Below are 144,179 nucleotides of genomic sequence, written 5' to 3'. Positions count from 1 at the left end.
AGAGCATGGTTGGGCAATGTGCATTTAAGGAGGTATATATAGTAGTTGCTAGCATGTTTAGTATGTTTCTAGCATGCTTAGTACACAATAGTTATGTGGTTAGTACTGCATTACTGTTTTAATCATGTCAGTTTCTGTTGCCAGTAGGTGGGGCTATGTCTACATCTGAATATCGCTATGTAGATGTGTTCAGTGCAGGACTTTTATCAAACATGTGAAGTTTGGGGCAGATTGGACATTGTATGCTTGAGTTACAACAACTTCCTTTAGCATTTCTTGCATATTTTATGATGTTTATAGCATATTACATATTAATTTTGGGGTAGATTGGACATTGCATGCCTGAGTTACAGCAAATTCATATTTAATTGCAGTAATAGCATGCTTTAACACTTAGCTAAGTATTTGATAGCATGTTTCTAGTATGTTGCTAACATGTTTAGCAGTTGGTGGCACTTTTTTATATGTTATTAGGAGTCCAGAACAATGTTAAACATCACTTCCTGTTGCCAGCAGGCGGCGCTATGACTATATCTGAATATGAGCATGGACTTGTGTTCAGGAGATAATTCTTATCAAACGTGTGAAGTTTGGGGTAGATTGGACATTGTATGCTTAAGTTACAACAACTTTCTTTAGCATTTCTAGCATGATTTAGAACTTAGCTATGTGTTGCTAGCATGTTTCTTGCATGTTACATATTAAGTTTGGGGCAGATTCGACATTGCATGCCTGTGTTACAGCAAATTCCTATTTAATTGCAGCAATAGCATGCTTTAGCACTTAGCTAAGTGTTTGCTAGCATGTTTTAGCATGTTCTAGTATGTTGTTAGCATGTTTAACACTTGCTGGCACTTTTTAATGTTTTTATATGTCCACAACAGTGTTTAACATGTCACTTCCTGTTGACAGCAGGTGGCGCTATGACTGTAACTGAATATGAGCATGGTCATGTGTTCAGGACAGAACGTTTATCAAAAGTGTGAAGTTTGGCGCAGATTGGACATTGCCTTCTTGAGTAACAACAACATCCTGTTTCATTGAATTAGCATGCTTTAGCACTTAGCTAAGTATTGCTAGCATGTTTTAACATGTTTCTAGCATGTTTAGAAGTCAATGGCATTTTTAACATGTTGCTAGAACGGCATCAACGTGTTAAACATGACACTTCCTGTTACCAGTAGGTGGCGCTATTACTATAACTGAATATTCTCATGTAGATGTGTTCAGGCCATGCCTCTTATCAAACGTGTGAAGTTTGGGGCAGACTGGACATTCCGTGCCTGTGTTACAGCAAATTCCTATTTAATTGCAGTATTAGCATGCTTTAGCACTAAGCTAAGTATTTGCTAGCATGTTTTAACATGTTTCTAGTATGTTGTTAGCATGTTTAGCACATGCTGGAACTTTTTTATATGTTATCAGGAGTTCACAACAGTGTTAAACATGTCACTTCCTGTTGCCAGCAGGTGGCGCTATGACTGTAACTGAATATGAGCATGGTCATGTGTCCAGGACAGAACGCTTATCAAAAGTGTGAAGTTTGGCGCAGATTGGACATTGCCTTCTTGAGTAACAACAACATCCTGTTTCATTGAATTAGCATGCTTTAGCACTTAGCTAAGTATTGCTAGCATGTTTTAACATGTTTCTAGCATGTTTAGAAGTCAATGGCATTTTTAACATGTTGCTAGAATGGCATCAACGTGTTAAACATGACACTTCCTGTTACCAGTAGGTGGCGCTATTACTATAACTGAATATTCTCATGTAGATGTGTTCAGGACAGAACGATTATCAAAAGTGTGAAGTTTGGGGCAGATTGGACATTCCATGCCTGAGTTACAGCAAATTCCTATTTAATTGCAAAAATAGCATGCTTTAGCACTTAGCTAAGAGTTTGCTAGCATGTTTTAGCATGCTTCTAGTATGTTGTTAGCATGTTTAGCACTTGCTGGCACTTTTTTATATGTTATTAGGAGTCCATAACAGTGTTAAACATGTCACTTCCTGTTGCCAGCAGGTGGCGCTATGACTATAACTGAATATGAGCATGGTCATGTGTTCAGGACAGAACGCTTATCAAACGTGTGAAGTTCGGGGCAGATTGGACATTCCATGCCTGAGTTACAGCAACTTCCTGTTTCATGGCGAAACATCGAAATTTGTCAGGCCGCCGAGGACCCGCCCTTCGACGAAAACTCAAGATCTTCGCAATTTAACGTCGCAAAGGCCTTAAGATTACACTCACCAAATTTGAAGATGATCAGATTAAAACTGTAGGAGGAGTTCGTTAAAGTACGAGGCCTGAAAATGGCAAAAACTGCACAAAAATCTGAGAGGAAGTTCAAAATGGCTGACTTCCTGTTGTGTTTAGGGCTATGCTCCAAGAGACTTTTTTGTAGGTATTAGGTCATTACATGTATGTACCGAATTTCGTGCACGTACGTGGAACGTTGCGGGAGGCGCACTCCGTTGAACTTTTATAGGTGGCGCTATCGAGCCATTTTGCCCCGTCCAATTCTGAAACCTATATCAGATGTAAATTTTCGCCAGTTCTGACGCGTGTGCAAAGTTTTGTGAGTTTTCGAGCATGTTTAGGCCCTCAAAAATGCAATTAAATGCGGAGAAGAATAATAATAATAAACAGAGCAATTCCAAGAGGGTCCTCACACCATCGGTGCTCGGGCCCTAATAAATCTGAACCAATATCATCTACATGGAATAGGTATAGACTGTAGAGAAGATAGTCCATCAAACAGTCATATTCTCATTTGATGGTTGAGGGCGGCGTGTTGAATATTAATATCCCAGTCTCACATATTCCCAGCTGTTGGATGAGTTTATCCTTCACAGGTGTCAGAACATCTTAAACATCTCTCACCTTTCCCGGAGGCTTCAGCATCAGCTCCAGCAGAGCTCGGTGTCGGTGTCTCCTCATCGCCCTCGAACAGCTGGTTCACTTCCCCCTGCATGTCACCGGCAGTCACGGTGAACCTCTGGCTCATGCTGCCCGTCGCCGGTGGCCTGAAGCGGGCTGGATGAAGGAGGAGCTCGCCGGTGCTGCAGATGTGCAGTGATCAGCCCAGTCTCTGTTAGGAGTATGAGGACTACTGTTAACGCAGGAGCATAAACGTGTGTAACCTGTCCGGTTGAGACGAGCGTTTTATTGTTCTTTGATAAAAGACACTGAATGAGTCGCGAGCGGATCATCAACCGGTGTCTGGACTAACCGAGCATCCGGGTCCTAAAGCCCGCGACCGATCATCAATCACAAACATCGATTGAGCCACACACACAGCGTGAACACAATATGAGCTGCGTTTAACAGCGTTAAAAACACTTACACTAAAGCATTATCTACACTAACAATCATACAATATTTTAGATGCACGGACCCCCCCATCCTCTAACTTTTAAGAGACAGCCCTACTGTAGGCTATGTATAAAGAAGACCCAATTAATATTAATTTAACCCTTTCATGCATGAATTATGATATCCTCAGTCAGGATTTTTTTCCTATGTGTTTTTATTGCTCTTAGGGCATGAAAAACAAAAAAAGATTTTTTATTTTTACAAATTTTTCAAAGAGATCTTCAGATGTCCACTTGAGTGGACAGCATGCGGTTATGGTTTAAACTGAAGATATACTGTATTAAATATAAGACAATAATCAAACAGATAAAGTATGTGAATTTAACAAACTAATCAATACAATTATATTAAATCATGTGAAAACTATAAAATATATACAAAATTTTTTAATGCAAAATATTGCAAAGGCTTCATACAACTTCAAACAAGTTGCACTTCGCGTATCTTTGATATCAGAACATTAGGACGTGATTCCATCAGAATTTTCTACAGCCTGTCAAGGTACAACTGTGGAAACCACTCAGATGCTCCCTCCAGTGCACCAGAGTATGGAGATTTACCCTTATTAGCTGATAATTCTGATTATGTTCAAGATGGACATGCACATTTCTATCATAGTCCTCCTCTGAGAAAACCTAGCAATACGTTTTTTCAATCTCATCTGAAATGAGCAGTGTTGGGGGAAACGCATTACAAGTAACATGCATAACGCATTCAGATTACTTTTTTGATGTTACAAGTAAAGTAATGTGTTATAAGTAACATGCATTACGTAATCAGATTACTTTTTGATGTTATGAGTAAGGAAACGCATTACAAGTAACATGCATTACGTAATCAGATTACTTTTTGATATTATGAGTAAAGAAACGCATTACAATAACATGCATTACGAAATCAGATTACTTTTTGATCTAACAAGTAAAGTAATGCATTACAAGTGTCATACATTATGTAATCACATGACTTTTTTCGATGTCAATGAAAATTACATTCTAATAATACAAATGCATGTATTTACAGTAAAAAAAAAGTCACTGCAGATTAAGTTTTTAAGTTTTAAGTTTCAAAAACAATATTCACATTATAATTTTGAATTGTAGCTGAAATATAGCAGTTGATGCATGACGTCCACTACAGTGGACATGTGATTAATCAGAGTTTTCTCTCAATCTAAAATCAAAACTTGGAAAATTTTACTGTGATATGACTCATTAGATATTGCTTGATGCTGCAATATTTTTTTTACCTACAAGAGTCACGTAGGATAGAAGGAATGGGTGGATATTCCGGAGCAACTTGGCATGTCTGACTGACCCTTGGCCATCTTGGTTTGGAGGGGGAAAAAATCGAAACACAAAGGCTTGCCACTTGGTTGCAGTTTATAGGATGATGCACCAGGGTCAAATGAAGAGGCTGATGTGCAACTTTGCCATAAAAACCCGTGCAAATTCAAGAAAATGCTTTTTTAATAGCTGTCCACTGTAGTGACCACTATGCGTGAAAGGGTTAAATTAAAGCTAATTTCATTTATTTATTTTAATCAATTAATCAAGTTAATCAATTTGTTTATTTCATATTTATATTCATGTAAATCATTTATTTGAATCAATTTAGATGTATATTTATTTTATTTATTTATCTTAATAAATGCATTGCAATAAAATGCATCAATGTATTATTTATTTATGTATTTAAATCAAATTATATTCACTTAAATACATTTTATTTTAATCAGTGTTATTTATTTATTTTAATCTTATTTTTATTTATTTATTTGAATAAATGTAGTGTAATAAAATGCATTCATTTATTATTTTTATTTATTTTTATTTTTATTTATTTTATTTATTTAGTTTAGTTTAGTTCATTTCTTTTTTACATTTTTTACTCTGCTTTTCCACAGACCATCTTGCACTCCCTTGTGGCCCCTGGGGGTCCCGGACCCCAATTTGAAAACCCCATAAGGAATCATCAAATTTGCATTTGGAATCACCAAGAACCATAAGTTCACGATTTATATTTATAAGTTAATTTCTACCGAGACACCAAATTGAAAATGTATTGTATTCCTGCAATGTGGTTTTGCTGGGGTCAAACTGAATGGCAACCATTCACATCAGTAAAGTGAATGCTTTATGACACCACAGAAGATTAAAAGCCTATAGACCTTATTCAGAGCAGCGCCATCTTTGACTTTTAATGGAAATGAAAGCGAGGCTGTGAGGGACAGACATGTATCTCTTAAGTGGGCTGTACTGTTATTTAATGTGTTTTTGGATTGTTCTGCTCATGAAACACTGGGAAAATATCTTTCCAAGAAATTTCAGTTGACAAAAAACTCCCGACAATATAAGTCGTGGAAAATTGTAAGTAATCTTTATACATCTTTTTACAGCGGATGCCATTGGAAACACAGCAAGTCTGTCCCTCACAGCCTCACTTTCATACCTGTCATGGCGCTGCTCTGAATAAGGTCTATTGAGGTCAAATGAACATATTTAAACAATGAAGGGGAAAATATGCTACTTTCAAAATGACTATTATTAGCAGTGATACAGCACATCAAACACAAGCAGTGCAGTGCGGTCACACAGTAACGCTAGATGGCGATGGCAGCAGAACAGCGCGACTGACCCTCAGAGGAACACATGAGTGAGTGATGGAATCTCGGCACTCTTTTATACATTTCTTTCCCCATGTTCATGACATTTATATGCATGTAAATGAAACCATACACTTTTTTTTTAAAAAACTATAAAAAAATTCCGCTCTGAATCGAGAATGTCTGATCCTGTAAACTTGTGAACTTTGAACTGATAAAACTGCTGATAATTTTGAGTTTGCCACGCGCGCTTCATGTGATCCTCGACAGTGCAGGTTCTGTCAGACAGGAGCCGAAACACTGATTGGAAATAAAAGGATAATCACATTAAACAGTAAGTAGCCAACAGTTCTGTCTGTCTGTCTATTCTGCACCTGCACTATAAACAAACGGTTTTTAATTGTATTTATGCTTTGCAGTGTCACCAAAACGTGAAAACTTTTATCATTAGCTCACCAGCATGTTGTTCTCACGCTGCTCTATATGGAATATATATATATATATATATATATATATATATATATATATATATATATATATATATATATATATATATATATATATAATGTATATGTATATATGTATGTATGTGTGTGTGTGTGTGTGTGTGTGTGTGTGTGTGACTGGATCACAAAACCAGTCACATGTCACACGGGTATATTTGTGGCAATAGCCAACAGTAGGCATATTAGTAGGCCTACTGTATAGGTCAAAATTATCGATTTTTCTTTTAAGCCAAAAATCATTAGGATATTAAGTAAAGATTATGTCCCATGAAGATATTTTGTACATTTCCTACCGTAAATATACTATATAAAAAATATTTTTGTGAGTGAGTGCAAAAAACGAACATAAATGGACAACTTTAACGGCGATTTTCTCAATGTTTAGATTTTATTTCACCCTCAGATTCCAGATTTTCAAAATAGTTATATCTTTTTAAAAGATATATATATAAGACCCTCACCCTTGTGACTGGTTTTGTGGTCCAGGGTCACATATAACATATCTCCATCTTATAAACGTCTAACTAATGGATTGTGATTTGTTAAAAGTTTCGCGCGATGCTTGTATGTAGTTTGAATTAATCAGATAAGGTCAGATAATTATTTTAAATCCACATTAAGCCATAAATATTTGTAAAGATTCGAAATAACCAAAAAGCATAAGTTATCATTTCGAATTGTGTTGTTGAATCCCAGGATTACTGTGAGAAACGCAAGCCTGTTCACGATTCGCGATATAACGGGCCTCGTTCATGATTATACATGGTAACCAATGAGGTTTGCGCTCATATTTTCGTGTCCTTATATGGTGTTGCTCCGCCTGTTTTCATGCGTGTTCACGCGTAAATCATGATTTGAGTGGACGGAAGCCGATGAGCTCTAGTTGCTGTATTCTGTGGTCAAATAGTTTTGAGTAAAACTTTATAATTCAAGGGACATTCCTACTAAAAATGAAACCTTTATTCACCTTCATGCCGTCCCGAAAGTATACTTTCTTTCTTCAGATGAACACAAAAAAAGATTTTTAGAAAAATAATTAATCTTTGCAAATCCATGTAATGCAAGTGTACTCCAAAGTTGACGCTTCTAAAACCACAACACGATTGCTGGTGTTTATGTCAAGCATGAACTCATGAACCCGCACATGCAGTTGGCCAGAAGCAACATTTGTATTTTATAAAAAAAGTAAAAAAAAGTAATTGAGGGTATGTTTACACAACAACGGTGTACTAAAAACACAAAAGTTGGTTTTCACATACACGACCGTCGTGTTCAGTTTGTGTGGTTTTTGAAACATAATAATAGATAATTTAGGAGCCGTTTACATGACACTTTCAACAGTGTCAAAAACGGAAAACTTCTTATGCGTTTTGGCTGTTCGTTTACTCCACCAGCGTTTGGCGGCTTTGGCTGTTTGCTGGCGATTGCTGCCATTTACGTCAAAGTGCAAGTGTTTGGAAACAATACCATTATTGTCTTCATGAAAACAACAAAAGTGTGCATTACGTATTAATTTTATAGGTGCATAGTGTTTCTTTTCAAAGTGACATCGCCATCTACTGGCCTGGCAGCAGAATACAGCGTTTTAGTCGTTTTCACAAAGAAAAAAATCGTTTCCGTATTTTTAGTACATCGTTGTCATGTAAATATGCCATGTGTGTCATGTATGTGTGTGTATATATATATACAGTACAGGCCAAAAGTTTGGACACATTACTATTTTTTATGTTTTTGAAAGAAGTTTCTTCTGCTCATCAAGCCTGCATTTATTTGATCAAAAATACAGATTTTTAAAAAAAATATATTGTGATATATTATTACAATTTAAAATAATTGGTTTTCGATTTATTATACTTTAAATTATCATTTATTTCTGTGATCAAAGCTGAATTTTCAGGATCATTACTCCAGTCTATCACATGATCCTTTAGAAATCATTCTAATATTCTGATTTATTATCTAAAACCACAGAATCTAAAAAAATTATCAAAGTTGGAAATAGTTCTGCTGCTTAATATTTTTTCATAACCTGTGATACTTTTTTAGGATACTTTGATGAATAAAAGGTCAAAACATTTTTTTTTTAAAGAATAAAAAAAAAAAAAGCAAATGTTTTAAATATATACATATTTTGTAACAACAATATACACTACTGGTCAGTAATTTCTGGGTCAGTCATTTTTTTTCTTTCTTTTTTTTTGAAATAAATCAATACTTTTATTCAGCAAGGATGTGTTAAATTGATAAAAAGTGATAGTAAAGAAGATTTATATTATTAGAAAATATTTATATTTTGAATAAATGCACTTCTTTTGAACCTTTTATTCATCAAATATATTAGGCAGCAGAACTGTGTCCAACACTCATAATAAATCAGAATATTAGAATGATTTCTAAAGGATCATGTGATAGACTGGAGTAATGATCCTGAAAATTCAGCTTTCATCACAGAAATAAATGATCATTTAAAGTATAATAAATTGAAAACCAATTATTTTAAATTGTAATAATATATCACAATATAACTTTTTTTTTCTGTATTTTTGATCAAATAAATGCAGGCTTGATGAGCAGAAGAAACTTCTTTCAAAAACATAAAAAATAGTAATGTTTCCAAACTTTTGGCCTGTACTGTATATATATATATATATATATATATACACTGTATATATTTGTATAGTTGCCAATGCCATATATAGCATGCACTGTTAGTAGACCCATCTAAATAATATATATATATATATATATATATATATATATATATATATATATATATATATATATATATATATATATATGAAGAGTTCAGATGCAAAAGCCTCTAAGTGCCATCTGAAATTTTCTTCTAGAATGATCATTTTTATCAAGCTCGTATATTTAAGTTCTGTAATTTCACTTAAATGACAATTATTGCCATTTAAGTGAAATTACTGAACTTAAATATACGAGCTTGATAAAAATGATCATTCTAGAAGAAAATTTCAGATGGCACTTAGAGGCTTTTGCATCTGAACTCTTCATATATACAGTAAAATGCTTATATATATATATATATATATATTATAACTGTATTTTTGTATAATATATATATCATTTTATATACTATAAATTATTTTATATACTAAATAAATTATAGTGGATTTTCAAATTCTTTTCTGTATTTTGATGATTTCTACTTCTCTCTTTCCACTTCTGTTGGGATTGCTCCACCAGTGCACAGTGTGATCCGGCGCTATCAGCCCTCCGACCGGGAGGCTGTGGAAAGAGTTTTCCGAGCTGGAATAGAGGAGCACATCATTCCTGCGTTCATGTACGCCATGACCCGACCGCTGCACATCACTGTGAGCCTGTTCTTCTACATCGGCTCTTATGTGTGGGGTGGACAGTCAGAGCTTCTGGCCCTGGTGTCTGGAGGAGCCTGGATAGGTCTCGTGCTCTTCTGCTGCCACGAGTTCTACGCCGGCTACGTGCGGGCCAGACTGAACACGGACATGCAAGATATTCCGGGTTACTACCTCAGTAATCCAGACAACTGCTTCTGGGTTGCCGAAGCTGAGAGGAGCGGCCGGCCTCAGATTTTGGGGATGGTGGCCGTTGAAGGAAAAAATGACCCGGGAAGTGATGGGAAAAAGTATGGCGAGGTTTACCGAATGATTGTTTCGTCCACCTGTCGCCGCACTGGTCTCGGTCGACAGCTGGCTCAAACTGCAGAAGACTTCTGTAGGGAACGTGGCTTCTCAAAGATCGAACTCTCCACCTCTTCTACGCAGACAGCAGCCGTGGCGCTGTACTTTAAGCTGGGCTTTAAACTCATCCTGGTTCATACGCGGTCTGAGTTCCCGAAGTGGATGATCTGGATGACTAGAGCCACAATTCTGACCATGGAGAAGAACATCTGATCATTAACTAAGGCTGAAAGTGCCCTGATCTTTAATAATCAGATTTTTTTGCACTTTTTACACAAGTTTTATAGCACTGTTTTACATCACACAAATGTAATTAAATTTGATATTAAAGATTTTTCACTTTTCTGATTCTGGATTCTGAATTTGATTATTTCATGCTTGCAATACAGTGAATATCTGTGCATTTTTACAAATTTCATTATTTCAAATTATTTCTGTGCATTATGTGTAAATTTCATTGCACAGCCCAGATGAAGCGCCGTTTAGGGTGAAGCTGATTCGTTCTCCTTACATAAATTGAATTGACACCATAAATGCACATCTTGTGCAGATGTAAGTGTGACTTACTTTGGAAATAAATGGACATACAAACACAGTTCTTCATTGTAAAATGTCTCCCTCAAAGTCAAAACATCACAGAGCTCATTCAGAATGATTTATAGGGTTAATAACAATTAAGGTAAAGTGTGCTTTAGCAAAAGTAATGCTACAATAAACATTTGATATTGATAAAATTGATTTTTTAAAATGCTCTACTGTTGTACTACTTCTAAACAGACACTAGATGGAGACATCAACTTTAAAAATGTTCATTTTGCTCTATTCACTCTCAGAATAAAAGGTACAAAAGCTGTCAGTGTGGCGGTACCTTTTCAAAAGGTACACTTTTGTGCCTAAAGGGAGCATATTGGTACCTTAAAGGTATATACTAAAGTGTACATAATAGTTCATAAAAGGAACAAAAGTACCTTTTGAAAAGGTACTGCTCCTGTGACAGCTTTTGTACCCTTTTTTTCTGAGTGTTGGATAAAAGTTCTCAGGTGGATCAGATACAGGTGAAACTCGAAAAATTTGAATATCGTGCAAAAGTTATATTTTTGATGATTATGGCTTATAGCTTATGAAAACCCCAAATTCAAAATCTCAGAAAATTAGAATATTACATAAAATAAAAAAAAATTAAAAGATTTTAAATACAGAAATGTCTGAAAAGTATAATCATGCATATACACTCACCTAAAGGATTATTAGGAACACCACACTAATACTGTGTTTGACCCCCTTTCGCCTTCAGAACTGTCTTAATTCTACGTGGCATTGATTCAACAAGGTGCTGAAAGCATTCTTTAGAAATGTTGGCCCATATTGATAGGATAGCATCTTGCAGTTGATGGAGATTTGTGGGATGCACATCCAGGGCACGAAGCTCCCGTTCCACCACATCCCAAAGATGCTCTATTGGGTTGAGATCTGGTGACTGTGGGGGCCATTTTAGTACAGTGAACTCATTGTCATGTTCAAGAAACCAATTTGAAATGATTCGAGCTTTGTGACATGGTGCATTATCCTGCTGGAAGTAGCCATCAGAGGATGGGTACATGTTGGTCATAAAGGGATGGACATGGTCAGAAACAATGCTCAGGTAGGCCGTGGCATTTAAACGATGCCCAATTGGCACTAAGGGGCCTAAAGTGTGCCAAGAAAACATCCCCCACACCATTACACCACCACCACCAGCCTGCACAGTGGTAACAAGGCATGATGGATCCATGTTCTCATTCTGTTTACGCCAAATTCTGACTCTACCATCTGAATGTCTCAACAGAAATCAAGACTCATCAGACCAGGCAACATTTTTCCAGTCTTCAACTGTCCAATTTTGGTGAGCTCGTGCAAATTGTAGCCTCTTTTTCCTATTTGTAGTGGAGATGAGTGGTACCCGGTGGGGTCTTCTGCTGTTGTAGCCCATCCGCCTCAAGGTTGTGTGTGTTGTGGCTTCACAAATGCTTTGCTGCATACCTCGGTTGTAACGAGTGGTTATTTCAGTCAAAGTTGCTCTTCTATCAGCTTGAATCAGTCGGCCCATTCTCCTCTGACCTCTAGCATCAACAAGGCATTTTCGCCCACAGGACTGCCGCATACTGGATGTTTTTCCCTTTTCACACCATTCTTTGTAAACCCTAGAAATGGTTGTGCGTGAAAATCCCAGTAACTGAGCAGATTGTGAAATACTCAGACCGGCCCGTCTGACACCAACAACCATGCCACGCTCAAAATTGCTTAAATCACCTTTCTTTCCCATTCTGACATTCAGTTTGGAGTTCAGGACATTGTCTTGACCAGGACCACACCCCTAAATGCATTGAAGCAACTGCCATGTGATTGGTTGATTAGATAATTGCATTAATGAGAAATTGAACAGGTGTTCCTAATAATCCTTTAGGTGAGTGTATAGTTATATATACTAAATATATTAGTTTCACCCTTTTAATTTGAATTACTGAAATACACGAACTTTTGCACGATATACATTTTTTTCGAGTTTCGCCTGTATTTTCTGTCCAAACTGTATGTGAGATAATTTGGCAGATTTTTACTTTTACTGGTTTTACTTGTCATTTTGTGAAATATATTCTCACTCCAGCTCTCAGTTTTAATACAATATAGAATATAACAGGTATTTTGTTGCATCAAATGGTAACTTTCATATTTTACAGTCTCCCAGTGACCATGGTTTAGAAAATATCCCAGAAAGTATTACAGGTATTCCTCAGGAAACAAAGCTTACATATGAATTCAAGTATAAGCAAGAAATCTTTTGACATTGGAAGTAGAGAGACTGATCTGGATTTACTGCTATAGATGTAGTATAACTGTAGTAACCGCGTTTATACCTCGGAGTAAAGCTGTCTTGAAGTGAATGACCTTTTAAAGATTAGAAAACGTCCACATTACTGGTGTACAGTAAAGCTTCGTGAATGATAAGGAGAAAGCTGATATGGATATATAGGTTGGTGTGTGTGTGTGTGTGTGTCCGTGTGTAGGGTTTCTACAGGTTAAACCAGTTTCATTCATATATGTGTGAACAATTATGTTGTCCTGCTTATATTCATGATATCGTCCGTAAGTTTGGGGTCTGTATGATTTTTAAAATATTTTTGGAAGAAGTCAGTTCTGCTCACCAAGGCTACATTTATCTGATAAAATAAAAACAGTAATATTGTGAAATATTATTACAATTTCAAATAATTGTTTTCTATATGAATATATAGTCAAATGTAATTTATGCAACATCAAACATCATTATTAAACATCATTACTCCAGTCTTCAGTGTCACATGATCCTTCAGAAATCATTCCAATATGATGATTTGATGCTCAAGAAACATTTCTGATTATTATCAGTGTTGAAAACAGTTGTGCTGATTCATATTTCTGTGACTTTATGAGGAATATTTGATGAATAGAAGGTTCAAAAGAACAGCATTTATTTGAAATGGAATCTATGTAACATTTTAAATGTCTTCACTGTCACTTTTGATTAATGTGTTTTTGCATCCCTATTTTATTACTGCTATTCCGTATGTTTTCGTATATATAAGTGAACAACCTGACAGAATTCAGTGTCTTCTTTCTATTTGTTTCTGTAGAAACTTCTAGTTCTGCATGGACCGTTGCCCATTTCTTAACTCGGGATAAAGGGCTTCCAGCAGGTGAACGACCCCGTGAGTAATTAGGTTTGCAATGAGAGCACCATTATGTTTTTTCATGTTGTTTATAGTTTGATAAAAGCCTTTATCCAAAACTTCAAACATGTCATGTGAAATTTGGATCTTAGTCCCAATGTTGAACTTGTTGTTTTAGTCTGGCATTGATGAAGCAGGAATTACGTCAGCCGCTCTACTATGAGATAAACACATGCTATAATTCAGGAAAACTATAAGACAACAAGATCATGACAATTTACTCACAGGAACGCCATTACAAGTACAGTAGGTTAAGCAAGAATAAAGATCAACATTCATTTTGGATGATTTATGCACGGCTCTACTTGAGCGGCGGTGTTCTAATACTACTATCAACACGGGCGGCAATCAGACATTTGACTTTATTGCATTGCTCTATTGGCGTAGTGATTGTTGTTGCCCTGAGCCCACACAACACGAGGTGAACGACACTGGCCCCGGGCCAAAGCAAAGGGACGTTGAGAAACTGGGGTTAAAGTTACAGTAGTTGCATGTTATATCACTTGGCAGTGTTTGTGTGTGCCTTTCTGTCAAAACATCAAGTTCATAGCTTGTGAAATGCCAGAACATGATGACATTGTTGAATCTGTGTCAGTCCAGTGTCAGCTGACGGCTCAGAGCGGCCAATTAACCCAAACACCCCCATCCACCCCATAAGCCCCCTGAGAACAGGTCCACTTCATACTGGAGAACGGCCAACAGAGCAACACTCTTTAACAACACTTACGGGGAAAACAACAAAAACAGTAGTGGTAATAAAAAATATTAACAATAATAATAATAATAGCTTTTTCGAATATTAATAATTTGATTAAAAAAAATATATATTACATAATTTTTTTATAGTTTACCTTACATTCAAAGAAATGCTTGACATATCAGAAAAAAAAAAAAATCATATTAATATTAAAATATTATATTATATTTATTTTCTATTGTTATTCTATAGAATATATTATATGTATAATAATTTGTTTACACTAAAAATGCTTGAAATGTCAAAATAATATAAAGAAAAACAAAAGTTTTCATGTGTGTGTGTGTGTGTATACATATATATATATATATATAGACATACACTATTTTCTATAGTTATTTTTATCACTTTCCTATAATGTCATATTTTATTTTCACATACAGTAAATATATAATTTTATTTTCTGATACCTCAAGTCAATCCAAATTTATTTATATAGTGTTTTTAACACAATCTTGTTTCAAAGCAGAAAATCATGATGTTAATGTTTACAATATCTTTATGCTTTATAGTCACATTTAGCTATATATAGTTCACATTTAGTGACGATACAAGCAATCACGCAGTTGAGATTTGCAATATAGTATTCATCACTTCATGTGTTTACTGTCTGTATGCGGATAAGTTTGGGAATACTTATATATCCAACTTTTTATAAAGATCTGTGCCATAATAAAAAATAAAAATAAAATAAAAACAGGTAGTCCAGCATTTTAGTGTGAAAAGTGAAATATAAATATAAACATTATTTAAAATTAAAGTATTATTTAATATATATATATATTTTTTTATTTTTTTTACTGTTTATTGTTTATACATACTGTATATGCTCAGATTACAGGACTGATGTATCCTACACAGCCTATGCTATCCCACAATACTGTGAGTCTTTAGTTGGTAAAAAAGAATAAAAGGTCTTTTTGGAAATTAATATGTTTCCCCTCTTTATTAAATCAACTTCAGCCTCCAATTCTATAGAGAATTAATCATTAAAGACCTCATATAAAGCTTTTTTAGATCTGATCAGTGATGGTATCAGATTGTAAAACCATGGTACACCACGAATGATTACTATATTCAGATATGGTGCCTCAAATTATGATGCATGTCTAGAAAAAACATAGTAATACCGTGATACTGTTTTGCAAGTGAGTGCAAAGTATTTTTAATGTGTCACACACAATGAATTCAATTCATATCAGACCAAAGCATGACATTCACACTTTTGTATTATAAACACAAGTGGTTTGCGGTGAACAATATCCAGCACATTTCTAGATTGAAATTTTGAACGATTTGCTTTACAACAGTCGCATTGTTCTCTCACCACACATACAGGCATACATTAAACATATTTTATTGAGTATATAAATAGAATGTTACATTTATGTTTTATATGACATATATGTACATTTCCACACAGTTCTTGTATTTAAAAAAAAAAAAGAGAATAAAAATAATTTTACATAATACTGTACATGGAACGATTTCAGTACAAAACAATATTGCATAGAAAAATTTACCACCTCTACATAATAATTTTAACATTTTAGTAAAATATATATTTACTGTAGTAATATAGTAGGAAGCAGCAATTATGAGAACCTTAAATATTTAATTTAGCCTGTCATTTTCATAAAGTAAATAAATAGAATAATCATATTTACTACTGTATGTATACTAATAGTTTGAGGTATATTTGAAGTGTGAGACTGATACATTCTGTATAGGTTAGCAGCAATATAAAGGTCTCGTAATGTGTCTGATCCATTGATATGGAGTCATGTGTTCAGGTTAGCACTGGTACAAGGTTTCTGCAAAGATAAAAAAAAAAAAACAGGTTTTAAAATACAAGAAGATTCTCACGGTGCACACATGAGCATCAATCATTTATTGCATTTATGGTCTATGAGCATGAGCATTTATGGTCTTGAATGAAACGTTTGAGCTCATTTCAGTACCTCATCGGGGGACAAAAGCCACTGGAAGCTCTCGACTGGGAACCAGTGTTCCTGAATGCAGCGAGTCCACAGGCTCATGGTCTGTGGCCACAATCTCATAGTCACGTAGTATCTGTAATAAACAGCATATTATGAAACATTAGAACTGGGTGAAGAAAATACATTCATCGTATAAGTAAGCGTTTAATGTCCAGCTGCCGTACCCAGCAAAGACTCAGCTGGATCTGCAGCTCAGCGAGACGTCGGCCGATGCACATCCTCTTCCCGATCCCGAAGGGAACGTGGGCGAACGGGTTGATGGAGCCTTTATCTTCCAGCCAGCGTTCTGGTCTGAACTGCTTCCCGTTGTCAAAATACTCCTCGTTTGAACCGATAGCCTGACTGTTGATCATCAGGACGGTCTGAGAACGTAAAGAAATAGGGTTAAATAAATATAATGCTCCATGAACTGCTAAATATGAATGTGCATTGCATAAAATGTCTTTAAAACGTCACATTTAACGTGGATATTATGATGAAGTAATGAATGGGACACAAACTAGTTACAGTCTTTTGCAAAACCCAGTTAGCGGTCTATGTAGGCAGTATTTTAAGTCAGGTGCACTATAACATATTTTCATCAAACTCTATTAGAATCAATTGTGAGTCAATTCTTTCATTAGCTTCAATGCTGCTAATGTAGAGTGCTAATGTTATATGTATGTAATATAAGCTGCTAATATTTCCAAATCAGCTGCTTATTAACTCTTATTTCAGTTATGAGGTTGTATTAGAAGCGGTGGACATCAAGATCGCTCACTAGGTTTCGGATCAGAGTTCATATAGGGGGAAGTAGTGAGCAGGACTGCTAATAATGAATACTCACTCCTTTAGGCAGAGTATAATCGCCCAGCACGGTGTCTTTGTCCAAGGTACGGCTGGTGAACGGCACAGAGGGTGAAACTCTGCAGGAAAACAACAACAACAATGAACCTCTTGCTGTTGAGAATTCCAGAGAATTTCCATCTTTTGCATGCATGAGACTGTAAGCTCAATGGCATGAGGCACTGTATGGCGCTAATGCAAGTCAAGGCTATAGATAATCCCACATTCACAGCACATGCTTCAGCATTATCCTTCTTTAATGTCCAGGACATGTCTTCCTGTAACGCATGACTGTCGAGTGAGGGTATAAACATGACTTCCATGTGCTTTCGGATTCCAGTCGGGACTATTATGATGTCACCTGACTGGACCTGGCAAAGACCTCATATGAACCTTAACAGCTGATTCCACACATTCATCAGAACAGTGCTGGGATGGATGGCTATACATTTAAAAAAAAATAAAGGTTTTGAAATGGGGTTTTTACAGCAATGCCATAGAAGAACTATTTTTGGTTCCCCAAAGAACCTTTCAGTTAACCGTTTTTAAAAGTTAAAGAACATTTTAATAACTTTTGTGCAATGGAATGTTACCGTGAATGTTTAAGGCTCTTCATTGGAACATCAATGCCAATAAATAACCTTTTTTTTTTTTTTTTTTTTTTTTTTTTTAAGGTGTAAGAAATATTTGGGTTCCCAAAAGAACCTTTCAGTGAACAGTTCTTAAATGAAGCATTTCAAAATAATCTAAAGAACCTTTTTCCACTAAACAACTTTTTGTGCAATGGAAATATTTAAAAATAAAGGTTCCAAAAGGGAGATTTTGCAGGGATGCATTTGAAGAACCATTTTGGGTTCCTCGAAACACCTTTCAGTTTGTCTTAGTGTGAAGAACATTTTAAACATCTAAAGAAACATTTTCCAGTATAAAAACCATTTGTATTGAAAGGTTCCATGGATTTTATAGGATAAAGAACCGTTATTTTAAACAGCGAAAGATCCACTTCGAGTTCCCAAAATAACTTTTCAGTGAGCAGCTCTAATAATATTTCCTTCGTGTGAAGAACAATTCAATAATCTGCAGAACTCTTTTTCTTTAAAGGAGCATTTGTGGAATAGAAAGGATCTATGAATGATAAAGGTTCTTGATGGAACCATTGATGCCAAAAAAAAGAAACAGAATTTTTAAGGGTTTTGGTTTCCCCAAAGAATTTTCCAGAACCTTTTGTGCAACGAAAAGATTCCAAATAAAGGTCCTTTACTGACATTGATGGTTCCGTCAAGAACTTATGGATCCTTTCTATTCCACAAAAGGTTCTTTGTAGTGGAAAAGGGTTCTGTAAAGGGTTCTGTCATTGTTTGGGAGACTTTTAAATCTAATTTGGAATTTAATCTACTTTGGAATCTATTTTTAAGAGTGCATGAATTTTAAAGGTTCTTCATGGAATCATCGATGCCAGTAAAGAACCATTATTTTTAAGAATGTAAAAAGGCAATGTAATTAAGCACATTCTGGAGTATATTTTGGGGTGAAACGTGACCCATCGACGGCGCTCGTGCTCACCTCATGGACTCCTTCAGGCAGGCTTTGAGGTAGGGCATGTTCTTGATGTGTTCGGCACGAGGCGTCTTCCCAGCAGGCACCACATCTTGGATCTCCTTCAGAAGTTTTGCTTGGGCGCAGGGGTTTCGGGAGAGGTTGAAAATAACCCAACACATGCTATTAGCCGTCTACAGGAGGAAAACAAGAAGGATTTGCTTGGTCAGTCAGGACACACTGTACAGTATTCCTCCAGCAGAACAATTAACACTCGCCCTGCCTCATTCTTCTGACTTATGTGCTTGAGTGAACTAAGCCTGGATAAGAGCAGAACAAAGACGAGTTAAATCAACTGTTTTTTTAGCTCGCTGGCGTGTGACTGGAAAACAAGCTCGCTGAAAAGCAGGCTTGTTTGTCTGGGGTTGTGAAAGCTGGTGTGTGTGTTGTGAACGCACCGTCTCCACTCCTCCGACCTGAAGTTCTGTTGTGGCGGCGTACAGCTCCTTCTTGGTGAGGTGGTTCTGGTGGAAGATATCGCAGAGGAAATCGTCCGCTTTGCCCTTTGAGTGCCTCGTCAGCTTCTTGTCAATGTAAAGTTTAGCTGTTGAGATGATAGATTTGCTTGAGTGATTGGGGACATTTCTGATGGATGCTTTTTAATAAAAGTGTGTGCATTCTTAAAATGGTATTTCAAAGTGAATAAAACATGCTATTTGCTCAATAATATTTACAGTGAATGCATGATGTTATTTAATGGCGTCCTTTATTGAAAGTTATGTTCAACAAAGCTGCATTCATTTGAAGGAAAATACAGTAAAAATAGAAATATTGTGAAATATTATTACTGTTTTAATATATTTCGAAATGTCATTTATTCCTGTGATCAAAGCATCATTACTCCAGTCTTCAGTGTCACATGATCCTTCAGAAATCATTCTAATATGATAATTTGCTGAAAAAAATTTCAGCTTTAAATTTTTCAAATTGGCTGTACAACTTAAATTATATTAATCTTGTATAACTTATAAAAAGTTGAAATTGCTTAAATTATTTTGATGAGTTAAAGAGTTTGAATAAACTTATAAAAGTAATTTAAAATTGTTCAGTTCTGTTTTTCTGTATTATGCAAAGCACTTCGAATCATCACTGTGAAATGTTTCATCTAAATAAACGAATTATTTAATTTGTATTATGTATTTGTAATCCTTTTATATATTTGTTTAATATTCGATATTGGGCAATTCCACGCAAAACTGTCACATCCATAACGCCAACACAATGCCATGGTATTTAGTTGGCGTTATGGATGTGACAGTTTTGCGTGGAATTGCCCTATTCAGAGGAATATGTATATTTCCTGGTATACTTTCTACCAAATGCAGAAATATAAATAACTAATTGTTAATTAAACACTGTTATGTTATTGTCTAAACGGTCAGCCTACACGTGTCCGACATCTTGTCCGTGTCCAGCACATGCTACTGTTGTTTAGCTGCAGGAAAGATGAAGTATTGGTGATAGTGTGACAGGAGTCTGTCAGTGAGAGCCGCTAATGGAGCAACAGCAACACAACAAACTGAGAGTAACTCAGTGTCGCGTCGACATTCCTACCGCCTCTCTCTCCCTCCCTGCTGGAATACAAATATTTGGCTGGATTCTCTTGCACTTAGGTCACCGCGTTTACTACCGTGGTTCACTCGTGGTCTCTCTCTCTCTCTCTCTCTCTCTCTCTCTCTCTCTCCTGCTGTGCACACTCTTCTTCTTTCAGGGGGTCGAGGCAGAAAGCCGTAAGTTCATGTGTCATCACCTGACTGTAAATGTGCTTTGAACACTTTATGGGTCACACGTCATTTGATCAAGGAACTCTTTAGTACCTGTGCTAAAAATACGGTCCCAAGCCGCTGTGTGGTCTTTCCATGTTTTGGTATTCAGAATCCTGTGAAGCTCCACGGGCGTCACCATCATTGTTCCAAAGGTGCTCATCATCTGAAAGTGAGAAAACACCATCTGTAACTAGCTTACTTGCATCTTTGCATTTCGAATGCCTCAAAACACAGCTAAGGAGATGTGGATAAAGCTTAACTTTCATCAGTTTCATCAATAGTCTAAACAGTGTTCAAAATATTGATTGGGTCAAAGATATGGGCAATTTACCGTTTTTATTGACGTGATGAAATTCATGGCCTCCTCGCTGACATTGTCTTGCAAGAGCCCGAAACGTTTGTCATAAAGCACATAGCAAATGGCTATAAGACCAAAAGAGAGAGAAACATTAAATGCATTTCATTATAGCAATGCACTATAGTATATATTGAAAGTGTTGCATGAAAACTCACTTTCAAAGGACCACTTGTTCAGTTCAAAATACAAATCATTGATCTTTCCATTGACACTGGCTCTTCCGATCCTCTTTATCAAATCAGCTGAGACCTTAAAGACAACAAGCAGTCATATACGTGCATAGACGTGGATGATACAGTACGTGAACTGATGTTTATCAAGCACAACTCACTTCATTGATTTTCCCATCCAGTTTCATGACTTCGGTTGGTTTCATGAGTTTCTGCTGGAAAGCGCTGCGCACCCGCTGCCAGTCCTTCCCTTCCCTGCAAATACACCAGTTTAAAATACCACAACTGTCAGGAAATAACTAATAAAATCTTGTAAGAGAAGCAGGATATTTACAGTATGAGCAGCCCATAAGCCTCATCCCGCATGTCTCTGTAGGCTTTCCATGGTTTGATCTCCAGTCTCTGAGGATAACTGCCCTCCTTCCTGTAAAGAGCCTCCAGTAAACCCGGAGCCCCGATGTGAACCGACTCAAAAGAGCCCAGCTTCATCCGGAAGATCTTCCCAAACTTCTTATGGTAATCGATCTGAGGTAAAAAAATAAATAAATAAAAAAAACTTAAAACTGTGTGTGTGTGTGTGTGTGTGTGTAGAGATATAAAGTGCTCTAAATAAGCATAAATAAAGTAAAAAGTTTCACTAAACGTCACAAAAATATCACTAATTAAGTTTAATTAAGTTAAAGTTCATTTATAGTGTACATATAAATAAGAAAAATATAAATGACAAACCCACAAAATTTAAATAAAATCATATTCAAATCATTATTATTATTAATGCAAGAAAAGCCTTTTTAATAGTATATTTCATAAACATTTTGATTCAAATTATTTTAAATAGGCATAAACAGATTTTTTTTATATATATTTTAAAAAGTGTTTTATTTTAAATTTGACACAAAAAAGTTATTTTAAAATCATTAAAATATATAAGGACATAAATGAAAATAATGCATAATAGGCTAATGCAGAGGTTCATACCAGCGCCTCGTGTTGTCTCTTTAAGCCTCCTTTGCGGAGCACCTCGATGAGGCTGCCGAACAGCGGCCAGTTTGTTGGTCCAGGAATGGAGTCGAGACTGTGCGCGCACGGCGCGCTCCCGCCAGCATCCTTCGAGTCCAGCACGCACACGGAGGATGTGGGCTTACAGTGCTGAAGTCCCACAGACGACTTCTTCTTCAGTAGCTCCAGAATCTGAGGACCTTTCTGGATATGCACTCTCATCTTAAAGCGTGCGTAAAACGACGTGCGTAAAAGTGTCAGTAGAGTTTCTCTTAGATGCCACTATAGCCTATATATATACTCGCGGCTGTGTTTATCTCGGTCGGACGCGGCGACCAATCAGGAATCGTGTGTGGAAGTCGAGCCCACCATTCATTTATGGATCTACGTTGGTGAGTAGCGCATGACCCCGCACAGACCGAGGAAGTGCCCTCAAACGCGCTTTATAAATAAACATAACGGAGGTGAGGCGGTTCGCTTTGAGCTGGCCTCAACTCCTCTCTCTGAGTCAACACTCGAGACCGCAAATATTTACTCAGCAGCTCCTGTGCGCTCCTGGCCAAAGGCGATCGGCAATCGCGCTTGTTTGTACAGTATTTGCGATGGTGCCATGGAACATTTCGACGTGGAATTTCATTGATGACATTTCACATTTCATCATCATTATGTATAGGCTACGTGCAGCACTTGATTGATAATACCGCAAAAAAAAAAAAAAAAAAAAAAAAAAAAAAAATTGACAAGAAAAGGTTCTAAAAGCGCTTTTTGCATTGAGACGAGTTCATTTATTGAGGTTTTACAGTATTGAAATCAGAATAGTTGATAAATAACATGGATGTGCCCATGAATATCAAGATTTTAGATCAAGAAGTTGCATGTGTGAAGACAGCATTCATAATAATCCTAGAAGAACAAAAAAGTATCTCCTGTTGAATTACAGAGTTTTAACCAGGACAAATATAGCACGTTTTATGCAGCTGTAGAGATTCAAAGTTCTCTAAAATTAACTAAACTTCACTAAAATAACTGGTTTATTAAGTACATTTATAGCATATATATATATATAGATATATATACATAAGAAAAATCTAAATTAGGCTAAAAGAGCACACAAATTGAAATAAAAATCAAGCATTTATATTATTAATGCAAGGCAAGTCATACTATTTTTTTATTTGTATATTGTATTTTATACACTGATTCAAATTACTTTAATAAACAGATATATAAAATTAACTTTAAAATAATTACTAAATAATACAAGTTAATGTAAAGTTAAGTTTGTTTAACACTCAAAATAATGAATTGGTTTGACTTGGACAAACTTAAATTAAACAAATTAGTTCAGTCAAATGAACTCTTATGAGTATTTAGCACTTTCTTTTTCTTTCAAGTTCACAGAACTGATATATTTTAAGTAAACTGAACTGTTTCTTTCAATTTAGACGAACTTAAGTTTAACTGAAACGGCTGGGATGTCTATTTCCCAGCATGCTTTGCCGATGGCACTCGAAAGGGAAAGTATTTTTTGCAAGATTAATGTTAAGTGGGAGATTTAGTAGTGATTAATGTTTTGTTATGCTAATTTAGAAGAATTTCTGTTAATGTTGGTTTTAGGATAGTTATCATCATGGTGACAAGTGGTGCATGCAGCTTGACTCAAGAGCAAATAAAAGCTTTATAATGCTGCTCTCATACAGCAAGTGCTACTTAACAAAGTAATATGTTAGCAAACTAGCTTGTTAAAGCTAGCCAAGTGAATACTAATATAAGTGTTCACATTGAGATTACATTAAATATTTAAGTTAAATGCATGAATTAGTGTACTCAAACATTTCAAGTTAAAATGTATAAGTAAAACATACAAATCTGCCAGTTTTGCTTACTTAAACTTTGAATTTCCTAACTTAAAAAAATTTAGGCAACTGATTGCCTTACATTTTTTGAGTTTTTCCAACCTATTTGGGTTTACAGTGCATTGTGGATTTGTGTAAGGGTGTTGCAGCCGGGCCATGTTGTTAACTCATCTACAGCTTTCCTGTAGCTCAGTGGTAAGAGCATTGCGTTAACAACGCAAGGTTGTGGGTTCGATCCCAGGGGATTGCACATACCTATGTATAAATGTATAGGATAACGCAATGTAAGTCGCTTTGGATAAAAGCGTCTGCCAAATGCATAAATGTAAATGTAATGTGTGTATCGTATGACCCGTGAGCATGAGGTTTGGGTATAAAATTAGCCGGGGGAAGCGTGTTGCCCAGTATACCCTGTGTGCATGATGCAAAAACATCATCTTACATCTGAACTCAAGCCCATTGGTAATCCCACGCTCATGATAGTTTAGTATAGTTTTACAAAAGTACAGATATGCGGTACAGCAAACATGTTGACTCATAGCACATAGATCTTGTTTAAATAACCTTGAACCCTCCGCAGTGCTTGCTGTGCCGCCGTAGCGTTTAACAAGATCAAGTCCACAAAACACACAGAGAACAGATTCATCTCGATTGTGTTTGGAAGAGCCATGTCTGTTGACCAATGATCTCAAAATGGGCAAATATTGGCGGATTTATCATATAATTTCTATTGCCTATCATATATGTAATAGTATATTGAATTAAATAATTATAACAAATATTTTTTTTTAAATAAATGTCACTACTGTGGTTTGAGCAGAGGTCAAGTTTTCTTAGGAATAGAGTTTCAATTGATTATCATTTCATTGAAAAACATTTTTTTTACTGTCCCCATTGTCACTTTTCGTTCTGTTAGCCCCTTTAAATTACAAAGCCAGTTCCCTGATGATGACATCATCCCCCAGGAAGTGACATCATTTAGGAGGGAAATCAGCAGCACACATTTTAGTGAGTATTATCTCTAGAACATTCCATCCTGTTTGAGAAAGTCAGTATGAAGACATCTGAAGTATCATTTGTTTGCAGAAATTAATCAAAGCACTTTAACACTTGTGTACTTCAGAATTTGTTGGTTAACGGTAGAGATGTTTGGACTATATAAACAGTGAAGCGAGTAGTCGGAGTTTATAGTGATGTTGGTTCTGTTAGGCCATGCTTTTGTTAACCTAAAAACATAACAACAAGACAACATGTTTTGTTAAGTAACATACTCAATAAAACTTTAACTCTTGTTAACTTTATTGGGCTAAAGTGAATAAATGAATGCAATATGACCCGATTCTCGGGTTGTTCCGGAACACATGGGTGGTCGTTTAGTTTTTTTGGCAAAAACAAGGTATTAGAGCTATTGAAAGAACCACAGCCATGCAAGGACTTAAACCCCTAAACTTGTTTTGGGTTATTTGGCAGCACTAGGCTGTGAAATATTGTGGTTTATACAAGACTCTTTCTTTGGTAAATTTTGGTTAAGCTCTTTCATACTTTTGGATTTTTTATTGCTCAACACTGGTTTGATTTTCTTCAGGAAGAGTAGATCAAAAGAAATGGGAAAACAAGATAAAACTGCTCATGCATATCCATAAAAACATGCAGAACTCACCGTCGCCGTCACGATGTTGGCGTTGTGTGTTGCTGCCGGTGCATTGCTAGACAGTTTCTAAGGTGTTCTGGGTAATTAATATGTGGTTTCTGTGGTGTTGTTAATTGATGATTTCCACATGCTTATTTAGTGGCCTTTGTGAGATTCATCTCATCTCAGGTCAGGGATTTTTTTCTTCTTCTGTTTGCTTGGAAAAGTAAAAGTACACCTCTTGTACCTCTTGTACTCCAAATAGTACAAAATGAGTTAAAACTTAACTTACACAGCTAATTAAGATTCAATTATATGATATGCAACATGTTTTTAACATATTCTGTGAACCCATGTGTGTGCCTCATAAACTCGTTGACCCTACACACGTAAGACAGGCAGAAAACACATGAAGGGAACCAAAACTGATGACTCAAGCTCGTATGACCCCGACTGCGGGGTCATTGAGTTCAGTGGCAAGCCTGCACACATGCACATAAACACTCTGAATCTTGACAAATGAACCAATGTCTCTTTTATCTTTGACTGCATTATAATGATTTCCTAATTCAAAATATAATCAAAGATCGCATATGCGAACACCATCGAGGAGTTTTGGAGTCAAACTCAAAGTTTAATCAAACTCTTCTCAAATGAAGAACATTTGAGATTGAAATTATGCAATCACTTAAACCTCTATGATTAACTCCAGCTAATTATTTGTTGACTGCCACAGAGAGGATCTTATCTGATTGTTGAAACATGACTGCGCTCCTGGAATAAGCTCCCACATTCTCAAACCAGATTTCTCAGCCACATCTGTTTCTCATGCCGGTTGACGACCTTAGCCATCCTGTGCAGAATAAAGCATTCCACTATGGCATCAAGGTGTTGAAAGAGTTGTGTGTGTGCTTTAGAGTAAAAAATGTCCGTACTAGCGTCATTCATTCCTATTATCACATCAGCGCATACATGAGGAACTAATCTGGTCCAATAGCACCATTTCGCCGTCAATTTACAGTGCGTTTACGCCTCTTGGACAGTGATTTATAGATGTCATTTGAGAACGGCACAAAGAACTCACTGACCCTCTCTGAGGTTTTTATTGCGTAAACGACTCGGTGGGCGGGGAAAGGGTTAAGTGTTTCCCTATACATTTAGCAGCCACCTTTGGTCTACTCAGGACCTCAAAGAGTGTTTGATTTAGGGCCATCGTTGCAATGCACAATTATCATAAAGCCTTTATGAAATGAACTGGGGTGTTGGTGCAGTGGTTCCCAGTTTGGTGGGTTGGGAGTCGGGACCCAAGATTGGGTCTTGTTGACAGCAGTGGAAACAGCAATGCAAATTGTAAATAATAAAGTGCAACTGAGCGTAGATAAGATTGACAGCTTCCATATCTTTTGTTGTTGACGTCAGATGCCATTGATAGGTCGCAGAGAGCATGACACTAATTTAGACACTTTCAGCATGTTAATAATTGTGCATATTGTTTGGTCTGTGCAGTTCATGGCAATGCATTTCAGTGTGTGATTTGAGGGATGTTTTTCTTTACTTGTGTTGGAGTCACCAATTGATATCCAATGTAAAGTGTGTCGTAAATCAAAACCAGTTGAGAACCATCCACATCCAGTTTGCCGGCAACAACAGATTATTTTCAGACTCTGGTCAACTTTAAATTTTGGGCTATTTTGCTTCCATAACTTGTCTTCTTTCAGACTGGTGGAAAGAAAACACATTCAAGTGTTTATTTTAGTACACTTGGGCCTGGTTTCACAGACAGGGCTTAGGTTAAGCCAGGATTAGGCCTTAGTTTAATTAGAACATTTAAGTAGCTTTTATAAACGCGCCTTAAATAAAAACATTACTGGTGTGCATATTGAGACAAAACAATGGCACTGACATATTTTAAGATATGTCAGTGCAAGTTGCTTTCAGTTAAAACGGCTCAAACATGCATTTTAGTCTGGGACTAGCTTAAGCCTTGTCTGTGAAACCGGGGGATGATCTATTTGTGTATGTAGATTTCAATTATAATACATATCTATAAAGGCAGGTTTCTCAAAATTTTTTTTTTTTTTTCTGCCACTGAGTCAGAAATATCATCTTCAGTATTTTTACACTTTTATTCCTATCTATATTCTGAAGGTTTTTGCTCATATATCATTTGCATGGTTTACTGTATATAATATTTTATTCCTTAAACAAGGTGAAATAATATTTTTAAGGTTGTTGACAGTATTTATGTAGTGATAAAATCCCCTTCGTAAGAACCTTATCTCTAATATATCAACAAAAATGAAATCCAATGTTTTTAATCTAATGCTCAGATTTACAGGTGAAACTCGAAAAATTTTAATATCGTGCACAATTTATAATTTGGATGATTATGGCTTACAGCTTATGAAAACCCCAAATTCAAAATCTCAGAAAATTTGAATATTACATGAAATCAATCAAATAAAAAAAAAGATTTTAAAATACAGAAATGTCGGCCCTCTGAGAAGTATAATCATGCATATGTATATAGTTATATATACTAAATATATTAGTTTCACCTTTTAATTTGAATTACTGAAATACACAAACTTTTGCACGATTTTCAAATTTTTTCGAGTTTCACATGTAGGCAAATGACGGCGTATTTAATTCGATAATTAATCATGAACATAATATTTCAGAAAACTTGTAATACCAAACAATTGTCTTAGTGTACTGCGAGAACTCAACTGGGAAAAGTATGGTGATATCCATTAGCTAATTTCACCCGTAGTGTCTTAACTTCATTTAAGTCTGATTGACCTCATTTTAAAAGATTTTAACAAAGTCCACATTGAAAATCCCCACATTGGTGCTCCACTTCTGCACAGCCTTGAGAGGAAAGGGTTAAAATAAGCCGATAGATCAACGGGTGCAATCAATAGCTGTTTTCCCAAACCAGCTCCTCGTATTTGCATATTTGACAGAGTAAACGTGCGTCTTCACTTGCCAGCAGAGAGAGATTATTAACATTTTTGCACTCATCCTGTGGCCGCATGTACAAAGCATACTTTCACTGGAATGTTCCTGCTCTCAGATGGATGAGTCAAAAGACGACAGCATGGATAAGAGCAGCGCATCCCAGAGGAACATGACACATTATGTTTGAGTTCTCCTCAGAGATGGTGGTCGTAGAGAAGAGTGTAAATGTGTAGAGCAGCTCAGATCATTCAGGATCATTCAGAGAAAAGTGTGAGTTCATCTTGAGATCTCAGACAGAAGTTTGAGATCTGAAACTGAAGGAGACACATGTGAGGTCGCTGGGGTCATTCTCTCAGGAGAAACATCTGAGAACTGAGATACTTAGTCCAAAGTCTATTTCGCTCTCCATTGAATCTTATTGCTTTCTAAGAAAACATTGAGAAATTACTGTAAAGGGCTTTCGTTTCTGATTGGTCTTTCCCATAATATGTAGCTTGTAAACAATCTGTTTGGGTGTTGTTATCTTGAGTCAAGAAGATTAACACTTTAAAACCACCGGTGACGCACTGCCATGAGAACTAGCGAGTTGATTATAAGTAGGTTAGAATCACTCACCCCCAAATAAGTGACAAAGCCAGGATTGTGTTTCTTAACTTCTTATCTTTTTTAACCATTCTTGTGATGTGATGTCACAAGCAAACCGCCATGAGATGATTTACTTTTGACCCTTTCCCATAATTGTTCTTTATATGTCATTATGATGGAGAAGTGGTGCCTCCAACAAATGTATCTTCGATTGCAAACACATAATTTAAGGAAAAACGGTATGGGGATGATTACAGTATATTCTTTACTGAAGAAGTTCAGTGATTTTAACATAACTTTTTTAGCAAACAAAACTACATAAAACGCTACAGTTATTTGGTCAACCGTATTAAATTAAGTTGCCTTAGCATATAAAATTAAAGTTATATATTAAAATACAATATAGGGGTGAATACAGGCTGATTGGGACACTTTTTGCCATTGAGATGACTGGGAAAAAGCGTCCCAATCTCAAATAGAGTTTTTAAAGCTTTATGTTTACAGTAAAGTTCTAGTAACAACTCCTACCAGTTTTTTATAGTTAATTTTGAATCAGTTACTCTTGTCTGAAGAGGCTGATGATACTGGGGTTAAATGACTTGACGTGAAGCTTTGCAGCCGGTGGCAACAAACCTCTTAAGTAAAGAAAAGTCTTTAGTGATCATATATCGGATCTTGAATCTTGAACGTTTCATACATATGTACTATAGCCTGGTTTCCATTACAGATTTGTACAAAAGTTTTGCGATATTTTGTCGATAAAAAACTATTGCGAAATGACGGCGTTTTGGAAAAAAATATTTTGGCTGCTTTTTCAAATTGCTTCATTAAAATGAGCTTAAGCAACACAATTGCTATATATTTTGTCAAAACTTAATTTGATGGTGTTCAATCTGCTTAAATATGTCAAATTTAAGTTTAATTAATCCGTTTGTGTTGGATAACATGAATGATTTGTGTTGCATTAACTGAGACTGGGCGGTGCTTGTTAGTTCCCAGCATGCTTTGCATATAGTTGAATTAAGAGAGAATAAATGTTGTAATTAAGTGTAATTTTATGTGTTTTTGAGAAAATGAGGAAAGGGGAAGACTTGATAGTGTGTAATTGTGTTTAATTTTAAATTACATTGGAATTGAACCATTTAAATTACAGTGGGTTGCCATTGTGGAGAAGAGTGGAGCATTTGGTTAGTCTGTGGACTGATTCAAATAAGTTCAATGTTTGAGGCTGAAAAAGCATATAAATCTTAGAATTTAATATGTTAATAAGTGCTGCTATTATCTAGAAATTCATGTAAATTCTACACACTTTAACTTTACAGTGCAGATTTAAATGAACTAAAGCATGTTCACTAAACTTAACCGGTTTAAGTTACAGGGAAGTAATTCCATTGATTTGGTTGGGCATTACTATTTCACATAGATTCTTTCTCATTCAGTTGTGTTGTCACAACACAAGGAGCTTACATAGATTAAACAAATTCCATTAATATGAATAAAAAATAATTTGCTTGCTGTCCATAATTGAATGAAAGTTAGTTTAAAGAGTAATTTTTTTGAGTGTAAAACATAATTTTTCCTCTCGTGATAAGTCATTCCAAAAATCATGGCGACGGATGTTGGTAGGTAGGTTTACATATCCAGCCAGCGCTCTAGCCATTATTTTAAATCTAAGGACACGTAGGCGTGTTATCCAAGCTTTAATGGCAAGGAAAGCTTCTTATACTTGGGAGCGTCACATATGAGGTTTTTCTGCGAGATTATATGACACGATTTCACAGAGGAACTGTGGATTCAGAGTGATCATGTGACTTTTATGTTCACCAGCTGACCTGTAAATGCGACTTTTTTACAATATATGGGAGTTTTTGCAAAATTGACTCCATTGGGCATATTTTGAATTTTGAATTTCAATTTGTGTAATTTGAAGGGCAATGGAAACACAGTTAGTGATGACTCAAGCATTAGCGCATTGCCAAGAGACCTATTTTATTTTACATATTCATGTAGCCTATATATACCGTGTACTGCTTAAAGCTAAAATAGTATACTAAATGGGAAAGAGTGAGCAAAACACTTTGAACAATTCAGGCCAACTGAAACCAATTTCCCCAAATCGTATTTTAATTCGATTTCAAATAATGTATTTTGTGAGTTTTTAGACTATAAATAACTAAGTGGATTTTAGTCAGATTTCTGCTGCTTGTCTGAACAAAGCCTACACAGTCAACTCTCACTACTAAACGGATTCAAAGAGCCAGTAAACTGCCCGACTCATAGCTGATGAAACCCTCGTCCTCCATGACCCCGACCAAGCTACTTAAAGCCTCGGGTAAATTTGCTGAAGCTCTTGACCTTAGATACTGTGTCCCGTAGGGCACATACACCCTATTTAGGGTGCAGTGCCTTTCGGAAACAAGCAGAAATCCAGCTGGTCTTATCTTATCATGTTATGAGTAAGCAAACAGGAGCACAGAGAATGTCAGCCTGCACATTACCCTACACACATCAATCCTCCTGAGAACTGAAGAGCTCACCAACCCATCAGTTTGATGTGAGAGTAAATTGTAAATATATTTGGGCTTGAGGTTCTTTATTGCACCTTATTTTCCAGTCGTTTAGTTTTTTCTTCCACCGAGATTTTCTGCCATTTGACGTCTGTTAGTGGTAGAAATTTGAACCGAGGAAATACCCATCAGACTGGAATCTTGATGTTGTTTTACACAAGGTTAAAAACATTCCCATAAATCTGCCCGCCATGATGACTAGATCATGCCTTTTAAAATGAATCATCCCCCAATGAAATCAAAATTGGAGTTTTGTGGTTTCATAAAACTTAAATTTTCTGGATCACTGAATTCATTTATGTTCCATCCATCCATCCATCCATCCATCCATCCATCCATCCATCCATCCATCCATCCATCCGACGCAGTTGCTAAGGTGTTTTGTCTAGTTGCTAGGGTATTTTGGGGGTTATTTATAGTCAATCTATTTCTATTGATCTAGAAGGAAAATAGAAGAAAAAATAAGCTAATCTGAATGACTGTGTTTACCTACACTGGAACTGATAGGTGTTGACAGTGTTACTCGACCCATTCAACGCCATTTGGCATTGTGCCGGGGTTGCCCAAGTCTGTGGTTTCCACATGGCTAGTTTTAAACTGTTGCTGCGGGTTATTTTTTTTCCCCATGAGTAAAAGGTTTATTTGACTGAAATAGATGTATTGAGATATTTTAAAAGGATGAAGTCTTCCAAATGTTTTGGAAGAACTCCCGCTACCCATTTCCAGTGTCACACAAAAGTGACTCAGTGTTATTATGAGCTCATCGCTGCTGGTTGTTATGATGGGGCTTGTATAAGTGACAACAGCTGACAGTCCTTCACAGTGATCGCTTCTTGATGTTTAGCCAACATGTTTATTCAAATCACTCAGCTCTCACTTAGGTCTTTACTATACTTGATTTTCTAAAATATAAGCAGACGCCTGTGCATAAACCAGACTGCTGTTTGGAAAAGGTCTTGACACATTAAAGCTCTGAGTTATATGATTTTAATACAAACTGGACACATTATCATGCCCTTACTGATGGAATGGTCTAATGATCTACTGGTTGCCAGGGCATTACTATGCAGTTGCTCAGGTGCTCTAAATAGTTTTTAGCATAGCTGAAAGTGAAAGTGAAAGTGACTTTCCGGTTCTGGAATCAAACCAGCAACCTTTGGGTTGTACCAGTCAGACTCGCTAACCATTAGCCCACGACTAACCCAAGGTTGCTAGGTGGTTGCTAGGGCGTTGCTAGGGTGTGCTGAATAATTTTTAGTTAATTGCTGTGCGCTTGCAAATGGTTTCTGGCTTTTTGTATTGCATTGGTATGTGGTTTACTAGGTTAGGATTACTATAGTCTTTCGTAGCTTCAAACTGATGATAGAAGGTCTGGACTCCATCGCGGCTTTCATTTGCCAAGGACCATCTGACCAACATGTAAAGCAACCAATCACATTTTGGTTTGTTCCGTGTCATGTTTAGGGGCGTGAAAATATAAATTCGATGTCTCTACGATTACAGACCGGCGTGAAATGATTAATTCAAGAATGTTGTGCAAGTTTACTACAACAATGGAGCCGCAAACTTCACATACTTTTGAAAATCCTGTGTTTAGTTGATCCTGGTAAGAGCTCATTGTCACAGTTGTGAACACAGCGGCTTGCTTTTTCCATAAGGGGGTCTGACATCACGGTATCTTTGTTTCCAGGCGGACCGTTAAAGAACGCAACACACATGTCTCCTGGAAATCCTGTAGAATTCAACCAATAAAATGACGACTTCGAAACTCCTGAAGTGTTTCCCATTTTGTGTGCCATATGCATCAGGCGTTCACTAGAGCTACTAGAGCTTTGACAGGTGACTGCTAGGGCATTGTTATGTGGTTTAAAGGACGTGTCAACTTGCTTTTATGCATTGATGTGCACATTTAATGGTCTTTTAGGTAGTTTTAAGAGCATTGCTATACAGTTGCAAAGGTTTTATTTTATTGCAGTTATTAAAGGATACTGGGTGGTTAGTAGGGTCTTCTGGGTGTATTTTAGTTTCTTGCGATGGCATTGCTTGGCAATTGTTTAAGTCAAAGTCGAATGAGCCCACCCTAAAGTCTAGAACCAATCCTAAACCTTGCCTCACCAAACACCACTGATAAATTCTTGGATCATATCTGGGAACATTTTGACTTCCAGATGCTTGACGTATTTCATAGGCACGTTGTTTGACTTTGTTGGCCTCTCCTCATCATGGTCAAGTTTAAAAGCATTGACCGTTCCCTCAAACCGCGCCAGACCCGAATGGCACGTTGACTCTTGGGACAAATGTTGTAATGCTTGTTCTTTGAGCACGGGAGTGAAGTTACAAACACCCGACCACATATTCCCTGCTTTTTTCCTCTGGTGGAAACTATATCCAGATTTGATCTCTGTTTCAGTCTTTGCCACAGTACAATATCCGAGTGCTCTCAATGACCTGCCCGAGCCTGTTTTCTAGGGATGGTTGTTTTGCCCTTCGCTGTGTTTTCTCAAATGACGTCAACTTCCTTGAGTTCCTTGAGTGTAACACTAAATTTACGAGCGTGTTGTGCAACCACAAATTCTTCCGCTTGATAAAAGACGGTGGAGAAACTGTAGCCTGGGGACAGTTTCTGTGCTTCAGTCAAACAACAGATACGTTTTAGTGCTTCCCTTGTTATGATCGCCCTTTGACTTATTTCAATGAGTTCCCGTACGACACGTTCTGTTCAGTGCCGTACACTGAAAAATCAACACAATCTGGAGTTTGTGACTCGTGTGCTAAAATTGTTTTTATGGGACAGCTGCTTTGCATTAAGTTGTAAACAGCTATCCAATAATTCCCAGCATGCAACAGGATGGCCTGTAATTGTGTCTTGTATATTTAGTAGGGTTTGCTTAGGCAGATAATTATGGTTAGGGTTTGTTATCAAGCCCTAACCTTAAGTATTTCAGTGTGTATTTTGTCCAGCATGTTTTTGCACATTTTCTAAGCTATTGATTAGAGCTGCACGACTCTGGATAAATTGAGAATCATGTTTTTTGTTTCAAATAGAGATCACGATTCTGAACAGACAACTAAACAAAATAACATGTAATTTACTAGTGGCTCTGACAAAATGTTAATTTCTGCAGTCTTTTTATAACTTTTAATTCATTTGAATTCATTATAAAAATAAATTAAAATAATCTGTTTGAATGAATGATTTAGTGACTCACTTTTCATTGCTGGATAAATCAGGATTTCTCACTGAATCACTTGAATGAATGATCCAATGATAAATTATTTTTTTTAACAGTCACTTGTCAAGTTGTTATCGATGTAATCGGTACAATCGTTATTTGAAGCACCGAGTTACTTTCAATATGTAATTTGCTCTATTTTAATCCCTTTCGTAGACATCAGTGTTTATATCCGAGTGATAAACTTTAATCCCAGTTTCGGATAGTTAAATTCCCTTATGTCTCAAAAACACATAACATTACAATAATAATGAATGTAAACAACTTGCATAGCTCTAGTTGTACCACCTGACTGCTGCAGATTCATTTCGGCATAGTGTTGACATAGAAATGCATAACTTCGAACAGTGGCGGTTCTACATTGAATTACACCCTGGGCGAGACCCCCTTCGATCTCGTGTTTTAGTTAAAACCGAATTATTGTTAAGCATAGCAAGAATCATAGCAAAAAGGCTAACAAATAAGAGTTATACCCACCAATTAATATTGCCCCTTCATTCATGACATGGATACCGTAATCATACAGAGAAAACATAGTTGCATACCTTTATCTTTCGCTCGTTTCTAAATTGGGCACCTGATGGCTTTGACCTTTCTTGTCCATCTCTTATTTGGCACTCGACATCGACAATCAACAGATTTCCCCTGATCCCCCCCATACCAACTGTCACTCACGACGAGTCACGACCAGAACAGAAGTCAAGACTAAACCAATTCACCTTAGTGGTGGTGACCAAGTAATCGTTTTGTATTACCTATTTTTATTAGCCAAGACAATTCAGAAAAACAAAAATGTGCAGGAAATATAGAGGCCTGTATTTATAATATTATGAATGAAATGTTATTCATAAGAAATACTCTTATGAAGTTATTCATATTTGGAAGAAAGTCGAGGTGTGACTGACTTAGATAACTATACTATATGGGATCCCCCCCCCCCTGTCCGTTCCATTTGGGAGAGACCCAGAGGTGAACTGTCATCCGCGCCCGCGCCTCCGCGCCCCCTCCCCTTTCCCCTTCTCAAACAAACAGCTTCTGTGCACGGCATCTTCTCAGGGGCGCCTGCAGCTGCAGGGGGTGCAAATTTGTCAATTCCCCACACAGTGAAATGATAGATAATAGAAAACCGCTTCGCGGCACAGATTTTTTTATTTTTTATTTTATTTATTTTTCTGCTCGTGCCGGCGACGCCGCCCCCCCAAAAATGCCGCCCCGGGCGATTGCCCGGTTCGCCCGTGCCAAAAACCGCTACTGACTTCGAATCTTGAGGACGTGAGCAGCATCTCGTTACGGCTACAGCTGATGTCTGCAGATGTGCGGAGGTATGGAAATGCATACGTTGACAGGTACCGGTAGATAGGACATCGTATCATTGCATTCGGACCAAATGCAATGATTGGCAAACATTTTTTTGTTCCTAAGTGTATTGAAGGCTGTAGAATGCACTGATTGCTATTACGGTTCTAAATCACCTTAGAGTATTAATACACAATTAATGTCCAGTAACTAGGAGAGGAGTAAAGAAACCAGAGTCAAAGATCAAATTCACTCACTGTATTGATTGATAGTTTCTCACAATGTCAACAAAATGTAAATATCACAATAAACAGCGTAGGCCTACGATCCATAGGGGCATCGTTATACAGACGCTCTCTGTCACTTAAGCGGCCATGATAAGGGTCTGTTGCTGGTTGATAAAAAACATCATGAGACCGCATACTGGACCGCAACATTGGTGGGTCATCTGCACATTGCTGACGGGTATCAGACAAACGAGGTGGGCGCCGTGGAACATTAGCATCATAATGATGATCATACCGTGGCAAGTCATTCTTACTACTATGTGGATCATTATACGAAGGAGTCGACATACCTGAATTAGACGGACTATCACTAAGCCTGCCTGTTCTCTTTAGACTGTCTGTAAGCTCCTCAATGAGAATCTCGCTCACAACTGCGAACTGTAAGGAGGGATTCATCTCTATGTGGCACCAAAGGAGTATGTTCTGTCTGGCCAGAGTTTCCATCACCCTGAAATGACTCCTGCATACTAGTAGACTTTGGTGTAGATGACACCACAGCTCCTTCATTCGTAAGCCGTTGCTCAGATAATGAAACCTGGGAAGCTAGCACAGGAGAGTTAACAATCATATCAGATATGCGTTGCATGTCCTGCCTCATTCGCCTGTTTTCCTCCCTCATTTCACGCATAAAACCAAGCATATCAGACTGCTCATCTGCAAATGCTAACTGTTTCTGAGGATAACTAACCTCATAGTCACTCAAATGTGTTGGCCGTCTTGTTTCTCTACGAGGACGTACAACCTCTGGCTCTATAGCTTCCTCACTAGTTCTGGACATCATCGCTAAGGTGGTTATAGCTCTGGCTCGAAGGACCATAAAATGTATTGAAGGCTGTAGAATGCACTGATTGCTATTACGGTTCTAAATCACCTTAGAGTATTAATACACAATTAATGTCCAGTAACTAGGAGAGGAGTAAAGAAACCAGAGTCAAAGATCAAATTCACTCACTGTATTGATTGATAGTTTCTCACAATGTCAACAAAATGTAAATATCACAATAAACAGCCTACGTAAAATAAACAAACAATAAAAACAATGTGGTTATATTCAAACGATACAATTATATTAAGAGAGGGCAACGAATTGGTGGTAATAAGCAAGTGTACTCAGTTTTAAGAAGTCCCAAGTATTCCAGATGAAGTCCACTTAATGGAAGAAGGGTGCAGAAACGTTGGTCCTCAGACGCGATGCCGTCCGGTCCTGATAGGGTTAATATGATGATGTTCAAAAGGGCCTGTAGCTTCGTGTGCTGTGATGTTCAGTGTGTGTTTGTGTGATGGGTTTGTGTGATATGGTCAGCTGGATAAATGTAGATAAACGTGTGTGGTTCTATAATAAAACAAACAAACTCAATTAGTTTCTGTTACAACTCTTACAATAAAAATGCTGCGTCATTATCACTTCACGTGATTGAACGTGAAAGACATCACAAACTTGTGATACAGGTCAGAGTTTCCGCTAGAAAAAAATGGTGCCGGTCAAAGTGACCGGCAGAGATTTCGTTTTCCGGACATTTTGATGATATGCCGGTCAATTGCCAATTAGTCAAGTTGAGGAAAACTGGAGGCAGGCTATGTAACTTAAAAAAATGACATAATCAGGCCGTATAGAACGCAACATGTTTATTAGCCTAACTTTCAAATAGACGGAAAAAAAAAACATGAACGTCCGATTGGCGTCAATCAACGCCAATTGTTTTTACTATGGTTTCACATTCATAGTTTAACAAACCAATCCCCCTTCCCCACATAAAATATCTGAATATCTCGGTGTAAATAGCCGCATTTCCATTACAGATTTGCGCAAATGTTTTGCGCTATTATCTAAATATCGATAAAAAACTATTGCGAAATGACGGCGTTTCCATTAACCGATGTTATATGCGACTAAACGTCCTTTTTTCTCTCACGATAAGTCATTTAAAAAATCACGGCAACGGACGTTGGTTTATATAATATCACTGCCACCGCATTAGACATTATTATTATGATTAATGGAAGGAGACGTGGCGTGTTATCCAAGCATTAATGGCAGGGAAAGACCCTTGTACTGCGAACGACACATAAGGAGTTTCTGGGTGTTTCGCCCTCATTTCTGCTCCGAGGTTTTGATTGTGGCATTTATTTGAGATTTAGAATCCAGTATTCCTATAGGCTAATTATTGTTTCTTTTATGAATTTAATAAAGCACTCTGTCTCGTATTCTGTCCAAACAATCCACGTAGGCTACTTTTGTCCATTCGTTTTTCCTTTTTTAACCCGTAATTGAAAAACGAAAAATGAACGGTTGTTGTCTTTTTAAAACGCAAAGTTGAACACCAAAATTTTAATTTGAACTGGCTACACAAACTGCTGCGCAAAAAAGTAAATACCGACGCATTTTCTGATTTTTGTTTATGACTTTTTGCCCCTTTATTAAACATTTAACATATTCACAAATTAATATGGAAAACATGTCGATTTTACTGGTTTTCAAAGGCCAAATTAGAACCTGGAATTGATGTTTTTCCCGCAGTGCTGAATGAGAAGAGCCATTAATAGCCTATTATAAATAAACTATTGTTTTCTAAGTGTCGGCTAAAATCACATCTCCATCTCCGCTGTTAAGCAGATGCGCTTTTAGAGAGAAATGCACCTTTCATACAGATTAGGTACATAATCAGAAGGTATTAGCTTTCGATTCGAATTTGTTCGTTTTAAAGTGGACATTTCAAGCTTTAGCCTACATAGGCTATATTTTGTTTCAATTCTCACGCTCCAGTTTATGGAGATCATGAAAGTGCGTCTGATTTTTTATTTTTTATTTTACAAAAGCACAACGTTTTCTTGTTATTGTGAGTTTACACAAATAAAAGTAGTTGAGAATAATGTATTATTATTTTCTGTATGACCAGAAATGACAGAGTATTTTAAGTTGTTTCCACTGTTAATAGGAGAATGCAAGTGGTCACGCCCGCGCCTCCGTGCCATGCAGTGCGCGCTCCACACTCAGCTTTGTTCCTTTTTTGCATAAAAGCGTCTTCTAAATATAGCTTATTAAATGTTATAATATAATAAAATAATATAAAATGATTATTATTTGCGTAGCTATACATGGACCTCAAACACACCGCGTCTTCTAAGTCAGGTGACTGCAAATGCGCAAATAGTTTTTGCGAAATTAACGTGTTTCCATTGTGCGTATTTTTAATTCGCAATTTCAATTTGAAGGGTAGCCTAATGGAAACGCGGCTAGTGTCTCTCCGCAACTTGCAATGCGCATAAGCCGCGTAACCTTGTTCTCCGCAAGGCGACTTCGCTGCTTCGTCTTGATCCGATTCTGCTTTTTCTCCGGTGGTGGTGGAGCTGTCTGGACATCTGAGGCTTCAGGCGTTCCTGATTCACCATCGTCCGTCGCGTCTGGCCTCTGAAAAAAGCTTTTACGGCTAGTCTGCCTGGGCCTGGCCATATTTGAAACGTCTCACTCATTCGTTCGTTGTTTAGGTCTATATTACAGCCGTTAGGCGTGCGCTTTATTTGAAATGCAGCATGCGATGTTGTTTAATAACTTTCAAACGGTAGAGCCTGTTCCTTTATAAAAGCCAAAGGTCGGTGTATTTTTTTTTAATACATTTTAGGCTTATTCTCAAATTCAGATTGTGTTAGGGGGGCGGGATTATTAGGTAATTTTAATCGGACAATTTGACCGGAGAGATTTAATTTTGTCGGACATTTCATTTTTTTTCCGGCCAATGTCCGGTAATTACCGGACAACGGAAACCCTGATACAGGTATAATATAGCAGCTGTTCTTTTATGACTGAATAAATATCTTATTGATGCATTAAACAGAATATCAAACAATGATTATTAGACAAAATAAATGTAAGATAAGCACTTACAGTCTGCAATGACGCACGCGCGAGTATTCACCACAGAAATCCAACAACCTCAGGAGCGATCACACAACATCAGCCGCCCATCACATATGAAATACCAAACTGCTCACCAGCTATATTATCGATCTATAACTTTATGGCCTTCTGATGCACCTTAACTCGTCTCGTTTGCTCATAATAACCATAGACAGTATATAAACTGGACACAGCGACCCCATAGGTTTCAACGGAGAAAAGTGAAGCGAATTAGAAGCACTCATTTCCTGATTGCCGAGCGAACTGCGCAGACTCAAACTGAGCTTGACGACGTGGATGTGACGTGAGCAGCCTGTCTGACAGTTGTAAGTCTTCTAGGAGCTGTGCCAAGAGAAATCTGAATCATTCCCTTCCGAAACTTGCAGAGACGGAGAGCGTGAGTAGGAGCTGTCCATGAGCTAGGAGCAGGAGCAACTTTATGATTCTCTATGGGCTTCTCCCTTGACTTTATCGGACTTTATGCCTCCACGTCCCCCCGATTTACTGCGAGCTTCTCCTCCTGTCTCTACGGTAGTCGCGCGGTTATGACGCAATCATTAGCCTGTTTTTACAAAAACTGCTTCTACGTGGCCATAACGTAAGATACAAGGTAATGGAGCATTTTATACATTGTCGTGTTTCTTTAGAAATAAATAATGGACAAATGGAGTCTTTAAACGCCTCAGATGTAAAGTTATTCGCTGTCAAAGTGACGCCAAAATGAATGGGAGTCAATGGGATGCTAACAGCAGGTGAAGGCTTGTTAGCCAATGGCGGCCGCCGGGGGTGGTACGGAAATCGAGAGCTCGATTACCCCCCTGATAATAACTCGCGCCACATTTCTTCACTCTTTCCTCCATTGCCGCGTATATGCGATCTCGTGTCATTCTCACAGAACTCGCGAGCCTTCCGATTCAAACTCCGCCTACTCAGCAGACACAACACTTCAAAAGAACACTGTACAACTATACTATACTATAATAAGAACATAAATATAACAGGACCATGGCCTTTTGCACAGCCGCCCCCAAATTTGGTATGCAAATTTGCCATTAGTAGGGTCTATGAGGAAGTCTCTGAGTCTGGGGGTAATATTGGCAATTCAATCAACTTAGCTACTGGTCTTGTGTACGTTTGATCTTTCACTTTGACCACTGCTGTTCTGACTCTCCCATCTGAACTTGGAATGACAGAAGAGACAGTACCAACTCTCCAGAGCGCTCTTGGAATCTGCTCGTCAACGATGAGTACTACAGTACCAACTGCAATATTCTCTTTCTCTCTGTGCCATTTCTGCCTTGACTGCAATGTGGGTAAAAAGTCATGAATAAAATGCTTCCAAAAATGATCACTCAGAACCTGACTATGTCTCCATCTTTTCCTACTGAGTAATTCTGGGTCTGAATAGACAACTTGAGGCAAGGAGGAGTCAGGCCGCCCCATCAGCAAGGAATTTGGCGTTACTGGGTCTGGATCTGCGATGTCGCTAGAGACATAACCCAAGGGTCTAGAATTAAGGATACTCTCAACCTCGATCAGAATGGTTCTTAATACCTCTTCGGTAACTGTCTGTGCGCCTAAGGTGGTTCTCAAGGCTGTCTTTACAGACCTCACTTCTCTTTCCCACGAGCCGCCAAAATGAGGTGCACTTGGTGGATTGAACCGGAATCTGATTTGTTCTTTGGCCAACTGGTCTCTGATACTGGGCTGAATCTGAGAGAAGGTGTCCTCCAGCTCTTTACATCCACCTCGGAAATTTGTTCCCTGATCCGAGAGAAGCTCATAGGGTTTCCCTCTTCGGGCAATGAAACGCCTGAGTGACAGCAGGAATGAATCTCCATCCATGTGATCCAATAGGTCAAGATGTACGGCTCGAGTAGTGAGGCACTTGTATACGATACCCCACCTTTTCTCAGTGCGCCGGCCCACCTTCACCATCAGTGGTCCAAAACAATCTACTCCGGTGGAGTAAAAAGGAGGTTTACACAATCGCAGACTTGATGGGGGCAGAGGTGGAAAGTAACGAATTACATTTACTCGCGTTACGTAATTGAGTAGTTTTTTTGTGTACTTCTACTTTTTCAAGTAGTTTTTAAAATCTGTAATTTTACTTTTACTTAAGTACGTTTTGTTTGAAGTATTGTACTTCGCTACATTTTAAATCACATCCGTTACTGAGTAAAAAAAAAAAAAAAATTATAATAATAATTTACAAAGTTTGAAAAAAAAAAAAAAATCGCGCTCCGGAAACTGCTACATTGATTGAAGGGCGGGAGAACAAACGTGCAAAAAAGGTGACGCTGACTCAGCTGGAAGAGAAACGCCCTCGAATTATTATGAAGCGAACCATGGCCAGAAGGCTATGTGAATATACTTTAGATCTAGGAAAAACGCGTGGTTAGATATCCAATTTGCTGAAAATGTGGACGCAATGTGGCTCTAAAAGGAGGAAACATAGACCATCTATCCATGCAGATAAAGGTATGTCCCGTTTGCAGAGCGCATCCCCGAATCCAGTCATGCAAATGGCATTAACATGCAGATGTCACGTAAAACACGCAATGATGTAGGCCATATGAATAAATTGATATTATAGCTGTACAATCAATCCAATCGCGACATGGTCTCAAAGCGCAAAAAGACTGCTGTGTAAATGTTCTGTGTGCCTGTGTGAACGAGCTGCTCCGGTTTGTCTACTGCATACTCAAGTATGCCTGATGCTCGTTGTGTTTTCGGCGTCTAACAAACAATATGAGGACATGATTTAATGAATGAACATTTAGAGAGCTGCTCTGAGAGAACGCATAATACACTCTGCTGAAACAGATCTTCACTACCTGTCAAAATAAAAATTTGGTTTAACTAGGAGAAATTAATATCAGAAATATGTTACTATTGTAGGCCTACAATAGAACATACTTATCAAAATAATAACAATAATATGAATAATAATACAAATATTATTTAAGGAATATATTTTTTCACCCAAAAATGGAAATTAGCCCATTATTTACTCACCCTTAAGTCATCCTAGGTGTATATGATATTCTACTTTAAGACTAATACAATTGGAGTTATATAAAAAAAATATTTTCCAAGCTTTATTATAATGGCAGTGAATGGCCGTTTCTGTTTTGAAGTCCATAAAAGTGCTTCTATGCATCATAAAAGTGCATCTATCAATGATAAAAGTACATCTATCCATCATAAAAGTGCATCTATCCCTCATAAAAGTGCATCTATCCCTCATAAAAGTGCATCTATCCATCATAAAAGTGCATATATCTATTATAAAAGTGCATCTGTCCATCATAATAGTTAACCCATCCATCATAAAAGTGCTCCACATGGCTATGGGAGGTTAATAAAGGGATTCTGAAGCAAAGCAACGAGTTTGTGTAAGAAAAATATCCATATTTACTATAGCTTCCGGCTCTAAAGCGCAATTTATGCGAGTAATGAGACGTACTGCTGATATTTACGCTACACAACGCTACTTCAACGTCATAAGTTACGCAAGTTGTGCTTTAGACGCAAGTAGACTCGGTATGGCTGTGTGGCCGGAAGCTAGAATTGTACATTGTAACATATTAAATATGTTTGTTTGTTTTTTTATGAGGAAAACTCATTGATTCGCTTTAGAAGGCCTTTATTAACCCCTCAGAGTACTTTTATGATGAATAGATGCACTTTAAAGGACTTTTTTTTAACATAACTCTGATTGTATTTGTCTGAAAAAAGAATGTCATATACACCTGATGACTTAAGGGTGAATAAATCATGGGCTAATTTTCATTTTTGAGTGAACTATCCCTTTAATACCATAAACCGTAATATTTTCTGAGACAATATCATACTGTGAAAATCTCATACCATTACAACCCTACACGGGAGAAACCCCCGCTGTTAAAAAAGTTACTCAGTAACTTTTACTCTGAGTACATTTTAAATGAGCTACTTTTTAGACCAGTAATTTTACTTGTACTTAAGTAAAATTTTATTCAAGTAGTAGTACTTTTACTTGAGTAGAATATTTTATTACTCTTTCCACCTCTGGATGGGGGTAAGTCTGACATTCTAGGAATCATTGGTTTGCCTCTCCACTTGTTACACTCAAGACAGTGGTGCTGATGTCTTCGAATAGCTTCTCTTCCCCTCAAAATCCAAAACTTACGCCGCAGCTCGGCATACACCCTGCCGGCTCCCGGGTGGTGCAATTGTTCATCGTAATGCTTGATTAGAAGCTTCACCACGGGATGATTCTGTGACAGAACGATAGGGTGTAGAACTGCATCACTCAATCCATGACACCTACGAAGTCTTCCTCCTACTCTAATCAAGTCTAGCTCTTTGTCATACTCAGGAGCAAGCTTAAGAAGTCGGCTATGTGCAGAAATGTCTTTCCCTCCCTTGAGTAAAGCAAATTCGTCAGGAAAGTCTTGCATCTGACATTGTCTAAGGATAGACAATTCTGCCTTCTGAAACGCATCTGCACTCAGTGAATCTGTGTTGCCAGCCGCCCCATGAAGAACTCGCGCTGTAGCCTCTATTAACTCAGTATAGCTACTAAATTGACTAGGATCAGGTTCAACTTGCAATTGATGTTCAATCAACGAGCCGCAAAACACAGATTTCTTAAGTTCCTGAACTTCTTCGGGGGCCTTTGTTTCTGGTGCCTTAGGCCAACAGCTGCTAGACTGCATCAAGAAAGCTGGTCCTTGTTTCCATCGCGTTTCTTCAGCTAGCTGAGCCAATGACAACCCTCGCGTTATATCATCCGCAGGATTGGCTGCAGAATCGACATAACGCCAAGCTCCAGGGTCAGACAACTCTTGAATTTCTGTGACTCGGACTCCTACGAACACTCGGTATCTGCACGAATCAGACTGTAGCCAAGCAAGAACTGTAGTCGAGTCAGACCAATAGACGAATCTGGAGATATCTAGAGTTAGCTCTTTCTTCAGGACGTCTCCTAGCTGCGCTCCTGTCAATGCAGCGCAAAGCTCTAAACGAGCAATGGAGATCTGTTTCCTCGGAGCGACTCGTGACCTTGCTGCCATGAAGGCAACCTGCGTGTTCCCCTGATCATCTTCAGAACACAAGAAGGCTACAGAGCCGTACGCCTTTTCAGACGCATCACAAAAAACAGGAACGCTGCAGCTCTTGACAGGATACTGAAGACTGGAACTGTAGCATCTTGGCAGGTGGATTTGAGACAATTGTGGAAGCTCGCTCTCCCACTGATGCCAAATGTCTAGTAAGCCGGATGGTAGATTAGGATCATCCCATTCTCGTTTCTTCTCCCACAACAACTGTACGACAATCTTGGCTCTTGTGGTATACGGAATGAGATATCCAAGGTACATTTGTAGATTTAGCCAAGTACAACTTGGCTAAAGTGCGATAGATGCTCCGCATCGTAATTTCACCATCCTCCCTCTGGTAAGGTTTGTATACCAATGTGTCTGGTCTACATTGCCATATCAATCCAAGGGCATTCTCCTGCGGATTGGCCATTTCTTGACTGAGCTGAATCTCACCACTCTTCGATTTCAACTCAGCAGGAAGGTGGTGAATAACCTTGGGGATGTTACTGGCCCATTGCCTCAATTCGAATCCACCGTCCATAAGATGACACTGCAATCGGTTTACCAGCTGTAGAGCTTGAGCTTCAGTAGAGACACTCTTGAGACAATTGTCAACATAGAAGCTACGCTCCACTGTTTGACGTACTTCATCAGTAGCTTCGAGATCCACCTTTGCATGGGACTGAAGTGCGTAGGTAGCACAACAAGGGCTAAATGCAGTGCCAAATGGCAGAACTTGCCACTGATACACGATGGGCGGTTCAGATGTTTTTCCATGACGCCACAAAAAGCGGAGGAAGGGTTTATCTTCGTCAAGGAGACGGATCTGATGGAACATACCCTTCACGTCACTGCAGATGGCCACAGAATGTTCTCGAAAGCGGAGGAGAACGCCCAACAAGCTGGCACTTAACCCCCTGAGGTCTACGGTATCGCCGGCGATACCAGCTCGCTTTTTTTTTATTAGTGTAAAAGAAACTCATAAATACTCTGTTGACTTTGATTTTCCATAGGAGTTTCATACATCAATCGATTCTGTTAAATGTGTATTATTTTTGTGTATACTCACAATAAAAACAAAGTGTTGTGCTTTTTGCCAAATAAAGAAAAATAAACACGAAGCGAGTTCTGCCTTCTCTCTGCCAGTGTAGTCCATTCTGAAACGCGTCCGAAAATTAACAATAACTCAGCGAATACTCAGTCAAACAGACATACAGACACACAGGCATGAAGCTTGAATTCTCTTCTTTTAAATGAAGTAATTTATATAAAAAACAAATATTCTCATCTTGTGAAATCTGTATTAAAAGAGAGCGATTCCAGTCGAGCTCATCTCATCTCATTACGTTATAATCGGCCCCGCCCACGGAGAGCGCGCGCTATTCAAACGCAAATGGCTGAGGCAATCCTGTGAACGCCCCCATCAGCTCGAGAAAACACACAAGTTTATTTAGATCATTGTTTACACCGTCTTGCAGCGCTGTGAGGAATAATACTAATGGAAAATGTCCCTCAGAAGTGCGGGTATATCGAGGAGCGAGGTGAGGAATACAAGTAAGTTTTTTCCTTCTCACGTGAATTTCTTCACGTGGGTTTCTGTTTATGAATGAATAAACGGCAGAGATGCGCGCTGTTTACCACAGCTGGCAAAGACAGTTTAAATTTAAATCGCGTGTGTGAATGAATGATGATGTTTTAGCAAACTGCATTGCTATACTGAGATAAGTAAACATCGACTGAATGTTGAAATAAAATGTAGGCTATTTGTATAAGCAACGTATTAAACTGCAAATTAACAATATGCCCTAATATTTCATGAAAACAACGTTACAGTCAGACGAAATATGAAAGACAACATTTTGTTGACTAGATTTGGGTACAGTTTTTACTGTAAAATATACTGCCACATCAAATAAGCTTTTGTTTTGCAATTTCTATATATAAAATATTATTTTTGTCAAAAATAAAGTCATCAACTAAGATGTTAGCTGTTCCAATGTTGGTTATATTCAAACTAATGAATACATAGATAAAATGTAGGCCTATAATCATTTTTTTTTACAAAGAAAGAGTACACTTGAAATATTGTTGAAATTGTAATTATTGTTGTAATTGTAACCGTTTTAATAAAATAGCAAAACATATTTACAAGATAGATGTAAGCAAAATCTTAAATGGTCAATATAAGTCTTCTTCTAAATATATCTTTTGTCCTTGCATTGTGGCTCAGTCAGTGTCACACCTGAGTGAATGGCTAATTATGCAGAGTGGGTGTATTCTAAGGTGTAAACCACTCCTTGTTCACGCCCCCTCGCATATTGGCTTTCCAAGCAAAACCTGTTTTACATCAATTTAAATCAATGTATGGTTTTATGTGAACGATAAAGCAAGACTATTTTCACATAATTTTGAAGAAAAAACTATAGGCGACGACATCCATTAGTCAAAAGTCTTATTGCCACATATTTAGTATGTGTTTTGTGGCCTTATTTCAAAAACTTAAATTTTTAGTTTTTTCGATAACCACGCATAAACATTATTCTCTCAAAAATGAAAACATGTACATACATGTGGCTCACATATTATTGTAGTCCTGTTTGTGCTATATAGAGTGAATTTACACCTTTGCCATTAATATGTTTATAAGCAACTGAAAAAAGCACAAATGTCAGAGCATGTCAGAACACCCCCAGGGCCCAAAAAAACGCTCAGACTCCAGAGGGTTAAAGTCGGACCGGGGAAAAGATGGTCATTGAGAGACTGACCCTGATACTCAAAAGAACAATTGAAGACAATACGGTTCTTCGCATTGTGATGAACCATATGATGTGGTATGTACCATGCCTTGGAACTCGGATCACATTCTGCAGATGTCAATGGGGTGACATAACCCGCTTGCAACAGTTTCTGAATCTCTGATTCGTAAGACGCAGCCATACTAGGCTCTCTAACTAGTTTCCGCTCTGTGCTGCGTAACAGGGCCATGACTGCCTCTTTGGGTGCATTCAGAGGTGGAGGCGACTCTTTCCAGAGTAGAGGAGTGGCGTACCTTTTGACACCATTCACATCGATTCTGATGGTTTTCTCTTCTAGAAGGCGGATAGCTTCTGCATCCTGTCGTGATCGACTGACTACTTTCTCAGATTGATAAGGAAGGGTATCCAGCTGCCAAAGTTTTTCAACATGACGGAATAGCTCAGCTTCAGGAGAAACACAAGAAATGAATAAACATTCTTGAGGCTGCAAGTGAGGTTTAATAAGACTGGAGGGACCTTGCAATGTCCAGCCAAGCATGGTATGAACCGCCGCTGGACCTCCAGGAGGACCCAATCTCACTGGCTCCACAGGGGTTATCAAATGAGGGTAATCCGAGCCGATAAGTACCAAGGGCTGCGCTTCGTGGATGTCATGCAAAGGTAAATCACGGAGATGGTGATATCTTCTTTGCAAGTCAGAGATGGGGTAAGTATGTTGAACCAGGGCTAGCTCTTTTGCGGTAAAAGCACCCTTGACCGGGTAGGATTTGTCAGGGTGTGAAACAGGTGCTATGGAGAAAGATACAGATCTACCATGAATGGTATGAACATCCTGTCTCACTGTGCGCAGAGCCAAGTCTTCAATTTCACCTTGAAGGTCTAGACGTCGAGCAGCTTCATTCAACAAGATAGTACGCTCAGATCCGTCATCTAGCACAGCATAGGTTTCTAGTGACTTATCACCATTCCGAATGATTACTCGACTTAACTTCAGTAGCACTTGCTTGCCACTCGTAGGCCGATCCAAGTACAGGGTCTGAGAAGCAGGGCTTACTAGGCTTTTCTCTGATGTCTGGTTATTACCTTTACTCATCCCATCAGCGTTGGCATTGACTTCATGAAGAACATCAAGATGCCTCCGTTCACACCGCTTGCACTTCGCCTTTAACGTGCATTTAGATGAAGAATGCCCTCGCCCACAACGCCAACATCTACGTCCCGTTCTAATCCAACTCTCAATCTGCTCCTTAGTTAAGAGTTTGAAGTTGGAGCACTGATTCATGTAGTGCTGAATTGTATCACAGAACGGACAATACTTTTTCGGCTTCTCCTGTGGTCTTTCTGAGTCCATGTATTCAGTCTTTGGGAGCTCTACCAATCCTACTTTCTACTCTCTTCCATGTAAAACAGTAGTCAGCTTACGGGGCACAAAGCCAGTTCGCTTGTCTTTGTGAACACTGTGTTTCACTTGCTCAGGATAGGACCCATACTGTGTTCCTTCTACCTGCACACGAACCTCATATTCCAGCCAGTCTGCGAAATCAATCAGCGTTGGAATAGGTGTCTGAATGGGGTTAATGAATCTCTTGAAGTTAGCTCTTAGGTCGTACGGCAACTTGGCTAAGAGACGAGAAACATGAGAGCCACATTTCAGTTCAGTCCAACCTGTGCTACCTAACTGGTTTAACATTCCAACCAGTGCTCGGACACGAAGGGCAAATGCCTTGAAAGACTTCACATCCCCGCTCCTGATATTGGGCCCATCCATCAAATTAGTGATCCTTTGCAGTGCCAGTTGATGTGGCTGCCCATACATATCAGTGAGCGCTCTCATAGTGTCACTTAATGGAGTGCGACTGTGACTATACGAGTCGGCGACAAGTAAAGCATCTTCCAGCTTAAGGTGGTCCATAAGTATTTGGAACTTAAAAGACTCAGAAGCGTCTTCAGGCAGAACGTTGTTTAACGCAAGCTTAAGACGAGCAAATTCTCGAGGATCATCCTGAACGAAATGAGGGATTGTAGGAGTTGGCCCTCAATATTGCATTGGTGGTGGGTGCACCGGACGATGAATCCCAGAATGTCCAAGAGAATGGTGAGATGTACGTAACTGTCCATTATCTCGATTGTAGTCTTGCCTCCAATCGATTGGAGAATGATCAAAACGATCCATAGGGGCATCGTTATACAGACGCTCTCTGTCACTTAAGCGGCCATGATAAGGGTCTGTTGCTGGTTGATAAAAAACATCATGAGACCGCATACTGGACCGCAACATTGGTGGGTCATCTGCACATTGCTGACGGGTATCAGACAAACGAGGTGGGCGCCGTGGAACATTAGCATCATAATGATGATCATACCGTGGCAAGTCATTCTTACTACTATGTGGATCATTATACGAAGGGGTCGACATACCTGAATTAGACGGACTATCACTAAGCCTGCCTGTTCTCTTTAGACTGTCTGTAAGCTCCTCAATGAGATCTCGCTCACAACTGCGAACTGTAAGGAGGGATTCATCTCTATGGGGCACCAAAGGAGTATGTTCTGTCTGGCCAGAGTTTCCATCACCCTGAAATGACTCCTGCATACTAGTAGACTTTGGTGTAGATGACACCACAGCTCCTTCATTCGTAAGCCGTTGCTCAGATAATGAAACCTGGGAAGCTAGCACAGGAGAGTTAACAATCATATCAGATATGCGTTGCATGTCCTGCCTCATTCGCCTGTTTTCCTCCCTCATTTCACGCATAAAACTAAGCATATCAGACTGCTCATCTGCAAATGCTAACTGTTTCTGAGGATAACTAACCTCATAGTCACTCAAATGTGTTGGCCGTCTTGTTTCTCTACGAGGACGTACAACCTCTGGCTCTATAGCTTCCTCACTAGTTCTGGACATCATCGCTAAGGTGGTTATAGCTCCGGCTCGAAGGACCATAAAATGTATTGAAGGCTGTAGAATGCACTGATTGCTATTACGGTTCTAAATCACCTTAGAGTATTAATACACAATTAATGTCCAGTAACTAGGAGAGGAGTAAAGAAACCAGAGTCAAAGATCAAATTCCCTCACTGTATTGATTGATAGTTTCTCACAATGTCAACAAAATGTAAATATCACAATAAACAGCGTAGGCCTACGTAAAATAAACAAACAATAAAAACAATGTGGTTATATTCAAACGATACAATTATATTAAGAGAGGGCAACGAATTGGTGGTAATAAGCAAGTGTACTCAGTTTTAAGAAGTCCCAAGTATTCCAGATGAAGTCCACTTAATGGAAGAAGGGTGCAGAAACGTCGATCCTCAGACGCGATGCCGTCCGGTCCTGATAGGGTTAATATGATGATGTTCAAAAGGGCCTGTAGCTTCGTGTGCTGTGATGTTCAGTGTGTGTTTGTGTGATGGGTTTGTGTGATATGGTCAGCTGGATAAATGTAGATAAACGTGTGTGGTTCTATAATAAAACAAACAAACTCAATTAGTTTCTGTTACAACTCTTACAATAAAAATGCTGCGTCATTATCACTTCACGTGATTGAACGTGAAAGACATCACAAACTTGTGATGCAGGTATAATATAGCAGCTGTTCTTTTATGACTGAATAAATATCTTATTGATGCATTAAACAGAATATCAAACAATGATTATTAGACAAAATAAATGTAAGATAAGCACTTACAGTCTGCAATGACGCACGCGCGAGTATTCACCACAGAAATCCAACAACCTCAGGAGCGATCACACAACATCAGCCGCCCATCACATATGAAATACCAAACTGCTCACCAGCTATATTATCGATCTATAACTTTATGGCCTTCTGATGCACCTTAACTCGTCTCGTTTGCTCATAATAACTCGCGCCACATTTCTTCACTCTTTCCTCCATTGCCGCGTATATGCGATCTCGCGTCATTCTCACAGAACTCGCGAGCCTTCCGATTCAAACTCCGCCTACTCAGCAGACACAACACTACAAAAGAACACTGTACAACTAAACTATACTATAATAAGAACATAAATATAACAGGACCATGGCCTTTTGCACACTAAGACTATTTAGACCACTTCTATTGTTGATTGCTATCAGGATGTGAAGAGAGTTTCAACCAGTATAACAAAAAGTGTTTATAAAACAAATTGCCTACCCTACCTTCAATAGACATAGCCAAATCTTTGTCATTTATGAATGAGATCATGTGGCTGTTTGAATCAAGATTGCAATTTTTTAAGGGTTAATCGTGCAGCTCCACTGAATCGCCTGCCAGATGATTAAACCAGAACTTGTCGATTTTGATCGATTTTGTTGTTAGATTTTCTCTTTTTCTTTGGAGAAACTAAATGCATTTACATTTGTTCTAGTTGCATCTTGTATGCATCTCAAACGGTGTCTTTAGCTTTTGTTCCTCTTTTTTTAAGGCACTTTGGATAAATGCATACATTTCATAGAGCTTATTTAGAGAAATCAGCCGAATGGGTTAGTGCAGGCGCTAATGGATCCTATGATGTATCTCGTAAATTACCCCACTAATAATGCCCAGAATAGTACCAAACTTCTACAGTAGTACAAATAGGTTCTGTACTCATAAAACGAGGCATTGGAAAGTTTGTAAGTACATTGGGATATTTGGGAAAACCTGTAAAAGTCCTGGCAGAAAGCGATGCATAAGGATGTACTGTAACGACGCCCAGTTCCAGGAATGCACTAATATTTTGTTGGTAGTACCAGTTTGCAACAATTATTAGTTAATACTAAGTTGTTAACACTTCGGAAAATAGAATAATTCATCATTACACTACATCCTTTTTCGTGCTTTTCCCAAACCACTGAAGTAACGTCGACGTCCGGGTTAGCGGTAGCATTACATTTAAATTTTTACATTTAGTCATTTAGCAGACGCTTTTATCCAAAGCGACTTACAGATTAGGACAAAATTAAGCGAGTCATCATGAAGAGGCAAAAACAACGCAAGTAGTGCTCAAAAAACAAAGTTCAGGCATTATTCAGAGTAGCATAAACCCGACAAGTGAGGTTTTAAAGGGAAGGGGAAGGAATTTTTTTATTTTTTTTTTTAATAAGATTAAGTGCTCACGGAAGAGATGGGTTTTCAGCTGTCTTTTGAATGTTGTCAGGGATTCTGCATTCCGAATGAGGGTGGGGAGAGCGTTCCACCAGCATGGAACTGTGAATGAGAATGTTCTGGAAAGTGATTTTGTGGCTTTCTGTGATGGAACCACGAGACGTCGCTCTTTGACCGATCGTAGGCTTCTGGTAGGGATGTAGACCCGTAGGATTGAGTGAAAGTAGGAAGGAGCTGAGCCTGTGATAGATCTGTAAGCAAGCGTCAATGCCTTGAACTTGATGCGAGCAGCGAGAGGTAGCCAGTGCAGAGAGATGAACAGAGGAGTGACGTGGGCCCTCTTGGGCTCGTTGAAGATAAGACGAGCTGCAGCATTCTGAATCATTTGTAGAGGTTTGGTTGCACATGATGGAAGTCCGGCCAGAAGAGCATTGCAGTAGTCAAGCCTAGAAATGACCAGGGCCCGGACGAGAGGTTGTGTTGCATGATCAGTTAGGAAAGGCCTGATCTTCCTGATGTTGTGCAGTGCAAACCTGCATGATCGAGCTGTCTTTGAAATGTGATCTGTGAAGGTCAGCTGGTCATCAAACGTTACTCCAAGATTTCTGACCGACCTTGATGGGGTGATTGATGATGATTCTAGCTGGATAGTGAAGTCGTGCTGTAGAGACGGATTGGCAGGGAGGACGAGAAGCTCAGTCTTTGCCAGGTTGAGCTGCAGGTGATGTTCCTTCATCCATGTCGAGATGTCCGCCAGACAGCTTGAGATCCGTGCAGCTACTGTGGGATCATCTGGTTGAAATGAGAGGAAGAGCTGTGTGTCATCAGCATAGCAGTGGTATGAGAAACCATGTGCCTGTATGATGTGTCCAGGTGATGTGGTGTAGATGGAGAAGAGGAGGGGACCAAGAACTGAACCCTGGGGAACCCCTGTGGTCATTTGATGTGCTTTGGATACCTCGCCTCTCCATGCGACCCTGAAGGACCTACCTGTGAGATAGCCCTTGAACCAGCGGAGGGAAGTTCCTGTGATGCCCAGTGATGAGAGGCTGGACATAAGGATCTGATGATTCACAGTGTCGAAGGCAGCAGACAGATCCAGGAGAATGAGGACTGAAGATTTGGAAGCAGCTTTTGCGATCCGTAGGGCTTCAGTGACCGACAGTAATGCAGTCTCAGTTGAATGGCCTTTCTTGAAGCCAGATTGGTTGACATCCAGCTGGTTGTTTTGAGACAAGAAGGATGTTACTTGGTTGAAAACAGCTCTTTCAAGTGTTTTCGCAATGAACAGTAGGAGAGAGATAGGTCTGTAATTCTCTACAGATGATGTGTTTAGTGTTGGTTTTTTAAGCAGTGGAGTAACCCGAGCCTGTTTGAATGCTGTAGGGAAAGTGCCAGTATGTAGGGATGAGTTGATGATGTGTGTGAGTGCTGGTAGAAGTGTGGGAGAGATGGCTTGTAGAAGGTGTGAGGGGATGGGGTCTAGAGGGCAGGTGGTAGGATGACTGGAGAGGAGAAGTGTAGATACTTCTTCCTCGGATAGCAGAGAAAAGGAGGACAGAGGGACATTGGCTGTGGAAGTGGTCAGTCTGGGTTCCTGTGTGTGTGGAGCTGAGAACTGACTGCTGATAGTTGTTGTTTTGTTGGTGAAGAAGTTTGCAAAATCGTCAGCAGTTAAGGAGGAGGTGGGTGGTGGTGGAGGTGGACAGAGGAGAGAGTTGAATGTCTTGAAGAGTGATCGTATGTTGGAGGAGCTGTTGATCTTGTTGTGGAAGTATGAAGATTTTGCAGCATGAATATCAACAGAAAAGGAAGAGAGGAGAGATTTATACATACTCAGGTCAGATGTGTCTTTTGATTTGCGCCATTTCCTCTCCGCTGCCCTGAGTTCGGTCCGGTGTTCACGAAGAACCTCAGATAACCAGGGGTTGGAGGGAGTAGCGCGTGCTGGCCTGGAGGAGAGAGGGCAGATATTGTCTAGAGAAGAAGTTAAGATGGAGCATAAGGTATCCGTTGCGGTATTTGCATCCAGAGATGAGAATTGTGAGGGTGGGGGAAGAGAAGATGACACGGCAGAGGAAAGATGGGAGGGAGAAAGTGAGCGCAGGTTTCACCTGAAAGTGACTGGTGGTGGGGTTGGTGGTGCGGGGGTAGAGAGTTGTAGACTGAAAGTAATGAGGAAATGATCTGAAACATGGAGAGGTGTCACCAAAATGTTGTCTGTGATGCAGTTGCGTGTGTAAACCAGGTCCAGTTGGTTGCCTGATTTGTGAGTACCTGTGGTGATGAGTCGTTTGAGATTGAAAGAGGCTAGGAGAGAGATGAAGTCTGTTGCATGCGGCTTTTCGAGATGAATGTTGAAGTCACCAAAGACTAGAAGTGGGGTTCCATCCTCAGGAAAAGAGGACAGCAGCACATCCAGCTCCTCTACAAAAGTACCCAGCTGACCTGGGGGGCGATAAATGACTACAATATGGATCTTATTGGGAGTTGTAAGTGTGATAGCATGATATTCAAATGAGTTGTTGTTGCATAGAGAAGAGAGCGTTGAGTATTTCCAATTGTTAGAGAGGAGAAGCCCTGTACCCCCACCCCTCCCAGACTGGCGAGGGGAGTGAGAGAAGGAGAAATTGCTAGAGAGAGCAGCGGGGGTTGCTGAGTCTTCTGGACGAATCCAGGTCTCAGTCAAGCCCAGGATACTAAGAGTAGAGAGAGATGCAAAGGCTGGAATAAAGTCAGCTTTATTGACAGCTGACTGACAATTCCATAGACCCACGGAAAGAGAGAGAGGTGTGTGTGAGGATGAGAGAATGGGACGCAGATTAGCAGTATTGAGCTGCCTTTTGCGTGTGTTGAAAGGGCGGTGCCGAGTGATAACAGGAATGTATTGAAAGCACATGTTGAGTAAGGTGAAAAATAAGATAAAAAGTGGGAAGGGAAAGGGAAGAGGAGATACTTAAGTGCCTTTCTGGTGTCCTTGCTCGGTGGAGTCGCGCAGGTAGAGTCGATGGTCTTTACCCGAGTCGGTCTTTACACGAGGAGGCTGAACACGAGAGCTGAACGCTTCCGCTTACGCTTCCGCGACAGCGCGCAAATTACATAGAAATAGATAAACTGCTTTCACCGCTTGAGTGAGGACAGCTGCATCGGTCCGGCAATTAAGTCAATACAGCGAAAATGGGCCAAATCGAAACTTCTAGGAGTCAATACTTAAGTGCAATTAAACTGCAATAATAATTTTCACATGCACGCGGCTGTTTATTAATGTAGCAACGCGTCTAAATAAAATACAGAATTATGTGAAGTTAAAAATGACAAATAAGCTGAGAATCGAAGATAGCCTCACCTTAATGCAAATACAACACTGAAATAACAGGAGAACTGAGTATTCTGAAAAAACACTTGCGCGCTCTTGCCGTGTGCGTTCTCTATGCTGAACGGTGGTCCTGGAGTAATGGCCTGAAACTTCCTCTATTTATATCTATTCTTTTACAGTTGCTGCCTCGGTCCGGCAATTAAGTCAATACAGCGAAAATTATATGGCGTTAGCCATAGACGGCATTAGCCATCAGACCAGTGTTATTTAAATAAAATCCTGATGTACTTACAAACTTTCCAATTCCTCGTTTTATGAGTACAGAACCTATTTGTACTACTGTAGTTTGGTGCCATTCTGGGCATTATTAGTGGGGTAATTTACGAGATACATCATTGGATCCATTAGCGCCTGCACTAAACCATCCGGCTGATTTCTCTAAATAAGCTCTATAACTTTAATAATGTTTGACCAAGGGAAAAAAGCTTCTGGGGGGTGTTTGGCTCGAGGTCATGGTTCAAAGGACCCTATAGCTTGATTTTACTCTGAACTGTCCCTTTAAGTGACTGTCTGAGTAGAAGCTGTAGCTCTCTGTGCGTTTCAGCAGCAGATGTGTGTATGTGTGTGTGTGTGTGTGTGTGTGTGTGTGTGTGTGTGTGTGTGTGTGTGTTAGCGTTCAGCGCTGGTGTTCTGCTGGATGAACGCCAGTGCTCGGGTTCAGGCGAGTGTCTGTGTTCTGTGTGTTGAACTCCAGCAAACACAACCTAACAGTGAATCACCATCGGCCGGGAATGTGCACTGTGTGACCTCTGCCAGCATCTCGCTCACCTCTCATTCCCGAGTTCACCATGTCACTTATGAAATCTGTGAAATCTGTCTCTAATGAATCTCACAAAAACAAAACAAGGAAAAAATGATTATGTAAATCTTTCTTTACACAATAGGAAATATTTATTGCACAAAGAAAAGAAAGCTTAAGACTATAAAGTAGGCTATTAGTGTTACATAAAGTAGTTTTTGTGGCAATATTATTTATTCATTTGTTTTAATTAGCAATGATGCACATATACAAAAAATACTGCAGTATATGAGACATTTTAGCCACTGATTTCTTAGTACTTTTTTAATATATAATTCCCATTTTTGCTTTAATGATTCTCATTTGATTCTCATGACTTAACGGCAAATAGTCTATAAATACTTACAATTTAAATCAATCTTTGGTGCATTGCAGCAATTTGAATGAAATGACAATATGTGACAAAGCTTTGTAAGGGCATCCAAGTCTAGGTGAGTTAAAGGGATACTCCACTTTTTTTGGAAATAGGCTCATTTTACAACTCCCCCAGAGTTAAACAGTTGAGTCTTACCGTTTTCGAATCCATTCAGCCGATCTCCGGGTCTGGCGGTACCACTTTTAGCATAGCTTAGCATAGATCATTGAATCGGACAGGACCATTAGCATCTCTCTCAAAAAAATGACCAAAGAGTTTCGATATTTTTCCTATTTAAAACTTGACTCTTCTGTAGTTACATCGTGTACTAACTCTCATTCCTGCGTAATAATCAAGAAACTTTCCTGCCGTACCATGAGTCCAGCAGGCGTAATGATATGACGCAGCGACTTTACATTTTCTGTCGGTCTTAGTACACGATGTAACTACAGAAGAGTCAAGTTTTAAATAGGAAAAATATCGAAACTCTTTGGTCATTTTTTTGAAGGAGATGCTAATGGCCCTGTCCGATTCAATGATCTATGCTAAGCTATGCTAAAAGTGGTACCGCCAGACCCGGAGATCGGCTGAATGGATTCGAAAACGGTAAGACTCAACTGTTTAACTCTGGGGGAGTTGTAAAATGAGCCTATTTCCCCAAAAAAGTGGAGTATCCCTTTAAGTAAAGTAAGTCTAGTCCGGTTGTGTGAGTTCGGTAAGAACACGGTTGTCACTCGCATAAATAATAGTACAGTGTGTGAACATTAACGTATTAACGACGTCCGTATTTGTGGCCTTAACACAGGCAACTAAAGGAGACACTATGTAAATCATAGCTAACAAATAAGTAGCCTACCCAAGAAAACACCTAAACCGCAGTGAAATACAAGAAACAAAAAGACAACTAAGTCAAACATAACTCAAAATTTCTTTATGCAGTGGGAAATGTATTGCAAATAGAAAAGGAAGCCTAATACTATTCATTCTGTCATTATTTTGATAACAATATTATTTATTTATTTATTTATTTATATACACATAGGAAACAATTTAGCCACTGATTTCATGACAATTTAGCACTTTTGTGTTTTCATAATTCCATTTTTTCAGTAACGATTCTCATGACTGTTTGTACAGCAAATACTACCATAATCTGTACGTACTTTACATTTTAAATTCAGCATCTTTCGTGCAGTGCAGTAATTTGAATAAAAAGTCAAATTGTGACAAAAGATTTGTGAGGGAATCCAAGTTTAGGTGAGTATTGAAAAGTCCAGCACTAATCTGAATATCGGTGCTGTACAGCCTAGTCATCCTGATGAGGTTATAATGTCCCCAAAAGAGCCTGAAGTGAATGTGCGTGTGTGTCAGATGATAAGTGTTGTATCATGTACATGTCAGTCATGTCCAGCGAGGGCATCAGGGGCATCGAGGGCACTGGAGTGAGTGAACTCGTTGCTGGTACATGTTGGTCCGCGTAATCAGCGGCTGCTCAAGGTCACAGTCTCTTACTGGTTTCTCTCGCTGGAAGAACCCCTTTCGGCCTGGACTCTGGAACATAGTAGACTTTGTAGCCATAAACTTGTTATGCTGAATGCTGGATGACAAATAACTCAAGAGTCAACAGCAGGGTTGAGTGTGTGTGCCTGCTTTTTTGATTACGGGATCTTTGCATGAAGTGCTTCATGGCAAAACTGAGCCCCCATTATTATTAGTGGACATTGGGACGAATAAACAGGTTAAGGTCGTTGTGCGGCTGAAACGCTGTTTCTGATTTCTTAATGGATGTTCAGGCTCTGCAAATAATGCATGAAAAAAATTGAAAAAGATTACATAGAGAACATGTTTAGCAACACATTTCTGGTGTTACTTGGCTGTTAAAAATAATAATTAAGATAATAAATGCTTTAGTAATTCATTCTAAAAGTTTACTAAAATGAAATCTGTCTGAAAGCTTCAAACACTTGATATTTTATTTATTTATATTTACAATTGCATACAATTTAAATGATTTATATAATTGTATTACAGCTTTTGTATATTTATCATATACAAAAATATGCATTAAATAATAATATTATAATTATATATGACATACAATTTAATTTTTTTATTTTATTCTATAATTTTTATTACAATAACTATAATGTGCATTGTAATTATTTTTTATATTAATATCAACAATTATTTATTATATATTTTATATCTTTAATATTATTCAATAATATTTTATAATAATATTAATAATAATAATAATTAAATAATTATTTTAGTATTATTATTCACATATTTAATATATTTATATTGTTATATTTGATGTAATTATAGTTTTATTTCATAATATAATTATTTTTTTATTATAATAATAATTTATATTACAATTAAATTGAAAAGCACATATGTATTTATATTAAAATTCAAAATTCTATAGAACAAACAAAATGATAATGTCCTTATCCACATTTTTGTTCTCAAAACACTTTTCAGGCAATTTTAAAAGAAATAAATTGGATTAATCTTTGTTTGTTATTTTAACAAGGTGGAGAGACCTTTGCAAATGTAAATAATGAAATGTTCAAAGTTAATATTGATTTGAGCAAACACGTGTAAGTGGTGTAAATTCATTGCCAGATTGATCTAACTGTGGTCTCTGAAGTTCATGATCTAAACCCTGACATTCACATTTGTTTATTATAATGACAGCGATGCCAAAACAAACAAACAGTGTATTTAAATGACCATTTCAAATTTTTTTTTTTTGACATGTCTTAGATTGAGAAAAGGATGAAGTCTCTCTTTCCACAAAGCATCTCGTCTTCATCAGATATTTGTTTCAAGCGATTTTTATTCTACAGAGCGAGACGTTACTCAAGCCAGATATTACACAGCAAATTACGGGTTTGCATCATAATAGGATGATGGTGATGATGGGCCAGAACAGAATAACCTCTCCGCTACACCTTCATCTGAAAAACAAACTTGTGTGTCATTGACATTTGCTCTCAGATCAAACCCACTCAAGGGCACAACAGGGTTGTAGCTTTAATCAAACGGCCGCTGAGCTTTGGAGAAACTCATCCAAACATTCCTTTACGAGCAATATGATCTGTCAACAGAACCTGATCAAATAAGTGTTGAATACACAACCACTCTGATCTAGGGCAGATTGTATTCAGTTTGTCTCTTTACGTGTTGTAATGTTGCATAGACTCAAGGTGCAAAGTTGCAATGACAACAACATGTGCAGACTGTTGGTGAAAGTGTCAAGGGCCATGAAAAAAAGCTTCTTGTACAAATAAACTAGATGTAAAAATGTGTTATTTTAGAGAATTAATTGAGGTAGTGTTCCAGCAGAGGGCAGCACAGCTCATAATGTTGCAGTTCATTGACACTCCTGTCCTCGATCCTTCAGTTATCAGACTCTACGAGTGTATCTGACAGTGACCGATAATACAGGTGTATTATACAAATATAAATTTTATTATATAAATAAATAAATATATATATATATATATGTGTGTGTGTGTATATATGTATGTGTGTATATATATATTTTTTTTCATTATAAATATTCATATTCATTATAAAAAAAATATATATACACACACATACATATATATATATATATATATACACACACACACATATATATTTTCTTTTTTTGTTTTATATATATATATATATATTTTATAATAAAGAATACATATACATATATAAACACATACATACACATATATATATATATATATATATATATATACACTACTCATACTAGTGTCTATATATATATATATATATATATATATATATATACTACTCATACTAGTGTATATATATATACATATATAACTAGTGTATATATACCGTTCAAAAGTTTTAAATTGGTAAGATTTTTTATGTTTTTAAAATATGTCTTTTTGATCCAAAATTCAGCAAACAATGCTTTTTACAATTTAAATTATCTGTTTTCTATGTGAATATATTGTAAAATGTCATTTATTCCTGTGATCAAAGCTGAATTTTCATCATCATTACTCCAGTGTTCAGTGTCACATGATTCTCAAGAAACATTTCTGATTAATATCAATGTTGAAAACAGTTGTGTACGTGTGTGTGTGTGTGTATAAATTAATAATAATAAGAAATGTTTCTTGAGCAGCAAATCAGCATATTAAAATGATGTCCTTAAAAAATTAAGTAACAATTTTCCAGACAAGGCAAAACCAGCTTTAAAAATGAGACTTAAGAATGAATTAATTTACCTTTATTCTATTATAATAAGCCCAGAAATAATCAACAATAAAACCTTATATACAAATCATAGCGAACAGAACAGGTGTTGTGAAGAGCACATGCGGGTCGGAGGATCAGCGGCACATACAGTCATATATCAACGTCAGCAAAGTACGAGAAACATCAAACAAATATACATCCAGTAACAAACCACATGATGTTCCACAGACACAGGAAGCAAAGAAGACAGAAACTGAAATTCATAAGTTAATAATGTCATTTCTTTTAGTACCAGTTTAGCATTATAATGTGCTACAACATTTTCGCTGATTTGACGATTAGTTCACTTTTAAATCGCTTCAGAGGTTTTTCAATTGAAATAAGTGGATATGAAGTACTTGAGTTCAGTCATATAAAAAAGTGAGGGTTAGTTTTTCTGCAATTTTAGTACAATAGCATGTATCTTAATTTTGCTTAAGTCTGCATACTGCAGAAGTAGTATGAGTGGTATGATAATAATGTTATTCCGAACACAGACATAAATCTTTATAAATGGGGCTTGGCTTTCAGTGCAGTGCTGTTGTAAAGAAAAGGAAAGTGAGTGAAAGAACTGAGCCTCTCACGTGGAGAGCAAGAAAGAGACAAAAGTGTTTTTCTTGGATTGATTTGAAGCAAATATTTCCAGTAAGATTGCTGCTCCCTGCTGATTGGTCCTGCAGTTCTTGTCTGGGTCATGTGACTCCTGTGGACGCACATGTGTGAGGCTGAGGAGCAGATGCTGTCCTCTAGAGGTAATCCAGCTCAAGTGCATGACTCAACGCCTCCAGATCCGCCCGGCACGTCACTCGCCAGAACGGCATGTTCTTCTGCAGGAACCAAGTTCAAATTTAATCAATCAATCAATCAATCAATCTATCTATCTATCTATCTATCTATCTATCTATCTATCTATCTATCTATCTATCTATCTATCTATCTATCTATCTATCTATCTATCTATCTATCTATCTATCTATCTATCTATCTATCTATCTATCTATCAATCAACTGGACCTTTAGACACAATTTTAAATGTTTTTGTTGAGTATCATATTTAATGCATCAGGCTCATATGTGACCCTGAACTACAAAATCAGTCACAAGGGTACATTTTTGGACATCTGTAAGCTGAATAAATAAGCTTTCCATTGATGTGTGGTTTGTTATGATATGACAATATTTCTAAACATTGATTTCAAAAATCTAAACATTGAGCTCTGTAGCTTTAAAAACATAATGATGATTGAGAGGTGAACAACTAAACCTTTCACAAAAGCCTGATGATCATATTTGATTCATTTGTTTTTTCTAAGAAATGATGTATAAATAATCAAGTAAACCGAAGTTGCTTCAGTCCAGCAAGTGTTCATCTTGAAATATTACTAACAATATGAAAGTTATTCTTATGTTCACTTTGTAAAAATCAGTAAAGATTATACCACGTGAACCACGAACTGAATTATACTAAAAGGCCTTTTACTAGAACCATAATAAAAATGATTGCATGAAAAACAGCATAATTCCTTCATACCTTCTTGGCGACCGTCTCCTCCTCGACACCGTCTCCTACGACCACGTACACGGCCCGCCGGCCGAACCTCTGAGTCACGCGCTCGAAGCAGCTTTCTTTACCTGGAACAGGCACAACACGTCAACAATTCTGTTCCTGGATCAGGAAAGCTGTGTGAAAGAGGCAGCGAACCTGTTTTGGTGGCGCTGTAGATGTTCTCGATGGGGAACGCTCCTCCCAGGCCGTAGAGAAGCACTTTAGAGAGAGCTGGAATCAGCTGTGTGGTGGTGACCATCACGTTCACACAGTTTGGTCTGAGAAAGGAAACGGATGTTTGAAAAATGAGTCTTAGGGTGTATGGCACCTGTCTAGTTTGGTCCGGATTTTCGAACTTTTCAGTTTGATCCGAATCAAAATGAACGGTGTGAAACCTCGGACCAAATAGATTAAATTTGGTCAGACGAAAAGAGGTAGTCTCGGTCTGGATCAAACTGAGCAAAGGTTTGGTTCGTTTCTAGTGTGAACGCATGTTCTGTATGGTTCGGACGTTCAGACCATTTACAGGAAGTTCTGGTGCTTCCCGCAGGATTGCTCGCAGTCTTCTCCTCCTTTCCTGCCGGCGATGATAAAATGTTCGCACAACGAGGACATTCATTTGGCGAATGTGAACTAGCCTTGAGTATAGTTGGTGCTGCAGGGAGTAATGCGTTATAATAACAGTATAGTGGGAATGATATGCGTCTGTTCATTCATTCTTGTCAAAGTTACAAGTTGCATTGACAACACGCTGACGTCAGACGCACGTCCGTTTACAAACCAATCAATGTCGAGATGCAGCCCACATAGATGATGACGACAGGACGCAAGTATGTCATGTAAAGATCTTTAGTGTGCTCGCATAATTGCAATGTGAAACCAAACCAAAACTAACCGAATGGATCAAATGGATCAAAACATGAACTTTGGTTCGGACCTTGGTGCGGACTCTCAGCTGTGAAAACGCCCTTGTGTGTATTCACACCTGTCTTGTTTGGTTCGATTGTATCGAACTCAAGTTCGTTTCCCCCCTTGGCGCGGATCTTTTGGGCAGGTGTGAATACAGCGATCGCACTTGGGTGCGGACCGAACAACCGTACTGAGACCCAGATGAACATGTGCTCTCGGTCCGGTTCCAATTCCTGTCCAATGAATGGATGACCTTAGCACACGTGTGGTTTTGTTTACAAATTTTGGTTCACTTGCAAAAACGGCAGTGTGAAAGCGAACCGCACCAAACTAATACAAAAATCACCATTGTATTTGGTCCAGACTAAATCAAGTGAACTAACACTTTCCTGGTGTGAATACACTCTTAAAGGAGCACTGGTGCAACCACAAATCAAAACATTGATCTGGAATTCTACAAAAGAATTTCACTGTAAAAATATACAAATTTAGAGCGTCGATGAAGGGGAAGATTTCTAGGGATGCGGCCGAAGCTTAAATCCGAATTCGGACAGGCACGGAAAATGAATAACGCATTCTACGGAGCCCCTGAAGGGACATGGTTAGGCTTGCTGTGGTATTTGGTTACGTTACAATACATCAGATTTCACGTGTCACGTGACGAGAGTAAAGCTCACACAAAAATGACGTCATCACGGTGCGGTTGTGTGTGTTGAGACGCCATTTTGCGTGGTGGTGTGTATGTATGGTAATTTTTTGTAACTTTGCACACGGCTCCGCTTCCAAAGATGCTCGACTTCGAGGCGATTCTGGCCGAGCAGGTCCGTCTGTATCGTAAATGTAATCAATTAATTGATTACATTTACAAAATGAGCCTACACTAGCAGAAATACGCCTTTTTAAGGAAAATAAAGGTCCATGTTAAATAAACATTTTCATGAAATTGAATGAATTTTTTAAAATTAAATAAGTAAATTGTTGTCTAATTAAGTTTTATACACATGTTCTCATTTCTATATATTTTCTATAGTTCTAATGCCACATGTAATTAATCTCAAGGTTTACTGTTTTACATGATTCTTTGGTAGTGTGGGTTTGGTGAAGTCAAGTGTAATAAAAACAAACAATGGCTGCATCCGAAATCACAAACTTCCCTTCTATATAATAGGCTAAAAAAATGTCTGAATTCAAAGTACTCAAAAAAGATGAGGGAAAAAGTACCCGGATGACCTACTAGTTGTGGTGAGATTCTGAAGTGTACATATGATGGACACTTTACTATCCCATGAGGCCACAGGAGAGGACTTGTTTTGTGGAATGGCGGTAAAGCGACACGATGCTGGAAGGTCACATGATAATGACAGTATAGTGACTGTAGTACGTCTAGATTACACTCTTACTATATAGAACATACTTTTTAGTGGTCGTGAAGTAATTACTTATTCAAAATAAGTACCTACTCAAGAGAGTAAGCGATTTGGGACGCAGCCACTGTCACGAGTGTTGTTTGGGGAGTTTGGGGAGGAGAGCCCAGTAAAGCGGAGGCTTGGTGAAAGTATAAACAAGGCTTAAGGAGAGATGACTGACAGGACTTTTGGTGAGCAACAGATCCTGAGCGTCATTGACAAATATCTTATCTTGTAACGTGTGGTCAGAACCGCCGCTCCCTAAACACAGAGTACGTGTGATTGCAAATTCAAAACTGAAAGTAAAAAGCGAGTGTGCATATTGAAAACAATTTCAGTACCCCGCATATTGATAGAGGCTCCCTGATGCTTACATAAAATGATAATAATATCAGTCGTCAAGTCAAGTCAAGTCAAGTTTATTTGTATAGCGCTTTTCACAATACAGATTGTATCAAAGCAGCTTCACAGTATTAAATTAAAATATAATTTAATACTGTGTCACTCTGTGTCACAGTCGTCACTCTATATATGCCAATAATATGTCTTAGTATTTGATATTTAAATGCTTAGTTTTATGATCAAAGCTCTATATTTTAAAACGTATAATGCAATGCACAATGATGATTGAGAGATGAACAATAAAACTTCCTCAGAAGCCTGATGATTATATTTGATACTCACATTTGTTTTTTTCAACAACAAAAAAAACGATGTATGGATAATCAAGCTGAACCGAATATACTATTTTATCGTAATTTTTTTCCAACTCCATTGACTTGTATTGGATGAAAAACTACGATAAAACCAGTTGGAAAGCATCTTTTGCAGCGATTTTTGTGTGAGCATATAAGTGAACACCCCTGACCACTCGGTGAGTTTCACGTCTTTGTAAACGGAAGTTTAATGCGTTTTAGGAAGGATTATTCCAGTGCACCTATGCAACCATTGTGGAGACGGGGAGGTGCTACCACAGAAACCGAAAATTCTCGGGACAGCAGCATTTGTCCAAATTTCAATCTTAACCATTGTATTTCATCAGAAACGATCTGAAAACAGGGCTTTAAGTGTAAAATACCGAACTTGTCCTTTAACCTTTCTTCCAGATTGAATCAAGGTGCTACGCTTGCCAAGCCTGTTATGTTTGAGTGACACAAAACTGCTGTAAGTTGCTGTAAAATAAGTCTATTGTTAAAAGAATATTCCAGATCCAGTATCAGTGGAATGCTCTTCCACTGCTCCTCTGCTCTTAAACTCTACGGCACGCACATGTCGTGTTTATTTCCCCCGGATTATTCCTTCATCAAACTGGCGTGTTTATACCTGGAGTTGATGAGAGCGAGGGCCTTCAGTGCCTGAGTCAGCCACAGATCCGTCAAAACCTCCATCTCCCGCCTCAGCTGAAGCCACTCTTCCCGCTTCGGACTTCCCAGCAAACCTAACATTTACAAAAGCAATTTAAGATCCAACGGAACATCAAACAGAAGATTAATACTTAAAAATACATTGAATTTTGTAAGCCTCATCACCAATGAATTGCAGTGATTTTAACAAGCAAAGTCGAACATAAACTCAGTACATTGCACTCCTTAAACGTACAGTATGGAATTTTTCGCCACTAGGGGTCGCTAACCTATTTACAATAACAAAGGCGTAGTTTGATGACGCAACATTTGCTAAGAATTATGGATCTTGTCGTCAACGTCAAGCCGACCGATCTAATCTATGGATCTAATAATGTTTATGGATGACTGAATACATCGATGCTTTTATCATGACTGTGATATGAAGCAGTTCGGGATTGCTAAGAGACAGCTATCAGCTCCACACGAGTCCCGCATAAGGAATATGGACATTTCATTCTACCGAACTAACGTTACACGCGAGTGCAGAATTACTACTCACAGTCACAGGTCAGTTTATTAGACAAATTAAACTTGTGAGGTAACGCAGCGTTGTTTCACTTGGTCTAACATTACACTATCACACTAAACTGCATTTGAATGTGTTGAAATGTGTGTGTTAGTTTGTCTGTATGAGACTAGCAGTAAGCTAGATCAACATTAGAATAACATACAGATCATATTCTAACATTTCATCATGTTGAGCTATATAACATTGATTAGTTTTATGTAAATGTGCTCACCTGTTTAATAAAGTACATGTAGAAGCGGTCGAAGTCTCGGACGTGGAGCTTTCGTTTATATACTGTCTATGGGAGCTCTCGGCATCTCGAAAACACCGCGCTGATATTGATTCTCGTTTTAGTTCTCCTTTTGTATCCAAAGTCTGCTTGCCATGGTCCATAATGTTTGAACGAAACAACAACAGCGTGCAGAGAGACATTGCGAACTACCGTCAGTCGCTTTGGTTACTATCAGAGGGCTCTGGTTCATAGCTCTGGTTGCCATGGCAGTACGAGCGGAAACCAGGGACAACGCGGATATGACGCCATTGACGGCGACAAAACGGAAATAAAGAAACGGGACGTTTCTCGAATTAAATTACAAATTTCTCCTGGTTTGAAAGTTGTTGGAAACAGTCGGGATCATGTAAGTACACAAAAAATATATATATATAACATAGATATAGTGATTTTTGCTATTTTTAAAGCAAAATAAGTTACATATTGTGGCTTTAAAGGGATAGTTCACTCAAAAATGAAAATTGTGTCATCACTTACTCAACCTCGTGTTGTTCTAAACCTGTATGGGTTTCTCTGTTCTGTTGAACACAAAAGAAGATATTTTGAAGAATGTTGATGGGTCCATTGACTTCCATAGTGGAAAAAAAAAATACTATGGAAGTCAATGGGGTCCATCAACTGTTTGGTTACCGACATTCTTCAAAATATCTTCTTTTGTGTTCAACAGAACAGAGAAACCCATACAGATTTAGAACAACACGAGGTTGAGTAAGTGATGACACAATTTTCATTTTTGAGTGAACTATCCCTTTAAGTGACTCGCTGCTTTTATAAAACAACAACAGTAATATGAGGAAAAAACCCAATGTACAATAAATCATGTACAATAAAACTACAGCCACTTTTATGTTCTGGGGTTGACTGATTGATTGATTTTTTATTAAAATGAGAAATTTCATACATTTTTATTTTTGTTATATGAAGGTCGCATTAAAAGTGCATTGAATTCTTTTTACAATGCTTTCATCAATAATTTTTTCGTTATTTCAAAGAACTGAAAATCCATAATGAAAATATTATTTTACATTTTTTACCTTAATTATAAACCATTTGAATATTCATCTTTAAATTAAATATTGAACTAAATATTAAACATATTATATATATATATATATATATATATATATTATATTAAATAAGCATATTTAAAACTAAATATATTAATAGTTTTGCTCTTATTAAGAATAAAAGGCTACTGAACTATATTCATTTCTGCAAGAATTATTAACAATAATATTTTAATTATTTCTTGATATAATTAATGTTGTCAATATACTATATAATTATTATATCATAATAATACAATTAATAATATAAGTTATTATTGTTACTACTTCTACTTTTACTATTTTTTATTCTACTTTTCTACCTAGTAATAGTGTTGAGCCTGACTGTCCAATGTTTGCAGTTGATGCATTATTATAGACACCAGCTGACGTGCGGTTACAGGTGTTTGTCCCACTTCAGCTATTTTACAACGGCTTCCAACGTGTTTCAGCCAATCAGGTTTCAGAAGAGGAACTATCTGTTTTAGAATAGACATTTCAGGCCCTGATTACCCTCGTAGTCCGAGTTGTTCTCACCTCCTACGTTGTTCTTGTATGTGTTATAGATCTCTTTGACCCGCCGGTAGCGGAAGGCGAGTTTCCTCATCCAGTCGACCCCGCCGTGAACACCTGAGCCCAAGCAGAGCGTGCCTCCACCTGCGGGACTCTGGAAGCCATCTGTGCCGAAGTTATATGTGCTGCAAGTCCAGACACACACACGCTCAGCTCACATCCGCTATACACACACCAAAACATTATGATATCTCCTAACATGCTCCTAAAAGTCAGATTAATATCCATCGTAAACTGTCTGGAACCAGGGCGAGGGTCTGCCTCCAAACTGGGATTAGAGACTATAATGTTTTATAACCAGTACGTCAGCACAGCATTATGAGAATTCTGTCATTATTTACTCACCATGTCATTTCACAAAAGGAAATGAAAGAAATATTCCTGATGCTTTTTCATAGAGCATAATTTCTTAGTAAAAAAAAAAAAAAAAATTGCATTAGAAAAAAAAACAGTAAATTGAATATTTGGGATATAGGGATGGGATATTTTGAGTTAAAATCAATAAAAGATTTCTTTTTAAATAAAACTTGTTCACTAAATCATATAGACTGTTTTTATAGTATTTTTCTGGGGAGTGTTTTTTGTACTTCTGCAGCTTTTTGAAAAAAATATTCCTGCTGCTTTTTCATATTGTATCAGTTCACAGTACATCAATAAATAGATTTTTTTTTTAAATCAGTAAATTGAAATATGATATTTTGAGTAAAAATCTATACAAGATTATAAAATAAACTAAAATAAAAGATGTTTACTAAATCATTTAGACTGCTTTTATTGTTTTTTTTTTAGTATTTTTGTACTTTTTTTATTTTTTATATTCCTGCTGCTTTTTCATATAGCATCAGTGCATAATAAATTAAAATTAAAATATTAGATATTTTCAGTAATAATCATAAATTAATTAATTAATTAATTAATTTAGTGATAAATTACTAAATAATTTAAGACGGCTTTTATTGAACTTTTAAATATTTTATTTGAGTGTTTTTGTACTTTTGGAGCTTTATGGAATATTTATATAGCATCAGTTCATAGTAACTACATTATTAAATTGAAAAAAAGATAGTTTTGGACACGAGGGTTAGTAAATAATGACAGAAATTTCATTTTCAAGAGGACTGTGCTTTAATAATTCTGTGGACATGCTGTTAAACGTGTGATTAATGTCCATCATAAAGAGTCTGGAAGCAGAAATTGAGAAACCATGATAAAAACCAACAGCCTTTAATACTCGACATGTTAGTAGCATGCATTATGTGAAGAAAAGGATCCCTTTATGGCACATAAAAAGGATTTTATTAGAAATGCTCACTTGGCTAGATGAAGGAAAGTCATACTCTACCTCAAGTCCTGCCCATTGTCATCCGAGGCCACATCATCGATGTGAACCTGGTCACATTCCTGGGAAATGAAGGGAAAGCAGATATGCATGAGGTGTATATGTTTCAGTGGAGTGATGTACTGTGTACAGACAGGTTCACCCGCCGCCGAGCCTCGGGGAACGACGCCGAGCGAGACTGAAATATTAAAAAAGGCGAACAACAGAAAAGCAGGAACAGGCCACAGTGACACAAGACATCCAGGCGCCTTTAACACACCGGAGGGTAAAATATCCGAAAGATGGCAGACAGAACCTCGCCGTCTAAACCCGATCTCGTACGTTCATTAACGCTGCGCATTAGCTGATGTCTTGGCCGAGTTCACGAGGACGACTGCCAGTATACACGAATTACGCTGGTCGATGCATGAGATGAACATCTGCTCTTCACTTGAGATCATTATCTAGTGTGCATCTCCGTGTTGATTTAGCGATACATAACACGTGTAAATTTGATAAAGATTTGGATTCGCTTAGTCTTACAAACTGAATTACGCTAATCAATGCAAAACAATTACTAAGCCTTTAGCACTGACTAAAGCTCATGCTCTCCTATTGTTTTTCATATTTTCACAGATATGCCTCATGTTTAATATCATAATGCGGACCTCCCACTGACTTCAGTTTTTCTTAAATTAATAATTATAACTAGATTTTTTCACTTTAAGCACATCTACTACATTTTCTGCTGGAAATATAAGCCAAATGATACTTGTTTTTTGATTGTTTTTAGTCAATTGCTATTTGGTTGTTCGGGTGGATTCAATGTTCTTCTATTTTCAGTCCTTCCAGAAAAATGTGGGGTTTTTTTGTGATTGTTGCGGCCAAAAATCCTTGATTATGCGGCACGTTTTCTTAAAAAATGCAATGGAATATGCGGGATATTTATGCAATTTTATGCGATGAAATTGCGGGAACTTGCAAAAATTTGAATATTTAATTGTATTAAATATGTTTTATTTCAGACCTTAATAAACACATGGCTCAAACTTACAAAACATTGATGAGTCAAACAAGTTCTGTAGCTTTACAAAAGGAATATGCTACAACTTCTGTAAAAATGAATAAATAAAATAAAATAAAATGTGTGCTTCCTGTTTTACAGAGGTTGCTATACACAACAGACATCTTCTGTTAAAATAAGTGCTTCCAATGCACAAAGTGCAATCTCTTACTGTAACGTAAATTTACATACTACTAATATGCTTACAACTGTAATAACGTCACTTCATAACGTTCCCATGGCAACATGACTGCTCTGAGTGAAGTAAACGCAACATTTTTCAACTTTCTGCTAAGATATATGTGACTTTTTTGCAACGAAAATGCGGGGATTATGAAATCATGCAAGCCCCGCATATTTCGCGATCGGAAATCGGCAATTTATGCGGCGAAAGTGCGGCGTATTTGAAAAAATGCGGCCCCCGCATAAATATGCGGACTTTGGCTGATTAAAGATCGCATAATCGCGTTTTTCTGGAGGGACTGTATTTGATTATTTATGGTCATGCATTAAATTTGTTTTCCAACCACCTATCTCTGATATTAATCACCCATCCTAAATATTTAGCTTCTCACTATTGAACTATTCAGCTTCCTAAGATTTTTCTGATTAATTAAAGCTTTAAATGAGCAAGTTAGGTCATCAATCACGCCTGTGTTTCTAAGCACTGCAGTTGTTTCGCCCGCGGCATCTCTCTGTTCCCCAGCTGACAAACAGATTTGAATGCTGAATGGTCTTGGACTATTTGTGGGCGATTCCAGGGAAAACAGAAGAAGAGGGAAGGGGCTGTGATTAAAACCTGTGCCCTCCACCCCTGAGCTGTTGTTCCTCCCCGGGACAAATCTTCTTTTCAGTGTTGGCCACACACCCCTACTTAAACACTCAAATGTTGTCATTTTTTTGCACCGCCTCCTCGAAAGCTTTGAAAGAATCTAATCCCTCCTTTCTTCATGCAGAGGGCAAACTGAGGTCTTTCTCTCACACTGACTCTGCATTTACTGTCAGGACTGTTGAACAAACTCTTTAATGTCCTAAATTTACTTTGTGTGTGTGTGTGTGTGTGTGTGTGTGTGTGAAAGTTTACCAGTCATAAATAATTCTTACCACCCATGAATCTGTATTTTGCATCATAAACACTAGCACTAAAAGTTTGGGGTCAGTAAGATTTTTTTGTTTTGTTTTATTTTTAAGAAATTATTACTTTTATTCAGCAACTGATGTTTATAATGCTACAAAAGATTTGATTTCACATAAACGCTGTTCTTTCGAACTTTCGAACCGAAAATATATCTCGCTTTCCACAAAAATATTGTAAAAAGTATTTCAACATTGATAATAATCATAAATGTTTCTTGAGCAGCAAATCATCATATTAGAATGATTTCTGAAGGATCATGTGACACTGAAGACTGGAGTAATGATGCTGAAAATTCAGCTTTGATCACAGGAATAAATTACATTTTGAAAATTTAAATCACATAGAAAACAGCCGTTTTAGATTGCAATAATATTTTACAATATTACAGTTTTAATGTATTTTTGATTCAAATAAATGCAGCCTTGGTGAGCACGCTTTTAATGTTTTTTATTTAAAACATTAAAAAATCTTACCAACCTCAAACTTTAGAATTTTTAAATGGTAGTGAACATACACATATATAAATTTAAATATGTTTTAAAGCGTAACATATAAATATATTAAAAAAAAATTGTTATCATCAACATTATCATCTTTGCTACCTTTTTTTCGTTTGTTTTTGCAGTTGTAAAAAAAAAATGTGTTCCTCATATTTTTGTCTGGTGGCTTAATGTGAGGCATAATCCAAGTATGTCACCACATGGAGAAGAAAAAAAAAAATGTGTAAAATGTGTACAGATGAGCAGAGAGTACTGCAGTCTTATTGCCAGCTGAAAGCAGCATCTAATTAGCAAAAATATTTAACAAATGAAGACATGAGGGGCGGGGAATATGAAGAGCTTTGTGAATGACAGCCGTGGATCCAGGATTTTCTAAAAGCAGGGGCCACCGTTTACAGAGAGAGACCAAGTTTAACTTTCAAGTCATGCGCAATTCTTAAATGAATGAGTTTTGCATACATTTGACCTCTATGCTTTGCTGCTGGCTCCAGCGCTTTGTTCATTAACTGTTCTTTAAAGCCCTGAGTTCAAGCACTTTCGGGATACAGAGTTTCTTTGAAGCATTTTCTACAATAACAGCTTAAATATTTCCATATTTAATTTTTTCTTCATTAAGAGTAACGCACGTATCCTCCACTCGCACCTGTTTTGGAGATAAACCGCACACTCTTGTTTTAGCAGAAGGCTTTGTCAAGTGTTAGATAAAGAGCGCAAACTTTATCATTCGATTGAACATCTTGCGCCATCCATGCAATAAACGCACGTCTTTAAATGAGCGGTGTTTGCGTGGGTTGAATTGAGATCAGCGATGATTGACAGAGCAGGGGCCAATCAGATTTCAGCTGGATTGACAGGCGTTCTTACAGGTGCAGATTTAGACCAATAAGAGAAGTTTATTACATGGCTCTCTAGAATACTTGGTTCTGATTGGTCAATCACAGCATTCTGCTGCAAATTATTTTATTTTTTTATGAACCGACCATCAACTTTTGTGATAGTTTCATGTCTCATACCACTCTGTGCTCTCTTTCTTCTTACATTATAAAATAATTGACCTGTATTTTTATAACTGACACAATGGCTTTAACAATCCCAAGTGGTTTGGCTCACCTCCAGGTCGTTGAAAAACAGACGTGAATCGGCCAAGTTGAAGATCATCTCCTCCATCCACAAACCCAGAGAAACAGCCTTGCCGGAGTCCTGGATCAAAACACAAACAAGACGTCAAATTAGTTTTCATACCTGGTTTGAACTTTGCGCACGAGTGACAGGTGATGATTATATCATCTCACTCTGAGTAGGAGCGTGCGGTATAACAGGTTTTTTTGTCTGACAAGAATGCTGATCACTCCACGAAGTCATTGTGGTTTTAATCAGAAACATGTACAGCTATTTTCTCTTTCTCTCTTGTTTTCTCTTCGTAGCCACATGCTAACATAAGCTAAGGCATTGTGCGCCACTAGCTAACAGGCGGCGTTTGGCAGTTCATCAAGCTACAGGTGTCAGCCAGAGGTTAGTGTCAGATTAACTGAGAGACTAGGAGGAGCTGTGAGTTTGTCCCGCTTTAATTAAGATAATAACCCATAATCTGCCGCCATGAATGGACGACTTTATTACAGGAGGCAGTCGAGCGCAGAATAATAGATGTACCACCAATGAACATTTCAGAATGGGTTTTTTGGAAGGACTGTAATAAAAGTTACGACATATGGGAAAACAAATACATACTTTTTTCTGGCCAAAATGCTGTAACTTTTTGATTCAACAGTCAAAACTTATTGTGAATATATGATTGAAATTAGCATGGTTAAAAGAAATCTAATTTTCAAAATGAAATTATCTTCAGAGGCAAGCTCATGTGTAAACGTACCATCAAAACTATGGGAAAATACTAAAGAAATGTAATATGTGTGTGTGTGATTTTATTAATAATATAAATTATTATAAATATTACATATAATAAAAATGATTCATTATTCATTTTATTTTTATATTTACCAATATATATAAATTTATATTTTTTATCTATCTATCTATCTATCTATCTATCTATCTATCTATCTATCTATCTATCTATCTATCTATCTATCTATCTATCTATCTATCTATCTATCTATCTATCTAATTAATAATAATTTAATAATAATATAAATTATTATATATATATTATAAAAATTGTTCATTGTTCATTCTTTTTCTGTTTACATATATATATATATATACTGTATATATATATATGTATATAATATAATATAATATAATAATAAATTATAAAATTTATATATAATTTTTTTTTTAATTATTATAATTTTTTTATTTTTTATTTTTTATTTAAATGATTAGGATAATTTGGACTTTAACTTTATGTGCACATTGAGATGTTAAGTTATGCAGGTATACATATTGACTAAGGATAAATGACATGTCGAATGGCAAAGAGACTCCAGTAACCTCTGACGTTCACCTCCGCTTAAAAACACACATTAGAAGACGGGCGTCTTTCAGCACTCAGACTGGTTCTGTACTCGGTAGGTCGAGCCTTGCTGTGGGCCAATCACAGCTCAAACAGGCTGTTTACAGTGATGGACTTATGGCGTTGACATAAAGTACGAATAAAAAGAAAAGCCAGTTAAATATCATGTTACTTAAAGATGCGAAATCTGAGCCAATGCAATCGCGGCTCTTTGTCAGACGGTAAGCGGCTTTGTCATGACACACATCAAACTTGTTCCTATTTTACTGGATGTTTTCTTTGATTTTTTTCTATCTCCAGTGGATTCCTTGCCCGAGTAATACGCTATTTTGGAGTCTTTTTCCTGGATCTGAAATTAGACACATTAGTCACGGTAACATTTCTGCAGTCCTTAAAAAGAAACTCCAAAAGAGCTGCGCTCTCGAGACGGCCAGGCGTTTCTCAGAGTCTCTTATGTGTCACGTCAAATCCGCAAGGGATCGTGGGAATTCAAAATAGATCGCGGGCCAAGAAAAAGAAACATGACCATTGTTTCCTCATCAGCTGCCTGGAGATTGCGTAGAAGTTCATGTGGCGTCAATCAAATCAGGGCGGCCAAATAACAAGAGCGCTTGACTGGAGCTTCATTATATCTTTCACTGTTCATTTAATTCTTCCACGTTTAGTTTCTTACTCTAAAACAGCTGTGGAACCATATTTATTTACTGGGAAAAATAGATTGAATGCTTAAATGCAGTTCTTTTGAACTTTTTACTCAAAGGACACTAAAAAAATGTCTTTCTTTACAGTACTTTTGATCAAATAAATGCTTCTTTCTTACCGACCACCAATGCTTAAACAGGATGTATGTGTGTGTGTGTGTGTGTGTGTGTGTATATAAAGATTGCATTTATTTGACAAAAAAATACTATAAAATAAAATAGTTATTTAAATAAAAATAAGAGTTAAGAGTTAAGAATAAAAAAAATAAAAAATTATATATATTTTTTTATATCTCGCTCTATTTTATTTGCATTATAAATGTGTGTGTGTGTGTGTGAAGATTGCATTTATTTGACAAAAAATACTGTAAAATAAAATAGAGTGAGATATAAATATATATATATATATATATATATAAAACAAATATATATATATATGTATATATAGTGAATATATGATTGAAAATATATATATATTTTTTTTATATATATTTTTTTTTATATCTCACTCTATTTTGTTTGCATTATAAATGCAATCTTTATATACACACACACATACATCCTACATACACATACATACATACATGATGGTTGAATTTACAGCCCAAAAAAACTCAATAAAACAGAGTATTGTCTTGTGAAGCAGAACTAAAGCAGTGTAAAGTGAAGTGGTGTGAGTGGAGGAACTGGTTTGTACCTTGCCGAAGCGTGTGGAAAATGTCCCTGTGAGGAGCGAGTGGAAAATGATGATGGTCTCATCCAGGTCCCAAATAAACACTCTCTACACACACACACACACACACACACACACACACACACAATGAGCATGAGCACAAATATAATCTGCTTACTAGTCAAGAGAAGTATTTACTCCAAAACACTGCATAATATCTCAATGTTGTGTTTATGAAAACGTCTGATAATTATAGTCAGTTCATCCACGTTTCACAGCTTAAGGGCAAACGCTCTATTCCTCATATCACACTACATGTTGGGCAGAAACATATTTCCAGTTCTTTTGTCTGGTAATTAAATACTTATAACTTACTTCTGTATATTTTAATATTCAATGTATTGCAACAGAGCTTTTTGTAAAGCAAAGAAAACACAAATGTATTTCAGTCTGCTGTTGTTCAAAGCATGTATGACTTCGAGATGAGCTTTTAAACTTTTATTGCGCTTTTTACATTTTTTTATCAGTCCATTGTATGAAAAAGACAGATTGGAGAATCAGCTTGTTAAAAATCCATCCGGAAGAAAGTCATACAGGTTTGGACCGACACAAGGGTGAGTAAATGATGATGAAAGATTAATTTAAGGTGAACTATCCCTTTAAGCTCGTCGAGTTATGATGAGGTTGTTGCCAGACATCATTGCACAACTGGACTGTTGGATGTGAAAGTTGTCCCTGCGGTGCGGAGCGCAGGAATGTTAATGAAAGACGTTGTGTAAGGGACACCGAGAATGCCAGCATCTGTACCTCGATGTCAGAGTCCAGAGGGGGTCCGGGGTCACTGGCCCGTTTCCGGCCCCTGAGCTTCACATCCGAACCGCGTCTCGCCGGAGCGCCTTCCTGGTCCTTTCCTGGAGTCGGAGGACTCGTGGGAGCGTGGTACTCTGCTGGTGCACACACACACACACACACACACACACACACACACACACACACACACACACGTACGTGATGACATGTTTAAATAGAGACATACAGTCAAATAAAAAATTATTCAAACACCAGATATAATTTTTGATATTGTTTTACTAGTGTGTGCAGGACACTATAGTTCATTTATGTAAGCGTGGATAGCAAAATAAAGTAAACTGTGACATATTACATACTAAACGTCTTCATACAGTGATATCCAGTAACATTTATACTAATTTGGGACCACAAATGTATTCAGACACTTTGACCTGATCATGTTTTGCTGAAGTGTTTTTTTCTTTAATTGCTAATGTGATCTTTTTACACCACAGACTGAACAAAATGAAGCATTGCTTGGTGATTGGTTGAGCTAAACTGGTATTATCTAATTGTGTAGTTAAATTTAACAGCTGACAGATATTCAACATAATTCATGTGTGAGACAGACTAACAGAAGGACGGACAAAACCAGTGAAACATCAACTGAGTTCTGCTCATATTTTATTACCATTGCCTCAACTAAAGCGAATAAACTGTGATAATGTGAGAAATGTTGAAGGTGTCTGAATACATTTTGGTTTGACTGTACAACCAAATATCTGAATAGCAAAGCAAATGTCAGCAATATTGAATTAAATACTGAAATACATCACGCATAATAATGTCAAATGCAAACTTTTTAAAATGACACGGCATAATTTGGTTGTGTTAATATTTTGTAGTATTTATGTAACATATTGAAACATACTTTGCTTTATGTTCAAATTACATATATAGAGATTATTTTTTTTAAACATATTTTACGTAACTTTTTAATAATATTTGTAATAGTTTTTCCTATATATATTGACCATTATTCTCAAATTTCATATATATAAAGACATAATAAAATAATATATACATTTCATATTTTTTTCCTTACTATGTTTTTAATAGTATTTTCACAAGTATCCCCAATATATAATATAGTACCGGGTATGTTAATCAGCCTCCTCGTTTCTCTCCATAGAGCTCACCTGTGTGGGATTCTGGGCTGTGATTGGTCGATACAGCGGGATGGTCTGTGTGCTGATAGGGTATCGCCGTGGTGATGGCAGAGGGTGTGATGTTGCTGCTGGTGATGTATGGGCTGTTGTAGTGTGTGTTGTAGTATGGAGAATATTGACTTTGGCTGTAGCTGGAATATGTTGAGAAATCCTGATGGAGACAATGACATGAATGAATAATCTCAGACAACTCTATACTACTTTTTATTGGTTTTATGTCTCATTGTTTAATTTAAGTCCATCTAAACCCTACTGTGGCAGTATCTTGGTTCACTGATGGTTGTCTGATTACAAAATTCATAATAACTCCATTTTGGTAATACTTTACAAAATAGTCCCATTGCTTAACATTAGTTAATGCACTAACTAACATTTACATTTAGTCATTTAGCAGACGCTTTTGTCCAAAGCGACTTACAAATTGGGACTAAATTAAGCAAGTCATCGTGAAGAGGCAAAAACAACGCAAGAAGTGCTCAAAATACAATGAGCAATACATTTGTTACAGCATTTATTAATCTTTGTTAATAAAAATACAACTGTTCATTGTTAGTTAATGTCAGCTCAGGTCTATTAATAAATAGTAACTAATGTTGAAATATACAGTAAGTATGATTAATAAATTCTTCAGAAGTACTTTTCATTGATAGTTCATGTTAACATATATAGGGAGACAAAATCTGGATATTAAAGCAGATTTCAGATATTAAAGCAACTTAAAAAATATTTTTGTATTAAGTTTTAAGTTTACTAGTTGGTAGTATTTTTTTACATTTTCATACAACTTTTTTCATAATATTATTAATAGTATTTTAATAAGTATTCCGTATATATTGACCTTTATTTCCAAAATTACATATAGAGAGATAAAGTAAAAAATATTGGATATAGATATTAACGCAGCTATATATATATATATATATATATATATATATATATATGTATGTATGTATATGTATGTATATATATTCCTTAGTATTTTACTTTTTCCTTACTAATGTAAAGTGTTTTCAAAATTGTTTTTAAAGACAAATATCTAAACATTCGAGATACATTGACTTGAGAAGCAAAAAAAGCAAAAAAAAAAAAGCACACAAAAAAAAGATTCAAAACGTTTTGTTTTTCTTCCGAAAAATAAATAAATTATTAAGTTAAAAAATTTACTTAATTCAAAGAGAAAACAAGATAATTTTTTTTCTGGCCCAATTCTTTTTTTAAGCAAAAACTCTTCATTTTGATAAGCAAACAAGTCACGTTGGTTCTCAAGTAAATGTATCTTGATTTAAGAATGTTTAGATATTTGTACTGGAAACAAGACAAAAATCCTTTTTTTTTTTTTTGCATTGATGGCTTCAGTGAAACTGTAAAATACAAAAAAAGAGAGATGATTTTATAATTGTGATATATTGTAGCCATGAGACTCTTCTGGCGAAGGGCACAACAGTATATCACAGGGGTGGTTGTAGTCCATCAGTGAAGGTTCTCCTAAGTTGACCCACCTGCTGTGTGGCACTGAACGGCGTTGAGCCGGTGATGCTGTTTGCACCCTGGAAAATTCCAGAAGAAATGCTGCCGCCTGGAAAAGAAGCACAAAGCTAGTTTAAGAGCGTACTTCGAGCTGACTGTGGTAAAGACTGGCCCTGACGCATCCAACACAAACACAGCGCAGGAAACACGACAGGCAGCGGCTGGTGAAATATAGACACGTTTAAAGCGCTCACAGAAAGTGTGCATGATTTATGACTCTGAGAACAGCTCAGGTGGAGCCGCTATCGGACGTCCAGGGCCGGAATGTCTTTCTCCAGACCCGTCTAAGTTCCCTTTCTTCTGTCTCTTTCCCTTCACATCCACGCTCGTTCTCTTTCTGAAACCGGCCCTAGATAAACGACTCTGTCAAAACAGCACCAAATCTCGGAGGAAGCAAACGAAAGGTCTTCAAAGGGGGGAGGGAGACGTGGGCGAACGCGTTTCTGATTTTCTCCACAGCGGTGAAACGCGAGGACCTTTGGCACCCAGAGAAGGGTTATTTATTTCATGCTACAGCGGGTCTCCTGTTGGAATCCGCCAATAAATCAAACGAGACCGGCGAGATGTAGCGCGAGACGTAGTAACCGCGCTTTCCCAGACCCATTAGAAATCCATCCATTTCACGAGCAGACAATTTTACAGGAAATGATGTCTCGGGGTGCTTATGAATTACAGTAAATCACTATAATACCTAATAGATTACCTGCTATAGCTCTAATAACTCATTGATTATGCTAATTAGACAGACAGGAAGTAGATGTCATGTGACTTTGTGTGTCTCTCTGTCTGTGGCTCACTATTCAGTCCCTCCAGAAAAACGCGGAGTTTTTTTGTGATTGTTGCGGGCAAAAATCCTTGATTATGCGGCAAGATTTCTTAAAAAATGCGATGGAATATGCGGGATATTTATGCAATTTTATGCGATGAAATTGCGGGAACTTGCAAAAATTGCGGGAACTTGCAAAAATTGCGGGAACTTGCAAAAACTGCAGTTTGATGAAAAAGAGAAAAAAAAGTGATTGCCCAACACCAATTACATTAATAGTGTAATAAATTCTTCATTTTAGTTTGAATGGGAAAGACGAGGTGTAGGCTATTCACCCTGCTTAGGGGGATGCGATCAAAGCCTGGAGTGGAGCAAAAGCATGTTCCTCTCTCCACTCTAAGCGTTCTTTTATCACTCCGCTCATGATCCACTCCGGGTTTTCCAGTCCCGCTCACGGAAAAACTGCTCCATGTTCACTCATTTTTAAGAAAGTTACAGAAAACAACTTCTACAAACAATTTTAATTTGCCAACATTTGATAATAATAAATAAAAGTGCATGACGTGCAAATCAGATAACAATCAAGTGCAATATAAACATGTTTTGTCAGGGCATCACTCCCGAACCAGCATCAACACTCCATTTTCAACATCTGCTTAACTTACTCCTTCACACCACAGACACGTCTTTTTGCCTTCTGTGTCTGACGTGATTTAACTTCTCCCCAGTTGTTCCATGAAAACCTGCAAAGCACGGCCTGCGGTGTAAGATACGACCGGATTTTTGTGAAATAGGCCTATCGCGGGGTTTGCAGCTTTTCAATGATGTCGCGTAATTACGTCACTTCACAACGTTCCCATGGCAACAGGGGAAATGGCTGCGCTTGTGTGAAGTAAACCCAACATTTGTCAACTTTCTGCTAAGATATATATGTGACTTTTTGCAACGAAAATGCGGGGATTATGAAATCATGCAAGCCCGCATATTTTGCACGCGGAAATCTGCAATTTATGCGGCAAAAGTGCGGCGTATTTAAAAAAATGCGCCCCCCGCATAAATATGCGGACTTTGGCTGATTATGCATGGAATCATGCGATCGCATAATCGCGTTTTTCTGGAGGGACTGACTATTTGCAGTTGTTCCTTAGCCACACACACACACACACACACACACACACACACACACACACACACACACACACACACACACACACACACACACACACACACACACACACACACACACACACACACACACACACACACACACACACACTCTTATAAGTTTTTGAAAGAAGTCTCTCATTAAGTCTCACCAAGGCTGGATTTATTTGATAAAAAACAGTAAAAATTGTAATATTTTTTTTCCAGGATTTTTTGATTGAATATAAGATTGAATAATGCTATTTATTTTAAATAGAAATCTTTTGTAACACTATATATGTCTTTAATGTCATTTTTGATCAATTTAATGTGCCCTTGCTTAATAAAATATCGATTCATTTCCAATGAAACGATATATTGTGACCGACTGCTTTCAAGCACCGAATGGACAGAAAGCGGTATAGAAGCATATCATAAAAGCAGTTCACGATACATGCACACTATATTTCACGTCTTCAGAAGTCAGATTATGAACAGACTGATATTCGAGTCAATATTCACAGAAAATCTTCCCTGTTCACAGCAGCACTTGAATATCATTTCCACATTTGGCACGTCAAGACATGATGCGGGTAATGAAAACAAACATTTCTGCATGTGCCAACTTTGCGATTTTTAGCGAATAATGATTTAAATTTAGTCTGATAGTCTAACCCCAGTGTTATTTAGTATTATTTCAACAATATTTTAAATGAACTTTTATTTAAAAATATTCATTTTAATTTTAGTTAATATTTTTGTAATTTTGCTGTGTGCTTTTGTCATTTTTATATATTTTTTGTTTATTTTTTACAATTTTCAATTTAGGTTTAATTCATTATTTCAGTTTTAATTCATTTTCATTTATTTCCGGTTAGTCATTTTAGTGCTTCAACTTAAACTTTTTTTAATTAGTTGCAAAGGCAATATTTCTAATACATAGAAATGCTATTCTAATACATTCAAGAAATGCTTTCTAATACATATTTTTTTTAATCTAATACATATTTCAACTTTATTTCATTTCACAAATATTTTTTTTTAAATAGTTTTAGTAGTAATATCATTTAGTAAATTATAATAACCTCACAATAGTCTCCCAAAAAGCTATAATATGGTTTTAGAAAACTTTAGGTTACACTTAATTTTGGGGTTTCATTTTAGACATTCTTTGCAACTACATGTTAACTAACTCTCATTAGAGTATTAGTAAACTGGGTAACACTTTATTTTACAGTGTCCTTGTTACATATGTTACATGTACTTACCATAGTATTAACTGTAAATTACACATAATTACATGCAACAAACCCTCAACCAAACCCTAACCCTATAGTAAGTACATGTAGTTGCTTAATATTACACAGTACCAAAATATAAAATTACACTGTAACAATGACACCTTAAAATAAAGCGTAACCATAATCTGTTGGTAGACTGTAAGGTTTTAGGGTTCAGGTTAGAAGAATACTGTAAGTTGACATGTAGTTGCAAACTTTGGTTACACTTTATTTTAAGGTGTCATTGTTACAGTGTAATTATACATTTAAGTACTGAGTAATATTAATTAACTACATGTACTTACTATAGGGTTAGGATTAGGGGTTGGTTTAGGGTTAGTTGTATGTAATTCTGCATAATTCATAGTTATTATTACAGTAGCTACTACATGTAACATGTTTAACGAACACTGTAAAATAGTACCTAAAGTTACTTATAGTCAATAGAAAGTCTGTTGGTGGAGCAAACTTAATAAAAAAAGTGTTTCCAAACTTAATATAGTACATTTATGTTGCTTTTTTGTCCTTTTAGGATGTTATGTTCATCATATGCTTTCACAGCATGACAAAACAACTTCAGTTTTCTTCAAAGTGCGTGAGTAAAAGATGATGACTAGTAAATGATTCGATTCCTTTAAACCTGAAAACGTGCCTAGTGCCACTTCACCTTTGACCTTGACCGAGAACGGTCAATTTCACACTGCGCTGGCAAAATCAGGACTGCGGGCAGAAGAGGGGTGTGTGACTGCGATCCGACGCTCAGATCCCGTCTGACACACACTCCCACACAAACACACTCCTCCAATGGCCAGCGTGTTGTGGAAGGGAACGGAGAAAGGTTCTGACCTTCTGAGAGAACGAGAGAGACGCCTGACGCCAGAGCCCAGACCGCGGATAATGGGGAACAGGTGTGTGTGTGTGTGTGTGTGTGTGTGTGTGTGTTGGGGGGGTTTGGGATTGACTGTAGATGCTTAAAAATCTGTGTGTGTGTGTTTGTGGGGATTTTGCTAATTATCCAACAAACATAGATGTTCAAAAACGTGTATTTGTTTATAGGCGATATCAGCAAAAATATTATAATGTTCTGGTTGATAATATTTCATATTTGGGTTATTTTCTGCGATAAAGCTGTCTGTTATTTATCTCTTACATCTACTGACATACACTATGGTGGAATAGTGTGGGGACAGAGTTTTTATTTTTTAAGAATTTAATACTTTTATTAAGGACACTTAAAAGTGAGCCTAAAGACACGTATAATGTTACGAAAGAGTTCTGTTTCAAATTAATGCTGTTCTTTTGAACTTTCCATCACAGTTTCCACAGAAATATGAAGCAGCACAATTGTTTTCAACATTATTAATAATCAGAAATGTGTCTTGAGCAGCAAATCATCATATTAGAATGATTTCTGAAGGATCATGTGACACTGAAGACTGGAGTAATGATGCTGAAAATTCAGCTTTGATCACAGGAATAAATTACACTTTTATTATATATTTACATAGAAAACAGCTATTTTAAATTGTAACAATATTTCATAATTTTTGAGAATGACTTCTTTCATAGACATAAAAAAAATCTAACCGACCCCAAACTTTTGAATGGTAGTGTGAAATAAAAATTAAAAATTAAAAAAATATTTTGAACATTTTTATGGAAAAGTCATTCAAAAACTAGATGATAATATTTGTTTTTTAGATTGCAAAGCAAGGCTGGGCCTATCACGAGTATTTTAATTGTTTTCTTTTCAACAGTCATGTAAATTACAACAACAAAAATAAATGAATAATAATTGAAGAATATATATTTTATTCCTAATAAAAAGCTTTTTTTCCAGTAGATGTAATTACATTCTAATTAAAGAACAAGCACTAGTAGGAATGCTTGACACCCTTAGCCAGGGTAACTTAGGCTGTGTTCACACTTGTAGTTCAGTTCGCTTGATTGGTTTGGTCCGGACCACAAAAAGAAAAACAAACATTGAGTCCTGGTCCACTTAGCGTTCACATTGGCATTTTAACTGGACCTAAAGGCATAGGGATATGTTCACAACCTGATTGGTCGGCTTTTATGACATATATTTCGCAATAGAACTTACCGAACATCTAAAACAATGCTGTGTTCTGGGATAAATGAGCTAGCTGTATGTGCGTAGCTACATATGATGGTATTCTGACCAGCTGAGAACTCATGAAGCGCTTATAAAGTGTGTAAAGGAGTCAAAACAGCATCAGGAATCCCTCCGTCACACACACACACACACACACACACACACACACACACACACACACAGATCTGCAGTGAGAAGACGCGGTTCTGATGTCTGTACTGAACTGTGATGGGAAACATCGCCACTATGACGAGAAAAAAACAGGTATATTTCAGCATTCTGTCCTTTTTAGTGTTGCATCTTGTGGCATCCTGTCCTGTTTTTGGTTTGTTTACATGTGTTTGGTCTGCGTTGTGTTCATATTTCATTCGAACCGCACCAGAGTTGTTTAGAGGCGGAGCGAGACTCATCTTTCCAGCTTGTTTAGTGCACACCAGGGTTCAGATCGCAGCGTTCACACTAGGGGTGACCCCGAATAGTCGAAGATTCAATGCTTCGATAGGAGGAGCCTGATTCGACTACCGATCTCACGCTCGAATCTTCGCAGAGGTGTTATGAAACGAGGATCATGCCACTTTGGCTATATGAGGGCGCTCAATGTCTGATTTCACATAGAACTACCGGTTTTCTGTCAATACGTTAATATTCAGCCTATTATGATAATGCTGTATATAAAAATGTGCAAAGAAAGAAGCTTTTAATAAACATTTTTTAACGTGTGTGAATAAATCCAAACACCCCGTGACAGATTTAAGTTTCACTTTCAATCCGTGACCGAGAGAGGAGCGTCTTGGCGGCAAGGATTTAAATCTTTAACAATGTCTGGGATAAGAAAATCTAAAGTGTGGATGTACACCATCAGAAAGGATATTCTCCAAGGCTGGATTTAGCATCAGGAAAACCATGATCGCACTTCTGCCGGCCAACGTTAACAAGTTGGTTTTCCACAGGACATTCTAAAATGCTTAACGTGAAAAAAGCTTTTAAAACGCTTAAAAGGCACTTTAACGTGGCTTAATGTATGTAGGCTACACAGTAACTTACACACTTTATTAAGAAACCATAGGCTACTATGTGCAGATAAGCAGATGAACCCAGAATATGAACGCAATGCGTTCCTCTTATAGTAAAGCGTTTTCATATTTTAATTTAACTATTTTAGGAGATTAAGTCGTTAAACGTTTTTCACGTTACGTGTTTTAGAATGTATTTTATCCACGCGCACAATTTGAAAAGACTCCAACGGACACAGACAGAGTGAAAGACTGGATTTGTTCTCTCGATCAGGTATCGGGTACAAGTGATTTCAAAACTTTTCTGCCGGTTCTAATTTGATTTTTGGATGCTGTGAACATGTTTAGCTAAAAAGACTACGACTCCAGTTTAGCATTTATTGTTGTTTCTGCAGTTAAAAAGACAAAGTAGAAAATTCTGGCTACTATCGTTATTTTAGTCATTTCTTTATTTTAATTTTATTTATTGATCTGTCAGGGTTATCTAATCTAACTATTTGTGGCTTGTGTTTTGAATATATGTTCCCCTGCACTTTAGGCATTTTGCACACATTTGCTCCTCATCTTGTGACTTGATTCTGATTTATTTAGTTTTGTATTTTTATTTATAAGAAAGGTATATTCTGTTCTAATTTAATTCAGTAATTAATTGTTTATTTTTTCGGTGCATCGATGTTGTGCTGTAGGCTGGCCTGCTCGCACAGGTAATTTAGCCGATTTAATTTGATTTGCATGTGAAATGTAAATCCTGTCTGCAGTGTGGCCTTTCTGGAGTTATTTATGTTATTTCTTAGTTTTATTGATCCAAAATGTTTTTATACATTTTCTTCTATATCTTTGTGCGATTTTCTGTACATCGCGGCTTTGAATTGTTAAAGCCCCGCCCCCATACACATGACTCGACTATTAGTCGACTATAGGCAAGACTTGACGATTCTGATTCGACTATGAAAATCCATAGTCGGGGACACCCCTAGTTCACACTTATTCAACTGAACCGCACTAACAGAGCAATCGCACCAGGGTTCGTTTTAATCCAACCAAACATGCCGAATGTGAACACACCCTTATGTTCCACAGATGGGCACATATCATGCTGTGATACTTTATTGCTCAATCCAAGTTCTGAAATACAATATATAGAGAAGATGAGGCAGCGACACTGACCGTGTGTGGAGTAACTGTACAGCGCCTGACTGGGTGGCGTCCCGCCGAAGTTCGACGTGTATCCCAGCAAACTGCTCTGTCCCGGGGAATGACTCAAACCATCTTCTGTTTTAATATCTGATGAGGTGAGAGAAAGAGAGTCAGGCCAGCTGTGATGTGCACTCTGTAGGGTGGTTGTGAAAGGACACTCACTGTAGGACGCCATGCTGTAGCCCTGTGTGTGATGTGTGTATGGTGTGTAAGGGCCCGTCGGCTGTAACGCAGGGCTGTACTGCGTCTGTCCGTAAGCAGCCATGACTGATCTGAGGACAGCTGGTCTGAGAAAACAAAGAGCTGTCGTTAGAGGAACCGAATCTTTACAATAAACAAAGGACATCTTTCTAATGCAATGTTCTCAATCACACACACACACACGCACGCACACACACACACACACACACACACACACACACACACACACACACACACACACACACACACACACACACACACACACACACACACACACACACACACACACACACACACACACACACACACACACACACACACACACACACACACATACACACACACACACATACACAAAATCTCTTATGAGTCTTATGAACTGGTTCTTTTTAATGGATTTTATCAGAAAGACTCTACCGCAAGTGTTATTTTACTAATATTGAGACACTAATATAGATTTTATTTTTGTATAATGTTTTATTAATTTTGTTGTGTGGTTTTGCAATTTTTATTATAGTTTTAATTTTTTTTTATTCCAGTTTTAGTTGTTTTAGTACATCAAGTTGAACTAAATGAAAAGCTCAAATAAAATAATTTTTATATTTTATTTAATTTGTAGTAAAAAAAAAATGTATAGCTTTAGTTAACTATAATAACCCTTACTCAAACTCTATTTCTAAAATTACTAAAAGAAAATAATTGTTCATGTAATTGGATAATTGAATCATTAATGGAATCCAATCTGTGAACAAGTGAATCATATGAGCCGATTTGAAGTTGATTCATGATCAATTAATAAAAAAAGAACCATTTCACGAGAGTCATTTGTTTATGAATCGGACTTAAAACAAACAAACTTTGCTTTCTGTTCAAATCCATCTTAAAAGTTTGTTAGCAATTCTTCAAAAGTACTAAACACATCATTAATGGAACCGTTAAAGAATCGGAATCATTAAGTGGAATCCAATTCAAGAGCAAATGACTCTTATGAGCAGGTTGTTTTTTTTAATGAATCAAATGTATGAATTAGTCTCAAACTCATGAGTTATCAATTCTTAAAAAAGTGCTAAAAGAATCATTAATCAAATCATTAAGGAAAACAAATCATCAAGTGGAATCTTATTCAGGAAAGAAAGGCTCTTATGAGCTGGTTCTTTTTTAATGAACTGGATAAAATAAGTCTTTCAAAATTATTCCATTATTGTGGAACCGTAATCATTAAGTGGATTTAAAATAAATAAATAAATAATAATTAGTCTACATTGCTGAATTAAAATTCACCAACAGAACTCTCCACATATCTGTACAACTATATGTCATTTGTCACCTTGCAATGAATGAATTTGCACAAACATTTATTCTTCTCATGAAATAAATGCCAATGGGGTTAAAAAAAATCAACTTAATTCAAGGTTAAAACAATTTTTGCTTCTAAAGTAAATGCATCTTGAGGATGATGATTTGTGCAGTGTTCATCACTCACATGGCCTAAAATGGATGTGTAGCTCGAGTGGCTCCTGCATGTGAACAAAAGAAACATGTTAAACATGTAATATCTGAATCAGCATGAATGCTCTAGTCTAGAGGAAGTTCATTAAATCCAAACTGTGAAGTGTGAAGTTCATCCCGACCTGTCTCTGTCTGTCGCTGTACTTCCGCCTGCACACGTTCAGCTGTCAGCTCTCCTGAAAAATGACAGACCTGTTTGTTAGGAATACGTGACCTAAAAAGCACATCGGGCTTCGGTCCAACAGCACGCATCTCGAAAGTAAAATATGAAGAAGTGCCCAGAACACAAAAAATGCACAAAGCGCAATTCATGTCTAATCGTGCCTTACACACACACACACACACACACACACACACACACACACACACACACACACACACACACACACACACACACACACACACACACACACACACACACACACACACACACACACACACACACAAAAAGAGGTGAACGGACAGTATTTCTCAATGGCGAGACACCTGCGGTTTCCAAAAACACACATAATTAGAATTCTGCGATACAGACAACAGTGAAACGCTTGTTTGTATAAACCGGCTCGGTAGGACTGTGTTCCTGGAACAGAACAATGCCTAACCTGCTTTCTGAACCTGGCATAATTCGGCATAATAAACCGCAGGCAGCACGACGTGGCAGAAGTTCAGGACGGGGGGAAAACCAATGGTTGTTCTCGTACCTGAAATGTAAGAAATGCAACTGTCCCTGTTCTGTACTGGTGTAGTAAGGTGTGGTAAATGTATGTGGGTATAGTTTGCATGAATACAAATGAGAGGAGATACGGGTGAAACACGGCAATAACCTTGGTTGACATGTTTGTTGACCTTTTTTTTTTTTTTTTATCATCTCTTTCACGTTTCAAATGTGTCTAGTCATCTCACCTTTATTTACACAGCGCTTTATACAAAACAGATTGTTTCAAAGAAGCTTCACGGGAGAATAACAGGATAAATGATGCAAACTTCATCAAATACGAGACAAATTCAAATTCTGCTGAAACGCAGCTCAAAAAAAAAAAAAAAGACAATAGTAAAACTATTCAGTTTAGCGTTGATTCAGTTGTTTTGTGGAAAGTGCATCAATTCTGAAATGAGTTCAATTGAGCTATCTCTACAGAAGATAATAGTATTCAGCTCAGTTTAGTTTAGTGGAGTCTTTATCTGAGACCTTAGAAGAAAACCTTGGACACAAATGAGACAGAGCTATAAAATGAAAATGGATTGCAGCTCAGATCATTTGATGAGAAATGTTTGCGATCTCTGACTTTTGATTGCGATATGACTCCAACTTCCCATTGGAAACGCGTCAAGACAAGACAAGAAAACCGTGCTTGTATTTAAGTAAAGTCTAGTTCTCTCGGATCATCGGATCTTATTTGGTTAACGTTTGGTAAAACTACTGCGGTACCAGAATAAATATCTCATGACGCCAAGACCTGGTTCCACATCTTAGATTAAGACACGCGCTTGCGTAAGGTCGAGTCTGACTGAATAGAAGCACAAAGATGTTGTCTTCCTCTAAACGTCGTCCCTCAGGGCTCCTCCATCTGTCAGACACAGCTGCTGTCAGGAGCAAAGATGGAATAACACCTAAAACGAGAGCTTTCATGCGATCACGCAAGAGTGGGCATGTGCATGTGTGATTTACATCCAAGCTGAACTCTAACACACATCGAGATCTTCTTTTGATTAATCTGACAGTTCAGACTGAGCGAGGTGAGCGATGTTTGGCGTCTGCGGTCGGGGCGGCACCCAGCAAATGTTTAAAACAAACAAAGACAATCTCTCGCTACAGCTCACTCTGTTTTCTCAGTAAACAGTTGCGACACTACAGTACGGCGCGCTTAAGATTGAAAAAAACATATCATGTGACTGTTATAACGATAGTAAAGCTGCATTAATTAAAGTGAAACTTTTTACCCCTTAAAGGGGTGGTATAACGCACTTTCCCCAGAGTGTGTATATAAAGTTTTAGCTCAAAATATCCCACAGATATTTTTATATAGCATGTTAAAATTGTCCATTTTTGAGGGTGAGCAAAAACGCACTGTTTTGTGTCTGTTCCTTTAAATGCAAATGAGCTGCTGCTCCTGGCACAGGGGGCGGAGCTTCAACAGCTTGCACTCACACAGACATGCACTGAAAATTTCAAAAACTTTCAGCCTTTTATGTTCAAACCGAAGTCAGACAATGATGGAGAGACTCAAGAAGAAGTGACAACATATAGAAAGCAACAGGACATTTCTGAATGGTTAGTTGATGAATTTATGTAGCTTATCTGTGGTTATCTTCTAGTCATTGATTATTCTGTCTTGATAATCTATAAATCTTGTTCCGGGGGCGGGGTTTATGTAAATTTTAGGGTTGGTGATGTCACTAACCCGGGAGGAATGTGGTGTAGTCTCTACCAGCCGTTTGTTGTAGTCCTTAAAAAGCGATTTCTCTAAAAGCAAATATCTCCCTTTGCTTTGAACTTCGAGCGTTGTAACTTTGCAGATGTTGTTTATGCTCAAACAGCAACATTACACACTAACTAAAGTTAGAAAAGTCAAATCATAATCAACCACCCCTTTAAGAAATGGATGGTAATTTTGGATGATCATGTGATGGTATTTGATCGATTTGAGCTTTTCAGTGGCTGATAAGTTACGATTTATCTAAAAAGTCAACATAATACCAGTATATACACACTAAAAATGAGATGCATGCAAACTTGCTGAAATGAAAAGAAATCTTATTGTACACATTTACTTGTGATACAAAATCGTTTAAAAGGCCTGGCTGATCAATCCAAAACGGTCAAATATTAGGTAATTGTATTTCTACAAATGTATCATAAACCAAACAGTTTCCACCAACATTATTAAGTCTAAGACCACTATTGATTGTCCTAGAAAGAAAAAAAGGTGCATGTTTAATTTTCTTAAAGATGGGCATTGACCATTTCACATCAATAGTTTTCTGTTTTTTATATGCTATGTTTAGACATGTCACTGTATGCAAACTTCTACATATATATTGATTTTATGTAAACATGAACAAGATTCGAGAGCTAATCGTACTTGAGAAATAGTGCATGAGTTACATTGACAGACTTTTTATGATTTTATTTCTTCTACACTATAATTATAAAAGAAGGCAGCAACATAAACCAGTGTTGATTGTTAAAATTAAAACGATTAAAATGATATTAGATGAAAAATTTCAACTTAAACGAAAATGAGAGATTTCACCTTGGAAACTACCAAAAATATAGTAAAAGTCAAATATCTAAAAATAAATAAATAAATCATTAAAATGACAAAAGCACAACAAATTACTAAAGCTTGAAAACTGAAAACATAGAAAATAAAAGATAATTGAAAATACTAATAAATACTGTATTTAAATAATACTAAAATGGTACAAATATTATGCTAAATAACTAATTTTGTGTCTCACAAAAAAAAACCATGATTTTCTAACAACAACATGAGGGTGAGTAGATGATCCCTTGATTCTGATATAAACAGGCTCTCGGACATTTGTGCTTGTTTTCAGAAAACAGAAGGAGCCGTCCTGCGGGTCAGAGACGCAGCGGTTCACACTGGTGTTTCATCACACCTGCTCTGCTGACGCACCACTCCTAACAAAACCTTTCCCAAGAAAACAAACGTGGCTAGAGAGAGAGAGAGAGAGAGAGAGAGAGAGACGGCTGACACGGGCCGCCCAGTGCAGTCCTGACTTCCTCCCAGAGTTCCTGTGATGCGCAGTGTGTTTCCTGGTATGAGTGTGTCCCGGAGTGAGAGGGCATGGGAAAGAACGCTCAACCCCCGTTCACAGTGGTAAACTGAGCTAAAACAAACCCCGGACGGGGCACGACGCTTCACCTGGCCTCGCCGCTGTTCTGCTAGCGCTGGCGTCTTTCACGGCTATCGTATTCCACACAACGCCTTACATCATACATCACGTGGTCTATCTCTCTTTTTACCCAGCATGAACGTGGTCGCCAAACTTAACCAGTTGACGAACACTCGTCACAAGATGAAGCCCTCAATAGTGGCGGCCCTGGAAGTATTTCCCCGTAGAGATTTTTAAAAGTCTTTTTGAAAGAGTTAAGAACCAAGTGAAACACAAACTTTGATTCGAAGCAGAAAAGTATTTGAACATCATACAAAAACACCTTTAATAAGGGAAAGAACTACAATCCCATGAAGCATTGCACATGACAATCAAAAAAAAAAAAAAAATGGAGAAATAAACTTTTTTTTTTAAAGATTCACACATTTCAATTAATAGTAAAATTCCATCAAATTGAATTGAATAGTCCTTACAATTTCTTAATTGAATAATTGAACAATCCTTAATCAATTATTCAATTAAAATGTGAAAGAATTATTCAATTCTTTTGATGGAACTTTACTATTATTTGAAATGAGTAAATCTTAATAAAAAAAAGGCTTAACATTTTTTGTGTAAAAACTATTGATTTAAAGATGTTGATTATGTATATAGGAACGGTATATTTTAAGTTTATTGCAAAATATGCACATAAATAATGAAATAAATATATATTGAGATTATATATTAACGTTAAATTAAAGCTGAAATAAACAAACTTAAAAAGCTTAAACGAAAATGAAAAATTTTGCCCTGGCAAATGAAATAAAATAATTTTAAGTTGAAGCACTAAAATGATTCAGACTAAGACTGACATAAAAATTAAGTTAAATAGATATATTTTTTAATAAAATTAACAAAAACACGAAAAAATTACTTAAACATGAAAAAAATACTAAAACTTAAAGATATACAAATAAATGCGATTCACAATATCAAATACTATAATAGATTATAAACAATACTGGTGTCAACATAATGCTAAATAACTTTGTCTCAGAAAAAAACAACATGATTTTCTAATATGTATACAAATATCTAAGTAGTGTAGAGAGACTGACTGGATTACATTCGCAGTGCTTTACATCAGTGGGCGGAGCTAAAGAGTTCTCTGATTCTCTGATTGGTGGAGATATGTCTGCAGAATCATGGGTAATGTAGTTTTCCACCAGGAATCTCACTGTTAAACAATTATTTTAGAAATAAGTTGAAATAGGGGCTGACGACTAACAAAAGCATATAGCATTGATTAACAGCCTAGTAGGTTAATAATTTATCGTTAAAAATCTATTTCCCTGTGGAGAAAATGAACGAGTTTTTACTTCCAGAACCTACTGTTGCTCTATACCCTGGATCTCCTGACAGGAGCATTATGACGGGGTTAAGAGAGCAGGTCGGCTGTCTTTGAAACAAATCATGAGCCGTAGCTTTGCCATATGGCTGTCTGATCTATAGCGAGCTCTCCAACCCCGAACAGTCGTCTCAAGCGTTCAATCAAAGCCACCAAACTGCTCTCTGGCCGGTAGCTGAGGGCTATGTCCCATATGGCGCGGGTGACCGCTGCATCGCCTGAAGGGAAACCGCAAGACACTGTGACCTCGCTCAAACAATGCAGCACTTCTGTAGCCCTCGTGTTTCCACCGTGAGTCCAGACAGACCGCGAGCAGCATCTGCCCTTTCATTTCCTCCAGACTCAACGGGACAGGTATTCCTGCTACAAAACCGGAGGACTGCTTGAACATGGACCCTTTTCACATTTACAGGGTTCCAAGACGCCGTTGGGTAAACTTCTGTAGCGGTGCACGGAAACTACAACAGATATCATTTCTGCGTTCCCAAAAGCAAAAGAAAAAATCCACGACAGCATTTCTAGGACTTTACAAAAAAGGGGAAAAAAAATTAACTGGGAGATTGATTACAGTGAGCAGAAGAGAGAAAGATGGCAAATTTGCAAAATCTCCCTCAGCTGTTGTATTAGAAACACCCGTACAGCAACGTTAACAATCTGTAACTTAATATTAATTAAGTGTGTATTCAACATGGACAATACAGAATAACATTACTGTACAGTATTGAGCAACAGATGCTCTATATATACAGCATGATCTGCACACGTTTCCTTATATATATATATTTATATAAATAATGTGCATTGCATATTAAAAAAATGTAGTTAGATTTACAATGTTGTGAACTGTGAAAACATGCCATCAGTCTATGAAAGGTATGTTTCCTTGCTCATTAAGGCATTTCATTTAGGCTAAGACAACCTTCCACATTTTTTTTAAATTTTTTTTTAAGGTTGAAGTCAAAGTGTGTCATTTTCGCCATTCTTTCCTGTGTCCCAGTTTAATATTCAGATTAAACATTGAGAAATGCATGTGTTTTGTGGGACAGTTTAAAATCAAACCTACAATAGAGACACACAATACACCCCATTAATATTTGAACATATTATGTGTCTTTTATTGTGCAACATCATTTTTCACAATAAAAGCTCAACAAGTTTTTCTATAAGTTTTTCTTTTGCATTCAAAATTGAAACTTTTCTGCTGATTGGCTAAGAGTTTGCATGTATGCGTATATATTTTGCAAATCAAAGTTTTAATCTCAATGCCTGAGCTCAACAGTTGCTGATAAATGCCTTGATAACACAAAGTGCTGTAAATGCAGTGGAAACAGACCAACATTCATCAGGAACTACCGAGCACTTGTTTTTCCTGTACATTCTCACGATGCGACAACTGAAATCAACTTATTCACAGATTACCGTTGAGACTACGTTATAGTTCAAAGATACACTTGACATTAGGTAAATATTCTTATCTGAACGTCAAACTTACTCTAGCTTGTGTTGAACTTGAGGGCACTTGCTGTGCACGCTTTGGGAGTATTTCAACTGATGCACTAAATGTTGTTTTCCATCTGAAACACACACACACACACACTGAACAGCCCATCTACGGCCACTTGCCTTCGGGCTCGAGCCTGTCTGCAGCCTTTGAACTCAGACTGTCGTAAATAAAGCCGTCCGGCCACACGCGTCTGCTCTTTAGCTCACTAATGGAGCGATGGGGGGGGGGGGTATAACAGCCTAGTAATGGTCTCTTGAGATGCAGCGGCGCTTACATCACTGTCCCGGGATTTCATCAATGCTGGAGCGCAGCAGAGCATGGGAACCCTGATAAGTGTTGCACGGACACAATGAAGATATATGCGCAATGATGTCATGTACGTTATTGACGTAAGCGGGCCAAATCCATGATAATGGTAAAGGTATCAATCACGAGAGATATAGTTATTTTTGCTGGGAACTAAAAATGGTTTATGTGTTACGTAACCATATGGTAAGCCCCTATTTTTGGAAAATCTAATAAATTAAAAAATTGTATAAATGAAAGGCACTTTGATTATTTTCTTCTTATTTGGAACTTGATGGACGCAAACCAAAAGATAAGATTATTCTAAACAAATGAAGTCTGACATCAGTGCAAAAACAGCTTCACGTTACGTAACACAAAATGTGGCTCCAAACAGTCAAACTAATATTATAAAGCAGCTGTTTTTTTTCCCCCTCCCTTTGGTTTACTCCATATTTATGTAAATATATCTATCACTGTATAGCAGAATCCGTTGCACAATAAAACCATCGTGCCATTCCATGTTAAAACTGAAACATTTCTTTCTTTGTAAAAGAAAAAAACATTTTTCCTTGCTGAGTGGAAAAGTTGCATGCTTACTTATTTTTGCAAACTTTCCAAGTTCCTCAGTCATGACAATACTTGTCCAGAAAATACAGTTACACTTTATTTGTAAGGTGTCATTGTTACAGTGTAATTATATATTTAATTACTGAGTAATATTAAGCAACTACATGTACTTACTATAGGGTTAGGATTAGGATTAGGGTTTGGTTGAGGGATAGTTGCATGTAATTATCCATAATTCATAGTTATTACTACAGTAACTACTACATGTAACACGTTTAACGAACACTGTAAAATAAGGATTTGGTAGGATTAGGATTTGGTTAGTTGCATGTAATTATGCATAATTTACTGTTATAACTGTAAGTACTATGGTAAGTACATGTAACATATGTAACAAGGACACTGTAAAATAAAGTGTTACCCTTTATTTTACAGTGTAATTATATATTTAAGTACTGAGTACTTTGAGTACTACATGTACTTACTATAGGGTTAGGGTTAGAATTTGGTTGAGGGTTAGTTGCATGTAATTATGCAAAATTTACTGTTAATACTATGGTAAGTACATGTAACATATGTAACAAGGACACTTTAAAATGTGTTACCCTTTATTTTAAGCGGACATAGTTACATTGTACTTTAAGTACTGAATAATACTAATTAACTACATGCACTAACTATAGAGTTACTGTTAGGGTTTGGTTTAGGGTTAGTTACTTGTAATAATGCATAATTTACTGTTACTATAGTAAGTACATAACGTGTAACTACGTCACCTTAAAATAAAGTGTTACCGAAAAACGGTATGTGTAAAACGGATTAGCACACACAAAATACAGTGTGGAAAATCCATATATTTACATATATTATTCAAACTGAATAATTTCTAAATAATTGTATTCTTTTCCTCTTTGCCTTTCAGCCAGAAACATGACGATACTTGTTTGTCCAGGAAATACTGCAAAGAGAAGTGTAAAACGGATTAGCGCGGACAACGGAAAGGCCTCCTCTCTCGGAGTAACACCAAGCTATCAGTTTCCCCATCCTGCAGATAGACTTTTAATTTATGGGCTTCTGTTATTAAAAAGCCCAGCCCGAGCTCGGCCGCGTGTTCCTGGCCACCGTGTGTGTGTGTGTGTGTAACACTAACCGCCTGCCATGGTGGGCTCTGCTTTCCACATGACAGCTTCCAACAGGAGAAAGCCACCTTTCATGCCAGCTTGTATGGAAGGATCGCCTCTCCCACCCAAAAAAAAGCCCCGACTTATGTGTAATCGACCCCCTTCGTTCAGACATTCGCCCCATCGGTTCCCAATTCCTCATCCTACCCATCCCCCCCATCTCTACTGCCGGGTCTGCCGGACCCTTCACCCCTGGAGCGCTGCCCCGAGACGTGGGTCATGGATGGGGACAGCTGGTGGACCTCCCAGAATCATTCTTATGAGGGACTCAGTTCCCAGGTAACACATCTGGCCTGTTGTAGTGTCGGGATCACACACTGCATTAAAACCACTCGAGCTGCGAGCTTTCAGCGCATGCAAATCACACGCACAACCAAAGAGAACTGAGCAATGCAACCATTCTGCAATAACATTTCACTGACTACCCGTGTGCTTACTTGCATTCAACGTGCACTTACTTCAAATGTTAAAAGTACTTTCTTAAAAACTACTTGCAGATGATATTAATAAAAAAAAAAGTTTCATGACTGTTGTTAAAAAAGTGCACTTTGTAATCAATCTTTTTTCATGCTTTGATGCGCAGACATATTTTGATGTGTTAATTAATTACACTAAAACACATGTAAAGTACTTGATTTTAATTGTTTAAAGTTAATAACATGTAAAGTTTAAAAGCACATTTTAAATGCACTAAATTGCAACTTCATCATTCATCATACAGATATATTTAAATGCATGACATAAAAGTTTCATTAGTATGACATTAAAGTATATTTAAATGTACCGAAAATGCTTTAAGCAGTATACTTTAAGCATATTAAAAAAGACAATAGAAGTAATAATGAATTTACATATAAAGATGTACTAATTAAGTGTGTCAAAAAAAGCACTAATTGCATTTAATAGAAATTTAAATTATAATGCAATTTTATTTAATTAAAATAACATGTATTTAAGTATCTGAAAACATTACATTCAGTTTGCTCTTTTAATGTATATTATTACTTATTTTAAACATATAGCTAAAGTGTTCTTCTTCACAAGGGTATAATCATATTTTATTATTTTAGGCTTGCAAACATGGTTTTCATTCAGTGTGGAAGCTAGATTTTTTCGGAAGAAATCGTGAGTGTTGATGCCAGGGTTTTGCTATGCAGTTGCTACGTTTTTTTTGTTGCTTATTAGCTCAAGTCTCTAATGATATTCAGAAGCTAGTTTTATCATCCAGTCATCAGCTTGAATGCTTAGAAAAGTAACCGCACACCTGAAGTACTGTACGTAGCATGCAAGCTTCAGGATGAGTTATGACAAAATGTTATACTTTAGTTTAGGGCTTTGTTCAAATCTCTAACCCTAAGTATATGCTATTCAATGGAGCTTAAGTTGTATTTATCCAAGAATATTCCTTTGAAATTGAGTTTGACTTGGATTTAATATCCTCAAGACTTGAAAATCAGCCTTGCACCATCTACACAATGAAAGCACAACCCAGGAACAATAAGTAGTTTATTCAGTTAGTAATCTTGAACTTTTAACCTTTGAGACACGGTAAGCTGCATATGCTAACACTCACAACTTACATTGTTGTGGACACTCAGTGAATGATTTATGACTTCATCAAAGAAACCTGTTGAAAAATGTCCTGCTTCTTTGGCCCGAGGGCTGTTAGCGTGTGTAAACGCGCCCGACAGGCAGAGAGGAGGAACGGTTCAGCTTATTCAAGACACCCTAATTTGTTTAGATTGTGTACGATCCAAGTTTTTCAGTCGCCACCTTTGGAAATTGATTATGAGAAAGAAAATCTCTCATTCGCATGTTGATTGATGTCGTGTTACTCACTGGTGAGACTGTGGCGTTGAGTTGTGTTGTTCTAGCCTGTCAACTGGTTGAGCCGTTGATACAATTAGTGTTATTAAAAAAGAAATCTCAATGTAAGCATTATTTATATTAGGGCTGAAAGGCGTAACAGTGTGTGTGTGGAGCGATGGTAGAAACGTCCAAGTTCTACTTGGGTGCCATCAGACAGTCAGCACTGTAATGATGTTATTTTCATATCAGCCTTCATTTGTTGGATGAATAACGCTATTTTTTGGTTTGCATCCATCAAGTTCCATATTAAGCACCTTTCATTTGCAAGTATTTAATTCACTGGATTACAGCAGCTGGAACACACACACGCACGCACGCACACACACACGCGCACGCACGCGCGCACACACACACACACACACACGCACGTACACACACACACACGCATACACACACACACGCACGACGTACACGCACGTACACACACACACACACACACACACACACACACACACACACACACACACACACACACACACACGCATACACACACACACGCACGTACACGCACGTACACACTCACACACACACACACACACACACACACACACACACACAGCTGTCATGGGGACATTCCATAGATGTAATGGTTTTTATACTGTACAAACTGTATATTTTATCCCCTTACACTAACACCCATCACACAAAACTTTCTGCATTTTTACATTTTTAGAACAGCCTTTAATTACTTTATTTTTTATACCAGTTTTACAGTCCCTAAAGGTTTGTTTTTTTGAGAGAGAGATTTTGTCAGGTTTTGGTCACTTCTGGGTACAAATTTGTCCCCAAAATATAGTTTTGTACACACACACACACACACACACACACACACTTTGCTTTATGACTCCATGACAGTGATACATGTGACGCTCATGTCTGCCAGCAAGTGTGTGTGTGTGTGTGTGTGTGTGTGTGTGTGTGTGTGTGTGTGTGTGTGTGTGTGTGTGTGTGTGTGTGTGTCTCTCTAAGATATAAGATAAGGACTAAAGGTTGGCAATAGCTGAAGAACCAGCTGCTGTTTGGTGAAAGAATGAGACTGTAGGGAAAAGGAGGGGTTTGGATGACCGTGTGTGTCTCTATGTGTGTGTGTGTCTCTGTGTGTGTGTGTGTGTGTGTGTCTGTGTGTGTGTGTGTGTGTGTGTGTGTGTGTGTGTGTGTGTGTGTGTGTGTGTGTGTGTGTGTGTGTGTGTGTGTGTTTGTCTGTGTGTCTTTGTGTGTCGGATTGAAAGGGAACTGCAAAACTGTGTTGCTTCCTACTCACATTATCATGCAAAATCTCTCCATGCACACAATTGTCATTTGTCATTATTACCATTGCTTATAATTTTGGTTAATGATAACTGAATGATGCGGAATCCCACATTGATGAATATCCCCGAGTACATACCAGAATATCAGACACTTTTCACTTGAGCTCATTTCACAACCACCTAGCAACCACCCAGATGATATCAGCTTCATAGCAACACCCAGCATCATGGCAGTGGTTTTGCACTAGTCAGCATTGATCACGTTTACTTCAGACAATGCAAAAATCCTCCATGTTTCCTGCACCTTTTGACCAATGAATTTCTGTAACTTTTTCTTGTTGTTCATTAATACTAGACGACACATTAAAAAAACAATCACGAGTTCACAGAGAGATTTCTGATTAAATATTTCACAGCAAAACAAACATTTAAAATATTTCTTACTATATTATTTACTTTTTTTTTCATCACAATTCTAAAATTCTCTGATATTTCCATGTTCTCCTTCACTGTGAAAAGCCAAATATGATGAACAGACAGTGATTAAACCTTCAGGAGTAACGCGAATCACCCTCAAACATTCAACATTTGACCACAACAAGTTTCTTAGCTTTACAAAAGGAGGTTTGGTTGTAATCAAAGACGGTTGGTTCTGATCAAAGCGAGGCGAGGGTGTATGTGAAGTCGGGCCCCAGACCGTAACTCTTCGACTAAAGCCTTCCTGTATACATTTCAGGAAAAGTCTGACTAGAAATCTAGCAATATTTTTCTAATTCCGAGTAAGAGCGACAAAATTAGAAATGCTTGAGTTGTATTAAGATTGTTGCACTGTTTAATCCTGCTGCTTTTCCTATATTTGCATTAAAGGTTTTGCTCTTTATCCAGAGAGTGAACAAATGTCCTCAGAGCCACAGTTGCGGCTGTGATGATGTGGCAAAGTGTTAACTGCGACAGCGGCTTTTCACTGCCGATCACATTCAGCTGCACAAGACTCACGAGACTCCGGGAACACCTCTGTGGGCGCTAGCTAAATATTTTGCTCATTACGACCGAGGTTATCTTCCATCTGGAAGCGGAGGATCGGTTGACAATTCAAAGCAGAAGCAGAGTTCAAGGCCTCCAAACCGAGGGGTTAACGCCGGCCGGCCCGTAATGAAACGAGCGCCGATAAACTCAGGAAGAGCCTTGCTTCCTATGAAAATATTTATCATTCCAGAAACCTTTGGCTACAGAGGACTTTAGGAATTAATTTGTGTTTTCTTAGGAGGGGGTGCTCAGGATGGGGAACTCAGGCCTCGCTTTCGACCAGCTTATTCACAATTTATTAGAGTTACTAATCAGAACCATGACGGGCTCAGAATGAGACCTGGTGTTATTATACAGTGAAAACGAGAGCGTTAAATCAAACTTGCCCCTGTGCACGTGACCTTTGATGCGCGCGTCCAACGTTTTTCCAACGGTATTGGTGTTGAAAAAAAGAATGAGTGGTTTCAAACTAATTCAACCGAGCGTTATTATTAAAACGCTAAAAGATGGGTTTTAATTAATAAACATATTAGCATGTGCTGCGTTCTTCATGTCGTCTATGGCACGCATGTCCTCCAAATGCACATCGAGAGACTGAGAATACGAGATCTGACTCCATGTTCAAAGCATCGAATGGGGTTCATTTTCACTCGGTCCATTTTTGGATAGGTTTGAGTTTGGTTCTTTTAAAGAGGAATCAAGTGTGAACAGATTAGAGAGTCACCAAATTTAATAGAAATAATTTAATAATGAAATGCTATTTTGTTCTTTTAATTTTTATGTCTAAGAAACAGCAGTGTTAGACAGTGAGTGTTCATCATATTCACAATATAAGTTACCAAAGACAAAAATAGTTTCATTCTGTGCATACGGTATGTTTCATAATGAGAAATATTATTCAGTTTATCGTAGTCATGTTAGAAAAACAGAATCCACAGAGTTGCCGTGCATGAGTCAATATTTCTTGGATTTGTTTTGTGGTGTTGCAAAGTCATGGCGGCGGTGGAATCATTACAGTTGAGAAAGTTTAGGATCAGAATCACATCAGGTTTTGGATCTCAGAATCCGATACAGGGTCGCTTTAACGTTAGCACTGCAGATCTGGATGGATAATCATTTGGAATTGAGCAATAGTGACCAGCGTTCTCGTGAAAATGTATTGAGCAGGGGGTTGTGAGAGCTTCTGATGATGATGAATGCTTCTCTTTGAAAAACGCTTAGCAAGGCACCCTAAAATTATCTTATTAGCTTCCCGTCTTTAAACATCACCATTTCAGAGTAGCCGTCGAGCGTGACGTGACATCCGCCATTGTTTTATTTCAAACAGCCACATTTCTGCTCGCATTAATGGACACGTATGCACAAACTAAGACTACTCAGTGTTTAAATGATGTGGATAAATTAAATGAAGAATTACACAGATGTTTAGATATGAAAATCGAAGTCAAGAGCCTTCTACACTATTAAGAAGATGGTTCTGAAAAGCACTCAAGTTTCTTTGGTCTTTAATAATAGAGGGAGTCTTTTTCCTTCAGAAACTGTCCTGCGTTATGAATGCCATAGTTAAACTGAAGCAGCATTTCACAGCAAGACAATCAATTCAAATCATGTACAAAAATATGAACAATAGTCATTACACTTTTATATTTATTTTACCAGATACCAGTATTAATCAGTTTTTGATGGGGAAAGTGTCTCAGATGACAATATTTGGTGGTATTATAAATCTGCTTCATAGGATAGGGATGTGTTTTTGTTATCCACCATTATTTTTGTGTGTTTCATTATAAAAACAGAGGTGCTTACAAATTACCAATAGAACCATATCTGATTTGAAGCACTTATGCCTTCACATGCTTAACATCTGAATGACCAACAAACTCATCTTTATTATACTCAGATTATAGCACTAAATGGTGTTTGTGTAAAGGGTTTTGTTTGTATATCGAGATTATTATTCTGTGTTTAGATGCTGATCGCCATATAACAACTGAAATATAGTTTTTGTTATGGCAGAAAGTTCTGAAACTAAAAACCATTTAAGAGCCTAGTCTTCATTTTTAAGTGTGTGGGACACCGTTAATGTATTCATGTCAACTCAAATCAAACAATCATTATCTAAATTATCATTATCATTACTGTATGCGAAACTATAAAATATGAATAAAAATAAGAATATGAATTATGACAAATTTAGTGTATTGTACACTGCATACACTACACTAAATCTAGCCCTGTATTATTTTTGTCTGTAGCTGCACTCTTAAAAATATGGTTATTGGGATCGTGAGTTGCTCTATGGTTCTAGATACATTTATGATGTTTCATTATTCAGATCAGTGTTTTGGTTTCCTTTAAAGCACAATAAAGGGGAAAACTTGTTCTCCTAAGACATATGACTGTAACCTTTTATTTTTAAATCCGCGTTTGATCGGATATCTGGATATTTATGTTAAGTTAACAAACGCGTCCTCAAGCGATCCTGCTTTTTCTCTTCGTTTTATGAGATTTTCTGATAACCGATAGTAGGCATGTGTCTATTACACAGACAGGACATATTATCGGTTTGTTATCGTCAGAAATACAAAGACAATATCAGTAAGTAAATGATGCACTCACCATATCTGGAGCAAAGCAAAAGAAAAATCAGCTGTATAAGTTCAGCAAAGTTTCCTCTCCATCCTGCGTGAAGTGTGTTGATCAACGCGCAAACACACGGATATAATGACGCATCCCGACGCTGTTACACTCGGAGCTTTCAGTCTCAAATCAGCCGGTTACGATCGCGTGTGTGTGTGTGATCGAGAGCTCTGCGGTGTGTGTCTCGCTCCCTGCGTGTGTGGCGCACTCAAGTGCACTAATGTGAAGAAACGTTCAATAAATGAGCGACCTGAAGTTCCTCCTCCTCCTGCTCATGTCCTCAACACACGCGTGTAGACCATCTCTCTCTCTCTCTCTCTCTCTCTCTCTCTCTCTCTGTGTGTGTGTGTCTGTGTGCGCGCGCTATTTTATTTAAATGTACTTTACAACCTCACAAATATAGAGAAACGTGGAAAACAGACGTAAAATAACATTTTGAATGACTTATAATAAAGCCTTTTGTTTTTTAAATGCAAAAAGTGAATCAGAATCTACAACAAACCACAGCTTAATAAACATAGGCTACTTAAATCACGCCGTAAAAAAAAAAAAAAGTAAAAATACAGAAAGGTTTGTGTTGAAGTGTACTGGAAAGAAAATATTATTAGATATTTATGTATAAAACCAATAGATATCAATAGATATCAATGGAAGGTCCATGATAGGAAAAACAAATGTATGTTTAGGAGATATAAACTCCATATATGTCAGAACGTTCATTCATGTGAGTTCCAAAGAAAGTTGCAGATGATCACATTTAAAAGTTGATAATTTAGTCCTTTATAATGATGGCAGTGTTCATTGTGCATTTCAGGTAATGTATATGACTGCACAAATTAGTGGTGTTACAAAGTGGAGTCAAATACAATGCATGCATTTTATCCAATACTAAATAATAACTGGATAAACATGCTGACATCTGTTTTTCTTTAGTTGAGTTCCTCTTTACAGTGTAAAGCAAGTTTCCCCTGGATATCAAAGATTTTTTCATATCAGAAGCGGTTAAAGGAGAAGGATAAATCATCTCAATCATAAATAAATAAATCATATCCTTAGAAATTTCCCCAGGTATGACAGTGTACATGTACATTACATTTTGATTGGCATTGGAGGAGTAGTGGTGTGTTTTTAAATCCATTCCGTACTCAAGTGTTCATAAGTATGTACTTAAATGTATATATAACATAACAAATTAGATTTTTTGGTCACCCTCATTAAAAATATATTGTTTATTAACTATACTGTCACAAAATTAAGTGTAAGTACAATTGTTTAACTATTTAGGCAACTACATATAAATGTCCTGTCTCTTTAAGGAAGTTGGAAAAAAAAAATCTATAATGACTTGTGTTCTTTGTTGCAGTTATTGTGTTAGGTGAACATTATGGGAAGGAACAAAATATTCAGGACAGGTCATGCCGGTTATGTTAATGACATTTACCTTTTTTTTGGTATAGTTTCCCACTACATTCCAGATTTGTGAACTAATAGTTTACAAGGCTTGCAAATAATCTGATAAATGATTAGTGTGTGATTTTGAAAATGCCTTAAAGCTGTAGGCTATATGTGTCAAATAGGTTTTATCACTCAACAGTTAACAAAACTAATGTTTGAAAGAAGCATCTCAAAACACAAAAGAGAAGACCGGGGCTAGTTGTCACACATGAAGTTGTCACATTTGTCAGCAACCACAGAAACTTTAAATCAAACATCTTATAGGCCTTATGCGCCAGAGAAACGAGGGCGCCGCCATCTTTAGAATATTGTCTTTGAACTTCCGTTTTTGCGGTCGCTCTGTATATCTCTATGGCATCGCTGTCCAGGAGTAATTAGCTTTTTAAGTGGATTCACTTAATGTAAAGTTAACGAAAGTTATCATGAGGATTGTATTGTTAAAAGCAGATGTCTTAACAAATGTCAGTAGACCGGGAAGATTTTAAAACGAGCCGTTCATTCATAAATACGCAAGATCGCTGTGAAAATACAGACCGGAAGTCAAAAGACAACGAGCGCCGCGCGGAAAAGGGGCGGAGCTACATAAGGTCTATTAGACAAATGCTGGTTTTCACTATTAGTAGCTTTATAAGCTTAGCTTTCTAGTTTGTAAATCGTGATCTTTTTATAATGCAGCTTTTTGCAGTTTAAACTGTAAGGTTTGTATCTATACAGGAACTGGGGTGGTGGTGGCGCAATGGATAAGACACATGCCTTTGGTGTGAGAGACCTGGGTTCGAATCCACTGTGAGACACCAATGTGTCCCTGAGCAAGACACTTAACCCCTAGTTGCTCCAGAGCCGTGCGACCTCTGACATATATAGCAATTGTAAGTCGCTTTGGATAAAAGTGTCAGCTAAATGAATAAATGTAAATGTAAACTGAGTTTCATAAATAAAGTGGCATAAAAAGTGTGACAACGAGCCCCGGTGTAATATAATTCAATCAAAGACAGAAATCACCTTTAAAATCACATTGTTGTATCTGTGGGTCAAATCAAGTTCACACTATTACTGTAAATTTAAAAGAAACATTACCATCATTTTGTTACAATGAGAAGTGATTCAGAAGTGATACACAGTGTGTGTGTGTGTGTGTGTGTGTGTGTGTGAGTGATTTATTTCCAGAGATGGCAACAGTCTGGCTGCCAAGACAGAAAGGTAGATAGAGTCTGAATAAAGTTGAACGAGAGCATAGATGAGGAAAAATCCGGTAACCTTACCTATGACTGTAGTTAAGTAACGCAACCCAGACACAAATTTGTCTGCCCATGATTCATTTTTTTTGCGCGGAGGGTGGCCGATCTCCATGCTTTCTGTGGAATGTGTGGCTAAAGAAGAAAATAAAAGCAGCCATTGTCTTTATCTTTATTTCTCTCTTGGAGTTTGTTGAGCCGGTCAAACACGCTGCGAACAGCAAGAGATCAGGGAGAGTTTCCTCCCAATTCACCAGTTCACTTCTGTCTCCCATTCCTCATGAGCAAAGAACTAGAACCCATTTCCAAAACATCATGTAAATATTCCCCAAAAGAGATGAAGTCCGTTTCTATTTAAGTCTGCATTCAGTTCATGCCAACACTAATATTAAAACCCAGAAGCAGTAGTGAATATATTTAGGTTAAAAGCTGAGTATCACATTTATTATTGAGCATACTCTGATGAAACCTCAAACGCTCAGTAAACTGCAGAGTGTGAGACGTTCTGTAGCGTTTGAACGATTCCTCAAATCATGTGTCTTGTTGATGAGAGGTGTGTTGTTACTTTACTAATCTGTGACTGTTTTCACCTCTTCTTCAGAGGGTTTTCGTCTTGAGGACTCTTGACTTTTAAGGCAACTAGACTGTAGCACCAAGAAAACATTGGTAACTGCCTGGAAACGCCCTAGAAACACTCCAAAAAAGATTTAGAACAGCAATTGCGTGGCAAACACATTAGCAACATGCTAAAAACACTCAGAGGCCCTGTTTACTCCTGCTATTAAGATGCGTTTTGGTCGATTGGACTTTACTCCTACGATGCGTTTTGGTCAATTGGATCACAAGTAGACGAGGGAGACACAAACATGGTGTTTTATTGTTTGGTCTTTTTTGTCCACTTTCAACCACTTCTGTCTGGATTTATTTGAGGGACGGGTAAATTAATGTGTTTTTTTTTAGATATTTCGATCTAATTGACAAAATATGCTCGCCATATTTACATATGAACTCACCCGGAGACGACAGAAAAACACACGGAGAGCATCAGCTTTAGTTTCTGCACTGACAGACGCAAGACCAGCCGAACGCTGTGAGTGTGTGTGTGTTAGAAATCAGGAATGGTGAGAGAACATCGTGCTGGTACGTTTGTCTTCTTCAAACCAAACTTGGGTCTTCAGCCGACAGTTTAAATCCCGTCGGGCTAGCGCTCTTCTCATAATGTTTACGCATTAAGTCAGTAAGGTGGAGAGCATGTGGTCTTTTGTGGCTGTTTGAACGCATTCGACCACATGAACGTTTACACTACGATAGCAATCCGGTCGAATGCGTTCCAGTGGTCGAAAGTGGACAAGCTCAAAACGTTTTAGACCCCGTTTACACCTTTATTTAGCGTCGTCCATGTGATCCGATCGACCAAAACGCTTCTTAATACCAGATGTAAACAGGCCAGAGTGCCTCAGAAACCACACAACACCCTATCAATGTGGTGGCAGCTTTTTCACATGACTGAAGTAAATGTCATAAAGAACAACTCCTTTAATGTACTTGAGTCTCGGAGCGGCACTAATAAACACAGTAGAGCCCTTCACAGCAGGCCATTCTTCTGAACTAATAAACTCTCTCTCTCTCTCTCTCTCTCTCTCTCTCTCTCTCTCTCTCTCTCTGCAGTGTGTGTGCTAGTCCTCTATCCCCACACACACAGGTTGCTCCTCTCTCACAGCGCCCCACTAGTGCCCCTCTTGTCCGTGGAATGTGGAAATCATTTCCCCCTTAATTTTATAATGGAGGTGGGGGGGGGGAGGCCTCCCTTTGGTTCAATTTTCACCAACACCATAAAAAACAGCGGTCGTAAGAGCAGCGCGGACATCTGTTTTTTCCATCGCCAGGACTTTAATGATCAGGTAATAAAAGTTTCATTTGACAGAAATTACAACAGATGTTTCAGCCGATAAAAGTTCAGATAGAAGTGATCTCTCTGGAGACCTCGCTGACCCGACGGGCCCACCTCCACTACATACCGCCACAACAAAACCCCTTAAAATCACCGCCAGTTTACTTCCACTGCCGTCTACACACTCAAATACAGGGGGTTGTCTCATTTTTTTTTGCAACTTCTTGACTTTCGAATCATCTGGTCAGTCAGGATTTGAGATTTAACACTGTATATTTCTAAACCCTGGGTTAATGTTCTTATTTGCATGTTTATAATATTACATTTAAATTTACATTTAATGATTTAGCAGATGCTTTTATCCAAAGCGACTTGCATATGAGGAGAGCAATAAGCAATCAAACCAACAATGGGGCAACCAGTGCTGTGACCAGTCCCAGTTAGTCCAGCACAGTACATGTGGGATTTTTTTGTTGTAATAAATAGATATAGAATAGAAGGTTATTAACAACATTGATTAGACAAACAAAGTTTTTTTCTTCTCCTATTTCCTTTAAATGCAAGCTAAAATAATCACAGTGTGCATGTTTTTGCAACTGTACAAAGTGCATAAATGTTTAATGAGGTTAGCATAGTTTAGTTTAGTGGTTTTCTGTTCCTAGACATTTAAGTGTCACATTTAAGGTTTTCACTGCTGATTCTCTGAAGAAGGGCTTGAAAAATACCAATGGGGAATACATCATTTCGATGGTCCATTTTAGACATTCTACTAGCTATAATAACCTTTGCAACTACATGTCAACTAGCAGTCATTATATAATTAGTAGACTGTCTGCTTAATATCCGCTAATACTTTATTTTGATGCTCCCTAACAGACATTCTACCGACTGTAACTACATTTGCAACTACCTACAGTATCAGCTTATTCTACAAACCCGAACCCTACTAGTCTACTAATACTCTAATGAGAGTTAGTCTGACATGTTGCACAGTTAGTAGAACGTCTTAAGGGTACGATTTCTGAGAAACGCTGTTGATATTCGAAATCACCAAAACAAACACACATCTTGATAACTCCGCCCCCAAATTCACAAACACACAGGCACCTCCCCCATTGTGAGTGTGTATGCCCCTCACTGCTGATTGGCTACAAGTGTGTTTTGGTGCTCGGTCAGATCCACTTTCAACATTGTTTCTCAGAAATCGCTTACACACGCTTTAAAGTCCCCATGAAGTTTTTTGGCTTTTATGAATATGTTAGCCTCACTGTTATCTATAAGCTAGAGTGCTCCAAAACAATGACACAATTTGCATGGGTCAATGATTTTGATGACATCACTCTGAACTCTAGCTTCTCGCCAAATTTTCTGTCCAATCCAATTCCGGCCCTACACTATAAATAGACGCTGAAGCTGAGGCTAAAATCAGTCACTTGTTCACACATTTACTATTTTCTGCATGGTGAATGGCACATTGTGCACTATATAGGGAACGATTCAGACAGTGTAAATAAGCTTTCGATTGGTTCGAATGAAGTCTGGTAACATGTTAGTGTCACGTGAACCGCCACAGCTCCAGTCCGGAGACATGACAGCACAGCAGAGTTAATCATATGATCGCGTCGCCACAGACCATTTTTTATTCTGCACAGAATGCTGTATATGAAAGCGATATGGAGGAGATTAGGAGGAGAAACGGCTAGAGATTAGGAGGAAACTGCGACTTCACCGAGCTCAACGGCTCTAGCCGAGCTGTGATATATGATCGAAACGCTATTGGCTATTGTAAAAAGGGGAGGAGCTGTTAAATATGCCCCGCCCCCCTCTTCCTGTTTCAGTGTCAATTACATCAACACATTGAATAATGCTGTGCGTTTGAAGGCACTTTAAGTGGACCATCGAAATAAAGTGTAACCTACCAGTGCTACCAGCTTTCCTGTAGCTCAGTGGTAAGAGCATTGCGTTAACAACGCAAGGTTGTGGGTTCGATCCCAGGGGATTGCACATACCTATGTATAAATGTATAGGATAATGCAATGTAAGTCGCTTTGGATAAAAGCGTCTGCCAAATCCGTAAATGTAATGAAACATTTCTTAACTCAGAGTTTAAAATAGTCCTATAAGGGTTTAAGAAATTAGTTTTTTTCCTCAGGAATCTGAATGAAAGGTTTGTACTAATCTTTGTGCCGGTATGTAGGCTTAAAAACTAATGAAGAACCGTTTCCAAGTATGATCCGTCAAATATGCACTGATTCAAGAGTGCCTTGCAGGAAGATACAATGCCTTGCCATTTGATACAAACACAGCACTATTATCCCATGAACTCGTATTCAGTCTTGTCTTGTCAATGTGAAAAATGCCATTCTGGAACCAGTGAAACATCCCAAAAACAAGCACACCCACAACAGATATTGAATAGATACCTGTTTTTTTCAGTAGTGACGCAGACATAAAGCATTACTGAAAATTAAAACCTTAATCAGTGTCAGAAGTCAGTCTTTACCTTTGTGGTTTGTCACATTTAAAATTAATTGGCTTATCTGGCATGGTGAATACTAGCTTTACATTGCCAAAATATGAGTACATTGTATATATTTTTCAGTAGTTTTAGGGCTCATCCCCGTGAGATTATAGATTAAACTTGCATGAATAAAGTAATGTAACTGCCACCATTTCTTTGATATTTCCACCATTTTTAATAATCTTTTTTATCTTCACTAAATGTTAAATGAACCTGCAGTGTGAGAAACTAATTATTTTAAAGCACAAATGTTCAATGTAATCTCTCTCAGTAGTTTGAGTGTTTGATAACTGCGTGCACGATCATATAGTTTTGGAGAGAGTATCACACTGGGTGTAGGCCATGGCAACTTTCTAGAAGTATTTTGCTTATCTATTTATAAACATATATGACCAATTCAATAATGTGTTCTGTTATCTCAGTCTGAAGATGTTTGATATTCTGAACTGATATTCCCATGGTTTTCTTGGCGAAAGCGTTTGATTGGCACCTGTTCTGGCCTGTTGAAATTAACAGCCCCCAGATGATTTATTATTAACCCGGGCCACGAGCAGTCTGAACGCTTTACGACAGATCAGGACTGTGTGAAAGTGCAAGTGTGTGTCTTTCACAGCGCGTCTCATCTCTTTTCCCCGGCCCAGCCCCAGAGGTGAGACAGATACATTCACACATTTCATTTTGTGGTTCCCACGGCAGTCAAAAATGCACCTGACCCCGAGGCTCATGTACTGGGGGATTTTTTTTTATATCCTGCTCTTAAAGGAGCAGCCGTGACTAATGCGCGTTTCACTGTCTCCATTATGCTGCGGGATATTATGAAGTTTCATGCAACATGACTGAATGTGTGAGTGTGTGTATGTGTGTAGGTTCAGCAAAACACATCCTCTGTCACATTTGTCCCTGTTTGATATCTACAGTATGTACGTACATGAATGTATGTGTTTTAATACCCCTTTTTATTTGTTTTAGGTATAGTTCACCCAAAAATGAACATTTCTGTTATCATTTTCTCACCATTATGTCAATGTATCATTGTATAACTTTGTGTCCTGAAGAACACAGACCCAGCTAACAGGGAACATTCTTAGAGCTTTGGCAACAAGTTGTGAACTTCTTTACTTCAAAACGTTAACATTATAGGCTACATTGTTTAGTTGAACGTTCGTCTAACATGTTTCATAATGTTCAGAGAACATTCAAAAATATGAACAAACAATTGTCCAGTTACATTAATAGAACATCTCTTCAGAGATATCTGGTCTTTATTCTCAAAACGTTAGCATGAAAATGAAGGAACAAATAAAGGAATCGTCTAAAGGTTTTTAAATGTTTCAGAATGTTCAGAGAACAATCAAAAGTAACATTCTCATAATGGAATGTTCTCAAATGGAATGTTCTCTTAACATTCGCATAACTAAAAATACTGGACATTTTGAACATTCAGAGAACATTCAGAATTAAAGGGATAGTTCACCCAAAAATTTTAATTCTGTCATTAATTACTCACCCTCATGTTTTTCAAAACCCGTAAGACTTTAATTAATCTTTGGATCTTTTTGATGAAATCTGAGAGTTTTCTGTCCCTCCATTGGGTCACCGTGATTTTGCCAAGTAAGACATGTTCCAGGATCAACATATTTTATTGATCCTGGAATAACATTCCTGTCCCAAAATTTAGTCCTTTCCCTATCCCTATCCCTACCCCTAAACCTAACCCTACCCATAACTTTTCCCTAAAATCAGAGGGAAATGATAGGTGAATAACACTGATGTTGAAGCACCTCACCCTGGTTCTAAGCCTAAACTTGACATAAACTGTAAACTTGTCCCTCAAATCTGATTGGTTGATTGTAAAGTTGTTCCAGGATCAACAAAGATGTTGATCCAGGAACATGTGGTACTTGGTAAATCACGTTCACCCCCTCCATTGACAGCTACTAAACTACCACTTCAACGGTTCAAGAACTTCATAAAGAGATTGTAAAACTGATCCATATGAATTGAGCGGTTTAGTCCAAACTTTCTGAAGAGTCTCGATCGCTTTAAATGATGAACAGATTGAATTTAGGCTTTTATTCACATATAAACATTCATCAATGCACACATCAGTTGTGGCAAATGGAAGCTCAAGCTTGTTTATGTTCATGAGGTTCATTCTCGTGTTACGCATCACATTTGAGCTTCAGCAAGAACCAATGAGGTTCATTCTCGAGTTACGCATCACATTTGAGCTTCAGCAAGAACCAATGAGGTTAATTCTCGTGTTACGCATCACATTTGAGCTTCTGCAAGAACCAATGAGGTTCATTCTTGTGTTACGCATCACGTTTGAGCTTCAGCAAGAACCAATGAGGTTCATTCTTGTGTTACACATCACATTTGAGCTTCAGCAAGAACCAATGAGGTTCATTCTCGTGTTACGCATTACGTTTGAGCTTCTGCAAGAACCAATGAGGCTCATTCTCGTGTTACGCATCACGTTTGAGCTTCTGCAAGAACCAATGAGGCTCATTCTCATGTTACGCATCACATTTGAGCTTCAGCAGGAACCAATGAGGCTCATTCTCGTGTTACGCATCACATTTGAGCTTCAGCAAGAACCAGTGAGGTTCATTCTCGTGTTACGCATCACATTTGAGCTTCAGCAAGAACCAATGAGGTTCATTCTCGTGTTATGCATCACGTTTGAGCTTCAGCAAGAACCAATGAGGTTCATTCTCGTATTACGCATCACATTTGAGCTTCAGCAAGAACCAATGAGGTTTATTCTCGTGAGCTTCAGCAAGAACCAATGAGGTTCATTCTCGTGTTACACATCACGTTTGAGCGTCAGCAAGAACCAATGAGGTTCATTCTCATGTTACGCATCACATTTGAGCTTCAGCAAGAACCAATGAGGTTCATTCTCGAGTTATGCATCACATTTGAGCTTCAGCAAGAACCAATGAGGTTCATTCTCGTGTTTCGCATCCCATTTGAGTTTCAGCAAGAACCAATGAGGTTCATTCTCGTGTTACGCATCACATTTGAGTTTCAGCAAGAACCAATCAGGTTCATTCTCGTGTTACGCATCACATTTGAGCTTCAGCAAGAACCAATGAGGTTCATTCTCGATTTATGCATCACATTTGAGCTTCAGCAAGAACCAATGAGGTTCATTCTCGTGTTACGCATCACATTTGAGTTTCAGCAAGAACCAATGAGGTTCATTCTCGTGTTATGCATCACATTTGAGTTTCAGCAAGAACCAATCAGTTTCATTCTCGTGTTACGCATCACATTTGAGCTTCAGCAAGAACCAATGAGGTTCATTCTCGTGTTACGCATTACATTTGAGCTTCAGCAAGAACCAATGAGGTTCGTTCTCGTGTTACGCATCACGTTTGAGCTTCAGCAAGAACCAATGAGGCTCATTCTCGTGTTACGCATCACATTTGAGCTTCATCAAGAACCAATGAGGTTCATTCTCATTTTAGGCATCACGTTTGAGCTTCAGCAAGAACCAATGAGGCTCATTCTTGTGTTACGCATCACATTTGAGTTTCAGAAAGAGCCAATGAGGCTCATTCTCGTGTTACACATCACATTTGAGTTTCAGAAAGAACCAATGAGGTTAATTCTCGTGTTACGCATCACATTTGAGCTTCAGCAAGAACCAATGAGGTTCATTCTCGTGTTACGCATCACATTTGAGTTTCAGCAAGAACCAATGAGGTTCATTCTCGTGTTACGCATCACGCTTGAGCTTCAGAAAGAACCAATGAGGTTCATTTTCGTGTTACGCTTCACATTTGAGCTTCAGCAAGAACCAATGAGGTTAATTCTCATGCTACGCATCACGTTTGAGTTTCGGCAAGAACCAATGAGGTTCAGTCTCGTGTTACGCATCACGTTTGAGCTTCAGCAAGAACCAATGAGGTTCATTCTCGTGTTACGCATCACATTTGAGCTTCAGAAAGAACCCATTCTCGTGTTACGCATCACATTTGAACTTCAGCAAGAACCAATGAGGTTCAGTCTCGTGTTATGCATCACATTTGAGCTTCAGCAAGAACCTATTAGGTTCATTCTCGTGTTACGCATCACATTTGAGTTTCAGCAAGAACCAATGAGGTTCATTCTCGTGTTACGCATCACGCTTGAGCTTCAGAAAGAACCAATGAGGCTCATTCTCGTGTTACGCATCGCATTTGAGCTTCAGCAAGAACCAATGAGGTTCATTCTCGAGTTACGCATCACATTTGAGCTTCAGCAAGAACCAATGAGGTTCATTCTCGTGTTACGCATCACATTTGAGCTTCTGCAAGAACCAATGAGGTTCATTCTTGTGTTACGCATCACGTTTGAGCTTCAGCAAGAACCAATGAGGTTCATTCTTGTGTTACGCATCACATTTGAGCTTCAGCAAGAACCAATGAGGTTCAGTCTCGTGTTACGCATCACGTTTGAGCTTCAGCAAGAACCAATGAGGTTCATTCTCGTGTTACGCATCACGTTTGAGCTTCTGCAAGAACCAATGAGGCTCATTCTCGTGTTACGCATCACATTTGAGCTTCAGCAAGAACCAATGAGGCTCATTCTCGTGTTACACATCACATTTGAGCTTCAGCAAGAACCAGTGAGGTTCATTCTTGTGTTACGCATCACATTTGAGCTTCAGCAAGAACCAATGAGGTTCATTCTCGTGTTACGCATCACGTTTGAGCTTCAGCAAGAACCAATGAGGTTCATTCTCGTGAGCTTCAGCAAGAACCAATGAGGTTCATTCTCGTGTTACGCATCACATTTGAGCGTCAGCAAGAACCAATGAGGTTCATTCTCATGTTACGCATCACATTTGAGCTTCAGCAAGAACCAATGAGGTTCATTCTCGAGTTATGCATCACATTTGAGCTTCAGCAAGAACCAATGAGGTTCATTCTCGTGTTACGCATCCCATTTGAGTTTCAGCAAGAACCAATGAGGTTCATTCTCGTGTTACGCATCACATTTGAGTTTCAGCAAGAACCAATCAGGTTCATTCTCGTGTTACGCATCACATTTGAGCTTCAGCAAGAACCAATGAGGTTCATTCTCGAGTTATGCATCACATTTGAGCTTCAGCAAGAACCAATGAGGTTCATTCTCGTGTTACGCATCACATTTGAGTTTCAGCAAGAACCAATGAGGTTCATTCTCGTGTTACGCATCACATTTGAGTTTCAGCAAGAACCAATGAGGTTCATTCTCGTGTTACGCATCACATTTGAGCTTCAGCAAGAACCAATGAGGTTCATTCTCGTGTTACGCATCACATTTGAGCTTCAGCAAGAACCAATGAGGTTCATTCTCGTGTTACGCATTACATTTGAGCTTCAGCAAGAACCAATGAGGTTCGTTCTCGTGTTACGCATCACGTTTGAGCTTCAGCAAGAACCAATGAGGCTCATTCTCGTGTTACGCATCACATTTGAGCTTCATCAAGAACCAATGAGGTTCATTCTCGTGTTACGCATCACATTTGAGCTTCAGCAAGAACCAATGAGGTTCGTTCTCATGTTTGGCATCACGTTTGAGCTTCAGCAAGAACCAATGAGGCTCATTCTTGTGTTACGCATCACATTTGAGTTTTAGAAAGAGCCAATGAGGCTCATTCTCGTGTTACGCATCACATTTGATTTTCAGAAAGAACCAATGAGGTTAATTCTCGTGTTACGCATCACATTTGAGCTTCAGCAAGAACCAATGAGGTTAATTCTCGTGTTACGTATCACATTTGAGCTTCAGAAAGAACCAATGAGGTTCATTCTCGTGTTACGCATCACATTTGAGCTTCAGCAAGAACCAATGAGGTTCATTCTCGTGTTACGCATCACATTTGAGCTTCAGCAAGAACCAATGAGGTTCATTCTCATCTTACGCATCACATTTGAGCTTCAGCAAGAACCAATGAGGTTCATTCTCGTGTTACGCATCTCATCCCCATATACTGATTGGCTTCATCACTCTGTCTCCTCTCCACCAGTAAGCTGGTGTGTGGTGGGCGTTCTGGCGCAATATGGCTGCCGTCGCATCATCCAGGTGGATGCTGCACATTGGTGGTGGTTGAGGAGATCCCCCCTTCTATGTAAAGCGCTTTGAGTGCCGAGAAAAGTGCTATATAAATGTAATGAATTATTATTATTTTTATATTTGAGCTTCAGCAAGAACCAATGAGGTTCATTCTCGTGTTACGGAGCATGATTGTTTGTTTATGTTTGCTGATCCATGTTTATATGTGAATAAAAGCCTAAATGTTCATCATATAAAGTGATTGAGTCTCTTTTTGTATTGACGCTTCAAAAAGTTAATAAAGAGATCCACATGTTTCGAGCGGTGTAAAGTGGTAGTTGCGTAGCTGTCAATGGAGGAACAAAAATATTTTAGATTTCATCGAAAAGATCTTCATTTGTGTTCCGAAGATGAACAAAAGTCTTACGGGTTTGGAACGACATGAGCGTGAATATTTAATGACAGAATACATTTTTTTAGGGTGAACTATCCCTTTAATGGGAATGTTAGCAAATGTTCTGAGAACATATTTTTGTCAGTTGGGGAAACCGAAACAGTAAGAGGGTGAATAAATGACGACGGTATTTTCATTTAGCTTGTTCTCGTGTGTGTGTGTGTGTGTGTGTGTGTGTGTGTGTGTGTGTGTGTGTGTGTGTGTGTGTGTGTGTGTGTGCGTCTCTGTATCTGTATCCTCCCCTCGGGCATAGGCGACTGTTAGGAAATGAATAGAGGCTGTTCTCAATAGCTTTGTGTTTCTGTTTGTTTGTGCCCTCTGTAAGCTGGGTGTTGGTAGGAGGGCTCTGAGAAAGATGGCGTTTCACATGGCCACAGGCCCTGAAGCATTGTTAACCAGACAATACAGCAGGTCCTGGCATTAGCACGTCTCTGTTTAAGAGCTGCCAGACAACAGTTGCCTTCACAACAGCAGCGCAGGCCTGCAACCGAAACGTGCGGGTAAACCGTGCTTTAAGAGCTCGCAATACATTCACAGGAATGCTGTTATTCAATACATCGAAAAATAGGCGTGACAGCAGCACACATGTAATGCTACTCCATTTTAATATCGGATAAATGATTAAGTGGGTGCGTAAAAATATAGGTTTTTAAATTGTAATCTATTTTTATAATATTTATAGTAGACTTATTTTATGTTATAAATATATGTAGCCTATGTGTGCTTAACACTATTAAGTTCAACTTAATGCATTTGTTTAAATGTAGATAAAATCAATTGAATGCGAATTAATTTCAACGAATAATTTTTTTCATTGTGACTTAATTTATCATAATGCTTGTTTATCAATTTGATTTTTGATTATCAGCTCTGAAATATTTCTTGTAAAATTCACGAAAATAACCAATAATAGACACAAAATAGTCGAGTTATCATGCATGCAGTAAGAGTATAGAGCTATAAAATAATTGTGGAGAGCAGCCCAGATCATTAGATGAGAAATTCTTGAGTTCATACTGAAATCTCTGACCTTTGATTTCAGGGTATCTTGGCAAATCTGAGCACAGATTGAGAAATCATAACGAATTCTTCTGAAACTCCAGATGAAACAGGTGAGAATCATCGGATAAGATGGAGATAAAATCGAATTTCCGTCTGAGAATCAGTTGAGGTATCAAAAGAGATTTCTTGTATTCTTTCATAGGCTCTCATATTCTCCTATACAGAATGCTCAGTTTTGTGTTTTGGATCAATTCTAATGCGCATTAGGAAGCCTTTCAGTGTGGAGAAACTTGAAAAGGTAAAGAAACACTATATCCTAACTGAATAGAAACCAAGAGAAGAAATGGTGGAGAACAAACTTTGGAGTTTCAGTGACCAAATTTTTCACTCAAATGTCACAGTCGTTTGAGCCTCCATCAATACTGAAGCGACTAGCGGTGATCTCTGACACACCGTCCTTATGGCGTATCAATAACCTGACCGCACTAATAGAAAGACCTGGACACTTAAAACCTTTTAACTAGTCCTGTAATTAAGTTAGCCTGATCACAGTGGCATGAATTATTGATATGTTATTGGATTCCAATCAGCTTTGAGAAATTATTAATAATAGATTACCCATCTGGTGGAAACGGATGTAACCTGGACTTCCATTTGTGAACAACCTCTCAATACTTCAATATGAATCAAATCTTAAAAGAAGGAGAAAATCATTTAGTTTCAATGTCAATATGTGCGTCCAATTAAACCATATATTAATCTGTCATCGCTCTCTTTCATCAATTTAAGTAAGCACTTTGAAATATACACAATATTACAATCTACTGTACATGTATATATACATATACAGTATTTATGAATAGTGTAAAAATATTTTATTCTCAGATCTGTGTATAATAAATTACATTTATTTACATTTTTATTATATTTACTTTTACAGTTTACATTTTATTTTTATATACATATATACTTAGATGAGCATTTATAGCCTAACAAATTATACATATTTTTTCATGTTTTTATATATTTTTCATATTTATTTATATATATACAGTTATATTAAGTAAATATAAAAAATTACAAATAAATATAATTTTGTAGAAACTCAGTTTGTGGAAACTTTCACCCATGATGTTGCCAAGATAGTGCTCGATGAGATACAGTGAAATGTTCAAGTCTGGCTATATGAATGTTAACATTACCCTCTCTCTATAAATGAAAATGAAAGGTTTGGCTGCTCTTAGATTAAACCTTCCACTGCGTGAGTCTTGATGTCATTTATGAAATGTGTGGTGAACCAAAGAACAAAGGACAAATCTTAAAATAAGATAAGTTGATTTTAAAGAAATCATAAATAGCGTTGGAGTTGTGTCGGTCATGGCAGTCTTGTTCTAATTACATTTGGTTTGACAGGCGTTCCAGGATATTCCCCTCACAGACGGACACACACACACACACACACACACACACACACACACACACACACACACACACACACACACACACACACACACACACACACACACACACACACACACACACACACACACACACACACACACACACACACACACACACACACAGCACATAAACTCACGGAGCGTGACCGCAGCTCCACTGGAGACACATGCCCTGTTAAAGCTCAAAGGACAAACACTGTTTGAATGTGGAGGTCAGAAACTACATGGGTTTATTTGTGATAATGAATGTCTGACTGTACATTTTGTACATATTTGGATTATTTTAATACTTGCATTTGCTATACATGTTGTTTATGCATGTTAAAATATGATGATGACCACTCACTTTTCATCATCATTTGTTCTGGAAGCATTTTTTTTTTTTTTTTTTTTTGTCCATATAAATTACACACAAAAAAATCTGCCATAAAAAGTTTTAAGCCTCGAACCAAACCAACCAGCCGAATGTGCAAAACCAGACAACTTTAAATTGAAGGTACAATGTTTTTTATTTAATTAATTTTTTACATCTGCTATTCCTCATCATGCATTTAAATGACATAAATCAGAAACCATGGTGCAATATAAAACTATTGACCTCATTATTCATTATACAAATGTAAAGTATGTTATCGCCCTGCTAAATGCAACTAAGGCATGAAGATATGAAGATATTTTAAACAGTAACATGATTTTCTATAAAGCAGCTTTCAAACAATGTGTATTGTTTCAAAGCAGCTTTTTCAAAAGGGCTGTACAAATAAAAGAAAATTATTGCAAAATATTTATAAAAAATTGATCAAAAAAATTGAGAAGACTCAATTATGGCATGTGCAATGCTTCATGGGAGTTTTTATATATGGCAGAAATGCTATTCTGAAGTTGGTGATTGAACAATTTAAAGTTGAAATACACTGACTTGCACCTTCAAGCATATATCATCACAGTCTGGCTTGAAACATTAATGTTTCATTGCTTTGTGGAGGAAATTAATGGTAATTTTAGTCCAGCAGGAACCCTGTGCTGTAAATACAGACGGAAGAATTCATCCTCCAGACTGCAGGTGAAAGTGACGAGACAGAAAGTACCTGATCTGATGCAGGTTCTCATGGTGTCGAGCGTCGAAGAGCCTCAGTGGGAGGAGTTTTCACATCGCTTTGAGTGACAGGAGAAGGCCAGAGACCGAGAGAGGCAGGGTTTGGGAAATCTTCAGCCTAGAGCCAGTTGGCGAACAGGAGAGGAAATGCACAGAATGTCTTTTTTTTTTGTTCTCACACCTTCGTGTTCTCTCGTCACCCGGGGCGTTGAGAAGCGCCGAACACCCCCGCTCACCTGCCCTGCCCTCTCTTGTGTGTGAGAACAAAAATAGTGGAAGGGCTCTGTCTTTCTTTCACGCTCGCTCCAAAACCACCTGAGGCGCGCTTCTTTATAAGACACTGTCAGAAATGAACTTACTCCCCGGCCTCTCTCTAACCCGCTTTTAAGATCAATATTAATGCTTTAAGCAAATGACCTCTGCATGGCCTTTCACCCTGACCGACCCGCACTTCTGACACATTCACAAGTATGGACAACATTAGACCTGTATGAGTCGCCTATAGACAGTATATATGCACTTTCTAATATGAAGGCACTCACACAAAAGTGCATTGCACATTTTGTTTATTTCAATTTATAGAAATTATTTTAATCGTTCTAGTTAACAATAACAATGCTGTGTGTTGTAATGTATATCTTAGCATCTACTGGAATAAATTACTGGTTGCATTACCAATGCAATGAGGAGTTGCATACTTAGAAGGTACAGCAACTGCCTATAAAATCATTTTCTTAACTAGCATCAATCAGTTTTGATTCACAAGTAAACATATTTTGTTTCACGGATGTTTGTGGTGGAAAACAAGACAAAAATATGATTATTTGCAGTGGACGCTGATGTGTCTCCTTGTCTCTCATGTTAAACCACAGCACATATACGACTATCAGCGCGTTTCCATTTTGATGAGCTCACGAAGGGAGTGTCCTTCCCTTCTGGCTTCACATGACACAGTGAATTTAATTTCCTCAATAAAGGCGCCGTATTTTCATATTTTGCTCCAGACATAACAATAAGTCGTTACTGTACGAGTTCAATCGAGTCCAAACCATCAAAACAACTTTTAATTGTTTGCCAGACGAAGCGGCTGGTGGACGCAGTCTGAGCGACCTCTCGACCGCAGCTCATATAGTTATTAAAGCTAAAAGAGATTTGCTCTGTTTTCCAGAGTGTTTGCAGGGTTTGATGGACTCTGCAAAGAAAGCAACCAGTGTTTTTCTCCTCCTCCAAAATGAACACAGAGCAGCAAGCACAAGTGTCAGACAGTGCAGTGATGATGTGGATTTAAAGGAGAAAAACAGAGGAGGTTTAAGGGTGGAGTGTTATGATCTCAGTGGAGATGTTTGTTCACCTACAACCCCCGTGCACTTCAAGCCCTGAGATGGAGAACGACCTCAATTCTGGGTGGTTATTGAACAAAACGTCGTTTTTTTAATAACTTTACTTTTCATAACCGCCTATATCTCATGTTTACTTTCATTTGGACTCATGTAATTAAACATCTCTCCCGGCTAACAGGGAACGTTCCTAGAAATGTTCTGAGTTTAATTTTTAAGCAACTACATGTACTTACTATAGGGTTAGGGTAGGATTAGGATTTGATTGAGGGTTAATTGCATGTAATTATGCATAATTTACTCTAAATGTAACCTATGTAACAAGGACACTGTAAAATAAAGTGGGTAACACTTTATTTTACAGTGTCCTTGTTACATATGTTACATGTACCATAGTAATAACAGTAAACTATGCATAATTACATGCAACTAACCCTCAACCAAATCCTAATCCTACCCTAACCCTATAGTAAGTACATGTAGTTGCTTAATTATTCTCAGTACTTAAATATATAATTACGCTGTAACAATGACACCTTAAAATAAAGTGTAACCATAAAGTGTTACCGAATTTTTTTATTTATAGTTCATGTAACATTTTAGTATCATTTTTTAAAGATGCATTGAAACATTGTTTCAGAATGTTCAGAGAACTTTCAAAAGTAACATTCCCATAAAATGGAATGTTGCCTTTATATTCGGAACCAAAGTGTTTTTAAAACATAACACATTTTAAACATCCAGAAATAATGTTTTTATAACTGATTGGGAACGTCAGCAAAACTTTCTTAGAACCTTTGGCTTTACCGGAATACTTCTTTCCTATTTACTCTTCACTTTTTACAGTCTATTTGCCCTCAGAAAGCATCTCTGTTTTGCTTGTGGCTGATGTTAACTAGTTCTGCTGTTCTCCTTCTCGGATGACTATTATTGTGTCCAGAAGAAAACTTGGGGGAATTTCCCCATTGTTGTGCTGTCATACACAGAACACAGGCCATATCCAAACACACAAAAGATGTTTTACGACACAAGTGACTGGGAAAATACCCACAGGAAAGAACAATCCCCAGTTAGATTTGAAGATCTGGATCGAATGAGATCTTTAATATGGCAGGCAGTTGTCTCATCTAGATAGAGATACGATAAAACAGAGAACAATTGGAGACTTGCTTCTCAGATGTTTCTCCAGAGAAAAAGACCTCAGTCCTCTCAAGAGTTTCAGAAGAGATTTCAAACTGTGCTCGGATTGTCAATTTCAAAGATGGAGATCTCAATCTCTTGATCTGAGCAGCTCTCCACGTTCATTTTATAGATATCTAATCTTACTATATGTCGCATGTTGGGTCTGTAATGTTTAGAAGAAACACCTGAGACAATGTTGATATTTAAAGGAAACATAATTGAGCTATGGAGTTAAGCAATAAGTGTGTAAGAAATCTTCATACCTCTCTTATCTTATCTCAACAGGAGAGAAATCATCGATCTCACTCATATCTCGCTTTTCATCCTCAATAACTCAGAATCGTGGCTCATCATGAGAAATATCAGAGCTTTCAGTTTTGTGAAGAACTCAGGTTTGTCATATTCTGTTACAGTGTTTCCAACGTTTCGATGTGTGTGTCAATCACAGCACTTGTAAGTCACCTGAAACGTTCACTTCTACATGTTACTGTCAAAACTACTTACTGTCAGACAAGACCATCAGAGTTCTTCAGAAGTCTTGTTTTTCAGTAACGATATTTAAACATCCTTAAAACAAGATCGGTTTACTTCAGATGTAAAACTGATGAGATACTGTATAGAACGTTCAGAGACTGAGAATACAGTCATTTAAAGGGTCAGTTCTCACAGAAATAACAATTCTGGCATCATTCATTCACCCTCATTGTTCTAAACCTGTAAGACTTTCTTTCTTCTGTGGAGAGTCAGTGAGCTTCACAAAAACAAAACAATATATCACAGTGATACTGAAGTATTTAGAGGTGTATTATGGTAATTCCACATTTATTTTGACTTAAATCATTTTTAGATGTGGTAACACCATGTATTAGAGTGTATTTACTCACCATTTGAGTGTCATGTGGTATAGCCTTTTAATATGGTTTATAAAAAAAAAAAAAAAAAAAAAAAACTATATATATATATATAATTAAATTGTATACAACAGTAATAGTAGGCTATATACATATTTATAATAAAATAGTAATAAAATAAGGCTCTAAGTTATTAATTAAAATTATATATATATATATATATATAAAATTTGAATTAATTACTATTAATTAATTAATTACTAATCAATATTTTTATTCATTATTTAGAGCCATATTTTATTACTATTCTAATGTTTTGGCCTATTTTATTAATATGTATTTTTCTTTTCATTACTTGTTTTGTATATAATGCTTTGTATAAACACAATCATGCCAAAAAGTACTGTAAAATAAAGAATAAAATAAAAATTACATTTGGAATCATGCTATTTTGTAAATTTAACTGAAAATAAGTGTTTATATCAAATACAATTTTGCTCTTTAATTTAAACTGCTCTTGTTTTATAGATATTCATAAATTTTTACAGGAAAGACCACCTGTCACACTACAGATCCAGCTTAATTGTTTCTAATGAACCACTCTACTTCCTGTTGAAAAATGAAAATCTAATAAACACAAAAAGGCAAACACGAGCGTGCTAAAAGGCATCACTTCCACAAACACAAAAACAAAGACTGCCAGGATGAGGAAAAGACCAGAGGGGACGGTGAAGAAAAATCTCAGAACGGTATCTGGCAAAAAAGCTCTTAAGTAAAGCAAACACGGCCCGTCTGAGCAGAACCATGTGTGGAGAGCGAGCGCTGGCTTCTGGGAGGAGAAGAAACGCTGCTAATAGAAATAATAACCGGCAGGGTCTTCCATAAAGCCTCTGGTTATGGGAGCTCCAGTCTTGTGAGAGTCTGCCAGACGGGCCATGTCACCACCCTGACACAGGGCTTGATGGGATGAACGGATCCCGGTTCTGCCAAACGCACGGCTCGGGTAAAGTTGCCATGTTGTTTTTGGCACAGGATTCCTGCATGACACGGGAAAGCTCCATCGCTGCATCAGACCACGGCTGCTTTTCTGGATCTTGCTTCAGGGCCGTTATTTTCTATAACTCTTCTCCTTCACTGCTCACCGATTCTCTCTCTCATATGCACAAACACACATAAACACACAGGTAAAAAAAATCACTGCAGGTATTATACAAGTTTACCATGGTAATCCATGAGCTGTGGAAAATTACAAGTGATCTAGGAGATTTATACAGCTTTTGGATGCCAGTGAAAACACGGTAAGTCAATATCCATCACAGCCTCGCTTTTATACCTGTCATGGCTCTGCTTGTTTTTAAGGCCATGGGTTTTTGGCAGTACCTTGGAGTATTATGGTATATGAATTTCAATACTGTGGTATAGTACCATGGTATGATCATGTCTGATTTCTGATTCCATTCTACCAAGTTTTTTGGGTTGCACTTTATTTTACAGTACATGCACTCACATGCACTTACAACATACTTACCTTAGAAATTAGCCTACTGGTAATATAAGGTAACTACATGGGTTTAGGTGTAGGTTCAGGGTTAGTAGGGGAGAGGGGGGGCACAAAGTAACGCTTTTTGACTTTCTCAGTATGTGTAAATCTACTTATGGTTCAGAGTATTTATTTTTTCCCACATTAATTTCCCACATGTCTAGTACAATTATGTGGTTTTGTTTTATTAATACAGTATATACTTTTTTCTTGATACCCCGAAAGAATGGAAGTGAAATGTGACAACATGCCCCATAGTAACATGTGAGGGGCACATTGTAACATGACCATAAAACAGCTTAAAATGTCATCTGATCTAATAAAAAAATATATATACAAGACAAACTAAAATATTTTCTAAATAAAATACAACTATAAACTTTTTCATATAAAATAATGGCATTTTTTAATAATTAAATATAAACTCATTTTTGAGTTTTAACTACGAACACAGGAAAACACAGCTATACAACATAGTTCAAAACAAATAATTAGTCATTTCTGAACATTGACTCTCAGTCTTTATTCACCTTTTTCTCATGTTTTCTCAATAGAATTAATAAAAGTATAGAATGTTATAGCATATTTCTAATAGGGGCACATTGTAATGCAGTGTGACAACATGCCCCGTCTGCACAACACCATTATTGTACACCATTGTACACCAAATAACACCATTATTGTAATTGCTATAATAAGTACATAGTATGTACATGGCCAGACAAGACAGAGGTAATACTTATCGGTTCAAAAAACCGCCCACAAAACCTCGCACAATACAACTTTAACATCATAGGATGTCCTGTTACTTTATCCTCTACAGTAAAAGACCTGGGTGTTATACTCGATTGCAACCTGTCTTTTGAAAATCATATTTCATATGTTACAAAAACAGCATTTTTCCACCTTAGAAACATTGCTAAGCTACGTAATATGCTATCAGTTTCTGATGCAGAAAAGTTAGTTCATGCATTCATGACCTCGAGACTGGATTACTGTAATGCTTTATTAGCTGGTTGTCCTGCATCCTCAATAAACAAGCTACAGTTAGTCCAAAATGCCGCCGCTAGAGTTCTTACTAGATCAAGAAAATATGATCATATAACACCGATTTTATCATCACTGCATTGGTTACCTATAAAGTTCCGTATTAATTACAAGGTATTGCTACTGACTTATAAAGCCCTAAACGGCTTAGCTCCAGTCTATTTAACGGATCTTTTATCACCCTATAATCCATCGCGCTCTTTAAGATCACTAAATTCAAGGCTTTTGGTCATACCTAGGATATCCAGAACCACCAAAGGAGGGAGAGCATTCTCACATTTGGCTCCAAAACTCTGGAATAGTCTTCCTGATACTGTTCGTTGCTCAGACTCGCTCTCCCAGTTTAAAACTAGATTAAAGTCGCATCTCTTCAGCCAGGCATTCATATAATCCTACAGTTCAAACTACAATCCGGCCTCTAGCTCATAAATGCCAGAGGAGAACTGGCCCCCGACTGAGCCTGGGTTCTCCCAAGGTTTTTTTTTTTCTCCATTAGGTCACCTGATGGAGTTTTAGGACACCATTAGGTCACTTGATGAAGTTTTTCGGTTCCTTGCCACTGTTGCCTTTGGCTTGCTCAGTTGGGGATATTTTGGGGATATTTAATTTAATTTTATCAATCAATAAATTCCTCTTGAAACAAACTTTGTTGTATTATTTTAATTTAATACTGTGAAGCTGCTTTGATACAATCTGTATTGTGAAAAGCGCTATACAAATAAACTTGACTTGACTTGACTTGACATGGGGAACAGGACTGTCAAATAAAGTGCTACCCTTTTTTTTTGTAACAACAAAGCACCAAAAAGTTGCTTAGTACTACAATGTTTTTTGGACATTTACTCATTTGTACTACCATGGTATTCCTGGAATTATAAAAATGAAAACATGGTATTTCAGTCCTATATATTTTAAAGTAAAAAAAAAAAAAGCTATAACTGCAATCATGGACCATCATAATACCATGATTTTTTAATAACCTGGTATCAGATGATAGCTTTTTGTCATGATTAGTGTTGGGTAAGTTAGTCTAAAAAGTATTGCATTACTCAAAATCCCATATAAACCTCGACCAGTTGAACATTACAAGAACAGACACGAAACTGCCTTTTTAATTCTTCAATAATTGCATAAATTATTCTTGAACTGACCAAAGTATTTAAAGGGAGAAGGTTAGATTATAAACATATACATTTTAACATTACATTTTGATGTTAAATCCTCTATTGTTTTATATAGAATTGTCGGTTACACTTTATTTTAAGGTGTCATTGTTACAGTGTAATTATATATTTTAAGTACTGAGTAATATTAATATTAATTAACTAAATCTACTTAGGGTTAGGGTAGGGTTAGGGTTTGGTTGAGGGTTAGTTGCATGTAATTTTGCATAATTTACTGTTATTACTATGGTAAGTACATGTAACATATGTATCAAGGACACTAAAATAAAGTGTTTTACCAAATTGTCTATACAGTATTTAATGCAATTACATCAGAAGTAACTGTAATTAATCACAGGAAAAAAAATTGAGCGATCCCCTTTTTCAAGGGAAAAGTAATTAAATTACATTATTAAATTACTTGCAATGCATTACGATGGTTATGGTTATAAATAGATCTTACATTGCAGTTAATTTGTCAAATGACTTGCATAAACCTCTAAAGCCAAATCATCCTGAACATCACAGATCCTTCATCCGAGACACATGAGGAAGGAGGTTAACTGACACGCTCTTCATAGACTGACACTAGAACAGTGATATAGAGATAAAGTCGAGTTTTCAGAAGGTTTTGGTGTGTTTAAACTCTTCTCAATCCTTCAAGGTGTCTGTCTGAACGCTAAAGCTTCACACTCATCTGATCAATGAGGATGGACAGAAGGAGACTCATAAATCAACCTCATCATCACGATAATCCGGCTATTAGAAAGTGCCTGAACCCTCCTCCCAAATAAACGTTCTCGACGGGGAAAGAGAAAGGAAGACGACACAATGACTACAAGATAAGAGAGAAGTGTGAGAACATGGAAAGAAGACAGAAGGCGCTTTAAAGAAACACCTGAGAATGAGTCATGATGCTTATGATAGAACAAAAACGTCTTTTTAAAAGATTTTCCATTGCAAAATAAATGTTCAGCTCTTTTCTATTTAATTACAGTTCATGCAACAACACCCTAAACGTCTTCTGCATTATAATCCACATCTTCTGAGGTCATCTGATAGTTCTACGTGTGAGCAGATTGAATTTTAAATCATTCATTTATATGGACTTCTTTTATGGATAAGAAGAGGGTTCTTTGCTTGCTTGTAAGAATCATCGAAGAACTTTTATTTTTAAGAGCAAGTATGACTGTGTGACCAGAACAAATTTCTTTTTTCAAACTTCATGTTTACTCAGGTCAAAGAACATGTATGGTTTGGTTTATAATGAAACCAGTGGGCAAGCAAGCCTTCAGGTTAAAATGATGATGTTGTAATGGATCCTCCTCGTTCTGCTCTGCTTATAATAAATGTTTCTCAGGGGACGGGAATAATGTCCTCAGACACTTCAGATTTGTGTTCGCTCCTAAAGCTCTCAGCTCTGTTTGCTCTCAAGGATTGTTTTAAAGTTTTAAGTAGGGAGCAGATTTGTAAACACTTCCTTAGGAAGAGATGGTGTTGTTGGTTTTACAGCCCAGAGGTAACTTAGAGGCACAGGGTACATCATGTATATTTATACAACAACAGGTTTGCTTGAGGTTACAAGCGCTGAGGTTACAGCAACACAATTCCTGCGCTTCTTTACAAACAGGGAATGCAAACAACATTTAGGATAAATCTAACCAAGATCTGTTCACATATATTGTCCATTGACACATATTGTAATACATCTCTCTCAATGCACATCATCATGTGTGGCATGTGCCATACTCTATATGTGCTCGTAATAAGGCTCATAAATGCCTTGCTTTTCAAAGCCAGAGCATTGGGTCATGATGTAAGTGTTTCTAAGTGCCGAAACACATTCATGTGGAGTTGATTAAACTTGTGCTCCTCTTTGCCCTCGACTGGGCTTGAGTATGATTCAGGCTCTGAAATTCACCTTGATCCACACACACACACACACACACACACACACACACACACACACACACACACACACACACACACACACACACACACACACACACACACACACACACACACACACTGCCCCGGGGCTGTGTGATTGACAGGTTGGGGTTGTGTGGTGGGATTAAGTCGAGCCAGGGGTGTGCGCGGGTCAAGGGGGGGGGGGGGGGGGGGGGGGGGTGGGATTAGGAGCGGTGAGCTTCATTAACCCGATTGTTTACACAAGCAGATCCTAAGCAATGAGAGCTTTTCCTTCCCACAGGATTCCCCTTCAAACCCCTGCCATTGTGGCCGTCCGGGATCCTCTGTGGTCCCGCACACCGTGGTCTGGATGAGTATTTAATACAGGGAGCAATGCAATATCATGCAATGTCAATGGACCATTAGCTTTAATAAAGTGTGAATTCAACAGCTAGGACATATTTGTTCAGCAGTCAAACCCTGCAAGCTTAAAAAATATACTTACAATGATTTCTTTAGGTAGTTAAATTTTAATTGTGACCAATATCATTACACTTTCATAATGTTGTGTAGTATCATAACTCTAACATTTAAATGATTTTTGAATGTATAGATTTTGGCCAAAATGTTGCCCCATACCTGAACACACCCAATATATTTACAATGATATAATATTAATAATCATTTATTTATTTAAAGGTATTTACAAGGTAACGCAAAGAATACCATATATTGCATCTTTGTAGTGTCCAAAACTATGGTATTTCAACATTTACGGCAATTTCATGGTATTTTTATTATTTAGCTTTGAATTTTGTTCATGCTAACAAACTATTCTCAGTAAATTCAGATTAATTAAATATTCTCTGACTCTAGAATATGATGATTTGTAAGTGTTTAATATAAGAGAAAAGTTCTATTTATAACACATTCATTTATTTTAAAGTCTTTTACCTGTGTAATTTCTGCTGTAAAAAAATGAGAAATGAGGAAACAGGCTATAGTTTGAATGACAGCAAAAACCACAAACAGATGCTTCTCCGGCAAAGATAAAGTGCTAACAAATCATGTATGTAAAGCAAAAGTGAATAAGTGTTAAAAGGTCCTGGAAGTGTACGTTACAGGCAGCTTTATTAACCCGACCAAACATCACAACCATCCGCAGCTCCTCAAAGACATCTCTGGCCTCTTTATATGTCAGTGAAAGGGGTAAGAAGAGATGGAGACAGCTGTAAATCCAGCCCCATCAAACCGTCTCAGACTTCAAATGCTCTGATTCAGAGCCCTAAAAACAACACTGGGAGCTATTTACCCTCCGTCATACAGAGAGAGAGGGAGACAGTGCACGTGTGTGTTTACTCTCCTGCTAAATAGGCTTTATCTGAGAGTGGGAAGCTTCCAGAGGTGCTGCTATCACCTCTCAAGTGGCTCTTTTGTTTAGGCACTGCAGGGCTGTTGTTTTCCTATAGCACTGAAGTGGAAAAGTAAATTAGTCTTCCCTCCTGGCTGAAGGAGCGGTGTGAATGGTGTGTGTCGACAGGCAGGGTGTTGGACGGCTTTGGGTGGGCTAATGGGCTGATTTGCTGTCTCTTTGGCAGGAGCTGATGCATACTGTCAGCCCTTATTGAGACATGCTCAGCTTCAAAGAGCTGCATGCCACTGATGCATGGAGGCACTAAATGTTTAATGCGTCCTCCTCCGGGTGCTTTTCCTGCTGGTATGTGTTGCACTGTATCGGATGGTATATTTGAAATGTAGTTCGAGCAACTTTGCATGCTTACATTTTTGTATATACACGCAATTGCATGTTTAAATGTGTGCATATGTGTTATTGCATGCTTAAATGTTTGTATATGCATGCATGTGTAAATAGAGCAACACACGTCTGTCTCATTTCACACTCTCACTAACAGGTTTGAAAGATAGTCAAGGATCCAGGCATATTCCCGTCCTCTCGGAATGTGGAATTCCAGACAGGAAAGAGGGAAGGTGAAAGAGAAAAAAACAGCGCAGGGACATCTGGTGCTGATTTGTCCGGGGTGCTGCGGACACGGCCGGCCTGGCGTGTTTTGACTGGAATACCGGGGGGAAGTTGCCGTTGTTTGTTTTTGAATAAGCGAGGTCATTAATCGATGGATGTGAGGGAAGGAGCCTTGGTGCCAACTGACAGAACGTAGCAGCTCAAACTTGGGTTGAAACAAGCGGAGGGTGGAGTGCAAACAGCGGGGTATCCTCACCCCCCCCCCCCCCCCCTCCCCTCGGATGAAAAATAAAACCTAGTGAACGCACAGCACAGGCCGCGAGGATGATGGTCTGCTGGCAAATGCTCTTCATGCAACACTGACAACAGGCTCGCTGCCATGATAATGATGATGATGATGAAAGCAAAACTGATCTCATTTACTTTCTGAATAAAATGCACATCATTGCAAAGAATGAAAGAAATTGTGATCTTTCAAATGAAGATGAACTTTCACCAACTAAATTGTTAAGCAATAATATACATTTTTCTCAGTCCTTGCTTAATATTGTTACGATTAGAAATTGATCATATTATAGAAACATTTAATTGTGTTGCAAACACTGTTTTGTGCTAATGCTGTAAAATATTTAAGTAATAAATGATCATTTCAAAAAAAATTAAAAAAATTTTTTAACTGAAATATTTAATTTATTTTCAAAAAAGTTAACTTTCTCAACAGCTTAATAAATATAATATATATTATTATAAATAAAAATAATCATAAATAAAAATAAATGTTGTATTACAGAAACATTGTGTAGCTTTATGTTAATTCTGTGAAATATATAATATTTCTAATGTAGTGATAAAAATGGTCCTTTGTTAAGATTGGTGGTTTTCGAAGCGAATTAAACTAATAGAACTAATAGTGTTGTTTGTTTGCACATGCTGTCTATGTTGTTTTGGCACCCCATTGACTATAAAAGGAATTATGCAAATCAGGTAACATCGCAAACACGCCCACAAAATTAGTGCTGAATGCAATTAACATGACGCCATTTCCCATCTTGCGGGCTGGATTTGAGTGGAGGATGTCGAGATGCTGAAAGTGCACTTGACTATACTTTTGTGTGATGCTGTTCTCCATAGTTTGATCTTCATTGATCAGTAGAAACAGAATGTGCTCAGTTTATGCATGAGGACAGTCTTTAATAATCCTCATTTACATAGAAAACATGTTTGTTTGTTGTATTCCTCATTAAGTAGCTTTAGAGAAAAGCATCTGCTAAATGAATAAATGAAAGAAATCATAATTTATCGTAATTAACGACATAAATACTCACATTGGAGCGCTTTGCACAGATGCTTTGTTAGGTTTGTCTGTGTGTGATTAGTGAAGAAAATGCATGTGCACATAAATATAGCAGATACAGTGAAGTTTTCAGTGTACTTGGACCTTTGAGTTTAAGTATTTTGAACTCATTTAAAGTTGCATCTTCATCTCAGAAGCTTCTTAATCATGAGTTTATAAACTTGTTTGTCCTTGTTTGGTTTAATTTTCTTGCCCCACTGACATAAACTTCAGTAAATGTTCTTAGATTTCTCAAAAAAAAAAAAAAAAAGATTTATCTTATGTCATTTAGCATTTGTCTTTTTTTTTTTTTTTTTTTTTTTACAGAAAATGCACTTTCAGCAATCAAACAATCACCTTTTTGTGATGCATTAGCCAAAAACATCAGTAGAAGTAGAAAACCGAGGGCTTTTGTGCTATAATAAGCCTCATTTACATAGAAAGGAGACTGTTTTTGTATGTTGTACTCCTCATTTGCGAGTAGCATTGGATAAAAGCATCTGCCTCATGAATAAATGTACATTATTTATTGTCATTAAGGATATAAATACATAAATACTCAGTGGAGTGCTATACCATCACGAAAGCACTTTGTTTAGTTTGGGCAAATAGTGGATAAAATGCATGTTTTTGCACTTAAATAGCACAGTTTAGTGAGTTTGCAACTTTGAGTTTGATTAGATACAGATTTTAAACTCACTGAAAGTTGCATCGATCTTGTTTCTGACATCACGCCGCTCTGAAAGCATGGCACAGCCGTGATGCCCCGAGACCCTGGATATAAACCACAAACCTGAGACGACTGCCAAAGCAAATGAACTGCAAAGCCTGTTTGGAGAGAGAGATGGATGGCAAATACGCTCACCGAAATTAAGGCCATCAAACCTTTCAAAATAGTAATTTTGCACGCTGTCCAGTTCCGCAAAGCTCTTCATTGTTCCACCATGACATCTTCTCTCAGTGTAGACGTGACGGTGGGTAGACAGCCCATAGGTTGGCGTGCCTCCATCGGGACACAGAGAGAGCTGAGGGTAATTGGTAAAGACAGATGTTTGATTTAGTGAGGTGTCGGGCTGTGCTGTGCGCTCGCTGCAGGATAACGTGTGTGTGTTTCTTGTGTTTGGCTGTAGTTTACGGTGACTCTGTGTTCGAGTAAACGGAGAATGTGTGCTGGCGAAGCGGACGAGAGGAAGAGGCAAAGAACATGAAGAACTAGTCCAAACAAAAAATGACACTACGATGCTTGGGCCAGTAAGGTAAGGCCATATTCAGGTGTCTAAAATATAAAGGTTCTTTATTGATGGTTCCATGAAGAACCTTTAGGATCCATGGAACCTTCCCATTGCACAAAAGGTTCTTCATAGTGGAAGATTTTAAAAATGTTCTTCACATTAAGAAAAAAGTGGTTATTTTAAGAACTGTTCACTGAAAACATTTATTTGTAAATGTATGAGTATTTTTTCTCCAATGTTTTCTCCACCAGGTCAAAGCACTCCTTTAATTAAATGTTTAAAAGACTATTAATATCTAGTAATATTATCGATTTAACTGCGCTGACACTATCGGATAAGAACTGAATTGAGCCGAATAATAAAACTATTATCTTCTAAAGTGCTGCTTTACAACTGGAATTGAATTTATTGTATAATCGATTAAAATTTACAACAATAACTCATAACATGGATACGTTCTCAGAAATCTCTCTCAAAGTTATAAACTTCTTTCAATTACATTAGTAGAATGTTCATTTAACCTCATTGATAACGTTCTTAAAATGTTCTTGGACGTTCATCTATAATATTCAAAATGTTCAGACATTCAAAAGTAACATTTCTATTATGTTTGCAAATGTATAAAATGGAACGTTCGCATATGCATGAAAAATAAGTAATAACATTTTCATAACATATTTTTGTTTGCTTGAAACAATCTGTATTGTATGAAGCACTAAATAAATGTGACTTAACTGACAAGCTTGATTTGAGGCATCATTCATGTCCGTATAATAAAGTTTAATGGTAGACTAGATCAGCACTAAACCAGCAACTAGAACTAGAAAAATATACTGGAAAAAGGTCTTGGCTTGTCTTGCGTGTTTGTCTGATGAATGAGGAGCTCCAGGAGCAGATCCAGCTGGAGAAGAGAGCAACTAAAGAGGATTAGTTTAGATTAGATTAGGAGAGTAGAGCTATAAAATGAATGTGGATGTCACACGTTTTCACTTGTGTTTGTTCTTAGTTTCGTTTTCATGGACTTTTAGTTTGTATTCATTAGTCACATTAGTCACGTAATTTTTAAGTGACCCAAATAGCATCAGTATGATTTTACATTACTCATTATTATTAATAAGTTGTACCAGCTAAGCTAGGAAGGTTACAGGTTTGCAACCAACATAAACAATTGTTGAAGTTACTGTAAATTATAGTAGGCTACTGAGTAAAGTGAACATCACATAACATATTAGAAACTATTCTAAATCCCAATATTAAACACTTTCAACTTACTAAACTACTTGATATCAATCAGTTAATGCAAAAACAAATGAATCCTGTTGTCCACACAAATTAATTAAGTAAACTTCCATTTGACAATTTCAGTGGATTGAATGCAATGAAATTAAGTTGTGGCAAAATAATGAAGAAAAGTGTAGTATTAATAATAATACTAATGATAATAATAATAATAATAATGCATTTTATTTAATGGCGCCTTTCATAACACCCAAGGTCACCTCACAAGCAATATACAGGTCTCTACATAAGACAAAACACACAACAAACAAGCCGCATATACAGATAAAGTGCAGTAAAGACTCAATAAAACATGTTATAAAAAAGCCTGTATAAAAAGATATGTCTTAAGACGCGTTTTAAAAGTCAACAAACAATTGCTATTGCGAACATCAAGGGGAAGGGAGTTCCATATAGGCGAGTTCCATAAGTTCCATTAAATTTAATTAGTTGGACAAGCAAAAAAAAAAAAAAAAAGAAAAAAAATAATCCATGTGAGGATTCAGCACTCATTTTCATATCACTCAGATCAGACTCACTCATTATGACTGGTTGTTGCCACTGACATGTCTGTGATTGGTTGATGCTCCATCTCTGCAAACATGAGGCTGTGCTGCACAATTAATTAAATAAATAATAAGGAATATGATAATGACTGGCGGTTAGCTGTGAAAGTGTTGATTAAGTCAAGTCAAAGCTGCACACATGGTAATGCTGTATGAAATATATATTGATGATGTGTATTGTTTACCCTCTTAAATATTGTACTGTGTACTGTTTTGCATTGTGTTTTGTATACTGTATTGTGTTGTGTTTTGTGAAATGTGTAGCCTCCTATGGACAAGTGTTGCAAATTAGCAGTTTTTGCTATAACACTAAAAACAATGTATCTGGTTTGTCCAATGCTGTTGTTATGTCCATATCAAATCAATCAATCAATCAATCAACAACAACAGCAAAAACACTAGATCCCAATGCTATAATCAATACTTTCACAGCTAGTTAACCGCCAGTCGTTATCATATTCCTTAATATTTATTTAATTAATTGTGCAGCACGGCCTCATTGACTCAATAAAGTGTGATATTTTTCTCTCACACGTCATCGTGACAGATCACCGAGGAGGAGTGTCAGACGTGGAAAGATCTTCAGAGCTCGTGTGTGTGTGTGTGTGTGTGTGTGTGTGAGAGAGAGAGAGACAGAGTGAATAATGAGGTGTGTGCTAGCACGACATTCATGATTTGCAGATCACTTCACACATACGGACCATTACAGTTCTGAAATATGTCAGTATGTTGGACTGGCAGGACTAACCGCTGTGAGGCGTACAGTAGCCCACAAACAGCAGACAATTTATAACACTTTCTGACAACCCAGCAGTCACGGTTGGGAATATTTTATTTTATTTTATTATTTATTTTATTTTGGGCTGATTTTAGTGGTATTTTCTTCATGAGTGTATTCTGGGAGGTCCTGAAATCAAATGTTCTGCCATGTTTATTATTATTATTATTATTTTGATATGTGTCTGGGTTAACACCCGATGCAGTAATATGTTTACTTTTATTCTAAACCTCATTCGTTTATTTGATTTGATTTTGTTTAATTTAATTTTATTGTAATGCCATATGATGCAGTGATTTCACATTTTAAAAGGTAATATTTTGTTTTTCAAGAGTAAATCTTGGGAGGTCCTGAAATTGAATTTGCTGCAGTCCATTTTTTTTTCTCTCATTTTATTTTCTTATTTTTATTTGTCCGTTGAAATGTGTCAGAGTTAACACCCAGTGCAGTAATGTTTATTTTCTTTCTAAACCGCATTAGTTTGAATTTGATTCTGTTTCAACAACTTAAAAAAAAAAGAAAAAAAAAAAAAAAGAATAATTTATTTTTTATTTTTTATTAATGAATGACTTATTTCACTCTTAAAAATAGGTATCTTGCCTGCTTGGAGGAAATGTGTTTGTTTGATCTGTATGCCACACAGACGGTTGCTCTGACATCATAACAGTGAGAATAAAAGCTCCATCACCTGTCTCCTAATCTGTGTCGTGTCGTGTCGTGTCGTGTCGTGTCGTGTCGTGTCGTGTCCTCTCCTCTCCTCTCCTCTCCTCTCCTCTCCTCTCCTCTCCTCTCCTCTCCTCTCCTCTCCTCTCCTCTCCTCATCTGTCTCCTCTCCTCTCCTCTCCTCTCTCTCCTCTCCTCTCCTCTCCTCTCCTCTCCTCTCCTCTCCTCTCCTCATCTGTCTCCTCTCCTCTCCTCTCCTCATCTGTCTCCTCTCCTCTCCTCTCTTCTCCTCTCTTCTCTTCTTCTCTTCTCTTCTCTTCTCTTCTCTTCTCTTCTCTTCTCTTCTCTTCTCTTCTCTTCTCTTCTCTTCTGTCTCCTCTCCTCTCCTCTCCTCTCCTCTCCTCTCCTCTCCTCTCCTCTCCTCTCCTCTCCTCTCCTCTCCTCTCCTATCCTCATCTGTGTCCTCTCCTCTCCTCTCCTCTCTTCTCCTCTCCTCATCTGTCTCCTCTCCTCATCTGTGTCCTCTCCTCATCTGTGTCCTCTCCTCTCCTCTCCTCTCCTCTCCTCTCCTCTCCTCTCCTCTCCTCTCCTCTCCTCATCTGTGTCCTCTCCTCTCCTCATCTGTCTCCTCTCCTCTCCTCTCCTCTCCTCTCCTCTCCTCTCCTCTCCTCTCCTCTCCTCTCCTCTCCTGTGTCCTCTCCTCATCTGTGTCCTCTCCTCTCCTCTCCTCTCCTCTCCTCTCCTCTCCTCATCTGTGTCCTCTCCTCTCCTCTCTTCTCCTCTCTTCTCCTCTCTTCTTCTCTTTCTCTTCTCTTCTCTTCTCTTCTGTGTCCTCTCCTCTCCTCTCCTCTCCTATCCTCATCTGTGTCCTCTCCTCTCCTCTCCTCTCCTCTCCTCTCCTCTCCTCTCCTCTCCTCTCCTCTCCTCTCCTCTCCTCATCTGTCTCCTCTCCTCATCTGTCTCCTCTCCTCTCCTCTCCTCTCCTCTCCTCTCCTCTCCTCTCCTCTCCTCTCCTCTCCTCTCCTCTCCGTGTCCTCTCCTCATCTGTCTCCTCTCCTCTCCTCTCCTCTCCTCTCCTCTCCTCTCCTCTCCTCTCCTCTCCTCTCCTCTCCTCTCCTCTCCTCTCCTCTCCTCTCATCTGGAGTGTGTACAGGTCTGAGTGACCCGGGCTGACCCCGAGAGCTCCCTCCTCGCCCCCTGACCAGCGCAGGTGAACTGCTTAAATCAGGCTTTAACTGTTGACTAACCAGCCAAGATGAATGGTGTGGGAAAGTGAGAGGACGTGACATTTATAGGCTCAAAGGCTGAGCGCTTGAGAACGATAACAGAAAGCAGAAGAGGCGAAGCCTGCTGAAGAAATATAAAAAAACCCTGAGCGGAGCAGTAAACTGTGACATTCAGAGGCTTATATGAACTGTTGTTCACTTTGTGGCTGTCCTGAAAAGATGGAATTACTCTAAAGAACATTTTGTTGCTCTCAGGATGCTCTTTGATGGCTTAATTAAACTTTGTCTCAAAAATACACGAGTCATAAAATTGATTTGGAGAAATAAAAACTGATACAAATGAGTCAATAGTTAGATTATAGAGGAATTAAAATGAATATGGAGAGCAGCTCGGATAATTTAATCTTTGATTTGATGAAACACTGAGATCTAGTCTGCACTGCAATTTTATTTATTTTTTTATTTTTTTTCAGTCCAAATATATATATTTTTTCTTAAATCAAGATGCATTTACTTAAGTAGTAAAATGCCATAAGATATTATGTCTGGCTTTCTGGGGAAGTAAATCAAAATGGGGTAAGAAAAATAATTATTTTAAAGCAAAAAATTATTTATTTTTAAAAAGATAATATCTTATCTAATTTTACTTATCTAGTAAATGCATTTTGATTGAAGAATTTTTTGATATTTGGACTGGAAACCAGACAAAAACACTAATTAAGAAAAACATTTTTTTTGCAGTGTGACTTTTGATTCCAGACTTTAATATCTTGGCAAATCTGAGAATATTGTCTCTTCTGTAAGGATTATATATAATTTTATCGGCTAAATATCATTACACCACACTACACATTTCTGTAGCACAAAACATAAAAATGTTGTTCATAAATTTTATTTTGGTAAAAGGTTTGGTTTTAAATTAATTTTACTGTTGTTTTTGGCTTGCTCATTAGTAGTGCTATGAGGCACTGTTTATCTTTTTATATAATTTTTTTTTATTTTTTATGTATGCTTAAACATTATTTTTGTACGGAATAGTGTCATAGACTATTAGGGTTGAACAGAAAGAATTTTGTATTTTCTCAGAAAATGCATTAAGCGTTTTATAAAAAGGCAGTATATACACATGCATCTTGTTATTATACTTCTGTCTCTTTCTCTCTCTCAGTTCCAGACCGCCAGCTCCTGATGATCTTCCTCGTGTGAGCTACTCTCAACTCTGCAAATTTATTGACAGCCTTTAAAAATATTTACCCGTACACTTCCTCTTCCCAAAGGGCGCCTGGCCCATAATCCTCCTGCCCCTTTATTAGATCATTTGTCAAACCCTAGAGCTCTTTACTTGTCTTCTCTTTCTTTCTGGCCCCTCCTTCCCATCCCTCTCCTGTCTTCTGAGAGAGTTGTTGTGTAATGGCCGTTGGTGGTTTAACTCCTTGTCTCCTTCTCCTTTTTAAAAGAAAAATTTACAGCTGATTATAGTCTGTGCTGTAAAGACAGAGCCTGTCCTGAGAGGAAAGCACAGGGACATGTATGCAAGACTAGACGCTCAATTTTATGAGAAACACATGGAAAGAGAGAAAGATTGCTGAAAACATTATGAATATTGGAGAAAACCTGAGACTCTGTTTCAAAACTATAGTGAGTTGCCTACTAGACGGCGTCGGCATCATAGACATGCTCTTAATGCAAAAACTTATGCTGCCTTAAATAAGTAATTTTGTTTTGGCCAAAAATAAAACAAGAAACATATATATATATATATATATATATATATATATATATATATATATATATATATATATATATATTTATAAAAGTATTTTCCCCCACCCCCCTCTCAGCGGCCCTGTGTCCCCAATGTCCCTTTAGCGGCCCCATACAAAAACACTGAGTACGATTTTTATTTATTTTTTTCAGTGAAAATGCAAAGCTCAAGATGACACAATGGCCAAAAACGATGGTTTTACAGACGTGCATGCAAACTAACAATCAAAAACTATCTCAGATGGACGTGAACATGTGTTTGAGCCCCTATCAGGACAGCATGACAGTTTACTACGTTTTAAAACAGAACGATGGTTTCATTTGTTCAAGACATCATAATAAACACAGCAAAGTTGTGCATACGTGAGAGCTAAACCGCATGGAAATTCACAGACAAGCGTCTTCCCCGACGACTAGCGTAAAATGGCATCCATGTTCATCCATTTGGCAAACACACACATGCAGATTCCCAATGTGGAGAATTTCCCTCTCGGTCTGAGTGGTGAATGTGGAAAAGCAAAGTACTCCTCATTGATATGCAGAAGCATGCGCTCAGACAGGGAGTGTGTTATTATTGGGGTGCGCGGAGAGGAGGTCTGGCACGGCTCTGCGCATGTCTGCCAAGCTCTCAAACACACACACACACACACTCGCCCCAGCCACAGGTATGTCCCGGGCCCGGTGGGTAACCTCTGCCTGGCCAAGGAGCTGTCAGAAACCCTCTCCTCTCCCATCAGCCTAACTGGAGTGGAAAAGGCCTGAGCAGCCGGTGAGGAGTTGGGGGTTGCTCACCGATGCACTTTCAGACGTATGGGTTTCCCTCTGTACTCGAGGCTTCAGGCGTTCTTT

The 144,179-nt window shown here is 37.6% G+C and overlaps 4 protein-coding genes and 2 long non-coding RNA genes across 16 annotated transcripts in view; 2 read left to right on the top strand and 4 right to left on the bottom strand.

Moving 5' to 3' along the window:
• slc12a5a (solute carrier family 12 member 5a) overlaps positions 1-3,091 on the bottom strand; it is a 179,378-nt gene extending 176,287 nt beyond the window's left edge. For all 5 annotated transcript variants that reach the window (XM_082136337.1, XM_082136338.1, XM_082136339.1 and 2 more), the window contains exon 1: positions 2,885-3,091. In XM_082136337.1, coding sequence (XP_081992463.1) covers positions 2,885-3,008 — 124 coding nt within the window. In that variant the 5' untranslated portion in view covers positions 3,009-3,091. The remainder of the gene's footprint in view (positions 1-2,884) is intronic.
• Positions 1-10,521, top strand: part of nat8l2 (N-acetyltransferase 8-like 2) — a 73,575-nt gene extending 63,054 nt beyond the window's left edge. Inside the window, exons 1-3 of one of the 4 annotated variants that reach the window (XM_082136560.1) lie at positions 5,638-6,031; positions 6,252-6,315; positions 9,701-10,521. In XM_082136560.1, the coding sequence (XP_081992686.1) occupies position 6,315; positions 9,701-10,386 (687 nt within the window). In that variant the 5' untranslated portion in view covers positions 5,638-6,031; positions 6,252-6,314 and the 3' untranslated portion in view covers positions 10,387-10,521. Of the gene's footprint in view, positions 1-5,637; positions 6,316-9,700 lie in introns of those variants that run through there. The other 3 variants (XM_082136559.1, XM_082136558.1, XM_082136561.1) reach the window with 3 other exon arrangements.
• A 5,290-nt stretch (positions 10,522-15,811) lies between these two features.
• cyp24a1 (cytochrome P450, family 24, subfamily A, polypeptide 1) lies at positions 15,812-22,818 on the bottom strand. The gene is made up of 12 exons (XM_082190287.1): positions 22,370-22,818; positions 21,726-21,916; positions 21,553-21,646; positions 21,377-21,470; positions 21,195-21,286; positions 20,915-21,026; positions 19,496-19,641; positions 19,065-19,231; positions 17,503-17,581; positions 16,841-17,038; positions 16,638-16,749; positions 15,812-16,490 (listed from the first exon to the last, which is right to left on the bottom strand). The coding sequence occupies exons 1-11, from the start codon at positions 22,610-22,612 to the stop codon at positions 16,639-16,641; spliced, it is 1,527 nt and encodes a 508-aa protein (XP_082046413.1). The 5' UTR covers positions 22,613-22,818; the 3' UTR covers positions 15,812-16,490; position 16,638.
• Positions 22,819-51,608: 28,790 nt separating this feature from the next.
• On the bottom strand, positions 51,609-52,522 carry LOC309474804. Its single transcript, XR_014197427.1, has 2 exons — positions 52,236-52,522; positions 51,609-52,009 (listed from the first exon to the last, which is right to left on the bottom strand). It is a non-coding gene; the product is annotated as an uncharacterized lncRNA (long non-coding RNA).
• Positions 52,523-62,416: 9,894 nt separating this feature from the next.
• eya2 (EYA transcriptional coactivator and phosphatase 2) lies at positions 62,417-141,525 on the bottom strand. 4 transcript variants are annotated; one of them, XM_082136443.1, is made up of 17 exons: positions 141,515-141,525; positions 106,314-106,504; positions 90,881-90,934; positions 90,733-90,766; positions 89,211-89,335; positions 89,019-89,135; positions 81,509-81,585; positions 79,980-80,160; positions 78,799-78,938; positions 78,016-78,099; positions 75,255-75,344; positions 71,468-71,526; positions 70,090-70,250; positions 67,624-67,738; positions 64,142-64,263; positions 63,971-64,071; positions 62,417-63,266 (listed from the first exon to the last, which is right to left on the bottom strand). In XM_082136443.1, exons 5-17 carry the CDS (start codon positions 89,311-89,313, stop codon positions 63,186-63,188), a joined length of 1,431 nt encoding a protein of 476 aa, XP_081992569.1. In that variant the 5' UTR covers positions 89,314-89,335; positions 90,733-90,766; positions 90,881-90,934; positions 106,314-106,504; positions 141,515-141,525; the 3' UTR covers positions 62,417-63,185. The 4 variants fall into 4 exon arrangements, with proteins under 4 accessions (XP_081992569.1, XP_081992571.1, XP_081992570.1 ...); XM_082136445.1 differs by lacking the exon at positions 141,515-141,525 and having other exon boundaries at positions 78,799-78,935; positions 106,314-106,600; XM_082136444.1 differs by lacking the exon at positions 141,515-141,525 and having other exon boundaries at positions 89,211-89,330; positions 106,314-106,600.
• Positions 84,948-100,076, top strand: LOC309474221. Its single transcript, XR_014197257.1, has 2 exons — positions 84,948-85,633; positions 99,291-100,076. It is a non-coding gene; the product is annotated as an uncharacterized lncRNA (long non-coding RNA).
• Positions 141,526-144,179: the final 2,654 nt, after the last annotated feature.

The sequence above is a fragment of the Leuciscus leuciscus genome, assembly GCF_965113295.1.
Source record: "Leuciscus leuciscus genome assembly, chromosome: 14".
Lineage (NCBI taxonomy): Eukaryota > Metazoa > Chordata > Actinopteri > Cypriniformes > Leuciscidae > Leuciscus > Leuciscus leuciscus.
This window is presented reverse-complemented; position numbering and strand designations above follow the sequence as displayed.

Excerpts from the sequence above, each read along its gene's own strand:
- cyp24a1 (XM_082190287.1), bottom strand. The coding sequence starts at position 22,612 with ATGAGAGTGCATATCCAGAAAGGTCCTCAGATTCTGGAGCTACTGAAG. Across the intron at positions 21,287-21,376 it reads GAACAAGTGGTCCTTTGAAA|CCATTTGCTATGTGCTTTAT; the intron begins GTGAGTTTTCAT and ends TTGGTCTTATAG. Across the intron at positions 17,582-19,064 it reads TGCCTGAAGGAGTCCATGAG|AGTTTCACCCTCTGTGCCGT; the intron begins GTGAGCACGAGC and ends GTTTTCCTGCAG.
- eya2 (XM_082136443.1), bottom strand. The coding sequence starts at position 89,313 with ATGGCTGCTTACGGACAGACGCAGTACAGCCCTGCGTTACAGCCGACG. Across the intron at positions 89,136-89,210 it reads CTACAGCATGGCGTCCTACA|ATATTAAAACAGAAGATGGT; the intron begins GTGAGTGTCCTT and ends TCACCTCATCAG. Across the intron at positions 75,345-78,015 it reads TTTCCACACGCTTCGGCAAG|GACTCCGGCAAGGCTGTTTC; the intron begins GTACAAACCAGT and ends GTTTTGATCCAG.